The sequence below is a fragment of the Camelus ferus genome, chromosome 19, assembly GCF_009834535.1.
Source record: "Camelus ferus isolate YT-003-E chromosome 19, BCGSAC_Cfer_1.0, whole genome shotgun sequence".
NCBI classification, from domain to species: Eukaryota; Metazoa; Chordata; class Mammalia; order Artiodactyla; family Camelidae; genus Camelus; species Camelus ferus.
The window spans coordinates 31,479,903-31,601,705 of record NC_045714.1 but is presented as its reverse complement, the minus strand read 5'-3'; the positions used below and the strand labels follow the sequence as shown (position 1 = coordinate 31,601,705).

At 41.7% G+C, this 121,803-nt stretch overlaps 5 protein-coding genes, 2 long non-coding RNA genes, 1 other non-coding gene and 1 pseudogene across 14 annotated transcripts; 4 read left to right on the top strand and 5 right to left on the bottom strand.

The window, feature by feature from the left end:
- Positions 1-10,608: 10,608 nt before the first annotated feature.
- Positions 10,609-23,430, top strand: CHGB (chromogranin B). Its single transcript, XM_006187082.3, has 5 exons — positions 10,609-10,813; positions 14,990-15,036; positions 15,513-15,606; positions 20,228-21,909; positions 23,033-23,430. Exons 1-5 carry the CDS (start codon positions 10,765-10,767, stop codon positions 23,114-23,116), a joined length of 1,956 nt encoding a protein of 651 aa, XP_006187144.1. The 5' UTR covers positions 10,609-10,764; the 3' UTR covers positions 23,117-23,430.
- On the bottom strand, positions 22,760-22,831 carry TRNAA-GGC. Its single transcript has one exon. It is a non-coding gene; the product is annotated as a tRNA-Ala (tRNA).
- A 3,501-nt stretch (positions 23,431-26,931) lies between the features above and the next one.
- LOC116657800 lies at positions 26,932-27,420 on the bottom strand (annotated as a pseudogene).
- Positions 27,421-33,019: 5,599 nt separating this feature from the next.
- Positions 33,020-43,284, bottom strand: TRMT6 (tRNA methyltransferase 6). Its single transcript, XM_006187080.3, has 11 exons — positions 42,917-43,284; positions 40,089-40,216; positions 38,614-38,723; positions 37,961-38,052; positions 37,749-37,832; positions 37,360-37,484; positions 36,263-36,621; positions 35,800-35,885; positions 35,081-35,183; positions 34,891-34,977; positions 33,020-34,502 (listed from the first exon to the last, which is right to left on the bottom strand). The coding sequence occupies exons 1-11, from the start codon at positions 43,042-43,044 to the stop codon at positions 34,311-34,313; spliced, it is 1,494 nt and encodes a 497-aa protein (XP_006187142.1). The 5' UTR covers positions 43,045-43,284; the 3' UTR covers positions 33,020-34,310.
- Positions 43,285-43,349: 65 nt separating this feature from the next.
- Positions 43,350-77,630, top strand: MCM8 (minichromosome maintenance 8 homologous recombination repair factor). Of its 5 annotated transcripts, none has more exons than XM_032461859.1 (19): positions 43,350-43,524; positions 47,556-47,708; positions 48,007-48,090; positions 49,993-50,075; positions 50,465-50,614; positions 52,333-52,436; positions 53,229-53,427; positions 56,200-56,285; positions 60,366-60,517; positions 60,767-60,962; positions 63,649-63,679; positions 64,229-64,369; positions 69,204-69,345; positions 69,824-70,019; positions 71,594-71,813; positions 72,114-72,323; positions 73,141-73,217; positions 76,039-76,228; positions 76,926-77,630. In XM_032461859.1, exons 2-19 carry the CDS (start codon positions 47,561-47,563, stop codon positions 77,016-77,018), a joined length of 2,502 nt encoding a protein of 833 aa, XP_032317750.1. In that variant the 5' UTR covers positions 43,350-43,524; positions 47,556-47,560; the 3' UTR covers positions 77,019-77,630. The 5 variants fall into 5 exon arrangements, with proteins under 5 accessions (XP_032317750.1, XP_006187139.1, XP_032317753.1 ...); XM_006187077.3 differs by having other exon boundaries at positions 43,350-43,646; XM_032461860.1 differs by having other exon boundaries at positions 43,353-43,500.
- Positions 77,631-80,220: 2,590 nt separating this feature from the next.
- LOC106729904 lies at positions 80,221-85,846 on the bottom strand. The gene is made up of 2 exons (XR_001366330.2): positions 85,628-85,846; positions 80,221-81,840 (listed from the first exon to the last, which is right to left on the bottom strand). It is a non-coding gene; the product is annotated as an uncharacterized LOC106729904 (long non-coding RNA).
- Positions 85,847-85,906: 60 nt separating this feature from the next.
- CRLS1 (cardiolipin synthase 1) lies at positions 85,907-105,921 on the top strand. 2 transcript variants are annotated; one of them, XM_006187075.2, is made up of 7 exons: positions 85,907-86,362; positions 88,981-89,118; positions 93,608-93,737; positions 100,695-100,780; positions 101,657-101,725; positions 103,269-103,360; positions 104,927-105,921. In XM_006187075.2, the coding sequence occupies exons 1-7, from the start codon at positions 86,057-86,059 to the stop codon at positions 105,012-105,014; spliced, it is 909 nt and encodes a 302-aa protein (XP_006187137.2). In that variant the 5' UTR covers positions 85,907-86,056; the 3' UTR covers positions 105,015-105,921. The 2 variants fall into 2 exon arrangements, with proteins under 2 accessions (XP_006187137.2, XP_014416746.1); XM_014561260.2 differs by lacking the exon at positions 85,907-86,362 and adding an exon at positions 86,493-86,638.
- Positions 105,922-108,423: 2,502 nt separating this feature from the next.
- Positions 108,424-120,295, bottom strand: LRRN4 (leucine rich repeat neuronal 4). Its single transcript, XM_032461854.1, has 5 exons — positions 120,176-120,295; positions 118,461-119,133; positions 117,151-117,355; positions 112,571-112,708; positions 108,424-111,091 (listed from the first exon to the last, which is right to left on the bottom strand). The coding sequence occupies exons 2-5, from the start codon at positions 119,122-119,124 to the stop codon at positions 109,768-109,770; spliced, it is 2,331 nt and encodes a 776-aa protein (XP_032317745.1). The 5' UTR covers positions 119,125-119,133; positions 120,176-120,295; the 3' UTR covers positions 108,424-109,767.
- LOC116657959 lies at positions 110,149-121,137 on the top strand. 2 transcript variants are annotated; one of them, XR_004313145.1, is made up of 3 exons: positions 110,149-110,279; positions 113,609-113,851; positions 120,012-121,137. It is a non-coding gene; the product is annotated as an uncharacterized LOC116657959 (long non-coding RNA). The 2 variants fall into 2 exon arrangements; XR_004313146.1 differs by having other exon boundaries at positions 110,153-110,279; positions 113,617-113,851.
- Positions 121,138-121,803: the final 666 nt, after the last annotated feature.

Here is a 121,803-nt window from a genome sequence, read left to right as displayed (position 1 = left end):
CGCATGTTCCTTAACCTTACGGTGCCTCAGTTTCTTCTTCTGTAAAAGAAATACCTAACTCAGGATGCTCAAAGAAGTTGTTTTGTATGGGGTTAGAACAGCACCTTGCACATCACACCTTGGGGGCGTTTTTTGGTAGCTTTTTTTTTTTTTTTTTTTTTTGTATAAAAATCTAAATTCTGACATCTGCCTTTTCTTTCTCTTCCAACTGCCATCACCTGCTCCAAGCTTTCATCTCCTTAAGGCCCTCCTCTCGGCTCTCCCTGTTGTCAGCCTCTCCCACACACTTTTGCTACCATATTGGTCTTTCTAAATCCAGTCGGTATTGGAGCTTGTTCTGTTCCCCACAGAAACCTTCCAAGCTCCTTAACATCAACAGAGTGAAGCAGAAACCCAGGTTCGTGCTGTTCTAACCCAGGTATCCTGCCTTCTCCTTGGCTGGTTCTCAGACCTCCCACCCAAGTTCGATGGCCTCTAAAACATTTCATCTCTTCTCCAGCCCCCATGGCTCTACCCTGCTACTCATTTATGCTTTAATCCTGTACAACAGGACCACCCTCTAGCTATTCACGTGTGGACATCTTCCTTCTCCATATAGAAAGTTCCTGAAGGCCAGGGGCACAGAGCTGTGCTGGGTAAATACTGATCAGAACATGAACTTGTCCTGTAGCCACATTTCCTGTTCAGCCTTCTGATGAAGCCAGCTTGACAATTTCCTTTTCTTTCCTACAACAGAGACCATATCATTTAAAACCAGGAGCAAGGGGCAGGGAATGGGAGGTGGATTGGTACCTTCTGAGAAACATCACGGCAGAAGGAAGAGTCCAGCTGTGGGTGTCAGAGGCCACAGTGCTGCCATTAACAAGCTGGATATTCAGCCAGGCTCTTATAACATCTCGAGGCCTCATTTCCTTTTGCAAAATGAGGACATTAGCAAAGCTCCGAGTCCCCCTTAGTCTCAAATATTCCATGACAAATCTCCTTGAGGGTGGATTCAGGAAACTGATTTTCAAATTGATTGAGCGGTGTGTTATTACTGCATGGAGAATTAGACTACACTTCGTAACAATTCATTTTCTGAGTGTAACCCTCCAGCCGGTGTTTACTAAGGACCATTTACTCGGCACTGCCCTGGGTTGAGTGCTGTGGAGACACAGAGCGGCACCTCTCAGGATTCTTGGCCTCAAGGAGTTTATTATACAACCAGAATTTATTTTATAATAAAAGCTCACCAAGCTCATGATCCAGCAAACTACTGTGTTTGTTTACCTAAGAGTTCTGCCAAATAAAGTTATGTAAGCTATGTGAGCTATGTATTCTGTGTCATTTCTGTATTATTTTATTTGAAATACACACATATTATACACACACACACACACTGAATGTTTAGATATAAATATATGCATTGAAAATGTATATGTGTAAAATATCTCCATTAACAGGCTGGGTATTTTTAAAATTTTTAATAAACCAAATGATGTCTTTTATTTATTTATTTTGGGGGGGAGAGAGATTGTTAGGCTTATTTATTGCCTTATTTATTTAATGAAGGCACTGGGGATTGACCCCAGGACCACATGCATGCTAAGCACACACTCTACCACTGAGCCATACCCTACCCCTGCCAAATGATATAGATTTTCAAACTGTCACAAAAATAGAGAGAATTGTGTCCTGTGCCCATCACCTGTCTTCAACAGTCATCGGCCTTCGGCATTCTTTTTATCTATCTCTACTTACCCCGCCCCAATCTTTGTGTGTGTGCTAATGTGTTTCTTCTTAAGCTGTCAGTGGTGAAGAGCCCCTTTGTTTAATGTCCAATCTGTGCCGCTACCAATGCTAGCAGCTTGTGTTCGTGCCACATGCAGTTAGTTCCCCACTGCAAGTTCAACAATAGCCAAACGGGGCTCTACGCTGGTCAATGAGACAAGTCCACGCATCACTGCTTGGAGCCCATGACAATGCAAAGCGCTATAGCAGTTTCTAAACACGCATTGTCAATGTCTGCACTTAACACAGACTAACAGCACACGATTTGCAAACTGGCATTGATCAATAGACCGCACTGTGTGTAGTACTGTGCTAGACTATTTTTGAGCAAATCTGAGGCGTTCTTTTATTTCACCCATAAATTCAGCATATATCTGTAATGCATAAGGACTTGGGGGAAAAAACACACCACAATATCCCTAAGATTATATCCCTAATTATATCGAATATCCCTAAGATTATAACTTCTTAATGTTGTCCAATACTTAGCCCCAGTTCTTAGTTTTGTTTGAATCAGGATTTAAACAAGGAACTACTATTGTTTTAGTTGACGTATCTCTTAGGCCACTTCAAACTATAATAGTATCTCTCTCTCCTTTAAAAACTATTTTGAACCACTCTCCAAATCGATTGGTTTACTATTAACTATAAAAGTTTCCTCGACTCATAATGTTTCAAGTGGGTTTTCCTTGCGTTCATTGTAGTATGACCATGGGGAGGGCTTAAAAATAAATGACTTCCACTGTCCCTCTCCATAATCTATGCATGTTATGACCATATTTCTCACTCCCCAGACTGGTTTCATGGCTGCACAATTATTCAGGTTACTGAGTATGTAAAAGTGCCAGCCACTCTGTCTTCGCTCTGATTCTTTGTCTCCCATGGGACCATTCATATCGCAGACACCTGTGAACGTTGTTAAATGGACCACAAATTTCCTTGGCTTAGGCATTCCCCAAACAATGTTTACCAGATACAATCACCTCTTTGGGGGCATATGAACACACATAGACTTGAGATACTCTTTGATTATTTGATTTGGACCAGATCTATCTGTGGGTCCCACACAGTGGCCTCTTTTTCCAGAAACCCCCTCTTTACCACTAAGGGTGCAGAAGCTCAAGTAGTTCACGCAGATTCATGGACTTTTAGAACAAGAAAGGAAACTTAACAATTATGCAGTCAAGCCCTTGGCAGGTAAGGAGATAAAAGTCCCTTTGACTAAATACCTAGATGCCCATGGACAAGAGCCAGGTCTCTGACCTACAGGGGAGACTCTGTACACAAGGAGATACCGCTTTCTGTGCCTGTCAGGGTTCTGGATTGCACATGACAGAAGTGGACTCTGGCTGACTTTAGTGAAAGGATACTGGGTAGCTAACACAATTGACCAGAAGACTGGTTAACAAGGTGCTGGGCAGCAGGAACCAGCTGAGGTCATGTTGCAGGTACAATCCAATTTGAATGTCCCTAACGCTTGTCCTGCTGCCACTCCGGCTAATGGATGCCACCACAGCTGAGGCCAGGAGCCCAGGTGCCTCTGCCACTATGGAATTCTAAACTGTTTCTAATTCTAAATTAAAAGTCCTGGATGGGAATGCCTGACATGCTGAGGCTGGATCATATGATGATCCTCTGGCAGCCAGCGGTCAGGGAAGAGCCATCTGGCTTGGCTCCCTTCTATAGTAGGACATGAACCCTGCACCCCACCATGACCCACATCACAGAGGAAAGGGCCTTGGAATGCTAGTTATCCCCCCATGATGGCAAATAGCCACTCTGTCTCCCCAGTTGTCTTTCTGTTACTATATAGACATAGACAATAACTGTTCCTTTATTTCTACAAAATATGGTGATATTTCCTACCACCTCCAAAAATGGATTAAATCCCCAGACAAACAGCACTATTCTGAGTGCTGATTTTGCAAAGGCTTTAATGTCATTCAAGGGGAGCAGTTTCTTTTGTGTCCTAGTGGTTTACTGACTGTCTCCTCGCCTAATTTCTGGGGGAAAACCAAAGATCAATCTGCCTACCTGACTTTCACTCAGATGCTCAGCGTGAACACTGTGGCTTCCAAGGGCATTAAAACTTCTACGAGGATTCCATTAGTGATTGGACTTGCTCTTGAAAGTATTTCATGTTGCTATGTGTCAGATTGGGACAGAGATGAGCTGGTATGTAGGAGATTTGTTGAGGCAACAGCTAGGGTTCTTCTGCTGTTCTCAGTGTATTTCGGATGGCTCTCAAATTCTGTAATGGGAGGTGGTATTGTGCAGTTAAGTAATATGAAACCAGAGTTGACACTGTGACAGCTGTTTCCAAAGGCACAGAATTTTTTTGTTACCACGAAAAGATGTCCTTGACTTTTCTAGGCTAAGGTAAGAGTGTTTGACAGTCTCTGTCTTCTCTGCTTTCTGATTGCCTTAACGGATTATGAGATAGAAAATATTGAGCCCAAGGGACATTCAGAGCATTAGTCCACTGCCTGTGTGTCTTGGCTTAGGTTCCCTCAGAAGCAGACTCTAAGGCACAAATTCAAGTGCAAGTAGTCTATTTGAATAGGGGAGTGGGCAACTGAGACAGGGGAGGGAAGGAAGCCAATGGGAGGTGCAATCTTAAGGAAGCCGCCATTGTGGACAGTTAGAACTCAGCCCTGTTGGGGAACTTTGGAGGCTGTAATGTAAGCCTCAGTTATCCTGTACAAGGACTCAGGGAGCTGGGATATAAAAGAGCCAATATCCAGTCTCTCGTCGAAGGCTGCAGCTGAGAGGACACCAGTTCTCCAGCAATTTGGACCTGCTGTGTGTGTGGGCAGAGCAGACTCAAGCCGCCAGACAAAGTCCTCCGCTAAAGAGGCAGATGCTGGCAGTTGGAAATCAGGCTAGTGTGCACGAAATGTCAAGGCCCAAGGTGATACATGCAGGGTCCCACAGCATCTGTGTCACCGTGTTCTCTCATCCTCCAGACTTGTGGACAAACTTTCTCTTCCCCCATCCATTTAAAATGCAGAGTAAATCTTCCCAGAGTCAACCAGGAGGTGCACATCCTCTGCCACCCCCAAAACGAATTTCTAATTGGTTCACATTTCTTATTTCACTATTTATTTGTTCAGTAGCTCTCGACTCATGTTACAGGGCCCCTGTGTAGTTTAGTCCTCTTTCAGCCCTGCCTGGTAACAGGTTAACAGCTCAAACTCTGACCACAGCCCTGGAATAACTGAGTCACTCTCACTAACTGACTCCCGCTTTCATCCATTCAGCAAACGTCCTAGATATTTGGAAACGCCACCGTTCACGGCCAATGCAGGTCTTTGTCAGCTTCAATGTTTCGGAGAGTTTTACAATTTGTTAACATGATGAGTTTGGGGTATGTAGAGACTTGTGATCTTGAGGGAATATAGTATTTCTCATCTCCAAGGGAAAAGGTCAGATTCTTTCAGGACCACGGAGAGCATCAGCCAAACTGTGGGTCGGCCAGCTGTGAGTTGGCAACGTGGAAATGTCTGGGAAGAAAGGCTGGGACCGTGATGAAGGCAAAAACATTTACTTAGTTGTTGTCTGGTGTATGAACACCCTACCAAGGTTTACTGAATGAGTTAAAAGACCATCTGAGGCTTCCCATGCAACTTTATATTAAAGATCTCCAACTCCTATTCACACATTACATGATTCTGAACTACAGCAGAAGTGGTTGAGGGCAGGTTAGAGATGAATCAGAAGTAAGATTAGTTATAAAAAGTCAGATTCTAGATTGGGCCAAACCAGACAGAAATGTGGCCCAATGCTGAACTCTGTGAATCTCTCAAAACAGAGGCTAAGGGAGGTCCTCTGATTCAGGCAAGATTGAGCCCACAGGCCCAAGGTGAAGTGTATTCGTTGTGAACAGTTGAGAAGAACAGAGGCAGCCAAGTGACATGTCGAGATAAGCACCTCCTTAACCCACTGAGGCTGGATCAAAAGCTGTCAGGGCACAGAGATTTAAAAAAAATAATAAGAAGACCTGCATCCTCCTCCCAGGAGCTGGAAGGCCTTCCTGCCACTCACTGTGCAGTGTTCACAGAAACAGCCACTTCAGCAGCCCCACCCCCACCCCAAGAAGGTAATTATGGGAGTCACTGATTCCACGGGGAACAAGAGCCAAGTCGATGCACTGAGTGGGCCACAACCCACAGGTTCTGAGCTGAGGGATCCTGAGCATGTTCTTCATTGAAGTCTCTGGAGAACCTCTCACTGAGTCTGACATTCTGCTCGTGGATTCTCTCCTCCTGGATGTCTTTAAGGACAAGTTGTTCTGAAATGACTCTGGGGGGAATATTGGTTTGGGGCCTCCCAGTATCCCTTAGCGCTTTGTAATAGTGTATTTTGTGCAAATTACCACTTCCCTTTTAGAACTGTTATGGTGGAATGTTATCAGGTCCTGGAAGGACCGAAAGATGATGGAAGCTGGGTCATTTGGATGCCTACTCTAGGGCAGAATGACAAGGAGCCAGAGCCTGGTCCCCAAGTGACATCCTCCTAGCCTCCCAAAGTTCTCTAGGTATCTCTCTTTTGTCTAGAAGGACGAGGAGAAATGGAAAAGAGGGTATGGAAGTGAGAGGCGTGGGGGCCATTGACTGACGTGACAGCTCAATGCCTGCTCTAAGACTTGCGTTACCTCTTTCTGCCCTTTTCCCTCAAATCCAGAAGCAGCAGAATCCCAGAATATCTGTGTGTGGGTTGACCTAGAGCAGAGGGTGGGAATTTCGTGTATGACAACCTTTCCCTTATATTCTCTTCTTGTTTTCCTTCTTCTTCTACACTCCCACCATCAAAACAGTGTCCAGATATCACAACAAAACACTGACTTATTATGCAAACAAACCACTGCTCTAGCTTTTGAAGAAACTGTGTCTGTCCATTTCATGGAGTTTTGGGTGAATTCATGAGTGGGCAGAGTTCAGGTTCACTTTTCAGTGACTCAGCAGTTTCCTTTGAGGCAACTCCCTTGTGCTGCTCTGACCTTCCTTCCATCTCTCCTTGGGCTGTAGGTGCAGTGGGGTCTTTTGGTCTTTTCCTCTTCTGCCTCTACACTTGAAACTGGCCCAGGACTCAGGTCTGATGAACTCTGAGACTTTTGGTTTAGTTTGCAGGACGTAGGGTACCACTTTGCCCCTTAGGTCATATGCCTGTAAAATTTCTTTCTCCTTTTCTAAATTAGCTATAAAGTCTGTACTTCTAGGAGCAAAGGACCAAATCCAGTAAGTCTTCCAATATTTATTTTCATACCTGATAGGATAATATGCCTTCTAAAAGACAAAAAGATTGAGTTGAGACTGGTCCATCCATTGGTAATTTACAGTTTCAGGCCATACCGTGTTTACATGGCAGTGTACTATTATTTGGTGCTCTTTTCTCTGCTTCATGAATGAATGTAAAAGAAAGGAAAGACAGCTAGAGGAAAGGGAGGAGGAGATGGAGAACAATCGTTTACTAGAACTGATAAGAGGTGATATATATATATATATATACATATATTACTCAGAACAAAAATATGGGCAATTAAATCTTGGGATGTTTCTGATTATGCATACTTACTTAACAGTAATCATTCCTTGTGGACTGTTATGAATTATTGGGGAATAAAATATTCATAGGTATAAAATTGAAATTAGCCTACATGATTTTTTCTGGAGTTTACATCTACAGGGTACATTTTTGTAGAGGAGCAGCCTGCCTGGGAGCTGGTATGCTCTAATGTTTGCCATAAATAATTAAAAATTCAGCATCAGCAGAAGAATGCCTCCTTTCAGGGCTAAGAGGGCTTATTAAGTCCAGCAGATTTCTCAGAATCACAAGGCTGAACCAACTTATATTTCATGGCTCCTGAGGAGGAGCACAGGAAGGAGGGCTGGGGAATTCAGCAGAGTATGAGAGGGAGATCTCAAAACAACCAGCACAGGACTCCTGGTTTCCAATATCAGATGTCTTGGCAAGAAGGTACCATGATTTCAAGGTCATGACCACTATTTTTGACTTGGTGCTGGAAATTCCACAAATAGAAATACATATTTTGGAATGAAATCAAAGTTCAAAAAATCCCTATGAGGGATGTCATAGACAGGAGGCTTTTTCAGAAGAGGAGGAAGAGGCTCCAGGACATTAAGGTATCAGAGATGAAAACAAGTTTCCCCTAACAGTTGGCAAGAATGCAGCCCGGACATCTCTGCTACTCACTGCTTGGTTCAAGTGCTTCTACCAGGTACCCAAATCAAACACCATAGTAGTTACCCCCGGCCCGGGTTCCCTCCTGCTTCTGGGCTTGGCAGAACTCCAAACCCTCTGCAATCTTTTGCATTAGTCCTATCTCAGGAGCTGTGACTCTTTTCCTCCACTCTGTACCCATCTGCTTTTATCTTTTGAGGATTCTTCACGATTCCTTGTCCAATCAGAGCATTCCCCCTTATACTGCAGTAGTCATATGTGCAAATCATGTGCAAGGATTTTTCTGTCCTGTGCTACATGTAAACCATTTGAACATGCTGAACTTGAAAGGAACAATCAGGAAACAGCTTCAATCTTTTCTCACAGCTGCCTTCAAGCATTTCTCTCAAATCTCCCTTCCTGATACTTGAACAAAATCTCTCAGGTGGGAACAACAGCTTTTCATGAACTCTGGGCCATTACAACAGTTGAAACTTCTATTTTTCACCCAATTCAAAGCTCCTGTAGCTCCCAGCTGCTTCCTGACCTGGAATCAGTCACAGGGAAGAAGGAAGGGTTGGCCTATCCTTTTGTTTCCCTGTTTCTTTCTTTCCTACCCTCAGCTCCTACTGGTTTGGGACAGGGTGGAGGATGACAGAAAATGGAAGAGGGGTCAGAAATGGCCAGTGTTGCCTGTAGTCATCCCTTGGTTTTCAATGCCCTCTGTCATGGCACACCTCCAGACGCTCGCTGCCCCTTTCACAAGGTAACTTTGTCAATTCTCCATGGCAACCTACCCACTCCCGCAGTCCCTCCAGGGGTGATGCTCTTGACCCCTCACAATGCCTCTCAGCTACTATCATTAGTACATACTGGGGATCCCCTTGCTCCTTCAAGCGGGGACTTTTGGGGATGACTTGAGACCAGTACCATTCCATAGAGTCCACTTGGTCTAGGGAAGAACTCTGGGCATTCACTTGCTCCAACCACTGTCCCCACTCTCCAACTTGTTATGGCAGCGGCTCCAGCTGCTCTCCTGTCTGTCTCCACCTTGTTCCCTTAACTCTCAGTCTCCTGGGGACACAAATTAAATTGCCCTACGATCTCTTTCTCACTCTTCTCTAGTGGCATTAGAGGGAGTCTATGGGTTTCTGCAGCTCAGGAAGCATCTAGCAAGGAAATGAGATGTCACTCTCCTTTTCTGCAGACAAACTCACTTTATATGAGCTGTTTTCTTGGAGCCCCTAACTTGCCAGAGATCGAAGAAGCATCATGAAACTTTAAAGGTCTCTGACAAACTTTCTTCGGACTCTCTTCTTTCTCCCTGTGGTAATAGTGTTTTGTACCACTTGAGCTAAAAGTATATCCAGAACAATATCAGCAATCATAAAGCTGTCTGTCCAGTATTGTAAAGATGTCATCTGTTCTCAGATTGATCTACAGATTAAAGATGTCAGTTGTTACCAGCTGTTACCAAGCTGATCTATAGATTTGATGCAATTCCTATCAAAATCCTAGCAGATTGTTTTTCATAAAAATTGAAAACTAATTCAAAAATTTATATGAGAATGTAAAGGACCAAGAAGAACCAATACCCTCCTAAAGGAAAACAAAGTGGGAAGACCATTTCCACTAGATGTCAAGACTTATTAAAAAGCTTCACTCAGCACAATTTTGTTTTGTGTGTGTCCATTGGATTACAAACTTTATTTAAAAATACAAAACAAAACAAACAAAAAAATAAAAAAAAAGCTTTGATGATAGAAGAAGTGTGGGGCAGCTCCAAGGATGAAGAAATGAAATGGAATGGGATGATATTCTGGAAGAATCCAGAAACATACTCATGCACATAAGAACTCCAGGTTTTTTCCCAAAGTTAAACCACGGAACAGGTGAGATATATGATCACTTCAATAAAAAATTTCCCAGAACAATTAGATGATGATATGGTTTTTTTTAAAAGGCACCTATAATGAAAAAGGATATGCAAATGAATATATGTATGTATATGTATGTCTGAACTATTAAGCTATACACCAGAAATTGACACAACATTGTAAACTGACTATACTTCAATTTAAAAAAAGGTGACTGAACCCCTACTTCATACCATGTCTATTGTAAAGCCTTGATTCCTAAGGAAAATATTATGTTTCCTCCATTATCCTGCTTTGAGAGAATTCCAGAGAAATCCTCCTCCCAAAGGCTTTTTCCCCTTCTGGTACATGGTAAATGTCAATGGCAAAATAATTAAAAGTTTATAAAATAATGAAAAAAAAAAGAAAGTCTGACTATTGGAACTGGCTGTTGACCAACTGACAACAATGAAAAGACATGCACAGCCTGAAATACGTGTTCCTAGATATGGAAGTTTGGGGGAGAGGGAAGGTGAAGAACAAGCTTTGGCAATCTAAGCAGGATCTCTCACCTCTCCCCTGGACTCAGATTTGAACTACCTACCCTCACGCCTCCATTCCTTCTTCTGCCTTACTCCTCACTCCGCTCCAGACCCAGAGCACACAGGCAACTGGACTGGCGTGAATTTCCTCCTACTTGTGCCTCTGCCCCGGTGGGCCGCCTCGTGACGTCAGGGCTGAGAGAGGGGGAGCCGCCTCCTGGGCGCCCGCCCCTCCCGGCCCTGCGGCCCCGGCTTGCCCTTTAAAAGAGCGGGGCCTGCGCCAACCGTGCCACACTGCGGGAACCAGGACACAAGGCCGCTTTCCCCGGAGTCTCTTCATCTCGCCTTCCGTCTGCATCTCACTCATCGCTCCGGCTGCCATTCTCTTCTCCGCGCAGATTCGGGCGAGCCGGGCCATGCAGCCCGCGGTGCTTCTTGGCTTCCTGGGAGCCACGATGTTGGCCGGTGAGTGGGCTCGGCGGGCCGTTCAGCACCGCGGACAGCGCCAGTCCCTGTCTCCGCGGGCGCTCTGGGCATCTCGGCTGGCGGATACCGGGAGAAAGGGGGGGTTGATGGAAGGTTTATCCCTCTTGCTTGAGGTCCTTAATTTCCTCTCTTCCCTGGGTGGTTTCCCTTCAACTCCTCACCCCACTGTCTTACTTGGAAATAGCCAGAGGGCTTCCTAGCCCAACCAAACGAGTCTCAGTCTTTCCAAATCAGAGTATTCTGTAGATAGAAAAGCATGCCTGCGCCTCCAAGGAAACCCCACATTTTGTGCTCACTTCTAAAATGTCACAGTCTCTCTACTTTCTTAAGAGAGACGTTATTATAGTCTTATTCTGTATCTGTAATTAAATACTTGTTTGACTTTTTAAAGCCAGATGACATCGGAGAGACAGGAGTACTTGTATTATGATACTAGTCGACAACTGTATAATTTATTTCATTATTATTATTAAAATATGATGAGACAAAAATAGGTCTTTTATGTATATATGTGTATAAGATATCTTGTATTTTTTCTTACCTCATTCATATGTAATGTATGTGTGTGTTCATGTGTAAGTATGCACCGGTTTAATGTGATATTTTTCTGTGTTTGTCATTTTTGTCTCTGGGGAGAGGAAATCCATTTATAAGTTATAAATGGAAACTGCAGTAGATAGTTAGACTTTTGTACTCCTGAAAAACAGTGAGTATAAAAAACCAGAAAAATGTCATTGGAGTAGTAAAAAAAAAAATTTTGTCAATTTGGAAGGATGAAATTTTAAGTAGTAGACATTTCACAGTGTCTGTTTATGTGTAGAAGATTGTGGGATTAATCTTTCAAATTACTCTGAATCTTAAAGAAATGATTTGTAGAGATTTGGGGGGGGGGATTGTGTGTGTGTGTCTGTGTGTGTCTGTGTTGCAGTAAAGTCACTATGAGTATTAAGACCATTGAGAAGTAAATATGCCACCACAGATTAAACTGGAGGTTTTCTTCTGCTGTTTTACTGATCTCATAGAATATTGTTCTTATCTGAGATTGAGATTCCTAATTAGAATTGAGGTATTCCCATTCATGAATAAGAAGGTTTCATTGACAGCTATTACTGGATCCCAAATGTAAAGACAAAATGAAAGCCAGTGGTAATATATTCTATTGAAAGCTACATACATTCAGAATTTCCTAAAATTCTTGTCACTCTTACAAATTGCCTATGAATGTTCTCAAGTTAATTAAATAAAACCAAATGAATATTTATTTAGAGTCCTTTCTGGGCAAAAATATTTGCAGAAAGGATTTTTTTAAAGGCTAAATCTACGCTATACATTGTGCTAAAGACCCAAAAAGCACTGTCACTTTTTAGACTTGTTTAACTATAGTGGGAATATACTTATAGCTCCTATTCAAGAGAATATTTTAAGAAGGGTTGATATTTTAATATCAACTAAAATGGGGACATTATATTCTTAAAATTTTTATTGAGTTATTTATTTACACTCCATAAAAGCCATACTTTTAAAGTGCATAATTCACTGATTTTTTTTTCAGTACATTCACAGATTACTTAACCATTATTAAATGTCAGAACTTTTCTATCACCCTGGAAAGAGATGCCATACTGATTAGCAGTCATTCCCCATTCCCACCTGCCTTCAATACTTGGTAGACTTCAAGCAGAATTTGATATTTAGTAAAATCACAGGAGAAAATCGAGGAAGCCATCTGGTTCATCCCCTACCCTTAAGAGCTTCTGGAGGGAGAGCTACACCTTCCTATGGTAGCTACTGTGCAGTCTAAAAATTAATATGTGTGAGGGAGCTACATGATATTCATATTATACAGGGTAAGATGGTTTCTGCATTCAAAAGAGTTTGCATAACTTGTTATTTCATAGCTGTATTTTCATTCTGGGATCGAACCTTAGTTTGGTAGTCTTGTGAGATATTAATACTTTGAAAGTTATTCTCAGATTTATCATGTATTATTTGAAAATTTTTCTGCTATTTGACTACTTCACTTTTATCATAATCATTGGGCTTTCTTTTGTGCCCCCTAACTCTTACCTTATATAAAAATAAGTTAAGCTACTTTAGGGGTATCAACATATCTTTGATTATTACATTGCTGCCATAGATTCTATTGGAAGAAATGCAGTGGAACTTAGATGTCTTACCAGATGCATGTTATGCTTTCATAAGAAGACCTTAGTTCCTTTCCATCACAAAGATATCTGAAGAGCTTCCATCAGGAAAACAGGACTGATCTATTAAAAACAAACATGAGCTACAAATTGTTTAGAGTCACAAAAGAAAAATATTTCTCTCCCCCTAAATCAGATGGCTGTTGATACTTCAGCAATATCAATAGTTAATAAAAGCATCTATTATGCATTTGGGAGGAAAAAAGAGAAAAGTTATTAGCAAGAAACTACATTACCAAAGAAAGTGTAGGAAGGCTAGATTTTTAAAAGGAATATTCTAGTTTATTATAGAAGTAATTCTCTCAGTTATTTCTTTTCAGAGGATTTTATAGATCTCAGGTGGAAAGAGTAAGTGCCAAATTGGGAATGTTTTCAAATAACAGCCATTTGAGGAATAAAATTAATGGCCTAGCATACTAGACCCTGGGTGCCAAAGGTGGGCCATCCAGATTGTGTCTGAACTACATTTCCGGAAGACTGTGGGGTCTTCATACCTTGTTAACCACTTCTCAAATATTTTACAAGTGATTTTAGCATGCTGCATAATGTTAGACCTCTTGAAACAACTGAAGTAGATCCCAGGCCATACTTTGAAAAGGAAAACTCAGTAAGGTGAGTAAGTGAAATAGGAGTTTTACTTTTACATTAAGCCCTATGATATGTAATTGAATGGGAGAAGATAGTTAAAGAGACTTGGAGAGCAAATATTTGGGGAAGAAAGCTCAGGCTGCCGGTTATGAATAAACTCCATTTGAGCAGCTTCCATCTCTGATGTCCAGGTGTTTTGCTCTTGCTCCAGCTAGCTGTTTGCTTGTCTCAGGGACCTAGAAGAATTGTCTACACTGAGCTTCTTCAGCCATAATAGCAGTTTCTCCTCCGGGAGAGCCGGGAGAGCCAGGAGAACCGTGGAGATGGGCCTATACGTGAATGCTTTGAGCTTCTCCACTGGAAAGGGCTTAGACAGAACAAAGTGAAAGCAAAGGATAAAAAAATCAAAGCAACTCTGAAAGAGAAAACAACATGGCACTGGAAAATTTAAAACACCTGCCGCATTTCCTAAGAAGACAAAAGCATTGCAATCGCTGATTTAAAACAAACAGAATCTCATGAAATTTATTTAAATAAATTAAAATTTGTCTTTTTGCAATGTCCTCATAAACCAGTTGTTGAACACCTATTTGCGTGCGATATTATGGACTCAATGCTGTACTGGTAGAATTAGCTACCTCCCGTGTTCTTTGCATGGCTGCGGTCAACATGCGGGAAGAGAAAAAACACTGATAGAGACACATAAGCACACCTGTTCAGGAAAAGGCTGAGGCGACAGGTAAAAACAAAGTAATTAATTGTATGAGATAATCATGACCACGGTTTTGTAAAGAAGTGGATGTCAGGGAAAATATATTCTTGGGGACAGGAAGAGGCAGAAGGAATCACAAATCTTTTCCCATTTTGAGTAGGCTGAAGGGTTGAGGAAGGCACCTTTTTTTCATTTAAACTAGGTTTGTTTTAAACTTTTTATTGAGGTATAATGTACACATGGAAAACTGCATGGATCGTAAGTATACAGCTTACTGAATTTTTCACTCATCAAGCACACCTGTGTAATCCACACCTCAGATCAAGAAACAGAACATTGTCAGTATTTCAAAGGCTCCTCTTGTCTGGATTTGATTTATATTGGATATAAGATAGCATTAATTTCCAAATCATATTTATGACATTGTTAGGGAAAACAGCTCTGTGGGTGTGCGTGTATGTGTATACATGCAACGGGGGCAATTCTGGTTCCTAGGGCAGTCATCCCCGACTCTCTCCACTCTGCTCAGCTCTAACTCCGCTCCTTTCTCCAAGTAACAGTGTTGGGGGTGGGGTGATTTTGTGAATTTGGAGACACAGAACTTCCAAAAAATCAACTCAAGTCATTTCCCATTCTTTTTCTCCTTCAAAGCTGTCAGTTCTATGCCAGTGGACAACAGGAACCACAATGAAGAAATGGTAAGTTGCAATGGAAGTCTGGACTAATCTAGACTCTAGGTTCTCCTGCTCCTTATCACACCAAACTAAACAAAACAAGAAACAAAAATAAACCAACAGCAAAAGCCCAGTGCAACAAAGCCGAGTTTTCATCCCTGAGGGAACAGGAGCAGGGGATACCTAATGAGCTTTTCCCTCCTTCCTGGATGTTTTAGTGCCCTCAATAGCTGTCATCACACCATTTTCTTTCTAACCTGTTCAGAAATGGGTGTTTATTTCTCTTCTCTGGATAGTCTTGACCCAGTGCCTTCTGGCGTTGCTCTGTGGGGAGGCCTAGGAGGCTTCATTACAGTCCTGCAAATCCACATTCCCGACCCAAGGATTCTGCATCAGCATAGGTCACATAGCCAAGCCTCTCTCGACAGCAACCCTGGGTTGAGTAATCCGGCATCCCAGTGACGCCAGCTTTGCCAACCTGCTTTCGGGTTTCCCTCTAGGTGACTCGCTGCATCATCGAGGTCCTCTCAAGTGCCCTGTCGAAGTCCAACGCTCCACCCATCACCCCTGAGTGCCGACAAATCCTGAGGAAGAGTAAGTGCCCTACCCTGCAGGAGCAATCTGTCCCTTGAGTGGTCCTTGCTCCTGCCTCCTTTTCACTTTCCACTTTACCTCCACAGGAACCAGGGGGCAAGGGGCAGCGGGAAGAGTACGGGCTAGATCAGTATCTGTGGGTTAAGATACGGCTTCTAGTCCCCGCTCTTTCACTTAATAGCTGTGTGATCACGGGGAAGACCCCTCGCCTCTCTGGGCTTATTTCCTCAAAGTAAAATGAGGGAGTTGAACTCAATGACAGTCTTTGAGATGTCCATCAGCTCTTGATTGCAGAGTTTGGATTTTTAGAACAGACTTTCCTTTGGGTGGAAGAAGGTAAGGGGAGTGCTTGTTCAGGATTAGACAAGGGTGGGGGTTGAGTGTTCTGGAAGTATTGAAAGATGATAGGACAGAAGGAAACAAAAATTATTCTTCTCTTTGCCTTCTGCTCTTCTGACAATGAGGAGTTAGAAGCTTGGAAAGGTGACTGGGACGTATCTGGCCTGTTTACATGACTGATTGGTTAGGCCATTTTAATGCATAGCTTTTTACTTTTTTTTTTATTGATGCACAGTCAGTTACAATGTGTCAGTTTCTGGTGTACAGCATAATGTTTCAGTCATACATATACATACATGTATTCATTTTCATAGTCTTTTTCATTATAGGTTACTACAAGATATGAATACAGTTCTCTAGTGCTTTACAGAAGAAACTTGGTTTTTTATGTATTTTATATAGAATGGTTAATATTTGCAAACCTCAAACTCCCAATTTATCCCTTCCCATCCCCTTTTAGAATGAGAGGTATTACCCAATGGTATCAGGAGCTCTGGGCCTGAGAACTGGAAGGGGTGAGGGTACACTCAGCATCCAAGGAGTCAGAGCAATAGCCTTCAGAGTCTAGACTGGGACGTTTTCTCTATACAAAACAGCTTATGTTGAAAACAAAATGTGAACTGTGACGTGAGCAGTATTCACTGGGAGTTGACATGAAAATATAAATTTTGCAAAACTATGCAGTCTCTTCTAGCATGAGGTCAAACTGATCCAAACAAATCTGAAAAGCTCTATTCTCTTCAGCACCTTTCTCTGCTTTTAAATTTTTAGTCAGGCTGGGAACAGTGAGTTTTCTTTTTCTTTTTTTTTTTTTTTTCACCCTCAGAATCTCTCATTACAAAATAATACTCTTTTATTATTGCTACACACGAGGCCTCACGTATAAAATTATAAAAACAAGTATTAGTGATTGGCCAAAAGAGTAACCTGGGAGGGGAGGACTCAATCCATCACTGGGGGCTTCAGGGTAAAATAGCTGGGGTAAGGACCCCTTGCACTGTGGAAGGAAGCTTCCCTGCCACTCCCAGCCTACATACCTCTTTCTAAGTTCCTCCCCAACTTTCTTTTCCAGCAATTATGGCGATGGGTTTATTAGAATGAGCTTATTAGCCATTGCAGGGAATGAAGGAAAGCAGGGTGGGTCTCCAGGCAGAAACTAAAGACTGCTCCTGTGGGCGGATCCCTCTGCTATCTCCCTTCTCCTTTGTTTACCAAATGGATGCAAAAATTTGGGGTGTGTTATACTAGGTCATCCAAGAACCATGATTGCTTAGGAAGAGTTGTCAATTATAGGGCTCTGCTAACTTGCCAAGAGTCAGATTTTTAGCCCTCAGGCTGTGGATGTAGGATTCTAGTTTCTGCTCATCACTAATTGTGCCCTGGGGTCTTTTGACATCTCTTGAGAGAGCCCCAGGAAGACTGATAAAAACCAAATGGCCCATGTCTATCAGGACCCTGGAGATATCACACCCAGAGAGCCACTGAATGCTAAGATTAGGAAGATTTAAGAACTCCTCTGGGGAACCAGACTCAAACACCAGTCAGGGCCAGACAGACGGATAACATAAAGGAGTGAAACAAGACAGGGAAGTGACTCACAAACTGAAAGACACATGCCTGTTCTAAGGGGGAGTAGATATTTCTCAGCTTCAACCCTGTAGTGAGAAAAATACAGATTATGTTATCAGATCTTGGAAACTTTTTTCCAAAAAAGTTAAAACTTGGATTTTTTCAAACAATATCTCCTGGCATGTAAGTATTACCTCTGGATTCACATTTACCAAAAATGCTATTTAGGCCAAGCAGAACTTGCCTCAGGGCTAACGGTTCATAACTTCTGTCCTATTCTCGTTTTCTCTCTCCTGCCAATATGCCTCAGACTGGTGGAGCTCTCTGCCAACTGGGTGGGTGAATTCCTTCACGCAGCTTCCCTCCCACCCCCAGCCCATCTCCGCCTGCATCCTTACTCTCCTGCATGTCTCTGGGGCCAGCATACACTTAGTGAGCAAACGAACATTTGGGGAGTAGGGAAGAATCATTGTTTTATGGCTTGAAGAGACCTTAGGGAACGCATAGTCCAATATTTTAACAGGTGTAAGAATCTTTGACCTGATTGGTCTGGTCATATTTGCAACATGACAGTTAGGGATGGAAGGTACATTTTCTCCTTTTTATCTGAAATAAGGGTGAGCTTAACACCTTGGTTTTAACACACTGACAAGACTGGTTCATCATCACAGCCCTTCTCTGAACTCACCTGCAGGGGCTTAAAGCTAAATTTAGGAGGAAGTGCTAAGCCTCAAGCAAACTGCTACAGCAGCACACATTTAATTGGAAAAAAATAAAAATACTTCTCCTCCTGCCCAGCAAGCAGTGGGAAAGGGACCACACAGCCTCTGCCCTGGGAAGCCGAGATTCTGTCTGATCAGCGGTGCTATTTCAGCCTACTCTCAGAATGACATCGGTATCTGCTTCAAAGCCTCCCTGCTTACCTGTGCCTACCTGTCAGCCCCGCCCCAGTGCGGCTCACACCACCACTGGCTCTTACAGGGCAAAGACACTGGTGGGGGCCCAGCCCTCAGGTGTCCAGGTGTGAAAGGTCAGGGACAATTCAGTTGCCTTACAAAACATGAAAATATTATCATGCCAGGCTGGGCTTTAAGCGGAGAGGTATAGACTGTCTGCCATTTCTTGGACATTTTTGGAAAACAGAACAACTTTTCCTATTTTGTGAATGTCAGTTCAAAATGACTCATCAGAGCCGTTCAATGGAAATATCATGTGAACCACAAATATAATTTCAGGTTTTCTAGTAGCCACATTAAAAAAAGTAAAAAGAGACAGGTGAAATAAATTTTAATAATATATTTAGTTTTGTCCAATCTATTTTATTCAATACATAATTTGTATACATCCCATATATTTATAATATATATTAGCCAGTACATTCAAAATCTTACCATTTCAACATATAATCAATATGAAAATGTGAGATACTTTACAGTCTTTTCTTCATTTGAAGTCTTTGAGATCTGGTGGTTGCTTACATTTACATGTCTTAGTTTGGACCAGCCACATTTCAAGTCCTCAAAGGGTTGGTGCCACAAAGAGTTGGTGGCTCCCACACTGGATGGTGCAGACAGCGGCCCAGAGCTGTGCGCGGCCTTGGCTTCAGGTGTTCTATGCCAACTCAATGACAGAAGTTGAAATTCAAGCCCTCCCAGCTAACAACTGAGACAGTGTTAACTGCATATCTCCTTTCAAGGGATGCCCTTGAGTTAAGGAGGATTTAGTAAAGGAAGTGTCAACATTTGGAAAAGATGGGAGAAAACAGCATTCGATTAAAATATGTTATACCATCTACTGTTGACTCGTGCAATACAAAGATAACTCATATACTGGAGTTCATTCTCAACATTTGAGCACACATTGAACAGATGGGATTTGAGTGAGGGAAGAAATGGTCGCTTCTACAGCTGTGCAGTTTTCTCAGGGAAGAAATACACACCCTGCTTATCACCAATTGCTAAGTTATACTGTCAGTTACTGCTATGTTAAGCCTACACAGTTGATTGGATCATAAAAGTCTGATAAACTAATAATTTAAAAAATTTAATCCTTTGAATCTGGTATTTCCCATTTTAGCTATTTAACTTTACTTAGCTGGACTCTAGTTAGAGCTATTTACACAATGCTAACTTTTTGACCCCTAGTTAGGGCAAATATGGAAAGAATGGTCCTGAATTACACCTCTCTGAGCCTCAGTGTCTTTGTCCACAGAAAGAAAAGGGTGAACTACATGAATTCTAAGGTTTCTTCTGGTTCTAAATTCTAGTAGCTTATAAACCCATATTTCGGTTTCAATTTGGTCATTGAACAAATGAAAGATGCTTATTGGGTGTTGTGAAAAAATATATAGAGAATTTGTTATTAGATTTAAACACAGCTAAGGAGTTTTCATACCATTGGCTTTTAAAAGCAATCTGAGTATATTCTTTTTTTTTAATTAATTAATTTATTTATTTTACTTTTATTGTGGAAGGGGATAATTAGGTTTATTATTTATCTAATGGAGGTACTGGGGATTGAACCCAGGACCTCGTGTCTGCTAGACATGCACTCTCCCACTGAGCTATATCCTCCTCCCCAATATATTCTGTATTAACTTTAAAAATGACCTGAGTGTCAGAGTCTTTAGGATTTGTAGTGATCACTGAGCCTGGTGCTTACTGAGCACAAGCAATTCTGAAGTTATTCTTGGTCTTTTCTATTTTCATTATAGGTGGAAAAGAGGTCAAAGATGAAGAGAAAAGTGAAAATGAAAACACAAGGTTTGAAGTCAGATTGTTAAGAGACCCAGCTGACACCTCTGAAGCTCACAGGGCCTCCAGCAGGGAGGACGCGGGAGCCCCAGGGGAGGACACCCAAGGCCCTCCAGTGGCGGACACAGAGGGAGGTGGGCACAGCCGAGAGGGTGCAGGCGAGCCCCAAGGGAGCCTCTATCCCTCTGACAGCCACGTCGCCACAGAAGCAAAGTCACACCACTCTGAGAAGGGCAAGGGGGAGACGTATCAGAAAAGGGAGCATGGGGAAGATGGCAGTGAGGAGAGGCACCTCGAGGAGCCAGGAGAGACACAGATCGCTTTTCTCAACCAACCGAACCCGGGGGCTGAGACATCTGAGAAGCTTGTGTCCAGATACGGTAGTGCCCGAGGCCCTGAGAAGACCCACAGCCGGGAGAGGAGCAGCCAGGAGAGTGGGGAGGAGACAAGGGGCCCCGAGAAATGGCCCCGAGAGCCTGCAAGCCGACCCGAGGGCCAGGAGGAATCCGAGGAAAGTGAGGAAGATGCCAGCCCCGAGGTGGACAAACGCTCGAGGCCAAGACACCATCACGGGAGGAGCAGGCCCGACAGGTCCTCCCAGGAAGGGAATCCCCCCCGTGAGGAAAGCAGACACCCTCTCCAGGACCCCGAGGAGTCGGACGTGGGCACGGCCAGCTTCGGGGCAAAGAGAGCCTGGCATCCAACCCACCGCCGGGCTTCCGAGGAAGAACCTGAATTGGGGGAGGAAGGGAGGAGCTACCCAGCCGTCCAGGCTCCCGGGGACCTGGAGGGGGCACGAGCTGGGGGCAGAGGGAGTGGAGAGCCGCGGGCCCCCAGGCCTCCCAGTGACGAGAACCGAGAGGAGGAGGACAAGGGGAACCGTCCCCGCACAGAGCTCAGTAACGGGGCGCGCGGATCCAGCGACGGGAGTGAGGGAGAGCGAGGCCACCACGGGGGACGCAGCCCCACAGCCCGGGGCGGGGAGCCGGGCGCCTACGCCACTCCGGACAGAACAGAAGACAAACGGTTCTTGGGTGAAGCCCTCAGCCGTGCTCAGGAAAGCCAGATGGACCAGGCAAGGCGGCATGCCCAAGGCGAGCTGAGAAATTACCTCAACTACGGCGAGGAGGGAGCCCAGGGGAAGTGGCCCCCGCAGGGGGACCTGCAAGGCACGGAGGAGAACAGGGAGGACGCGAGGCTTCCAGGCAGACAGTATGCTCCCCGGCACATCACTGAGAAGCGATTAGGGGAGCTACTCAGTCCATACTACGACCCTTCCCAGTGGAAGAGCAGCCATTTTCAGAGAAGAGACAACAGGGATGAGAATTTTCTGGAGGGTGAAGAGGAAAATGGGCTGACCTTGAATGAGAAGAATTTCTTCCCAGAATACAACTATGACTGGTGGGAGAAAAAGCCCTTTGAGGAGGACGTAAACTGGGGATATGAGAAGAGGAACCTCGCCCCCAAGCTGGACGTGAAAAGGCAGTATGACAGAGTGGCTGAGCTGGACCGGCTCCTTCACTACAGGAAGAAGTCCGCTGAGTTTCCAGACTTCTATGACTCCGAGGAGCAGATGAGCCCACGCCACCCGGCAGAGAATGAGAAAGAGAGGGCTGGCCAAGGAGCTCTGACGGAGGAGGAGGTACAGTACGGGGCTTTGGCTTAAATCTTACTAGATGGTTAATGTGAATGTGTTATGTACAAGACTATCTGATGTCAGTGGGAAGACACTGCTGGGAATTAGTCATTGTGAGACTGTACCCCTAGCAGAGGAGCAGAGACAAGCTCCAGGTTTGGTCTCCACCTGGCATCTGGCCACTGTCCACATCCCTGTCCACCTCCCCCGGCTGCAGTGCTTCTCAGTCTTGGCTGCACGTTGTAACCACCTGGAGAGCTTGAAAAATCACTGCCATCTGGGACCCAACTCCAGAGGGTCTGTCTGTTTGGTACTGGATGATTCCTGGGCATCAGGATTTTTTAAAGCTCCCTGGTGGTTCCAGTGTTCAGCCGAGGTTGAAAACCACTGGTCTATGTCTTCTCCTTAGTCATTTGACTTTTCATCACTATTTCTCAGGGTAGGAAAGAACAGATGATACAGAAATTAGTGGCTTTGTTCTATCTTTGTCATCTCCCTGCTTATAACCATCAGACATCGACATGTGGGAGAGGTGACATCAGAGCCCTGCCTTCCCTAACAATGTTTTTTCCCGATATTTATTATGTAGGTCAGTGCTTCTCAAACTTCAGTGTCCATTAGAATCACGAGGGATTCCCAGCCCTTAAAGTTTCTGATTCAGGTGGTCCTGGGTGGGGCCCAAGAACTTTTCTTTTTTTTTCTTTCTTTCCCCTTCCTTCCTTCCTTTTTCTTTCTTTCTTCCTTTCTTCCTTCCTTCCTTTCTTTCTTTAACTTTGTTCTCTTTTTAAAAAAATTTTTTTATAAAATAAAAACTATATTTATTTCATTTGTTATTATTTTTTATTTTTCCCCTTAACAGAGGCACTGGGGATTGAACCCAGGACCTTGTGCATGCCAAGCACATGCTCTACCACTGAGCTCTACCCCCTACCCCCAAGAACCTGTATTTCTGACACGTTCCCTGGTGATGCTGCTGCTGCTGGTCAGGGGCCCACAGTTTGGGAACCACTGATGTAGGGTAGCTGATATAGCCTCTGACTTATCAAAAATGCCCCTTTCCTACTCCCTCAAACAACAACATAGTAAATTGATCTGGGACCTCGTGCCTTAACTTTTCTGTATTTCCTAGGAAAAAGAACTTGAAAATTTGGCTGCGATGGATCTGGAGCTACAGAAAATAGCCGAGAAGTTCAGTGGTAACCGAAGGGGCTGATGGGCATTGGAGCAAAAGGCAGATTTAAGAAGCAGCCCTCGTATTATGTTTTCCGACACTTCACTGAAAGACAACATGTATTTACCCAAAGGCAGAAAGTAGAATTTACTTTTCATCAAATGTTTGACACAACTGGAAATGTCTTTAATTTTTGCCAGAATGCTATGGAAAATATGAATAGCATGACTTGTAGCATATTCTTTATTGAAAAATAGATGTATTAACATGCTTGTGACAATGACTGTGCTACTGTCCTTGAAAAAAAAAATGCTTGTCTCAGCTTGAAATAATAAAAGATTCACCTGAGGCCAAAAGCTTCATGCTCTCAGCTTCCTTTGGGTTAACAGGGAGGAGCGTGGCTTTCAGATCCATTCTTTAAAGTAAATTCTCAAACATAGCACTAAGATGGGTTGGTTTGTTGGCCTTTGGATGCAGAATGGAAAAAAAATAAGTGGGAGGAAATGCAACCCTTTGAAGGAAAAGAATGTTCAGGATATAAAGAGAAAGAGATTAGTAAAAGGTATCTGCTCCCCTAGGCTGTAAAAAGATTAAATAGGCTTGAAGAACCTGTTTCAAAAATAAGACACTAACTTAAAAATCCTACCATTTAGAGAGCTCTGGGAGGCGCCGGCCAAGGATCATTTTTCAGGGCTGAGGAGAAAGCCTGGGTAGTAGGGAGAACTCCAGACTGGGAATCACAACGTCTGGGCTGAGCCAGATCCTTGGACCCTCAGGGCTTATCTGTAAGAAGACAGTGTTCTGACTCTACGTAGCTGTGTGACTTTGGGCAAGTTACTTTCCCTCTCTGCGCTCAGGTTCATCAGTAAAATAAGGAACGCTGGCTGCTACCATTATTTTCGCTGCAGCTTCTTAAAGCAGGACAGTTGGCCAATTTCTTCTTTTCCTTCCTTTTACTTGTCGTTTCATTCCCCACAAACGGTGGCTTCTACTTGGTTGATGACTACAGTTTTGGCAGTTCAGATGAAGAGCTGTTCTCTGGGAGGTGGCAAAAATTAGTCTGGGCACCACTCATGACTTTTATTCATCCCAAAGACCTGGTTCTCCTCTACTTGGCTAAGTCAAGAATAGCCTGTGATCATTTAACCAGTCTCCTCAAGGTTAACTTTCAGTGACAGACTTTTCCAAGAGAGTTTCAGCTGTATCGCATTCCCTGGCTGGTGGCTGCATCACTTCAATCTCCGCCTCTATCTTCACGCGACCATCTTCTTTCTGAGTCTCTGTCTGTTCACATGATGCTCTTTTTATAAGGATTCCAGTCCTGTCGGATGATAGGCCCATCCTACTCCAGGATGAACTCATCTTAACTAACTGCATCCACACCGACCCTATTTCCAATAAGGTCACATTGTGAGGAACTGAGGGTTGGAACTTCAACACATCTTTTTCTGGGGGCAAAATTCAACCCATAACAAGCAGGCCAGCCCCCACAGTCCTCAGGTGTATTAACTCTGAGCCACATAGTCTATGATGCCTCCCAGAACTCCCCAGGGGATGGAGCCCCGGGTGCCACAGTGGTGACCTGCTCACGGATACACTTTTTATCATCTGTTTTTACCTCCCTGTCACACTCCCACTGGCGACCCTACTGGTGTTTCCTGGTATCATCGCCCAGATAAACTGCTTGTCCTCAACTTCTTATCTCGGGGGGTTGCTTCTGGGAAACCCCAACAAAAGAAATTATTCAAAGCCAAGTTTATATTATGGCAAATAACACAACTTCAGTTTTAATACATTACGGTTATAACCCATCTGCAACTGTATCTTGATGGAAGATGCTGGGAAATGCTTAACACGTTGCAACACACCCAAGTGCAGTATGTCTCCCCATTTTCTCTACTGCAGTCCACTAGGAAACAAAATCATTTCCTAAATAAAGAGAATTCAAGGGGCCCAAAATGAACACGTTTACTCACTGGATGAGAGAAATACTGCAATGCACCAAATGCCAGCTTGGCAAGTCACATGCACGTGTGCACGTGCTCGTGCGTACACACACACACACACACACACACCAGTGGGCACTGCTCATGAGGAGGAGCTGCTGGCGGATGGAGCACAGCCCCGCATGGCGCCCCAGGCTTAGATGTGGCTCCCACAGCTTCCCCCGGCCCACTGCCTGGTGAGTTCCTGTGCACCAGCACACCCCTTCATTTTAATGTGCAAACACTTCAGGCACAGATGACCTATCAAGGATGCAGGAGATGCCCAAGAGAATCCCACCTGACCACGGTGCTCAGCAGCGTGCAGTTAGGAGCTCTGGGTGCCACCATTTCTTTGAAAAGAAGTCAAGGATTACCCAGGCCACTGTTTTTCCCTCCTTTATCAAAATAATAGATGTTGATGGTAAAAACATCAAGTAGTCTTCAAAGACTTAAAGTGAGTATTATGAGATGAACTGTGTGCCTCAAAACCCTATGTTGAAGTCCTGACCCCTGGCACTCATGACTATGACCTTATTTGGAAATAGTTTCTGCAAATGTAATCTAGCTATGATGAGGTCATTAGGGTGGGCCCACATCTACAATGACCAGTATTCTTACAGGAAGAAGGAAATTTAGATACAGACATGCACAGAGGAGAATGCCATGAAGACAGACATAGAAGAGAGACGTCCACGTGAATGAAGATAGTGGTAGAGATTGGAGTGATGCAGCCACCAGCCAAGTAATGTCTCGGGTGAGAAGCTGGAAAAGGCAGGGAAGAATTCTCCCCTAGAAATGTCAGTGGAAGCATGGCCCTGCTGACATCTTGATTTGGGACTTCTGGACTCCAGAATTGTGAGAGAATAAATTTCTGTTTTAAGCCACCCAGTGTGTGGTACTTTGCTAGGCACCCTAAGTACCTAGCAAACAAATGGCCTTCGTCCACCCTCCCCCCAAATCCCTCTGCAGATGTAGCCACCTGTAGTTATTTTAGAGTTTTTTCATATTTGAGGTTTGTTTCTTTTCTTTTCTTTCTTTTTTTTTTTTTTTTGACAGCTGCTTGGAGTTTATTTTCTACTTGGTGCAAGGCACAGGGTTATAAGGTGTCAGGAAGGCTCTTGTGTGGCTTGGGGAGTAAAAAGTGGGGTTCTCTCAACTTTGTTTTTGCTGTTTTGATATTAAAGAACCCAACTGCCTCTGCTGGCTGTAGCCTGCTCAGTCTCAGGGAGGGGAGGGAAGAGGGGAGATGGGGGGGGCTCTTATGAGCCTAGTGCCTTGGAAGGAAGCCTGGTAGCCGGTGGCGGCCACTCAGAATGGGGGCCTGGAGTTGTTTTTGCCAGGCTGGCCTCCAGGCTGCTCTTTCCCTATGGCTTCCTGAGCCAGGGCAGCAACAGAGATGGCAGAAGAAAGGCTAAAAATATATCAGGGATCCACCATATGCCCTAGAAGCCAAGAGAGGAAAACTGTCACATGGGGGGGGGGGGTAGTGTGGAACGCATCAAATGCTGCCAGTAGTTCCAGGGGAATGAGAAGGAGCTTTGGATTCCACTTTATATCTTTTTTTTTTTTTAACCCCCTGTAAATTCATTTACTGCTTAAAAATTTTTAGCTCTTCAGCAGTTACAGGAAAAAAAATTTTTAATAAAAAAGAAAAATATCTACAAAAGAAAATTTTAAATTATACTTGGTTGACCTCTAAAACCCAGCCATTTACATGGTCATGATTTTTTTTTCACCAACCCATTTTATCTACTCAACATGTGCATCTAGTGTGCTTACTAAGCATTTATTTGCACTTAGATTTTCTGTGTTAGGTTTTCTGTGATGTGGAACTTTTTTTAAAAAAGCTAATAATTTGTCCAATGAAAAGCCTCACATTTTTTGGAAAATCAGTGCTGCTACACTGTTTCCAGATCTGCCTCCAAAGCTGAACTTGGGTGTCAGTAGCTCTTCAAAAAGTTCAAATCCTTTGTGATTATTAGGAAAAAAGGCTTTCACTTTTCAACAGCCTAGAGAGAGATTTCACACAATGCTTCTCCTGCTCAACCACATTGTCAGTTGCTCAAGGCATCAAAAGTTCCATTGTCAATATTAATATGAAAACCAGACAGCTTTGTCGGGAGATTCCAAAAGTCTTCTACCTTTTACTTAATGTTAGATAAAGCTTCTTTCTCTATAATTCTTCCGGAAAGCTGTATTGCTGAAGGAAGAGTAATCAATTCCAGTAATATTAAGAAAACCAGATTTTGCCATTTCCAGTTCCACTATCAAGCACTGAAGCTTCCAGGGGAATCTTGTGGTTTTGCATCTACTTTAGTCGATTCATACCTTCTTCCCAAACCAGATCTCCCGTATCTCCATATTCTTGGAAAGTTTGCAGGTCTCTCATAGACAGCATCCCAGTGCTTGCAGGTCCCCAGCAGTTGGGGTGAAGCTGTCCGCTCCGGGACTGCCCCCTGGGGACCGTGTTCGGCCCCAGCACCAGTGGTCTGCTGGCTCCAAACCAGCCCACCTCCGCACTCTGAAATCCTGCTCTCCTGTCAGATCATCGCTTCACTGAAATTCGTGGTGAGCACACTTTTCCTTAGAGGGCCAGATGGCACATATTTTAGGTTTTGAGGGCCATATGGTCCCTGTCGCAACTGTTCACCTCGACCATAAGCACAAAAGCAGCCATGGAAAATACTCAAAACAAATGAGCGTAGCCACGTTCCAATAAAATTTCATTTATGGGCACCGCAATTTGAATTTCATGTAATTTTCACTTAGCACAAAATTATTCTGCTTTAGCTTTCCCCCCTAAATGTTTAAAAATGGAAGGAACAGGTTTTAGCTTGAAGCCATATGAAAACTGGTGGGGAGACAGATTGGGTCTGTGAGCTGTGTTCTGTTGACCCCTGGTTTAAAGCAATCATACTCTTTCTTATTTTTGGCTCTCCTCTTCCTTGAATTGGTCATCATATAGCTTTAGCTACTTTGTGTCACTCGCAGTTGATGGAAGAGAAAGGTGAGAGGCCACGTTACTTAGACTTACTTGTTTGGGGAGAGTATTCCAAAAGGCAGGTGACCTTGTGCTCTCACTTCCTCCACCGCCTGGATTCATTTCTCTGCTTTTCCAAGGGTGTTTGTTTAGAATGACAACACTAAGTGGACAAACATACAACATATTGAGCGCACCTACATTTTGAAATAAAGTATCTTCAGTGCCTTGTTAACTTTTTGGCAATGTGAAAATGAAATGCCAAAATCTTTCCAGTCCTGTTTTGATATCTCAGCTAAATGCCAAAAGCCCAGGTTATTAATGGAACAGTGAAAGAGGCCAAAATAAAAGGAGTACATGATATTAATTTCCTGCACTTCAAGGATTTGGCACTTCCTCATAGTCAAAAAGCAGTGTCTAATAAATGTTAACGGGGCCAGTTAACAATTCATCAACTGCTCTTTAGCTATTTAGGGACTTACAGTTCTTGCCATCTGATCTGTCCAAGAAAAATCTGTAATTTATTTTACAAAAATTAATACTAGCCTAGAAGCAACATTATATTTCAAGGAAAGATATCAGATGCACTCATATCCTTTCCAGCACTGCACTTAAATACATTCCCAAATCAGGAACTTTTAGAACAACACCAGTCTTAATAATCAGATTTTTAGAACCTGCTTCTTAGTATTTACTATGGCTCTTGCAATCATTACAGCCAATGATTTGAAACAAAATGCAAACACCCTATTTTTTTTTTAAGATTTAATACTAAAATTAAAAAAACACGTATTTTTGACCTGGAGATTGTCATTCTAAGTGAAATAAGCCAGAAAGAGAAAGAAAAATACCATATGAGATCGCTCATATGTGGAATCTAAAAAAAAAATACAAAACAGAAACAGACTCAGACACAGAATACAAACTTGTGGTTGCCAAGGGGGCGGGGAGTGGGAAGGGACAGACTGGGATTTCAAAATGTAGAATAGATAAACAAGATTATACTGTATAGCACAGGGAAATATATACAAGATCTTGCGGTAGCTCACAGAGAAAAAAATGTGACAATGAATATATATATGTTCATGTATAACTGAAAAATTGTGCTCTAAACTGGAATTTGACACAACATTGTAAAATGATTATAACTCACTAAAAAATATTAAAAAAAAAACCCAGAAACAGACTCTCAGACATAGAGAATAAACTTGTGGTTACCAGCGTGGGAGGGGATAAACTGGGAATTAAAGATTTGCAGATACTGACTGATATTTATTTATGTAGAACGGATAAACAAGTTCATGCTTTATAGCACAGGGAACTATATTCGATATCTTGTAGTAACAAGGTAAAAAATATGAAAATGAATATATGTTCATGTATGACTGAAGCATTGTGCTGTACACCAGAACTTGACACAACATTGTAAACTGACTATACTTCAATAAAAAATATGTATATACAAAATAGAATATATTTTTGGCTTTTCCATATACAATCAATAAATGAATGATTACCCATTAAGATCTGCTTCCTACGAGACAGGTGACCAAGATGGCAACATAGGAGGGTCCTCAACTTCCCTCCTCCCTAGGATCCACCACATGTACAGTTACACACACTGCAGTGCCCTCTGAGAGAAATCCAGAAACTAGCTGAGTGAATCCTACACATCAATGAGAAAAGCCACATTGAAGCCAGTAGGAGAGATTGAGACACACTCTCACGATGGACTCCACCCCCGCACAGAACCATACAACTGGGAGGGAACCCCCAACCCCAATTCCCAGCTTCTCCCTGAGGATTGAAGGGTTTGGACCCCATCTAAAGCACTCCAACATTTAAGATTCCCACTCAAGGAACGGGCCCCCAAAACACCTAGCTCTGAAAACTGAGGGGGCGTGGGTCTGTGAAAGCCACAGGACTGTAGCCAACAAAGCCTCAGTCCTTAATGTGGCCGTCGCCCCAGGGCTCGGTGCAGAGGTAGTAGAGAAGGTATCCATCTCCAGGTCTTTCCCTGAGGGTGTGACTACACACTTTACAAGCTGCTGCCTGAAGGTCTGCTGTCTAACTTAGCACACATTTAGGGGCTGGCTGTGATCCTCCCCAGAGGCCAGGGGAGCCAGTAGGCACTTTCCCTAACTTCTCCCTCTGGGTTACTCCAACCTTAATATCTGATTGCCACGCTCTCTGGAGGTAGCTTGTACACGTCACCCCAGCTTTTGTGACTGGCACCTGAGGAACAGAACCCCAAATCACCTGGCTTTAACAGCCAATGAGAATCGCATGCACAAGTCCCACAGGATTTTAAAGAAGTAGTTTTTAAATGGGTACAGGAGCACCCCCTGCAGCTACACATCTAGGCTTAGTGTAGAGGGACCAGGCAAAAATACCCATCTCTAAGTTCCTCCCCCAAAAGGGCTTAACTACATACTTTCCCAGCTGCTGCCTGAAGGTCCACTTCTGATCAGCCTATATCTAGGTGTTGACAGGAATTCTCACCTTTGAGATACTGATGGGTCGTGGTACACCCTCAGTTACTGGGAGCCAATAAGAAAGATGGCAGCTTGGAAATCACAAACTTTTGAGAGACAACCAGGAACTCAGACTGGGCTAACTGATGAGGTTCATCTCCTACATGGGGTCAATTTGTCAAAAATGGGAGAGTTGGCTATTGTATCTCATAGGCAGGCACCAGAGAGTAAAGATATACAGATGGCCAACAGGCACACGAAATGTTCACCATTGCTAATTATTAGAGAAATGCAAAGCAAAACTGCAATAAGGTATCACCTCACACCAATCAGAATGGCCATCATCAAAAGGTCTAGAAATAATAAATGCTGTAGACGGTGTGGAAAAAAGGGAACCCTCCTACATTGTTGGTAGGAATGTAAATTGGTACTAGCCATTATGGAAAACAGTATGGAGGTATCTTAAAAAACTAAAAATAGACTTACTATATGATACAGCAATCCTACTCTTGGGCATATATATGGAAAGATGGAAACTCTAATTCAAAAAGATACATGCACCCCAATGTTCATAGCAGCTATTTACAATATTTACAATAGCCAAGATATGGAAGCAACCTAAGTGTCCACCGACAGATGAACGGATAAAAAAGATATGGTAATAAACACACAATGGACTATTACTCAGTCATAAAAACAATGAAATGCCATTTGCAGCAACAAAGATGGGCCTAGAGATTATCATACTAAGTGAAGTTAGACAAAGATAAATATTATATGATACCACTTATATGTGGAATCTAAAAAATAATGCAAGTGAACTTATTTACAAAATGGAAACCATCTTACAGACACAGAAAACAAACTTATGGTTACCAAAGGGGAAGGAAGGGATAAATTAGGAGAATGGGATTAAGAAATACACACTATCACATATAAAATAGATAGGCAACAAGGATTTACTGTGCAGCATAGGGAACTATATTCAGTATCTTGTAATAACCTATAATGGAAAAGAATCCAAAAAGATTTTATATATATAATCTTTGCTATCAATGAATGGAGATGTGTCAACAGATGAATGGAGATGAATAATGAATGGAATATTATTTAGCCACGAGAAAGAGGGAAATATTGCCACTGGTGACATGGATAGACCTGGAGGGCATTATGCTAAGTGAAATAAGCTGGACAGAGAAAGCAAATACTGTACAATGGCACTTATATGTGGAATATAAAAATATCAAACTCATGGAAATGGAGAGTAAAATGGTGGGGTTGTCAGGAGTTAGGGGGTGGAGGAATTAGGGAGATATTGATCAAAAGGCACAGATTTCCAGTTATTCAATGAATAAATTCCGGTGCTCTAATATACAGCATAGTGACTATAGTTAACAATAATTACATACTTAAAAGTTGCAAAGAGAGTAAAATTTTAATGTTCTTACCCCCCCTCCACCCAATGGTAATTATGTCACAGGTGATGTTAGCTAATGCTATGGTGGTAATAATCCTGCAATACATAAGTATGTCAAATTACACATCGTACACCTTAAACTTATACAATGTTATGTGAACTTTAATTCAATAAAGCTAAAAAAAAAAGATTTGCTTCATATAATTTTAGTGTACCTCTAAGCTAAAACATTTTCTAACTGGCACCACTGTATATTTCTAAGTACCCTAATCTAACGGAGAAGCAAGGCGGCCATTACAAAATGTTGTCTTTACTTTTTGATTGCCACTCATTGAAGTGCTGTTTCACACAACTCTCCTGGTGACTGGATGTCCAGTAGTCATAGAATTACCCACTCATCTGCTCCAAAGGTGGATGTCCACTTTACAAACAAGATAAAAACACTGTGTACTTAGCTACACTAGTGACGTGGGTGCACACAGAAGTGGTTCCTGGCCCAGCAGCACTTGTATCTGTCACCTGGAAACTTAGAAATGGAAATTCTCTGCCCTATCCCAGACATACTTAGAAACTTGGTGGAGATCAGTAATCTGTGTTTTAATAACCCCTCCAGGGCACTCTGGTGCACACTAAGTTTTCAAACCACTGAACTAAATCATCAGTACTCAAAGATGAAGCAGATTACATGAATGAGAAAAAAAGTAGCAGATGAAGGTTAACTTTGAGTTCATCTGGTGCCTAAGTCCACAAGTCAACTCCAGGGGCAGTTATGTGGGCACACAGGGCCGTGGCAGTGCAGACCCCCAGACTGAATGAAATGGGGTGGGACCTGCACACCGGCTGAGTTTCAAGCAGGAGACAGTCCTAACAACAGTGACCGGCAGAGACCAGCTGCTGCTGATCTGTGCACATAATGTGTTCTCTTTGAGCAAACTTGACTGGTTGGGTGCGGAGGACAACTGCTTGCAGGGACATGTTCACTGAGATGCTGATCCAGGCATGTTTTCTCACACAGACCACGTGTCACAATCTGCTGAAAGCCAGTGAATGCGGTGGCACTGACAGCATCGACAATGTGAGTCAGACGCATCACAGTAGGAAATGCTTTTATTCTTTAAAAGCAATTGTTTTAAGAAAAAGGAATCAAAACTGTACTTGTTGGTAATCACACTGGCCATTTTTAGAACAGCACATGCTACTAGGAAGAAGCTATTTCTTTTTTCTTTTTTGAGATGCTTCTCGCTGGATGATCCGCGTCTATTCTATGATGACGTGAACAAGACACATGATGAGCGTGTTTAGTGAGCGAGACTCACACTCTCAAATGGACACTAAACACTTCTCTCGGCGGCAGTGGATGACCAAATAATTTCATTTTATTTTTTCAGAGCTTAGAAAGACTAACCACCTAGTCACGCCAGAGCTCAATAAACCAGCATTAATAATCACCAAAAAAGGCACTTAAAAATACATTTGACAAGGAGTGACACTAATGCAATGAGGACTGGTCTAAGCCCTGCACTAACCTTTGTTAACAGTTCACACAGGAAGTGCATTCTCTGTCTCCATGTGTATGCGTGTGTATATATAAACATACGTATGTATATGCATACACCAACATCCATATACACGTACCTAGCTATCTCCGTAAGTCTCTGGGGAGGGGAAAAACCATTTGTTTTCTTTAACTGAATAGTACACAAAAGTTCTAGTCACTTTTCTTGGAACAAAGAATGAGGGCATTGGCAAATTAATGGGAAAAAAGTACCCTACCACACCTTTCTATTGACAAAAACAGCAGTAAAATAAATACTGAGAGCTTTCCTAGGTCATCAACTATTAAAATAACAAAATATAACATTTCTTAAAAGTATATTCCATTGGAGGGAAAATGGTGGACATTTTTGGTACTGTAAATCACACACATTCATATTGCTCAGGTTGAAGAGAACGTAATGAACGGAGGAAATTGCCACGAATTCCTTCCTTTCAGTACCCAAGTTTCAGTGATAGTGTGTTACTCCACTTAGCTTAACATATATACAAAGTCTTGTATAAATATATTTTTGGGATGTCTAAATTCTCAAGATATTTGCGCAGAGTGCTAAAAGTTCTTAAGAGGATTTTTGTGAAATAAACACAGTTGGCCATATACCAGTCCACTGCTTACCCCAGGCTTGGGTATTCTGGCTCGAGGTTTTGATAGACCAAACCCACCTGTGCCAGAGGTGGACAAGAGGCTTATTTGTCCTTCCCTGGAACAGGTGTACAGACACGTTCTTATTCTTAGGATATGAAAAAACAATTAGTAATGGTATTTAAAGTTTACTTACTAACTGTATAATGCCTGAGAACAAAGATCAAAGCAATTTTTGAAAAGTTAAGAGTCGGACTCTGGACATTTCCGTTTTTTAGCTGCTGGCTCTTCAGTCGTGTGTGATTCTGCGGTGCCTGTGTTGGGTTTGAGACTGGGCTCTGCTTTAAGGCTGTCCATGGCAACAGTGAAGCCTGAGAGAAGGTAACCCCCACCTCCGCTCATCAGTAGTTTCGGATGACTTCGATCTGGCAAAACCTAATCAAGACAGAAAAACAGACATTCGTGTTTTCCTAAGCAGATAAGGCCCATGCTAACAACACATGTGCCACAAATGAGAATTTAAACGACATAGATCCTCATGAAGATTTAATCAGACCAACTCCTAAGGAGTCCCTTCCTTCATGTGATAGTGCAGATAAAAGTGAAAAAAAGGGTTTAGGTAATTTTCTTTTGAAAAATAAAACTGAAGCCGTTTTGCTTAAATCAGAAGCAAGTTTCTGGTGGGGGACTGGTTTGTGTTCCTCCCTCTGGGCTCTTCATGATCAGCAGTGGAGCTGGGTCCATGGAGAACTAGCTACCTTATACACACCCAGCCAGAGACTTCCTTCTCCAACAGCCAGTTCCCTGTCAAAAATTCACATACCTGGTAATTTCTGAGCCAGGTTTCAGACAGCCTGAGGTTGATAACCCCTCCTCTTTCCCGCAGTTTTGTGTAGCATTCCAACAGAGGCTAAAGGCATAAACAGAGCTCTGTTAAGAATTATTTTGAGGGCTGCTTTGTGAGAATCAACAATCAGATGCAAGAACTCCTGCCCACTCTGTTTCAGTATTACCTCTTTATACTGGCAGTAGACCACGAACGGCCTTGAAGGAGCCACAAAGTCCAGCAAAGACAGGAGCAGTGGAGTGGGATGGAAACGACTAGCTACAATTAAACTGCAAGGAAAATGTCAGACAAATTATTTCTCTATGCTCCCAAAGCAGAGCACAGGTTTTAAAATGCATTTAAAATGTCTGCGTATTTATTTGCATGACTCACACAAGGAAGAGCTTTAAATACATTCTAGAGATTCCAGTCACTAAAATCATGAGCTATCACTTTCTAAGAAACACAAACTGGATTATAAGCTCTCATGGTGCTTGGCATCGCCAAGTGGCATTTAATGACATTCTTGATTTAAAAAAAAAATCACCTGTAAACAAATCCAATGTTGTAACACTGGTTTTGCAGCTACCCAAATCTACCTCTCCTGTCAGGTTTTCCTTGGCCAGTAGCACATCAATTTGAATGCTTCACAACCTGCACCCAGTGGGATTACACAGTCCCATATGATGTGCCATCACTGGAGAAATTCCTTCTTAAACTCCAAAACCAGCATAATTGATTTCCCACCTCTGCCAGATGCAGCCTCTTATCTTAAAAAACCCAGGACAGAACCATCACCTCTGCTCCCACTATAATCAAAGCAGGCAAATAGATAGAGAACTCTAATCTGCTTGAAGCAGAGCCCATGAGCACCAAGACGTCGCCTGCGTCCTCCCATCAACGCACCCATCTGCGTTTCTTTCACTCAGCAGAGCGGCAGCTTCTAAATGTCTTTTCCTCTGCTCTTCTTGTCTCCTCTGCTTTTCCTGAATCTTCAAGAAGAAAAATAAGAAACCAACATACTGAGGTCATTCAATCAGGTTTATGGGAACTCTGGTCTGTCAAAACACCTAATACTTATTAACTTGGACTAAAGCAACAGAAGGAGGTCATTTACAAGGAAGTTGAAAACACACAAGAGCCTGTGTTACAAAACCATCACTGAACCACCTGCACAGTGCTTCTGCATCCTCCAGCTCCATCCCACAGATGAAATCATACATGTGTGTACTCACACACGCTCTTTCTCTGTTTTGATACCTTGGGAGCTGATACTCCAAAGCCAAACTGAACCTCAGTGCTTATGTGAAGTTCACTGAAGCCCTGAAGAAGACACTACAAGAGTAGGGGAAACGCTTAACATTCTTACATAATCCTTTTTGTTTCCTGTCTCTTTAGGCTCTTTATATTCTGGAACTTGCGAGACAATTTCCATTGTTTCTTGTTCTTCTGAGTGACTGCTCTCTGGGGCCTCTGCCATGCTGTCTTCGTTCTCTTGCTCTGAAGGCTGTTTGTCCTCCAGTGTGCCATTACTTTCTTCAACGGAAGCACTGTCTTTTGGCTCTGAAGATAACATCTCGGCAGAAAATGTCCCATTTAAGAGACTGTCCACTTTGTTGAGGGGGAATTCATAAAGACCACTGAGGAAAGACTTTGGAAATCCAAAACATGCTGTTGCTGCCCGAACAGGTCCACCTCCAGGGTACAGCTGAATAATGGTGCCGAAACCTAAACAGACAAAAGAGACAAACACCTGCTCAATGGAGCAACTCTAGGCTACACAACCCTCGGGGTGGGCCACAATAAGAAGACTGAAGGTCTCTCCACTTTGCACTGTTCAGAGGCTGAAGACTGTGCAGCTCTTCTGTTTAGAGTCTATGAATACTCCCACTGGAGGTAATATAATTCCAAACAGGTATATGGGAAGTCTTAAAGAAGCATACGGTAAATCGCTGTGATCATACAACTTTGTATGTCACATCATTGGTGAGCGGTTCTCAGTTTCCCCTCAGTCCAAGCTTCAAACAAGGCAGTTACCAGTTCTTATCTTCTATGGGTCAGGGAAAGGCAGGCAAATTAGGCTGTCATGTACTCTTCTGGGGCAGAATACACTCCTAGTGTTCTTCCCACCCAATCCCCTCAATTCAGGCCAATAAAATGAGCACCAATAATCCAAGAGTTTACTAAAATGACTGTCCTGGAGGTCCTAGCCAGCTTCAGGCTTGAACTATCCCCACTGATACAGCAGCTGGAAAAGGCACTGCCATCGGGGGTGCCAACACCACTGAGGCTGGGAGATGTGAACTGTGCAGGAAGGTCCCCGAGACCGGAGCTGTGCGAGCACACCCTAGTCACTTCACTAACTTCACAGTAACTCAGCCTCTATTTCTTTGAGTTTGAATTTTTTAGACCCCTTTACTCAAATCACAGTGGGGTTTTAATGAACTTGAAAACGTTAACTCTTACCTCCCATTCGTTCCATCATTGCACCCAGCACCAAGCCAGCACACGTTTCCATCACAATCATTTTATTGCCAGCACGGATATTTCCCAACGTCAACATCTGGGCTAGTGTATCATATCTCATGTGGCTAAGGAAAAAAGATTCATTCATTTTTAGCTAAGCAAAGTCTGCTATTTAATCATCATTTTTCAAGTTTTGTTTGTTTGTTTCAAAAAAATTATGTTGATAAGATTACTGATTGCTTTGGAGGCAACAGTAAAAAGGACTTACAATTTATGAAGTAGGAGGACACTTTATGCAGATGAGCAAGATTTTCATTTTACTTAAAATCATGACTTTCTTAAAGATATATTTTCCCCCAATTATACTTTTGAAAGGAAACAAAGCGTACTTAATTTTTCCAGGCTCTCTTGCATAATACATAACTGAAAGAATGCGGGTGGATGGCTTCACAACAGTAATGATGGCTTCATACCTGGCGAAAGGAACAACAGAACATCAGTTTTAAAAAACTGGTTTGAAAACATTTTATTTTTAATAATATGTTCTATAAATCTATAAAAAGGTTTTATATTTTTGTCTTTTTCAAACAAAACTACTTACTTCTTTTTCTTCTTTTTTATATATTTATCTTGAGCAAATTCTGTCTTGTCTCGGAATGTAGTACTATTTTCAATTAACTGCTGAACTATTTCCTATAAGAAAAGGAGCAAGCAGATTTCCTGAAACTTTATTTTCACAGAATAGGTAACTTTAAAGGTTTCTTACCCCAGAATGTATCCAAAGGTCTGAATCTCCAGGCCCTTTTCCACAGTAGTCCAAAAGGATGAACTGTATATTTTTATACTCTATGTAGAATTTGTATTAAAATATAAGTATTTTATAAATCCATTTAAATTGAAGTAAAAGAACAGAGATATACAAGAAAGGGAGAAAAGAGGTAAAAGAAACAGTCATTCCTGAAGACACTGGCTGAAAACATTACTGAGAATGAACAAAGTTAAGCTCTGATATGCACTAAGTTGTTATCAAATTCTCTTTTGCTAACAATATTAGTGATGTCATTCACTTACATTCCTGTCGATAAGAAACAAAATCTTTGAGATACTGAATTGCATAAGCACTTCAAGCTATTTTTAACAAAAGTGTACAGTATTTTTACATTTCACCTTAAGAAAAATCTGCTTTAAAAATCAAGCAATTTCCTAAGTACCAAATAAAAACAAAACAAACAAAAGAAATCCTTTGACTTTTACCTCTCCTTTAATGCCTTTGTCCTTCAGAGCTTTTATATCATCTTGAGTAAGTTTCTGGGATTTCCCATCATCAATTATATTTCGATTATCAGTGCCCGCTTCTTTGGTCTCTAAGGAAGAAAATTGCTCTTGTGACATGTGGGATCTAAAATTATTCAGAAATCTTTCTTCTTCTAAGCTCATATCCACAGCCAGCCCATCAGCCACTTAAATTTGGCCTTCCAGTTCCACTGTCCCTACCCTATCCACTATCCTTTCTTGTCATGACAATTCCAAGCCTCTAACTCATATTCTTGCTTCCACTCTTGCCCTCGTATGTCAGACTTCTCTGTTTAAAATGCACACTGGCTCATCTATTCCAATGCACAAAGCCACACAGTGGCTTCCTGTAGCAATTCTAATACATTCCAAAGATGACCTGCAAGGCTGTATATGATCTGGCCTCTGGTTACCTTTTCCGGTCTCATTTCTTAACCACATGGCCCTTCTTTCTGTCCCTTAGACACATCAGCATGGTGCCACCGTAGAGCTTTGCAGCGCTTGCTGCTCTCTCTGCCTGGAATGGGCTCTATGACATCTCCAAGTGGGTGGATCTTTTCCATCACTCAGGTCTGAGCTCATTATCTCAGCCAAGTCTTATCTCATTTAATCTGCCTTCACTACACCTCCCTGCTTATCATCTTCATAGCGCACACCACCATCTGAATTCATGCTGTTTGCTTGTCTACTTGATTATTTTTGGTGTTCCCCAAAGCTAAGTAAATTTTATGGGATGATCTGTCCCATGAACTGTTACAATTGCATGTCTAATCATGCCTAGAATTTTGGTGCTTAATAAAAATATGAATGCTAATTTAAAAGCATTTAATACACTGGCTTGAACCAGAACTTCAATAGTATTTTAATTATTTAAGTTTAATGAAGTATTTTAATTTTATTGATAAAATATTTTAAGTACATTTATTTTAATGATTATTTAAGTATTTAATCTTAATTAATGATGACAGTTAAAATTATGGAGCCATTTGTTTTTGAACAGATAAGGCACTGTTAAGAATTTCCTATGTGTCATATGACTGAACAATCAATGCAGCTTAGATATTAAATATGTTTATGGCCCTATTTTACAGATGAGGATATAAAACAGAGAAACCAAATAACGAGCTCAAGGTTACAAAGCAAGTGATAAAGCCAGAACCTAAACTCAGCTAAATTCAAAGCCAGACCCTTTACCCTCTACCCTATAGGTTAACTACCTCGTGAGCTGGTTAGCGATGGGCTGGAGCCAGAACCCAGGTATGTCAAAGCCAAAGGCAGACCCTAATTCATTCCACCAAGCTACAGTTTTTAGATTATGAGCTTAGATTTCTTTAGGGACAGCCTAGGCTAGCACTTTAGAATTAATTGGGGTTGATAGGTTCTAAGTAGCCAGCTCAAGAGCATCTATTTCATATATCCTAAGTAGTACAGTGCACCTGAAGTAGGCTCTTCCTTCTTCTTCTTAGGCTGAAGACTTCCTCCATTGGTCACTTCAAATGTGGTTCCATAACTATGGCCAATGATGTTATCCAGGTAGAACCACTGCTTTTCAAAAGTTACTTTCCTGGGGAAGAAATGCAGTCAATTAGCTGAATCTCATTTGCATTCAGTATAGGAAAGATACAGTCAATCTAGTTTATCTCAAAATCAAACTCCACAAAGGACGATCAGCAGCATGATCTCTGACCATGAACTGACAAATGACTAGAGAGAATTGGGTTGGGGCAGACACACAAAATTAATAAAGAAGTCACAAAAACACTGAATTTCCACTGAGTGTCGGTCAGGGACTAGGCAGCATGTGTCAGGTGTTTCAAACTTTTTTTTAAATTGAAGTATACTCAGTTTACAGTTTACAATGTTGTGTCAATTTCTGGTGTACAGCATAATGTTGCAGTCATATATATACACACATATACTCATTTTCATATTCTTTTTCATAACAGGTTACTACGAGATATTGAATATAGTTCCTTGTGTTACACAGAAGAAACTTGTTGTTTATCTGTTTTATATATAGTAGTTAGTATGTGCAAATCGTGAACTCCCAATTTATCCCTTCCCACCCACTTTCCCCCTGGTAACCATAAGTTTGTTTTCTACATCTGTAAGTCTGTTTCTGTTTTGTAGGTAATTTCATTTGTGTCTTTTCTTTTTTTTTTTTAAGATTCCATATATGAGTGATATCATATGGTATTTTTCTTTCTCTTTCTGGCTTACTTCACCTAGAATGATGATCTCCAAGTCCATCCATGTTGCTGCAAATGGCATTATTTTATTCTTTTTTATGGCTGAATAGCATTCCATTGTATAAATACACCACAACTTCTTTATCCAGTCATCTGTCAATGGACATTTAGGTGGTTTCCATGTCCTGTCCATTGTAAACAGTGCTGCTATGAACATTGTGGTAAGGTGTTTCACACTTTTTGATTTAATTTTCAATTCAGTAATCCTGGGACATGGCTCTTTCTAGATGAGCGATCTTCAAGCTCAGGGAAAGGTGTTTCGTCCAACATTCAGTTACACAGTGGGAGCTGGGATTCAAATCCAAGTCTGCCTGATCCCCAAGCCTAGTTCCTTCCACTAATCCACGCAGTTTACCCAGCAAAGAACAAATGGATCTCAGGAAGCCCTGCTTACCTTCAGAACATAGCCCACATCAACAGAACTCTGAATCTTAAAAGACGTGTACTGGTTAATTTTCTTCGTGTCCCATCCCACACCTTCTCTTCTTTCTCTGTCCTTCAGGAGGCTGATCATGACAGAATGCACAGATGCATCATGCAGCTTCCCTTGCTAAAGACTTTCCACCATTCTAGACCGCTGGGTGCATCACCAGCCTCAATTGTATCTCTAAACCTTGTCACACCTCTGTATGTGTATGTGTCACATCTTCATTAAGTCGATTCACTTGAATCATCTGAGTGAATTTCTCCAAGATCCTAAGTATTCAGATAGGGCCAATTCTTGTTCTTTGCCGGGTCTTCAGTGACTAACATAATAGACACAAAATATTTGCTGACATAAATCCTCTCAGAGAAGCTGAAACTCAGCTCAGCCCAGATGTACATTCTTCCCTGCCTCATCCTTTGAGTAGCCCAGTGCTAATGAAACACTGGGTCTGAGCTGGCTTGGGTTTACCCCTCTGGCAGCAGGTCTGATATGCAAAGAAGGGGGTGTCACTCAAACTGACTATCCTGACAGGAGGTCACTGCCCTAGTCAAGAACAGTGGGGCCCAGTCAGAAGGACCTAGAGCCACATGTCTTTCTTCACTGGGAAAGAGTGGGATTTGCAGAGGTTGATTCTGCCCAACCAGATGAGTGCAGCCCCAAGGGAAGAGTAAAGGGGGAGTCTGGTCTGGGATGTAGTTGAGCCCAAAGGATCATTTTCTAAGTGAAATGGAAATTAATGCTATGGCTTCTGCCAAGGAAACTGATGAAAAGTGTTTCAAAATATATGTCTAAAAAGTACTTTCCAGAAATAAAGATGTTGCTATCTGTCTCTCTGGTAATGAAAAGCTCTTGCCTAAAAGAGCACATTGTTAACAAGCACACTCAAACAACCACATTTCACAATAAAGCACCTTAAAAGGACAATATGAGAAAGAAAAACTAAGCACCCCTATTAGTCTTTACCTGCACTTCCCCATATAGCTGTGAAACTTCAGGATCACAAATTTAACTTATAACCTAAGGACTCTGCTGCACAGCTACACATCAAATAAAAGGTCTGAATAATTACTAGCACTTTCCAAAAATTATGTACCTAGGAGCAAGCACACATTACTAATAGAAAAAAAAAAGTACTGGTTTCAAGAATAAAAAATACAGTAGTGATGAGGGGAGCTCTGGGAGGCAAGGATGAGATCAGAGGGTGAAGGCTGTGAGAAGACAGGAGGGAAGATCTCAAAAACCTAGAGAAAGAACCCCAGGACATGGTCGGGGGTTAGTGGAGAAAGGGGCGGGGCAACCGAGGGCCAAGAATGGGAAAGGGGCTCTGTGGAAAGACTAAGAAGGATGCTTAAAACATAGGACCAGGTATGAGACCACGAAGGGGGGCCTCTGTAGGAAGACAGGATGGGTGACGGAGATCCCGAGGGCCAAGGATGGGATCCTGGGGGCAAAGACCTCTTTGGGAAGACCCGAGAGGAGATAAAGAGGGAGACACTTGGGGATCCAGAGAGTCAAGAATGGGACCCTGGAGGGAGAGGAGTTTAGAAGGTGAGGGTGGGGAACACCAAAGGCCCGCAGCCTTACTCACTTTCTCCGCTGGACTTGTACTGCTTTGAACACATCTTCCCGTTTCAGAACCACGAAGTCGCCGTCGCGGATGCGGTGGTCCCCGGAATGCGGTGGCTGTGAGCCTGGTTGCTCCTCAGAGCCCTCCATGACACTCGGCGGGTCTCCAAGCTCCGCAGGATCTCCCCGGGCCCCCGCGCTCCGCAACCCGGCCCTGGCCTGTCGCCGCTAGCGGTCTCACCTCCCACAAACCCAGGGGACGCAAAGCCCTCAGACCGGCACCGCCCACACGTGCCGCGCGCTGCTTCCGCTTTCCGGTCAGAACCTTGAGACAGCTTCCGGTAGCTTCGCGGCTTCCGTCTGGCCGATCTCCTTGACTGGCTGCCTTCCGTCCCGCCCCTCGGTCTCGCCGCAGCATCGGGCGGAAGTTGCGTCACAGACGCGCCAAAAAAGAACTTGGAAGAAGGGACTTGGGTTTGCTGCTGTGTTGTGGCGTTCTGCACCAGACGTCTTCCGGCGCCCCTTCGCAGCCTCGGTGGTGAAGCTGAGGTCCTGGAGCCCCTCCGACAGACGCCCCGCGCGGGGTCGTCGGCAGAGTTGCGGGTGGTGAGACAGCGGGACTAGGACAGGGTAACTTGAGGAGCTCGGACCTCCGAGTCTCCTCTCCTCCCCGCCCTTCTTTTATCTCCTGGGAGGAAGGGAGAGCCGGCTCAGCTGTGAATTAAGAGAGCTTTGGGACCTGTCTTTTGCAAGTAAGGACTTAGTCTGAGGAGATGTAAATTTTTTATTTAAAAAAAATTTTTTTTGGTTTGTTTTATTCTGAGGAGATGTAAATTAAGTGGGGTTTTTAACCAAGCATAGCAGCCCGATGGGTGGCTCCTTTATTCATTCTACAGTCCTACCTCTTGCATTTGTGTTGGAATATATACTAGTTATTCTCACTGTATTACCTCGTTAGAGAAAGATACAGCACGTAGCGTCGTCGAAGGAGCGCTTTAGTTTGGAATGTGGAAACAAAGTTTGAGCTCAGTACTTTCACGAAACAATGTTGTTCTTGATGAGTTCGCTTAATTTCTCTGGGCTTCAGTTTCTTAACGTATGATGTGGGTTAGATGATTATCAGAGTCCTGTTAGTGCCCTAACATGATCTTGTTTAGTTATTAACTTATCAGTTAAATCATTTAAAGATGCAAATACACTCTCGTAATGAATGGCAGTGCACTCTATGGATATATTCCTATTTATTTTTATCCGTATGATATGAGCTATTTTCATTTTTTAATTGAAGTGTAATTGATTCACAATGTTATATTAGTTTCAGGTGTACAACAAAGTGATTCAGTATTTTTATAGCTTGTACTCCATTTAAAGTTATTATAAAATGCTGGCTGTATTCCGTGTGATATACATTGCATCCTTTTAGCTTATTTATTTTATATCTAGTAGTATTTTATACCTATACCTCTTAATCCCTTTCATCTATTTTGCCCCTCCCTCCTTCCCTCTCCCCAGTGGAAACCACTAATTTGTTCTGTGTATCTACGAGTCTATTTCTATTTTGTTATATTCATTCCTTTTATTTTTTAGATTGCACATGTAAGTGAAAACATATAGTATCTGTCTTTTTCTGTCTGACTTCCTTCATTAAACATAAAACCCTCCAGGTCCATCCATGTTGCAAATGGCAGAATTTTGTTATTTTTTTTATAGCTGAGGAATATTCTTGTGTGTGTGTGTGTGTGTGTACACATACCTACCATATCTTCTTTATCCATTCATCTGTTGATGGACACTTAGATTGCTTCCATAGCTTGGCTATTGTAAATAATGCTATAATGAATATTGGGGTGTATATATCTTTTCAAATTAATGTTTTTATTTTTTTCAGTTATGTACCCAGGAGTGAAGTTGCTGGGTCATATGATAGTTCTCTTTTTAATTTTTTGAGGAAGCTTCACAGTGTTTTCCATAGCGGCTGCACCAATTTGTATTCCCACCAACAGTACATGAGTTCCCCCTTTCTCCATATCCTCTCCAACACTTGTTATTTGTTGTCTGTTTGATAATAGCCATTCTGACAGTGAACATACCTCATTGTAGTTTTTGTTTGCATTTTCAGATGATTAGCGATATTGAACATCTTTTCATGTGCCTTTTGGTCGTCTGTATGTCTTCTTTGGAAAAATTTCAGGTCTTCTGCCCATTTTTTGGATTGGGTTGTTCATTTTTATGACATTGAGTTGTATAAGTAAACTGTTTTCTTAGATAGACTTTATTTTTTAGACAGTTTTAGGCTTACAGAAAATTAGCACAGAAAGTACAGAGAGTTCCCGTGTAGCTCCTCTTCCTTTCCCTTACCCACAGTTCCTCCATTATTAGCATCTTGCAATACATTTGTTGCAGTTGATGGGCCCAAATTGATGCATTATTATTAAAATTCATAGTTCACATTAGTGTTCATTCTTTTTGTTGCAGTTTCATGGGTTTTGACAAATGGATGATTTCATATACATGTCGCTAACAATATCATACAGAGTGGTTTCACTGCCTTGTCCTCTACTTATATGAATTATTTTAAAACCTGTTTTTAAAGTCACTTGTATTTTGATTTATTGTTACTCAACCAGGAACTATCTTTATGAGTTTGAGTATAGTAAAAATGAGTATCTCACATGTACAAAGTAGAAAAAAAGGGAAGGAATAATTAGGCAAAAAGATTATAATTATAAATATGGATATACTTTCAGAAAAACTTCATTGCATTTCAGCAAATTTATCTAAAAATTGCAGATAACCTGTCTAATCGCTATTGACCTAGAAATGATTTTGCTTCCATTGTCTCTTTAACACAGTTGTAAGTCTCCTGGAAAGTTAGCTTATTTCCCATTTTGTCCCTTACAGAGAAAGAAAGAAAGATTGAAACATGTGTGTACCCTGTCCCACTCCCGTGCTTCCCCAGAAAGGTCTGTCTTAGATGCCTATGTAAAAATATCCATGTATCTGATAAAAGTGGATATGACACTGCTGTACTGGTCATATATAAGGAGCTGTGATGATGTAGTCATAGTGTCACAGGTTAGGAGTATCTTCAGCCAGTGCTGCCCTATAACGTCTTAAAATGCTACAAACAAGGTATCTTAGAGTTAATTACCTGTCTCACTTTCATTTCTATTGTGGGAGCTCCTTGAAAATGGGTATGGTACCTTTTCTTATTTTCATCCTGTGATAAGCCCAATGATAAAAATAAGAAAAGGTGTAAGCATTCAGTATACTTAAACACATGTGTATACCTTAAAAAGATTTGAGGATTAGAAGAGTAACTGCAACTACTCAGCCTTAAAAAAGAATAAAATAATGCCATTTGCAGCAACATGGATGGACTTGGAGATCATCATTCTGAGTGAAGGAAGCCAGAAAGAGAAAGAAAAATGCCTTATGATACTGCTTATATATGGAATGTAAAAAAAAAAAAAAAAAAAAAGGACACAAATGAACTATTTATAACTTAGTTGATTGATTTCTTGAATATGTGAAAGCACATTTGACTGTCCTTTATGATTGGATTACTGCATTCTGTAGATTATTTTTTAAAAACAGTAATGAAAAAAAAAAAAAAGAAAAGAAAAGAATCAACGGGAGTGCTAGAGAAACAGGCTCAGGAAATGGCCAGGTACCACAGGAAACAGAGTGACTGGACCACAACTAAGCTCATGCCCAAGAGCATCCTCTAAAGGACACTGCTGTGGCCACCACAGGAGCTGCTCCCGCCAGACAGCAGATGCTGCTGCTGTTGTCCCTGGAGTGAGATCTCAGTATTCCTTCTTTGAATCATAGTCCCTATTGGGAGATCAGGCAGGGTTTCTGATTGGCTGGACATGTACCCACCACTGCTTTTGAGGTTCAGGTTGGCAAGTGTCTGAAGTTTTAGTTGTTCTGTGGTTGGAGGTGGCATTCTTCTCTTCCCAAAGATTCACACGCTAGTGGATGTAGGAGGCTGGTGTCAGCAATTGATAAATAAGTGCATAACCATCTTTCCTAAACAAATGAGAAGCAAGACAGTTAAAATGGACAGAGATACTCGGTGTTTTGACATCTTTTATAAGCCTTGGCTAATTTGGGAGTATGTATTTCTTATGATTTCTCCTTTTTGAATTTTTTTTTCATTTTTCTCTTCTTTTACTTCCATTTATTTGTTAAATTTGTGAAAGAATGGCTTGCAGCAGGGATGATGTATTAGAAAGGTTCTAGGCCAGAACCAAAGTGTACTTGGGTTTGACTTTTGACTGTACCATTTAGCAACTTTGAGCCTTGAATAAGCCATTGAGTCTGTCTGACCCTCAGATTCCTCATCTATATAATGGAAATAACGATACCTACTTTATAAAGTAATTCTAAGAACTAAAGAGAAAATTTTCAGAGGACCTAGTCTATAATAGATATTCAATAAGTGATAGCTTTACGTTACCATTAAAGAAAAAAAGAAGAGTCACTGCAGAGTGTTTGGGGTTTGTACCACGCTGTGCAGCATCGCAAAGCCTATTTCCTAGTCTCAACCTAGAATAGATACCAATTTTTGTTTATTTATTATGTTAGGTCTTTTTTAGGAGCACTATTTTCACCTGTAGTTTTGATGAGGACTTTTCTAATCTCTTATCTTTTAGAAGACATGAATGGAGAGTATAGAGGCAGAGGATTTGGACGAGGAAGATTTCAAAGCTGGAAGAGAGGAAGAGGTGGTGGGAACGTCTCAGGAAAATGGAGAGAACGAGAACGCAGACCTGACCTGAGTAAAGCCCCAGGACAACCTCCTTCCGGTAGGGGAGGCCAGTGGTAGATCCGTTTTGTTTCCTTTGTGAAGGAATCCGTTCATGCCTGTCATGAAAAGCTGTTTAAGTCAAATTTCAGTCTGTTTTTTAGTTGACCTTACCTCTTTGAATATTTAGATGTTAACATTTAAAAGTCTTACTGAAACCCATAACTTAGATACTCTGTTAATAACATCTCAGGTTCTCATTGTTAGAAGGAGAAACAAATTGTAAAAAAAAAAAAAAAAAAGTTTTCTGTTTCTGTTAACCTAGTATCCTGCTTTTGTGGGCTTTTTTTTTTTTCCAGAACAAACCACACAGTCTTTACTACTGCAATCAACATTGGATCATTTCATACCATATAAAGGCTGGAAGCTTTATTTCTCTGAAGGTAGAGTTAAAAGTGCAAAAAGTGCCACAGATCTTACTTTCTTAACTAGTCTTTGGATGCTGCATCTCATATTATTATAATTCATTTGACTTTCTGGTACACAGACACATACATATTTTTTTCCTTCTTTAATCTTAGTTCACCCAAACCATTAAATCATGTTTCTGCTTTAAGAGCATTATTTTCCATTTTTGTACCAGTCAGAAAAACAAACCACACTAGATATTTCAGAAGGGGGATTTAATACAGAGAATTGGATACACAGATAGAAGACTAAAAGAGCAAAAAGGGAACACTAAGGTAAGTCCCCAAATAGTAGTAACTTTGGAAAGCAACAACCACCCTTTAAGTCTGAGGGAGTAAAAGGTAAGTAGTTCTAAGATGACTAGAAACTAGGAATTCAAAGAAGGACATAGCTGTGGCTTTGACCTTTGAAAGGCATCCTGCAAAGCTGTGCTTGGACCTCTAAAGCATACCCTTCAGAGCTGTGCTGAGGCACCTGAGGTCAGTTAAGCCAGTTGCTGCTGGTAATTCTGGTAGGCAGGTGGCACCGTTGGTGCTCAGAGCAGGAGGCTGGAGCTGTAGCTATCTCGGCAGCTGGAGAGATGCTGAAAAGAATTGGAAACAGGAACAAATTCCTTTTTTCTGCCTGCCACCTTCAGTCTCTAAAGTGCCTCCAGGTGGCAGAACCTAACAGTTTACAGATTCTTTTTTTTAATTAAAATTTTTTTTTTAATTTTTAATTTTTTTTAAATTGGAGGTACTGAGGGTTGAACCCAGGACCTCATGCATGCTAAGCACATGCTCTACCACTGAGCTACACCCACCCCGCAGTGTGCAGATCTTGATCATAAACTCACAGAGGGTTGGCTGCAATGGAGAGACAACAACCAACACAGTTTGTGTAGAGACACAGTTAAGGAGTCACCCTTTCATAATCAGGAACCCCAGCTAACGTCATACATCTGTCTGTATGGATTTGGAGAATTATCTTTCCTGTGCTCTGATAGTATCATATGCTTGTTATATCTCTTGTGAGATACCAGTTTTATGGTTTCATATATAACTGTTTTTTCCCCACTAGACTGTGTGCTGCTTAAGGGCAAGATCTTGCCCCATAACAGACACTCAGTATTCGTGTTTGAATAAATAACGTGCTTTACAAATGTTTTCTGTATTGAGAGTCTGTTTTTTTTCCTATTATGTAGACAGATATGTTTCAAATCTGTCTTATGTGGCCTTAAGATGCATTAGCCACCAACACTTGCAATATTCCCCTACCAGTTAGCTCAGAACACTAGAAGTGATGTTTGAACTGGTCCTAAAGATGGGGTTCAGGAGGCACCTTTGGCCAGCTGTACTTTCAAACTACTTCACTGTACTGTTGCTCTGTGGGAGACTAATTTGAAACTGTTACAGAACTTTACCATGTGAAAGATAGCTTTATACTTTGAGGACCAGTCAAGTGGTGGTCTGCCTCCCCTGATCTCAGGAAGAGATTTGACTAGTGGCTATTTGGACGAGTAGGATTTTCTTTGCAAAGGCATTGTCTTTAGCTCTGTTTCAGAGTGAAAGTTTAGTTAGTGTGTCTAGCTTTGGCTTTAATATGTAAGCTATTTGAACTGATAGGCTCTATTAGGTATCACGGCTTCAACATAAAGATTTTCAGATGCTGCTGCTTTTAGAAGAGATACTTCCTGTCTGCACTTCACATTATGCAGACCTAAACTTGTTTTAGAATCTTAAGTATACATTCTATACCAGTTCTTATCTAAATGTTACCAGTATGCAAAGCAACCGAAAGAAGTCATCTACCGTCTATATAGTATTTCTTCTGTCTCAGGAAACATGCTTGTTCACGTGTGGTTATTATTAGTACTGATGCCGTATTTGTTGGATTAGTTTACAGCGACAGCTCTCCTTTTATTGAGAAGATTCAAGCATTTGAAAACTTTTTCACAAGGCGTATTGATTTATATGATAAGGTAAGATTCCTGTACAACAAAGCTACTAGTCCACCTCCCGTGTCATCTTATAGAACAGTGTATTTGAGGTGCTGGTGATTGTGATTATAGACACTGGACTGCCTTGACCAGCTGCCAGCTTGCCACTTACCAGCAGTGCTGTCTTGGGTGAATTACTTTCTTTGTGCCTTGGTTTCCTCATGTATCATTTGAGGATAATAGTATTATTAATACCTCCCACAAAGAGTTGTTAAGAGGCAAAAATAAGTTAATATATTTAAAATATTAGAACTGTTCTTGACACAAGACTTACAGTACTTACTATCACAGTATTAACACATACTTTCTCAAAGTTATGATAACTGACTCCAGAAAAGCAATTATTATTTTCATACTTTAATGTTTTATAGGATGAAATAGAAAGAAAGGGAAGTATTTTGGTGGATTTTAAAGAACTGATAAGAGACGAAGAAATAGCTAAATTAATACCAACTATAGCAACTGAATTAAGGGATACACCTGAGAAAACCCTGGCTTGCATGGGTCTGGCAATACATCAGGTAAGTGTTTATTTTGTGAAACTTTTATCAAAATTTTAAAGGAAGTTTTTTCAGTAACAGCACCTTTTCTAAAAGATACTTAGTTTTTACCAAGAGACCTTGGCTAGAACTGAAAGATTGTAGTCCTGTCCAACAATCTGTATTCAACAGCTTACCTAAATATAACATTTACTTCTGACTTATTTGAATTAACTTAATTTCATCAAAGATTGTGTAGAAATTAGACCTTGTTTTCAAGGAGCTTTCTAATCTCATAGGAAGGATAAGGCATCATAGTATTACCCGTTATGAACTTGGATCAAGAAGATTAATCTCATGTTCGGGTTCTGTGGCATGGGACAAGCCATTTAATCTACCTAAGTGTCCCCATATATAGACTGAAAACTCAGCAATATTTGCTGGGCCTGCCTAAGTTGTTCTCAGAGGTAGATGACACAACATATGTGAAAGCATTTGTTAGGCTGGCAAACAGGTAAATGATTCGAGGTAAAAATAAAATGTAGTTAATCTCAGGACAGGCACGGGGAAAGTGCTGAGTGCGTTCAGAGGTACAGACCCTCAGCTGCTGGGGAGGAATAGGGAAAGCTCAGAGGAGGACTTTGTAGGCGTGGTGGGGTTTATGATGGGTCTTAAAGGGCTACTGAGGACTGGACATAAAGCAGAGGAGGTAAGGGGATGCAGGTAGAGATGTGTGCACTGCTGGTGACCGAGGTCTGGGAACCTTGGCTGTTGTTTTCAGACTCCTCCTGCTCATTAGTTCTTCACATCTAAGTTATGAAATGCTCTCATTTCTGTTTCTAAAATGTCTCTTTAAGTCTGCCTCTTTTTTTTTTTTTAAACCTTTACAATCTCTCTTAAGCCTTTATTGTCTTTCCTAAACTGTTGCCATATATGGTAAAACACCATTTGTCCTTGGAAACTGGTGACTCTTTCCTGCCAAAGGATTTCCAGATCCTTTATGTGGCATTGAAGGCCTTCCATAATCTGGTTCAACCTTCTCTCCCTACTCTCCTTCGACCGTCCGGCAAAACAGCTCCCTCCAGGATTCTGTGAATCCCATGCCTCCTGCACGTGCTGTCTGCTGGCATAGAGTGCCCCTTACCTCACCATAGCCAGGTGTCTTAGGCCTAACTCAGTTGTCACTCTGTGAAACCCTTCTCATGACCCCTTTTCAAAATCTGTGTGGTGTTTTGTCTATAAACCTTTATGGTCCTAATAACAATTGCAGCCGTATATTTGCATCTCTTTTCTCAGACTGGCAGCATACTGCTTTGTACAAGTAGATGTTTATTATACCTTAATGCCAAATACCAAGGGAGTGAGTATTGGTTATTTCAAAAGCCATCTTTACTTTCTCTATCTTAATCAGTGAATATGGAAAAGTAGAAAATATTTTTTCACCACAATCCACCCAGAATGTAATAGCTTTAGGGGCTACTATAAGGAGTTTTAATATTACGTTTAGTTGAGACTGAAGGTAGCAAGCAGAGATGCTGGAGTTTTCCAGTCCAGGGACAGCAAAACCCCACGTAAAACATAATCCACTGTAAAATAAGTAATCATGGCTAAATATCAGAATTTTAAAGGGCTATTAGCATTCTGTTAATATTCTGTTCTGAACTGTTTATATTCATAACTTTATAGTCTCTATAAAAGGAGCTCTGCTTCAAGAAGATCTTTTGTTTTCAAACGTTTGAATAAATGTCTGTCTTGTTTAGGTATTAACGAAGGACCTAGAAAGGCATGCAGCTGAATTACAAGCCCAAGAAGGATTGTCTAGAAATGGGGAAACTATGGTCAATGTGCCACACATTCATGCAAGGTGAGAAATTTGCTGGTATTAAAGTATTTAGAATCAGGCATTGAAGACTATTTAAGAATGAGAACCTCATTTTATAAAGCTGAAGAAGTCATTAAAAAGAGCATGAGTTCCTTACTTACTCATTGGTCATCACACCCAAGTGAACCCACTGAATTTGAAGTGATCATAGTAGAAATAAACCTCTTCTGCCCAAATAACTTGATTTGCCAACCTGCAGATTTTTGTAAATGTTGATTTTGGGTGTGTACTTACCAAGATCCTGCGGTTTACATTTAATAATCTGTGTAATACACTAAGTAGTGTGAGTTTATTTTGTTAAAATTACTAGAACACAGGGAACAAATAGAATTTTGTTTTTCTTGAATTCACCTTTATGGTATTGTAAGATTTTAAATTCTCATTAGAGGAAATGAGTAATGCAATCATCAGGGTTTGTTTTTTTTTTTTTTTCCCAGAATTTAAAATAGACATTCCTAACAGTTTTTTTTTTCCTTCTGATAGTTCCTGAAAAAGAAGTAAGAAACTCAGAAGTTGCTGACTCTGTAGACTTTCCTTTTGGCATTTTTTTCATTTTCTCTAGAGAACAGTCAATGAGACAAGAAGAAAGGAGAAAACAGCGTTTTTGTATTTTTAAGAATGATTTAATACTTGTAAAATCCCTGATATATACGGGACTGATAAGTTTTGAGAGTTCCATAGTTGCTCCTAAAAAGAACTTGTGCAAACACAGAAACCTCAACTTTCTGTTCATTGTGAATTCGTACATAAATACGTTCCTGTGTTTATCTGTAGGGTATACAACTATGAGCCGTGGACACAGCTCAAGAATGTCCGAGCAAATTACTATGGAAAATACATCGCTCTGAGAGGGACGGTGGTTCGCGTCAGTAATATAAAGCCTCTTTGCACCAAGATGGCTTTTCTTTGTGCTGCATGTGGAGGAATTCAGAGTTTTTCTCTTCCAGATGGAAAGTTTAATCTTCCCACAAAGGTGATATCATGTTATTTAACTCCTTCCTTCAGTATCTTGGTACAGAAGGCAAATCAAGTTACAGAAAACATTTCCCAGTATTTCTAAGTGTAGAGCTTATTTTTATTTTGTTTTTAAATTATGAAGTACTTTACAGTATTTAGAAAATAAACAAATCTCTAACCACCATCCAGAATTTAAAGATATAAAGGATTACTGGTACAATTTGTGTCTCTTTTTTACCCCCTGGCTTATACCATTCCTATAGATGATCATTATCCTAAAGTTAATGTGTATTCTATCCGTTCATATTTTTATATTTTGACTTAATAGGTATACATATTGTTTTCTTTCCTGCATTCTGCTGTTTGAATGTAAAGTGTTCCTTTTTTCTTTAACTCTTTTCAACTGTAGGTTTTAAAACTATAGAAAAGTATAGAGAAAAATGTAAGTAATATCTGTATACCCACCATTATGAGCTGGAAATAGTTAGCAATTTTTTTAACAAAAAATGTTAACTATCCTCAGTCCCATTAACTTTTTTCCATCCCTAGAGAGAGGCAGCCACTGTCCTAAAATCGGGACGGATTCTTCAAGTCTGTATTCTTCAAGTCTGTATATGTAGGGTTTGTTCTGTTGTGTATGTTCACATAAGTGGTATACTCAGTGTAACAAATAGCAGTTTCTTTTTCACTCAGTTATTTTAGAGTTCTCCCTCTCTTAGTACATACCTAATTCTTTTCATTTTTACTGTTGTGGAGTAAATTAGTAGCCACTGTTCATCCATTCTCCTGGTGGACATTTGTGCTGTTCTCAGATTTTTACAATTATAAATGATGCTACAGAGAACATTCTTTCAGAACAGATATTTGTCTTTGGTTTATCTTTTAACTTTGTGGTGTACTTTTTGTTTTATAGTTTTATATTTTGACACGGTTAAATTGATTAGTCTTTCCCATTACGACTTTTACATATTATGTGCTGCTTAAGAAGGCCTCCCTCATTTGAGCATTATAAGCATATCTCTTCCATTTTCTTTTAATATTTTAAAGTCTTGTTTTTTATATTTAGATCTTTTTTCCATCTGGAAGTTAATTTTGTGAATGGCATAAAGCTAAGGATCTAATTTAATTCTTTTAGGTGAACAGTCAGTTGTCACCATTTCTTAAGCGCTGTATTTCTACTGATGTATAATGTGTCTTCTGCAGCACACTGTGCTCCTGTAGATGAGTCTGTTTCATTTCACTGGTCCTATACCAGCTCTTCATTATCCTATATACACTGATCTTATTAAAACTTTTGATAAGGTAGGGAGACCTGCCATATCTATTTTTCTTGTCTAGAGTTGCCTTTGTCATCCTTAGACGTTAATAAGTTTAACATTTATTACATTTTCACTCAAATTGAAATTCCTAAGGCTTCCTTCTCTTGTGGGAAGAGCAGAGTGTGTTAGATTCAGCTATTGGTTCTGAATAATCACTATTGTTGATAAATGGGTGTCATCTACTGTTTGGGCTTAAGATTCAGGTATTGCCTTTAGCTCAGAAGGCAGAATTTAAATACTGATTTAAATTGGGTATTTTCTGGATACATTATTTGCATGCCCTCTGACATGATAAGTAGGGACGCTGGCTTGGTCCTTTGTGTGTGTGTCTGAACTTCAGTGAATTGAAGTGATCAGAAAAATGGTTGTTTCAGGTAATCTTTGTTCCAGTCACTTTTGCTGCATAACAAATCACCCTAAAATATAGTAGCTGAAAATAACAACAATCATTATTTCACATGGTTTCTGTGGGTCAGGAGCTTGGGAGAACTGGTTGGCTGGGTAGTTCTGGCTCTGAGTCTCAGAGTTGTAGTTTAATGGTGGCTGGAGCTGAAACAGCCACGGCTGGAGTGGCTGGGGGCTGGCCTGTATCTCTCCTCCATGTTGTCCTTCTGTGCAGCCTGCTTTTGGCCTCTCGCGCACAGTATGGTAGCTCAGGACACTGATTCTGTTCACGTGACTGCTGATAGCTAGAAAGACAGAGGTCCAGCTGCCAGGCAGAAATGGCTTTGCCTCTTGAGGTAGCCTCAGAAGTCAAGCAGCATCACTCCTGTCACATTCGGTTGGTATAAAGTGAGTCACAGCCTGTCCACTTTGCGGGGAGGGGTCAGACTCCATCCATCTCTTCACAGGGGAGTAGCAAGGTTCCAGAAAGATTTGAGGAGAGATACTGTTACAACTGTATTTGGAAAACACAGTCTGCCACAGTCTCTGAATGTGTCTTGAGGTACAAACAGCAAACAAGTGTCTTACAGAAACTTGAACAAAATTTACTTATATGTTGAAGACTGCCTGTGTGGTACAATTAATATTATACTGTACAAACAGTGCAAAAGGTGGCGAGATAGGAGAACTGGGGATTAAAGAAGACTTGGAGAGGCTTTTGAAAACGGGAGGATTGGGCATGTGTATGTGACACTGGATACAAGGGGGCAGTCAGGGATTGGGAGACGACATTGGCATGAAGGAAGGAAGAAGTGCCTGGTGTGAGAGGCAAGTAGGGAGCCTTTCATGCCCATGGCAGAAAGAGGAAGAGCAGTAATCGAGGGAGACCAGCGGGAAAAGTGCTTCAAAAACGGAATCCATTCAGAAGGGAATAGAAAGCCATCACAGCTTTTAGTTCGTTTTTACTTTAATACTGTTCTGAGACCAACTTTTGAAATGATATTAAATGAAGCATTTTAACTTGAATTTTCCTGAGATATTATTGTAGTTGATCAAAAGTTAAATGTGTGTGAATCTCGTTGCAGTGTCCTGTGCCTGCCTGTCGAGGCAAGTCGTTTACTGCTCTCCGGAGCTCTCCTCTCACGGTTACCATGGACTGGCAGTCAATCAAGTAAGCGATCAGACTGTAACATGAAAGGCAGATACTAGATAGCCCATGCTGCTAAGTCAGCCTACGACATCCCTGTATTCTACTTTGATTCTTATCTGTGGGTAGTGATAAAGTATATAATAAAAGGTTTATTTGATGAAGAGGTATGTGTTGAAATGACAGTTGTCTTTATTTGAAATGTGTTCTATATCAGATTCCAGAAAGGATTTAGTGCACATGTATAATGTGCTTTTGCTCCTGAGAAATAGTTCATTTTATATCTCGTTTATGTGACTCATTGAACTGGATGTACATATAAGCAAAGCTGTAGGTTTCATTCCATAATGAACTGTGCCAGAAATAGTATTGTTTTGAAGTTTCAACAGAAAGGATCCCTCAGAGATGGATATGTTTCATTTTCTGTTCACGCTATCCTTGAGGCATTTTACGATGTTTTTTAAAAAAACTTTTATGAAAGTTAGATAGTTTTCTCTGTGTATATTTTTACTTCAATAATTTATTCCATTTTTTTCTGGCTGTGGTCCCATAACTCATCCCTTAGTAGAAAATAATAGATTTGAAGTCAGGATGGTATCCAGGAAACGTAGCTGAAAGAGATGGTCTGAAAAGACCAAGAACCTAGGGAAAAGTGAAGTAGATTGCTACCATGCTGTCTTAGCTCCACCTCCTCTGCTGCATGAAAACCAAGACCACTACATACAACAGTTAACTGTGCACCGTGCTGAGATCCTTACTCCATTTTATAAAAGAGAAAATGTTTAAGACTGTTAAGTGTTTCACGTGCCCTGTGAATGGGGGAGCCTGGTTTCCTGCCCATGTCTGTAGAGCTTTCACCACTGAAGCGGGTGATGAGGGCCTCAGAAGTGCAGTAAGGTTCACAACAGATGCACAGAAGATTCAGAGTAAGTTAATTATTTGAACAAAATCTCTTCATTTTCAGGTGAAAATAGCAGATGAAAAATAGACTTAAGTATTTTAATTGCATTTGAATGATGATCTAATATTAGGAAATCAAACTTAGAAGTAGATAATTGATAAAAGGAGGGCATTTAAATCCTTTTTATGGAGGGGTGGTAATTAGGTTTATTTATTTATTTTTAGAGGAGGTACTGGGGATTGAACCCAGGGCCTTGTACATGCTAGGCATGCGCTCTACTACTTGAGCTATACCCTCTCCCCATAAATCCTTTTCTTGAATTTTTAAAAGTAAGATATTATTCAAGTTCATTTAAAATGAGTTAGTTATAGCAAAACTTTGTTAATACAATATTAGCTTATATAATGAGTTGTTTTACACTAGATGTATAAAATGACATTTTGCCCTAGAAGATAGGCCTCCTTCCTGCCATATACAGTAAATTCTGTTCCAATTTTTTCTGAGCCTTAGGTTGGATGTCTGTAAGGAGTTAAGTTATTGTGTCTCCACTAGTGAACTGAAACATTTGGGTGCATCAAGGTGATGGCCTCATAGTGTGTATTAGTGTGTATCAGAATCAGAAGCCTTGTAGTTGCAGCAGCCCCAGTTCTAGGAGCTCATCTGACGGAAACAGTCATGCTACATGCAGAAGTAGCTTGCTGAAAATATATTCTTATGGTGTAGATAACCAAAAATGGAGAACAGCCTAAACATCTGAAGAAAATATTAGAAATAAAGAAGAGTGTACAATGAATTATTGTGTAGCCATTAATTATGATGTAGGAGAATATTTTGAAATGGTGTCAAAAAATGTTTACAATGAATTAAGCTATAATGCCAGTCACAGAATGCTGTCTACTATATAATACTGATTTTATTTAAACACTGGCAAGAAATATAAAAACATGTTGAGTGTATACCATCTGGGAGGTGAGGTTAGAGTGTTATTTTCTTATTTTTGTTTGTCTATGTTTCAGATTTTTACTAAAGGTGACACATTGAAATACATATTCTTTTAATGAGAAAAATCTAAAATTGTAATTTTTTAAAGCAAGGCGATCTTAGCATAGGGTGTCATTCTGACAGTTGTCATCACAGTCCGCCAGTATTTAAGTGTGCACTGAGGATAAAGGTGGTGGGTAAACATGCCACAGGGTTTGCAGCTACATTCACAATTTAAGTGATTAAATTTTAAAGTTTTACAGTAATGTGTGTATGTGTTTTTAAAGCCTCATACGGAGGGCTGCAGCTCCCACAGCTTCTTGTTGCCTTACACGTGATTTTAGTTGACATTCTTACCCCTCTTCCTTCACTTTACTCATCCAGTCTGTGTGAGCTGAGGACATCAGAGATGTGGTACCTGCTTTCCCTTCTCCCCTTCTACCTCTAGACTTTTTTAAACTATGAGTTACTTTTAAATTGTCAAAGTTTACTTCCGTTTCTTAATCGTAATTATCTTCCAGGTTTTGTCTGTAGGTTATATCTAACAGAACAACAAACAGCACTTACATTTTTATAGTAATGCAGATACTCAACAAAGAACCAAGTAAGGTGATCAGCTGCCAAGAGAAGGAAGTGTAATTTATGTCACTGGGTTGTTTTGTTTTGTTGGTCTTTTTGTTCCTTAAAGGAAAATGATCCAAGCATCAAAATCAGAATGGATTAGCTTTTCTTATACTCCACTGAATTATCCCAAATTTTATTGTGCTTCATATTTGGACGATAACTTTGTTGTTTAGTACTTTTCCCACTCTTAATAATCTTTTTATCCATGGTGGTCTGAAAAAGTGTGAGCCTCTTCATCCTGCTTGACACTGGTTGGCCCTTCTGTAGCTGTCTTCATCTCCAGGATATTTGTTTTCTCTCCTGGGCTTCCTATCAGCTGCATCCACTGGATTGTTCACCTGTCTTTTAACTTTTCCTTTACCCTTTGTTTTCTTTGTGCTGTTTTCTAAATTCCTCTGGCTTTTCCTTGTATTCCTGTAAATGTTTGATTTTTGTATACATGTCTTTAATTTTTCTGATTTCACTTGTTTTCCAATAGTTTCTTTTTTATAACAGCTTCTTCTTGTTTCATGATGGTAACATTTCCTCAGAAACTCTTAGGCAGTTTTTTGTTTGTTTTTAATGTTCTTTCCTTCTTGCATTATTGCCATTTCGTTCTCAAATATCTGATGAGGAAGGAGAAATTATTTGGAGTAAGAGTAAGTTTCCTTTGCTATTTTTTAAGTTAGGAGTTTTCCCTCATAAAGCCTCATCCCTGCATAAGAAGGTAGGGTTTTGACTATCAGATTTTGCTTTATGAATGGGCTTTGGAATTTGAATTGGGCCCCTCAAATGCCAGAATGAAGAGGTTTATGCTTGAGCTCTGATATCCTCTCTGGACACCATAGCTCCCCTCACGAGGGGACGGCTCCCTTTCCCTAAAGCAGTGCTCTGGTTTTTGCCTGGTAGAGAAAGCTCAGAGCTTCACTGGGTGCCCTCATCCTCCTCTTCCCCATCTGCCCACCCACCTTCCAAAAAAATTCTGAGCAGCTCTTCCATGACTTGTCTTTCAGTTGTCCTGTTTTCTTTCAGCCATCTACTCCCACTCTCCATTCCTGCCAGCCCCAACTTGGAAGCCTCTCTAGGCCTGTGCTGAGAAGAGTGGCTCCCACTTGTCTTGTATCCTTGTAAATTTTTCCTGTGTGTATTCTGGAATTCATTTGTTTTATTCACCAATATTTTACCATTTACTGTTTTCTAAAATTTCATTATTATCTTATTTGCTGATGACACGCCCAAAACGTCTCTTCATTCTTAGTGATTGTCATTTTGGTGGACGTTTTGGAGGGAAGGTAGGTGAATGCATGTGTTTATCCTGCCATCTTTAATTGGAACCTGCTGAAGTAATTTTAGATACACCATTGGACTTTTTTTTTTTAAAAACTAACTGCCTTCTTTCTCAGAACCACATGGACCCTGAATCGTTAATATGCTGAGAAATAACCCTAAGTCAGTAAATGTACTAACTGAAAATTGTTTAACTTTTTTTTTTTTTGGTTGAGGTGAAGGTAATTAGGTTTATTTATTTAATTTTTTTTCTTTAATGGAGATACTGGGGATTGAACCTAAGCATGTGCTCTATCACTTGAGCTTATACCCTCCCCTGTTTAACTTTTCAGAATCCAGGAGTTGATGTCTGACGATCAGCGAGAAGCAGGTCGGATTCCACGAACAATAGAATGTGAGCTTGTTCACGATCTTGTGGATAGCTGTGTCCCGGGAGACACAGTGACCATTACTGGAGTTGTCAAAGTCTCAAATGCAGAAGAAGGTGTGGTAAAACTCTTTGCTCAATTTGATTGACCTTCAGTAGTTTGTCAGCATTCATCTTTTCCCTTTTAAAGACAGTTCTTAATTTCCAGTAATTTAGAGAATTCCTTGATTCTTACATACATGAAACTTTTCCTCTAGAATAAAGGTTTATTTATAACTTAATGTGCCTTTCTTTTACGTTAGACTTGAATCTTTGTAGGGAAAATGAAAATACTAATTTCTGTATTTCATACTTCGAAATTTACAGGTTCTCGAAATAAGAATGACAAATGCATGTTCCTTTTGTACATTGAAGCAAATTCTGTTAGCAATAGCAAAGGACAGAAAACCAAGGCTTCTGAGGTTGGGTGTAAACACGGAATGTTGATGGAGTTCTCACTTAAAGACTTTTATGCCATCCAGGAGATTCAATCTGAAGAAAACCTGTTTAAACTCATTGTCAAGTATGTATGAGATTATCTTAGGTTCTATCATCTATGTGAACGTTGGGGGTGCTCTTGGCTACAAGTAACCAAAAACTAGTCAGAATGGTTGTAAATTATAGTTTATAGGCCAGATCCAGCTAACCACTCATTTTTGTACAGCCCATGAGCTAAGAGTGGCTTTTACATTTTTTCATTGCTGAAAAAAAAAAAATCAAATGAAGACTATTTCGTGGCACACAAAATTATATGAAATTCAGTTTTTACTGTCCATAAATAAATTTTTATTGGAACGTAACCACACTTGTTCATTTACACAGTGTCTGACTGCTTTTGAGCTACAGTGGCAGAGTTGAGTAGAAGTGACAGAGAATGGCTCACTGTTTGGACCTCTACAGATAAATTTGCTGATCTCTGAACAATAAGGAAAATTTACTGTCTCACACAAGCTGGTTACTCAACAGAAGAGTAATGGGACAATGAATTCCAAAGTCATTTCAATTAGTCATATGTTGGGGGTTGTTTGTTTACTTTCAAAAAGCAAGAAAGAGATTCATCTAGAAGTCACTTACATTAGAAGAGTATTTCCTAATATTTTTTACTTCCATGTTATTGCTGTACAGTGGAGAAGAAGCAAAGTAGAGGCACATTTGCCTTAGTGGTTAGGAGCATTTTGGGGGAGATGGCCAAGTTAGAATCTCGCTTCAGCCACTAACTTCCAGTGTGATCTGAGGCATGTTACTTAATTTCTCCTTCATTTTATTTTCTTAAAGTGGAAATAATAAAACCTGCCTCAGAAGGTTGTTCTGAAGATTAAATAAGATTTCATAATGTACTTAACATAATTGACACAACATGCTGTTATTTTAAAACATTTTGACAGCTTTTGGATTTTGAAGAAATAGAAAATGAGAGAGACCAAATAGTAGATGTAACAGAGGTAGAGAACTGAGGTTTTGAAATGCCTTGCATTGAAAAATTGATCTTGTCATGCTTTTCTCTTCCTCTAAGCTTTGGGCTTTAGGGGACTTTGACACTTTTTCTTTCTGCCTTTAATATGCTAATTAACCATCTGGGAAAAGTATAGAGTTCCTCAGGGGTTCTTTGTCCATAAATCCTCAGAGACCTTCTCGGAATAGATGGCCATGCAAACCCACCCTGGGGGAAGAGAGTGTTCTGAGCTAGGATGGCCGTGTGATCTGGTGGTGAGTGATAGAGTAGTGAGTGGTCTTCAGCAGGTGGTCCAGGAGCAACCTGGTTGAGGACCAGAACAGTCCAAAATGAACACGTTCAGGGGTCCTTCTTCTGCCACACTTACAGAAAGTAAGTTAGTTTGAAAAACCTGGGTTTCCTCCCCACAGTTTGTTTTTACCTGTTAGTTCTAAGTTTGTGATTTCAGCATCAAAACTAGAATTTTTCATGGGCCTCTATTTGTTAATCTTGCAGGGGGTTGGCAAATTAGGTAGGCTGCCTGTTTTGGTAAATAAAGTTTTAATAGACCACAACCCCACTCATTAATTTACATATGGTTGATGTTTGCTTTCATGCAAGTTAGATAGTTGTGACCCAGACACTAAAACTGAAACTATTTACTTTCTGGCTTTTTAAGAAAAATGTTGTCACTCTTGCTAGATTAATAAATGTAGGACTATGAAAAGAGAATGGAGAAGACAGTAAAAGTCTGTTTTAGTTTGGGTTCCTTCTAAACTAATGATTTGGGTAAGTAGTTTACCTGGGAGGTGATTCCCAGAAATACTGGGCGCGGAATGGGGAAGTGAGGCAGAGAAGGGATGGCAGTCAGTACATGGTGCCTTAATGAAGGCGTAATAAAGACTTGATCCTTCTGAGGCCTCTGCGACAATAGACTGTAGAACTTGCCTCAGTAGTTTTCCACCTAAGGGCCTAGATTTGGGGCTGCCTGCTGATGATGCTTCAGCGGCCATAGAAAGCCCTTCTGCAGACAGGTGCAGGTGCTGGCTGGGAAGCCAGCAGTGACCGTGCGGGAGCACGCTGAGCAGTGATCGCCAGGGGTTCCAGCAGGACACTGACTTCTGTGTTAACATATGTTAACAGGGATAATGATTCACAGTTTACTTCTGATTGTCTCTCTTCCACCCTGTCCATTTTTGTTGGTTCCTTGTTTGTACAATTTATAACTGTAAAATATTTCTTTATATTCGTTATAACGCTTCATATATTCCTATGCAGTCTAATTTATTCAGATTCTTTGAACTGAACTAAAAAAGTGAAATTTTATCCCATCTTAAAATATTATGTATTCAGTTCACCCTTTAGTCTCGTTCTTTTAGTGACTCGGCTGCACAGGTCTAAAGATGTCCATTCATGTAAAATGCAGTATAATTCTGTATCCTAAAGCAGGAAACCATGATTATGATGCATTTTAAAGGCAAGTAATGTAAAAAGGTCAACAGTATATTTGGTTACTTTAAAATGCTTTACGAGTATCCTGTCCCCCTTACACAGGCACAATTTTTAAAGCATTCTTCCCTTTATAACAGTCACCAAAATTTTTGAGACATTTACTGTTAGAATAAAATTTCTTGAGTTGTTTGAGGTGATACACATTTTTAATTTTTTTATTTTATTTTTTTGATGCTAAATAAAGCAAGGTAAGCAAATTGTAAAATAGATCTAATGTGTCACTGAGATGTAAATTAGAATTTATAAGTCGCATTCTGTTTTTCAGCTCGCTTTGCCCTGTCATTTTTGGTCATGAAGTAAGTATTTTACTTCATCTTTACTCAAAAATACATACATTTTGCAAAAATAGGATATAAAGATTTCACCTAAATAGCTGATTTCTGTTGGCCAGTTATTTATATTTCACTCTGAATCATCCTTCTCCATAAATGAGGCAAAATACAGCCCCTTGTAAGAGCTGCTTACCAATTAGAGTTAATAGGAGTGGGCTTCTTTTAAAGTGATTCTGGACACTGTAAATGTTACAGCAGAAGCTCACGAATGTTTCTTAGTTTTGTGGAATGGATTCATGCCTGGCAAGGTGGGTCTCTACTCAGTGACTTTTAAGATAACCTGATTTTATATTCTTTCTAATTTTTGCTCTTTAGTCATTTACATTAAAGAAGTTAATATTTTTAGACTTACTTTTCTTAGGGGGGAAGAAAAAGCAAAGTGCAATCATACTTTTATAAAAAATTCCCAAACAAGTGTAACGGGAGGAGGAGGAGCACCCCTTTTTGCTAGTCACCCCCTTCATGTTTTTCTCACTTGTTTTTGTTTCTTCTCTCTCTTCTTTCACACCTGAGCTTGTTAAAGCAGGCTTGGCATTAGCACTCTTCGGAGGAAGCCAGAAATATGCAGATGACAAAAACAGAATTCCGATTCGAGGAGACCCACATGTCCTTGTTGTTGGAGACCCAGGCTTGGGAAAGAGTCAGATGCTACAGGTAAGGAATCAGTCCTTTAGTATTTGACCTTTTGCTCATAAAAGGCATGAATAATTCACAAGTGGATTTTCTTAAAACAAGGAGTAGTTGTGTTCCAGAGGGTGTCGTTTGTCTGGTAGTGTGAGCATGTTGGGGTTTGTGTGTGAGTCATGTATCACTTGTATGTGACCATCCTTTCAAACCAAGCCAGTCTCCTGTCACACAGGCGGCACAAGCATGCTGGTCTGTTAAGATATCAACTATCGCGAAATGTTAACCATTTCCCTAACCCCTGTTTTTATATCATTTTTTGCTTTGCTAGTCTTTGTTGTGACCTCACCTATGAGCAGAATAGTTCAAGAAAGTAAAGCCGGGTCACTCATTCCCTCTTCACACCACTCTGCAAACACTGTATTGGGCTTTAAGAATAGTCTGATAAAGGTAGGAGATCTGCCCCCTCCATCCCACTGCTTCTCTGAGTCTAAAGCAAGGCAACTTCTGTGACCAGTCTGTTCTTGGTCCCCAAGAAGAGTCTGCCTATCCCAGTCAGCCTAGTAGTTCTCCCCAGCAGGGCTTATTACAGCCCTGGAAGGTGCAGCTTGTGGGAATGCTTGTAGTATCCTTAGAGTGACACTTGGTAAGCCAGCCATAGAGTCCTTTCTAATAAGAATGCCCGTGTTCCTCTCTTTACCCCCAACCCCCTTGAAAAGAAGAAAAATGTGCCCAGACTAAGGGCTCCCTGGTTCTTTGGTAAAGAGTTTCTTTGTAGTCCTCTGGCTACTGAAACATTGTACAAGGGTTAGAATCCCTGGCTGCATGTCAGAATCATCTTTGAAACTTCTTGAAAATACTGGTTTCCGCAGTTATTAAGAATTAAAAATCTCCAGATTATGGTCCTAGTGTCTATATGTATATAATAACCACAGGTGATTCTGTGCAGCACGGATGGGAAACTCTGATCTCCTCATTGCGTTATGAACCCACTTTCCTTCAAACTTGATTTTGAGGAGGGGCTTCAAGATGACGGAATATAAGGATGCGGAGCTCACCTTCTCCCACAAACGCATTAAAAATACATCAACACCTGCAATATTTCTCACAGAATACATACTGAACTCTGGCAGAAGATCTTATACAAGTAAAGCTACAAGAAAAAAATCTCCACACAACTGGGTAGAATGAAAAAAATAAAATTGGGATGGGACTTGCCCCCCAGGGAGGGATTGGTGAAATAGGGAAAGTGCCCTCACCCTGGCAATCCCCTTCACCAGTGGAGAGACCAGCTGGGGCAGAAAGGGAGCTTCAGAGGCTCTGAGGAGAGGGCAGCAGGCAGAACAGAAGAAACTGGCACAGAGGATTCGTGCAGTTCCCAACCCGAGACACCTGCCTGCTGGTGTGTACCAGGACTGGATGCTGAAACCTGGGCTTCAGAGGACAGACCCAGGGAGAGGGCTGGAGTGGTCCAGGCTGAAACGGAGTGTGTGCAAAGGAGCCCAAGTCCGCCATAAAAATCCCCATGGCTGGCGTGTGTGAAGAGAGGGGCAGGTCCCCGCCATAGCAGCCTCCTTCTCATAGTGCTCACAGGGAGTGGCCCTGCCATAAAACCCCCATTGTTAATGTGTTCTCCTGAAGGGAGGGGCGAGACGGCACCGTAGTTGTCTTCTTGGCTTGCTCTGGAATGGCTCATTAGCTGGCAGGCTGCCCCCAAGTGGAAGTGAGGCTGAAATCTGAACCCATTCCTAGGGGCTGCTCAACTTTGGAAGCCACGAGGCTGAAATTTGAGCCTCGCTGGCTTTGGCAGATTTATGACACTGGTGCCTTTGTAAACTCAGTGATGTGGGTGGGACATTCGGGCAGAATATTGGCAGGGTCAGCATTCAGTGGACTTGTCCACATGGAGGCAGGGCTGAATCAGGGCTGACCCTGTAGCCCACAGCGGACCCAGGGTGCAGTGGGTCCTGGAGCCTGACTTCCGCAGATCTGCCCTGGTGACTTTTTGAGCACTGTGCCCAAGGGACACCAGGGCAGACTGCCTGAATTCCCACAGCTGAGGCAGGGCCGAGGGCAGCGCCAACAACAGTGTACTTTGTGAGCCCGCACAGCAGATGGCAGGTGACACCACAGAGTGCACTTCCTGGTGGACATCTCCTGTGGAGGAGTACTCAGCAGCTCGTCTCCCAGCGGAAGTGATCCAGTCCTACCTACCTCACACAGCAGCAAAGAAATAGATCTGTGGGCTTCTACTTCAACAACTGGGGAGCAGACCCTGCCCCCAGCAGGTGACAACCACAGAGCAAAGAGGAGGCCCCACTGAATATCCAGTGTAGGCTCTGGTCACCACAACACTGATCATACCCTGTATCAAGCGGATAAGAGCCAGCACACCCAGAGGAAAGATGTGGAGCCATCCATACTAACAAAAATATTGGATGCACACAAGGTATACAGGGATGCAAATCAATCAGTGTGATACACCACATCAGCAAAGGAAAGGACAAAGATCACATCATCATTTCAAAAAATGCAGAAAAAGCATTTGATGAAATTCAACATCATTTATGATAAAAACTTTCCCCAAAGTGGGTATAGAGGGAACATATCTCAACATATCTCAGCGTAATAAAAGCCAACATAAAACTCAATGGTGAAAAGTTGAAAAGCTTCTCAATAAAATCTGGAACAAGGATGCCCACTCTCACTGCTTCTGTTCAGCATAGAACTGAAAGTCCTAGCCATAACAATCAGACAAGAAAAAGAAGTAAAAGGGATCCAAATTGGGAGGGAAGGGGGAAAATTGTCATTATATGCAGATGACATGTTACTGTATATAAAAACCCTAACGAATCCACACAAAAACTACTACAGCTGATAAACGAATTCAGTAAGGTAGCAGGATACAAGGTTAACATACAGAAATCTGTTGCTAATGGCTAATGATGAAATATCAGGAAAGGAAAGTAAAAACAATTCTTTTAAAAGTCACATTAAAAAAATAAAATGCTGGAATCACAAAAAAACCCAGAATTGCAAAAACAGTACTGAAGAAAAAGAATGAAGCTGGAGGTATAACCCTCCCAGACTTGAGACAATACTACAAAACTACAGTAGTCAAAACAGTGTAGTATTGGCACAAAAACAGACATGGATCAATGGAACAGAATAGAGAGCCCAGAAATAAACCCACACACCTACAGTCAATCTTCCACAAAGGAGGCAAGAATAGACAATGGAGAAAAGACAATGTCTTCACATAGTGTTGGGAAAGCTGGACAGCCACATGTAAATCAATGAAGTTAGAACTCTCTCTCACACCCTACACAAAAATAAACTCAAAGTGGCTAAAAGACTTAAACAAGACAGAACACTGTAAATCTCCTAGAAAAGAACATAGGCCAAACATTCTCTGATGTAAATTATAGCAATATTTTCCTAGGTCATTCTACCAAGGCAATAAAAATAAACAAATGGGACCTAGTTAAACTTACAAGCTTTTGCACAGCAAAGGAAACCATAAACAAAACAAAAATACAACTACAGACAAGGAGAAAAGAGTTGCAAATGGTGCGACAGACAAGGGTTTAACTTCCAGAATACACAAAAGGCAGGTGAAAAGATGCTTATGTTGCTATTTTGTCAGAGAAATGCAAATCAGAACTGCAGTGAGGAATCATCTCACATTGGTCAAAATGGCCATCGTTAAAAAGTCCATAAATAATAAATGCTGGAGAGGGTGTGAAGAAAAGGGAGCCCTCCTGCACTATTGATGGGAATGTAATTTGGTGCAGCTGCTATGGAAAACAGTATGGAGATTCCTTAGAAAACTAAAAATAGGATTACCATGTGATCCAGCAATCTCATTCTGGGGCATATATCCAGAGAAAACTAATTTGAAAAGATACATGCACCCCAGTGTTCATAGCAGCACTGCTTGCAATAGCCAAGACCTGGAAGCAACCTAAATGTCCATTGACAGGTGATTAGATAAAGAAGTTGTGGTATGTATATACAATGGGATACTACTCAGTCATAGGAAACAATAAAATATTGCCATTTGCAGCAACATGGATGGACCTAGAGATTATACTTGGCAAAGTAAGTCAGACAGGAAAAGCCAAATATCGTATGATACTGTTTAAATGTGGAATCGAATAAAATGACAAAACAGAAACAGACTCACAGGCATAGAAAACACACTTATGATTACCAAAGGGGGAAGGTGGGGAGGGATAAATGAGGAGTTTGGGATTAGCAGATACACACTACTGTATACCTCAGGGCAGTACATGATAAAGCAGAACGAAGCTGAGGTTCAGAGAGGCTCGTGAGCAGCACCGCCGGTCAGTACATGCTAAAGCCAGGATTTAAATAGATCTGCCTGACTCCAGAGGTCTGTGCTTTTAGCTGTTGTGCTATTTAACTAGTTCTCCATCATACCATGTCTTGTTTACTCAGAAGGTGGGCATTATTGAGCCATTTTATTACCTGATGTTTAAAGAAGCATTCGTGTCTCCGAAACTAAAGTTGGAACTTGATGTTTTTACTATTTGAACTTGAAAATGAAGTATAAAATGGAATTGTGTAGAGTATTCACATGACCACAGACTTCAGAATTAGGCTGCCTGGGTTTGATTGAATCCTGATTTCATACCTTCGTAAGTTAGTGTACGCATTACTGTCTTCAGACCTTGGTTTCTACATCAGAAACAGGAGTATAATACCTTCCTTTTACTGTGGTGGTAAAGGTTGTACAGTACAGTTTTTAGAAGAATACCTGGCATATAGTTAACATTTATGAGTAATAAAGCAACTATTTCCCTTTTACTTTGGTTGATGCTCTTAAGCTCTGTTTCATTAGGCGGCGTGCAGCGTTGCTCCACGTGGCGTGTATGTTTGTGGTAATACCACAACCACCTCTGGTTTGACTGTAACTCTTTCAAAAGATAGTTCCTCGGGAGATTTTGCTTTGGAAGCTGGTGCCCTGGTACTTGGTGATCAAGGTAAGAAGCCAAGGCAAATAATAATAATTCTGGGGCCCTTTTAAAAAGCCTTATCATTTCGGTTAATTTCTTTATATTCTAAGAGTCATTTGGACAACATGTCCCAACCAGTGAGTTAATTATTATATCTATTATAGTTATCAAAACATGCCATCTTAAATGTGTGTATATCTCACCTTACCTGTTCAAATTTGTCTTTAAGCTTTTTGAGGGTCAGTTTCGTATCTTCATTTTTGTAACCCAACAAAGTGCCTTGCCTTTGTTAATGAGTAAATATTACCTAGCAGTTAAATAAAACCAGTATTTTATTAGCTGTAAAACAAGCAAATTCTGCACCATGTGACATTTTGTAGTTTTAACTGTTGTAGGCTACTGAAAATATTTTTTATTGTGGAGTAGTTTCCATCCTGTCAGGTTTGAAACTTGGCCAGAGGAACATTTTTTTTTTTTTGTCTGTATTATTTTACGGTGATTGTAGGCATCTGTGGAATAGATGAGTTTGATAAGATGGGGAATCAGCATCAAGCCTTGTTAGAAGCCATGGAGCAGCAAAGTATCAGTCTCGCTAAGGCTGGCGTGGTTTGTAGCCTCCCTGCAAGAACTTCCATCATTGCTGCTGCAAACCCAGTTGGAGGACACTACAATAAAGCCAAAACCGTTTCTGAGAATTTAAAGTAAGTCTCTTCAAATATTGATACCTTTAATATATTGAATTCCTATAGATATAAAAAAGATAACTGAGGGCATAAATGGATAGTTCAGAGAAGTTACAAGTTTCCAATAAATGTGCAAAAATATATTTGAACACCACACATTAAAACAACGAAGTACTATTGATGTCTACCAGCTTGGCAGACGTTTTAAATATTAATCATTATTGGCAACGGGGTGGGGAAATTGGTTCTCACATACACATTTAGCGTTTTGAGGGACAGCTTGGCATGTTTGTCATTCTTTTAAGTATACATTCGCTTTGTTCCAGCCAATCCTTTTAGGAATTGTACTCACAGAAATAGGCACACGAGTACACAAAGATATGTTGACAGGATGTGTATTTCAGCATTGTTTATTACTGCCGAAGACTGGAAACAACTTAAAACGAACTACAAGTAAGACTTACAGTGGAAAGTTGCATTCAGGAGAATGAAGGCAGCTTGATATGTACTGGCAGGGGAACAAGTCTGTGCTGTACTGTTAAGTGCCAGAAGCGCACTGCATACTCACGTATGTGGTGGGATCCCACTTTTTTCCAAAACCAGTGTTTGTATATGTGTATGCCTTCCCTTCTCATTTGTTCTGTACAGGTTGGACAAAATGAATGGGAAAGAGAAATAGACTCAAGTGTTGCGTAAGTGAGAAAAAGACAAAAATGCCTCATATGAAAAATCAGAACTTTAAATTCAAGTGGGAAACAAAAAGCTAGTTTCCTGATATTTAATAATATAGAAATGGTACATAGTAAAATACACAATTGTACTTGGAGATTCTGGGTATTTCTGTACCACCACCACCAAAAAAATCAACCTATTGGTGTTTCTTAGTAAAACAACAAGAGTTTTATATTGGAAAGATCAGAAGAGCCTATTGAACAAGGATGCAGGGGACTTGGATTCTGGTTTTGGGTGGTGCTACTGGGATGTTGGTCAAATTCTTTAATCACTCTGAATTTCAGGGGGTTTTTGTTTCAAGTAGAAGAGTTATCTGATTGGTAGATTCAGAGATGACTAAGTAGAATACAGCACTTTTATTACAGTGACCAGTAGACATATATGCCCCTTTAAGGAAAAGTGGTATTTTTGCTTCTAAATGGGTATAGGTTCTTTGATAAACTCAAGTGTTTTGGTGAGACAGAAGATACAAAAAATTAAGAACTACTTAACTGGATAACCTTCAATGGATCATGTAGCATTCTAGCTTACAAATTCAATGATCCTAAATCCTAGGCAGTGATACATGGAGAAGAATTTAGTGGTGTTGATGGTGTGAGAAAAGGCCATGTCCTCAGCATACTGGTACAGGTACATAAACGGCTGTGCATGTGTTGAAGAGCGTGTGGCCTGGTGTGTCTCTGGAGTTGGTAGGTATATGGAATCCAGAAATTATTACTTGTTTCTTTAAACTAAAACTTCATTTTTTTTCATTAAGTTCTACGTAGAACTCAATTAGTAAACAAATGAGTGAACAGTTTTCTAGGTTTCTGTTTGTTTTCATTCCGATCACTGTTTATTCTTTCTTTCACATCTCTTAGAATGGGGAGTGCCCTCCTATCCAGATTTGATTTGGTCTTTATCCTGTTAGACACCCCAAATGAGGATCATGATCATTTACTCTCCGAACATGTGATTGCAATAAGAGCTGGAAAGCACAGAGCTGTTAGCAGTGCCACAGTAACTCGTATGCATAGTCAAGACTCGAACACTTCTATACTGGAAGTGGTTTCTGATAAACCTCTATCAGAAAGACTAAAGGTATGTTTCTTCTCCTTAATCATTCAGTTGGGTTCTGTTTGAATGTCAGAGTTCAGTGTGTTGCTTATGGTAGGTCAGTAGTATATAAACTTTTCTCTGAAATACCTTTTCTATTATAATAGGAGAGTTTATGTAAAGTTCATTTGATTAGTAAGTCAACCAGATGGAGAGCTAGAACTACAGTGTGGCTTATTTGGAGAGTCTTTTAGAATGTTACATTTATCTAAACAAGTTATTTTAGCAGAAAGATTTTACTTGCTACTTACCCTTCTAATCTTGGGCCGTTTTATCATGCTTTAGGTGGTTCCTGGAGAAACAATAGATCCCATTCCCCACCAGCTGTTGAGAAAGTACATTGGTTATGCTCGGCAGTATGTCTATCCAAGGCTATCCGCAGAAGCTGCTCAGATTCTTCAGGACTTTTACCTTGAGCTCCGGAAACAGAGCCAGAGGTTAAATAGCTCACCAATCACTACTAGGCAGCTGGAATCTTTGATTCGTCTAACAGAGGTTCATTTATTTTGAGTTCATGCTCTTTTGGCTTAAAAAGCGGGTAGAGGGTAATAAGACTTCTCTCGATTTTTTTATGTAATTTATTTGCTTTTCTTTCTACTGAGAGACATTAGAAATGATGGATAAAAGGTTTTTAAAAGGTTTAGTTATATATTTAACACATCATAGGTCAGCCACTTCTTTCTAGGCAGGACCAGTTACTTACCATGCAGCATTGTTTCCTCTTTCATGACACTTAGGAGACTCCTGAACTTTGAAGAGTGGTTGGATTTAGAGATTCAAAATTGAGCATATGGGAACATGGAATGTGTCAGATAGCTTAGGAATGTTTGATTTGATACACAACAGGTCTGTAGGTGAAGTAACTGTTTTTCTAACAGCAGAGACATCTGACTGCTATGGAATGCTAAGAGAGCTCTGGCAGTTAAAATTAGTTGGGTCAGAGTTTGGGCTTTTTACTTCTAGAATCTAATTAACTCATCTTTGTTGTTTTAACGAATTAGTTAATCATGATTTCCTGAAAGGAAAAGGCAAGGAGAAACCAAGTGTATTTCATGATCAAATCTTCTGGAATGAACACTCAGAAAGATGTGTTAGTAGATAAAAGTAGGTTTTAAAATGAGTGATTATTTCCATACTCAAGTTCTCAGATGACTTTCTTAAATTCTGACTTTTCATATTATAACCTCCCTCCCCAAGTTTTTATGTCAAATGAATAAATGAAATAAGCTTAGTTAGACATAGTATAACCTGCTCAATCAATGTTAAATAGATTTATTTCTTATTACCTGAAAATGGTTGTTTTCTTTCAAAGGCACGTGCAAGGTTGGAATTGAGAGAGGAAGCAACCAAAGAAGATGCTGAGGACATAGTTGAAATTATGAAATATAGGTAAGATTAAAATTTTAAATACTGTTTTAAATAAAATACTGGTCATCTTTCCATCTCAAATTATATATTAGGCCAAGCAAAATTATTTTTATTTAGCCCATTTAATCATATATTTTCCTCAGAGCAAATTGTACTTTCTTGGTTTAAAATATTTCTGGGTAAATAATCTTTACATTAAAAAAATTTTTTTGAATAGGTAATAACATTTCTATTTAGAACATTTTAGTTCTAAAATCAATTCAGATATAGACTTGCTCCCATCCTGTTTATCATCCATCCTTTCTCTTCACCAGGACACCCATTACTTTCTTGTAAATAGCTCGTGACTTACACTATACTTTTTTTTAAGTTGAGATACACTTCACATATGGCATTACTAGTTTCAGTTATGGAGCATACTGATTCTGCATGTGTGTGTGTCAGAAGGATCACCGCAGTCTGTCTAGTTAACAGCCATTACCGCACAGTTACACATTTTTCTTGTGATGAAAACTTTAACGACCTGCTCTCTTAGCAACTTTCGAATACACAATACAGTATTACTAACTGTAGTCCCCATACTGCACATTCCATAACCAGCACTTCAGTTTGTTTTGTGCCTGGAAGTTTGTTCCTTTTGACCTCCTTCACCCTTTTAAACCCCTGTGACCCTGCCTCTGGCAACCGCCAATCTGTTCTCATGTACTTTTTTTTCCCCCAAATTTGACAATATATCTAGAGATCTTTCCTTATTAGGACATTGAGGCTTTCTATTTTTTTTTTTTTCACAGCCACATAGTATAGTTTAGATTCACCATAGTTTATTTAATTAGTCCCCCATTGCTAGACACATTTTCCATTCTTCTGCTATTACAAACAGTGCTACAATGAGCAACATCTATGAGATGCTTCATATGTGGGTAGTGTATGCCTCTATGATATTTCTGAGTCCGAGGGTAAATAAACACATTAGGATTTGACAAATATTGCTAATCTGTGTCCTTTGCATTTTATATCATTTGGCAGATCGTAATTCTTAAGAGGTAGAAAAAAATAAATATTTTAACTGATAATATATGACTATCTTAGACATGGGTTGGTTTTCTTTAATCAGTAAAAGCAAAAGTTTATTGTTTTAGATAGGCTTTTTCTTTCAGTTAAAAAAAATTTTTAATAGGTTTTACACATTCATGTGCCTCAGAACTTCAAAGTTCAAAAAGTATATGGTGGAAAAAGTTTCCTCTTACCCTGTTTCTAGCTACCTAGTTCTTCCTCTTGCCCCAGTGACAACAAATATCAATTTTTGTATGACTTTCAGGTATAAACTACACATCGCAGCTCAATATCTTTATACTTTTTCCCCTTTAACAGATAAATGGTAGCACGCCAAATACATTCTGTACCTTAATTTTTTCATTTAAAATGCATTTTGGAGATTATTCCATATCAATGTCTAAAGAGCTTTTTTTCACAACTGCATAGTGTTCTATTGTGTGAATTTATCATAATTTAGAAATTGGTTCTTTTTAATATGCTCTCTCATAGCACTTAAAATATAAATATTAGGAATCTTTTTCTGAGGCCCCAAAGTATTATTTTAAAATGAAATTATTTTGTTAAGTAATTTCTACTCTTCTTTTCCCTAAGAGCTGCTATTTTGGGCTTGCTTGGAGTTTGCCCAGTTGTTCCTCTTTGGCTCTGAGTAAGTGGTACAGCATTGCTGCCAGGGCACAAGCTTTAGAATCTGACCTGGGACAGCAGTGGCGAGTTACACTCTGCTTTTCAGCCTCCTTTTGTGTAAAACACACCATAAAGGATTGTGCTGAGGTGTCATGCAATAAGGCTATGTGTATATGTATATAAAGTGATAAATGTGGTTCTGGCACATTAGTAAACACTATTTACGACCGATAGTGCTAGCTTTGATATTAAGATGAGACTGAGAAGACCCCCTTTTCTGTGACTCATTCCGCCCACCAAAAGCTTTAAAAACTGACAGATCTCACATCACAAATCAGAAGTTTCCAAAATTACCCTTTTCAAAGAATTTCATGGTCCTGGTCTTTAGTGTTCTCCAGATAAACTGCCCAGTAGCACTGAGCTGCAGATCCTTTCCTCCCTTTCTTTACCTCACTGTCTCTTCATCCCCAGGCTGATACTGGCCTGTCCCCGGAGGATACCCTGTTCCCTCTGCTGCCTCTAGAATCTTGCTGTATCCCACACCACCTCCTGCAGGTCCAAGCATTAACCGGCAGCTTGTCTCTTGCCCTTATAGGCAGCCTGTGGAAGAAGCAGAAACTTTTCTTACATCAATGTGTCTGAGTTTGTTAGCAACAGTGAGGTTATGTTTGCAGTCTTTGAAAGTTTTAAAGAACTTTAGATTGACAGCTTCTAATTTTTTATTGCTGGCCCCAGAGCAACTGCCTCATAATGAGTAAAATTATGAACAATTAATGACTACCAGCCCTTTCAACCAGTTTCTAACATATTACCTTCTTTGTCTTAATATCTTATTGGTTTAGCATCACACAGTGCTTGAACCATCGATTTTCTCTTTTACATGACTCAGTACCAGGGTTTGAGGGGCCTTACAGGTGAAAATTTTACCAAGCTGGCTTTATTGCCTCTCCAGTTGACTTCATTGTGCTGGAGACCCTCCAGTTGTCATTTATAAGCAACCTGGTAATCTAGTAATTAACAAATAAATACATGTTTAAATCTTTGCTACGTGAGCCTCATGGCTACTTGCACATTTTTCTTCTTAACAACCTGGAGGACCGGGACAAAAATGTCTATAGCCGTGCCATATTGGATAACTCTGTTTTTCTTCCCCTTCCTTAAGCATGCTAGGAACTTACTCTGATGAGTTTGGGAACCTAGATTTTGAGCGATCCCAGCATGGTTCTGGAATGAGCAACAGGTCAACAGCAAAAAGATTTATTTCTGCTCTCAACAACATTGCTGAAAGAACTTACAATAATTTATTTCAATTTCATCAACTTCGGCAGATTGCCAAAGAGCTAAACATTCAGGTATGATTAACCAAATACTTAGTAAATCTGTTTTATAATAATTTCAGGAGGTCTTTATTAATATATAATAGAACTGTCAAAAGATTTGGATTAAAAGAATGTAATAAGCAATTTGGGAGTACTTAAAAATACAAGCTTGTTTTCTTTAAGATATGAAAGTTGTTGCTCAGAGCTTTAAAAAAAAAACCCTACTTCTTTTCAAAAGAGTTTTCAGTGTCTTGATAGAGGGAAACATAGCAAGATTCAGTTTCCATGTTCTTCTGACAATCCTTGTGGGCAAGTCATCTTACCATCTTTAAACCTCAGTTTTCTCATTTGTTAAATGGACATAATTGCACCTGCTCTGCCTGCTTAAAAGTTTTAGTGAAAAATGGGTATAATCGCACTTTAAACATGTAAAACAGCTTATATGGAAAATTGCTCACTTAATTTCAAAAGTTAGTCTGATTTTTGTTTTGAAACTAAGCTATGTACAAATACAAAAGAGTCTCTATATACTGGGGTTTTTATTTTTGATTAGCTAGGCATTATAGAATCCAATGTTCATATGTAGACAGTTTTCTCTGTAAGAAGTGCAGATAATTTTATTTGCCCAAGAAACTTACAATTGTATGTTACTGTTTGAGAGATTAATTTTAAAAATCGTGTTTTTGCACATTACTTAATGGGCTAAAACTCTTTTGATATTTTCTTCTAGGTTGCTGATTTTGAACATTTTATTGGATCATTAAATGACCAAGGTTACCTCTTGAAAAAAGGCCCAAAAGTTTACCAGCTTCAAACTATGTGAAAGGACTACCAAGTCAGGCCCTCCTGGATTTATTAAGAAGAATATGTGCGTACACACACACACACACTTTTCTTTGAAAAATGACATCCTAAAAGCAGTATAATAGGAAAAGAGTTTTGGACTAATTTAAGAAATGAGAAAGTCAGCATGTTCATTTTTTATTTCTCCAAAAGGTTAAAAATAAAATGTTTACATTTTGTCTAAATGATATAATTATAAATTCTTTATAGTTTTATTTTTGAGTTTTTATTCTTATAAATGTTTCATAGTTTTACATATCAAATGTCCATCTGGGTAAGTGTTTACAAAGTTACATTTTAATGTTTAAGTAGTTCTGACACACAAAAAAATGAATATCATAGAAATAAATTGAAACCAACTTTGAATTTCAGAAAAAATTGGAAATATTTTATATTGACCTTTTTTTAATGGAGGTAACTTTGGTTTGCAACATTATAAAAGTGTCATGTGTACAACATTATAATTAGACTTTTTGTATGCACTACTGCATGCTCACCAAAAGTCTAGTTTCCATCCATATATTGACATCTTAAGCTTAACATCTTAGCTACTGAAAAAAATTTTTAAATAAATAGCTTCTGTTAAAACCTAGCAGCCTCTGTTCTACTCTTCCACATGCCCTAATTTTCTGTTCAGTTTCAACTATTCTCCCATTTACCTCCATTTTTCTAAAGGACAGCCTAGTAATGCTAATTCTGGAGTTCTCAATTTAAAAAATTTTATTGATTTTTTTTTTTTACCTTAGAAGAAAAGAATGTGGTTCTCTTAAACCGTTCTAGATATATATATATATATATATATATATATACACACGCTGTTTTCCAATTTAGTTAAATATAATTTTTTGTTAAATTTGTATTTAGCCTTAATATTATTATGACTATTGAATATTACTCATTTCCTTTCTTGTACAACTTTTTGTTTTCCCTAGAATTAATAATTTGTTTTTCAACTACTTACCTTTTATGTACCTACCACTGTATTGACCCTGAGGCTCCACTGCAAGTCTGAGTCTCGTCCCAAACTATGCAGACAAATCAAATAATCTATTTTACCTTCTTGGAGACCCCTCTCCTAGAGTTCTTTGGCCTTTCCAGTCTGAATTACACATCTGTCATCTTGGAACTTCTCGTTTTCTCTCCCATTTCCTGGCTTCTGTGTCTTCCTCTTTATTGTTTTATTCCTCCCTTTTGGTGGAGCCCATTTTCTAGTAGCTTCCTGAGGACCAGTTTTTAAAGGCATATTGTACCCTTACTCCTAGATTGATATTTTGGGCATAGATTTTTAGTTTGGAAATCATTTTCACTCAGAATTTTAGAAATTGTGCTATTGCTTTTAGTTTCCAGTGTTGCTGTGTGGAAATCCAAAGCCATTTTGATTTTTATTCTTGGTATGTGACCTTTATTTCCTCTTGAGAAACTATTTTTATCTTCTCTTTTCCCGTGATGTTCTGAAATTTTGTAGTGTTCAGTAACTATCCTGCTGGTTTCTCATGCCCCCAAGTGTTGGCGTTATCTTAACTCTTTGTCTTATCCCCGTTATCAGTCCATCAAGTCCTCTCAGCACTATCTTCAAAATATCTGAAATCTGATTACTTTTCATTACTTCCAGTTCCACCATCCTGGCCCAAGCCATCTCTTGTCCAGCTTTGTAAAGACAGATTTTGCTTTATTCAGTACTCCTGCCCTAGCAGGTAAAACATTTCGAACACATACTCCTTGAGGTAGACACACACAAAGTGGGTGATTATCCCAGTTATAAATGAGGACACTCATAAATGGTTACCACTTATAAACAGTTAAACAGCTTAATTTAAGCATATAGAAAAAGAACAACAGAATAAAAGAAGAGTTTCTAGTAAAAAGATGGAGGCATTCTCCAGTTTGTCCTGGGAAGTTGCTCAAAAGCAGTGAGGAAACTGAGAAACAAATACATAGTCCATCTTCTGTGAACTAGGAAGCAACGGAGACCCCAAACCCCAGCACTGGGAAGGGCTGCCAGAAGCTGTTAGGATGACCCAGGCAGCCTGGCATGAAAGAGGAGGCAGAGATGATGTCTATGGTGGAAGATTTTAGAGGGAAGCAACAAAGTATTTCTTAAAGTGTACTTTGCACATCTCTTGGAGCAAAAAGTAAAAACCCCACATTTGCAAAAAAAAAAAAAAAAAAAACACATTTGCAGTGGTGGGAATACTGTGTACACGTTGGCAGCGGTGGCTTCTCTCCAGACCTAGCTGGAATACGGGAAGTAAGAGAGTAGAAGTTAAATGAGAAGTCACACAGATAAGCCACTCGGAAGGAGAAAAAAAAAATCTGGCTGTCCTCAAATTCTCCAAAGCAACCTTAACCACTGAAACAAATAGAGCAATGTCTACAAACATTTTTAAGAAAGAATTTTATACCGAGGTGTTTCAGTCAGGTTTTAATTGCAAACCAGGAGTCAACAACCTTTTTCTGTAAAGGGCCTGACAGGAAAAAAATTGTAGGCTTTCAGGGCCGTATAACCTGTCACAACTATTCACCTCTGCCATTGTAGCACTACATAAACAAATGAGTGTGGGTATGTGCCGATGCGACTTCGTTAATAGACACTGAAATTTGGATTTCATACAGTTTTCATGTATCAAGAGTACTAAGTATTAATTTTTTAATCCATGAATAACAACTAGTGGGTCAGATTTGGCCCATGAACCATGATTTGCAGGCTCTTGGTTGCAAACAGTAGAAACTGATGATTAAGCAGGAAAAGGAGGTTTTTGAAAGAATTTTGCTTAGCTCACAGAATTGTTGGAAAGCTAGTGAATTAAGAGGATGAACTTCAAGGAGCAATTTCTAAAACTGGCCCGAAGAGGAAGCTGCGACCACCCCACTGCCACGCGAGGCACTAGAGGAAAGAGCTGCCGCCTCCGTGCCCCACAGGTGCCCAGTCTGTACTGGGAACCTGGGGAAACTGCTGCCCCTGCAGAAAACTGGAAGAGTGCCCCCACCCACAGCAGAACAGCAACAAAGGATTCTTCATAAGGCCTGTACTTATACATTAACCAATCGCCCTCCTCACTTTCCTCTGTTACTTGAAATTAAATATATTGGTAGTAGTCAACTTGGTAATTTAGTCCTTAGGATAGAGGTTATCAAAGGTGAATGTAGCTGAACTGGAAGAGGAATAAATACCGCACAGTGAGTGATAGATCTTTAAAGCTCCTTTTATAAAGAAGTGAAATAATAGTTTTTACATTGATAAGTTACAGTTGTCATTGTTACACAGATGTTATGAATGGGTAGAAAATATGTATGTGTGTTGACTAGACAAAGAAATGGATGGCAGTAAATAAAGTCATCTGATACCCAACATCCGTCCCATCCTCCTGGTGTGCCTTCCTATAAAGCAGAGGCTGAAAAGCAGAGAAGTCACATTTCCCAAAGTCCTTTCGCAGCTAGTTCTGAGTATGAGCCGGGTTCCATTGATTAGATGTCCTTGTGTGAGATTTGGAAGGTGAAATTGGACAGCCGTCTTCTTGCTTGTTGTTTTCCGCTCGCACGTGTAGTTGAGGAGACATTTAGTTTCTGTGCAGCAGAATGCGAGCAGTTGTTAAGAGGCGGTGTGTGATGCTGGCAGGCCCTGATTCTCCACCTTTCTCATTGTTGTGGGGGTAGCAGCTCCCCTGGCAAGCCAGACCTGCAGTGTTTGTCTGGGAGTCAATTCTGGAGACCCAGCATGGAGCCCACTCCTCCAGCCCTTCCAACAATGTTACAAGCATCTCCATTTTAACAATCCTACTTTTTAATGTGCCAAGAATGGTTTGTGTTTCCTGCAACTAAACTCTCACTGATACACCTTTATCCAAAGAACTCCACCCAGCTCATGTACTATGTACTTTAAAACTTATGAGGCAATATTAATTCACAAAAACTACATACTAGTTTTATTTAAAGTTACAGAAGTCACCAGAAGTTACAGAGGTCTTTTAGAAGAACTAAAATCCAAAAAGCTATACCAGGTTTGCTCTGGACAGCAGGCCTATGGCTGGAAAGGTAGAGGGTACTTATTTTCATCATCTGCTTCTCTACACAATGGAATTAGCTACCATGTGGATATATAATTTGATAAAATAGACATAAAAATAATCAAAAAGGTTAAAAAAATTAACATTTTGACATTTAAACTGAAACTATTCTTAGTACACGGACTCGCAAAGTCGCTGAATAATTTGTGAAGACTACAAAACCTTAGTCTTGCTTCCATAAATGAATAAAAGTTTCGACTGATCTCATCTAGATACATTGACACTGGACAGCCTGAAAATTTCTCTTCCTCAGGGATGGTATATTATGTATAGTATTGAAAAAGGCTGTCCTTCTCAGTCCGAAAAGCATCTTGAAACACAATATTCACGTTTGGCAGGCAGAATAATGTCGTCTCCTCCACCGATGACATCTACATCCTAGTCCCCAGAATCTGACCGTGTTAGGTTACATGGCAAAGGAAAATTAAGATTGTTCATCAGCAGGCCTTAAAATTGGGAGAATATCCTGAATTACTTAGGTAGGCTCAATGTAATCAGAAGGAAACTTAAAAGTGGAAGGAGGCAGATGGAGTCAGTCAGAGGAGGATGTGACTGAAAAAAAGACACAAAGAGCTGCAACACTGTTGGCTTTTTAGATGGAGGAAGAGGGGCATCAGACAAGGAATGTGGGTGGCCTCTACAGTCTGGGGAAAGCAAGGAAACAGATGCCACCCAGAGCCAAGTCGATGCTGTGCTTTTAGCCTTGTGCGATCCGTGTTAGACTTCCGATCTTCAGAACTGTAAGAGAACAAATTTGTGTTAAGGCACTGTGTTGGTGGTAATGTGTTACAACAGCAATAGGCCACCGATACAATAGCGTATACACAGTGTTCTAACGGAGCTGAGATCTAGTCATGACACCAAAAAAACAGCTGTAAAACAAAGGGCAGGTTATGTCATTCTGTTGTCTCCTGTATTCAGCACAGCGGGACCAGCAGCGCTTTGCAACTTACCAAGGAAAGCATGAGTGGCAAGACAATACTACCCTCTAGAGGCAGCATTTTTATTTTCACTACTTCCTCAGCAAAGGATCAATGAAAGGATAAGGAACCATACGCAGTGCAGCTCCACTGTGACTGCATAGTAGATGTTAGTAGCTATTGTTGCTAGCAGTTATGTTGTCAAAGAATTAACAAGCATGCTTATTTATGGTTAATTATTTACAATCCTTTCTCTTCTCCTGTTCTTTTGTTCTCTTACTGTTAGAAATTATGATTGACTACAGAAGTTGGGATAAGACAACCAGTATATTTTGCTTTTTTAAAAAAATAATCCTGATAAAAGGGTAAAGAGATAAAATTTTGAAATTAATTTCGAACAAGAGACTTAGGGTTTATATATGGATATTTATTTGGATTTTGGTTACAGAATTACTTTTCTAATCATTTTTTTCCTAATTTGGGGGTAAAGTCCAGTGACAGATTCCCAATCCCTTTAGACACAGGAGTTGCCCACTTATTTAGTTGATCTTATTGGATAGAAATGAACTACTACAGAATTTATAAAATAGGGAATTAACTTATTATAAGCCAAACACTAACTGTAGGACTTTGAGGTCTCCTCTGCCCCCTAGCCTCCTCTAAACTGAATTTTTTTGCAAATATGCTCCACTATAATTTACTGTGTGTATCCTAAGAGCTTAGATCTGGCTTGTTGTTTTACTGGGTTTCTGCATTTTCTCCATTGTTCATCCCAGATTAATCTGTTCATTTGTTGACAAACCTGTTATGTTCTAGAAAATGAAATCAAAGACTGATACAGCTGGACATTCTCCTATCTTAGAACATTATGGAAATGGTTTGTTGGAAGCACTGTTACTTTTTAGTCCTGGACTGTACTGGGCTGTCATTGACCTTTAGGCCAAAATGCCAGACACTTTACTGTCCTACTTTATAAAGACTTAGTAGTAGTGTCAGTTGTCCATAGTAAAATTGACATTCTAAATATACACACACATATATATAATAGTTTCCTGTATTTTATTAAAATTTTTTCCAGCTTATTGAGATGTAATTGTCACATAACATTGTATAAATTTAATATGATTTGATACATGTATATATCCGCTACATATATATGTATATATTGGGGAATGATTACCACAGTAAGGTTAGTTAACACCTCCGTCACCTCACATAATTATTTGTGTGTGCAATGAGAGCATTTACGATCTACTTTCTTAGCAACTTTGAAGTATACACTACAGTATTGTTTTGGGTTTTCTGTTGTTAACGGAGGTACTGGGGATTGAACCCAAGAACTTGTGCATGCTAAGCACAGACTTTATCACTGAGCTATACCCTCCCCTCATAGTACAGCGTTGTTAACTATAGTCACCATGCTGTACAGTAGATCCCCAGAATTTACTTATCTTATACTGGAAGTTTGTATCCTTTGACCAACATTTCCCCATTTCCTAGTTTACTATATTTAAAGTGTGGGTTTTATTTTATTTTGGGGTTAACTTTTTGTTTAATTTTACATTGAAGTGAAAAACAGAACAACATAATGAAATTGCTACACAGACAATAGACAAAAGTTCTATTTTAAAAACTTACAATTCAGTAAATGTAATTCTTTTTGTTTTTCTATTATTTTTTCTTCTTTTCTCTTTTTCTTAATATAATGTAATTCCATACATGGAAATATACAAAAATACATGACTAAAATTGTATTTTAAACAGAAAACCATGAATGATATTTCATGGTTTAATTTTTGTGACTATCTTAATAGGCAAAATGCTCACACAATAAGGCAGTAAGTGAACAGATCAGGTGTTATTCTTGACAGTCCTGGATAAAACTAGATTCACATAAATTGACAGTACAGAGGTTGAATAGATAATTAACATTAAACCAGAATTGAATTAGAAAAAAAAACAAACAAAAGATTAAGCGAATATCAAAAGGAAAAGAAAGAAAACCTGCCGTAGCAACAAATGAAAAAAACATGAACAGAAAAGCAAGTAAGATCATATCCTCAGTGCCAACTGTTACAGGCAGATGCAGCAGGGACTGAACGCTTATGGAGCAGAAAGAAAAATCCCAAGAGACAATGAGAAAGTGTCCTAAATTAAGGAAAAGTGGGAAATGTGACTAAAGGCAATTTGGTGAGTGGAAAGGACAGGAGACTGAAATACTGCCCACTCCCCCTTGACAGGATTATCCAGAATGTCTATGTATGAGAATTGAAGGTATTCGATTCCAATATGATTGTTTTGAAAATTACCCTTTTTACATTTGCTAGTTAGTACATTTTAATTTTTTCTCTCAATATCAGTATTTCATGTGCCTAAGAAACTGAAGATTTCTTTTGATAAATACTCAGATCTACAATGATGTTCAGCTTCAATTGGTCTTTCTTAAACTACCTGAATTAAGTTTAAGATCAACTTCAATGTGGGTCTGTCATCAGACAGGGCTGAGGAGGATGGAGAGGAGGCAAGAACCATTCAACTTCAGTCTGACAGAGAACCCAACAAGAAAATAACTCTGTAACACTGCATGATTAATAAATAGTAGTAGTATAACAGTATATCAATAATTAGTAGAATGTATGATATAATTTTTTTACTGAAGTCAGCTTACAATGTGTCAATTTCTGGTATACAGCATAATAGTCCAGTCGCACATATACATACATATTTTCATTTTCATATTCTTTTCACCATAGGTTACTACAAGAATATTGAATATAGTCCCCTGTACTATACAGTATAAACTTGCTGTTTATCTATTTTATATGTAGTAGTATATGCAAATTTCGAACTGCCAGTTTATCCCTTCCCACCCTCACCCATATTTGTTTTCTATGTCTGTGAGCCTGTTTCTATTCTGTAAATAAGTCCATTTGTCTTTTTTTTTTTTTTTTTTTAGATTCCACATATAAGTGATACCACATGGTATTTTTCTCTTTCTGGCTTCACTTAGAATGACAATCTCCAGGTCCACCCATACTGCTGCAAATGGCATTATTTAAATTATTATTTTTTTTATGGCTGAGTATAAATTGTATAAATATACCGCAGCTTCTTTATCCAGTCATCTGTCCATGGACACTTAGGTTGTTTCCATGTCTTGGCTATTGTAAACAGTGCTGCTATGAACATTGGGGTGCATGTATCTTTGAATGTATGATATAATTTAGATATTAACTAGTAATTAGTGTATATTAGCCAGTTAATTAACGACGAACTGATTCTTAATTATTCTGGCTCATCCTCTAATAAGCAGGTTTCTTAACCTCTCTAAACCTAAATTCCCTTACCTGGAAAAGTAAAGGTATTAATAGAACCTACAACGGGAGGATTAAACGGGATGATGTACTACGCCCTATAGGTAAACACTTTTTTTCGGTAAACGACTAGTAATTGCTATTATTGGCATTTTCTAATACCCACATTTTTGGCAAATGCAACCCTCAAAAGAGGCAAAAGAGCAGAGACCTAGTATTAAACACTTCCTCTGTACCAGATATTTTAGTAATATTTAAACCTCCCTCGCGGGCCCCTGGAGCCGCACACACCTCGGGTTTCCGGCCGCGGCCTGAGATGACCCGTCCTCTCCTGGCCACGGCGGCCGCGCTCCGGCCCCCTCCAGCGCGTTCCTCTGCCCGCTCCCCACCGGCCTCGGCCCCCGCTCGTGGGCGGACACAGGAGGGCGCCGCGCGCGGCCGCTACCCGGCAGCCCACGGGGCCTAACGGCACGCGACTACGGCCGCCGACCGGAGCACCGGGAAGCCCAGCGGCAGTGTCGCAAAAACGTCGCGAAGGCGTCCGTTCTTGGCGGCTCCAAGCCACCTGTACAATAAGCGGAGAGTGCTGGGGCTGGTAAACTAGTATGGAAGCGGCCGAGGTCCTCCGAGCTTGCGGGGACTCGATGGCGAAGCGGCTCGCCGGTGCCCCGGGCTGCTGAGCTCTCGCCGCCTGCGACCCCGTGGCGCGGCCGCAGGGCCATGCTGGCCTCGCGGGTGGCGCGCGCCTCGTGGGGGGCCCTGCGCGGTGCCGCGTGGGCGCCGGGGGTGCGGCCGGGCAAAGGGCGCACCCGCTGGGCCCTGCTGCCTCCCGCGCCCGGCTGCCTGGGCTGCTTGGCGGAGCGCTGGTGGCTGCGCCCGGCCGCGCTCGGCCTGCGGCTGCCTGGCGCCGGCCGGCGGGCCCACTGCTCGGGCGGGGGGAAGACGGCCCCCGAGCCCGCGGCCGGAAAGGACGCCGCCGCCGAGGCCCGGAGCGGCCGGTGGAGCCCGGCGAGCGCCGCCAGTCTGGTACGTACGGAGCAGGATGACTCTGGGTCGGGGTCGTCGGCTCTGGGGGACTCCGTCCTGCACGCGGATTAAGGGCTCTGGCAAATCTTGGTCGGATACTTCCGTTTCAGAAGTTTTAAACCGTTCCCTGAAGAGAAGTTACGGGCAGGTGTTTCGGTCGCGGTGAATTTCAGGGGTACCAACCGGGTCCTCCTTCAGTTTCGGTGGCCAAGTTAGAAGTCTCTCTCCTGCCCTCTATCCGCACCCGTAGCTGGACTGCCTCTGGATATTGCACTGGTAAAAATAGCCTTCGCTCTTCTTATTGAAAGCCCATGTTTGTATTTTCTGAAGCGAATCCCCAATGTTTAGGGCAAGTCTCTGGGAATTTTCAGAAAGGTATACAGCCTTTTTGTATGCGCACGTTTGATTACGTCTCAGTTGACCTTTGGTAACTCTATATATGAAGGATAACTAAATAGTTTAGGTCGTAGTTTTGATCCTCTAATCTCTAATTATAGAAAAAGATTAAAACTCTTCCTGAAGAAACGGCAAGAAATATGGTTCCGCTTACCTGTTGAAATACTGACCAAGCAGAAGACATCGGAGCATGAGTGTGGGAGAGCTTTTGATGTCATGTTAGCAAGACTCATGCAATTATTACATCTTCAATTGTTATGTCTTCAGGGGGCCCCTGTGCTGCTTTCATCAGTTGTACAGCATGGGTCGAGGTGGCCACATCCTGGCAGGGGTCTCAGCTCCCTTAATAGCTAAAGCATTTTGGGGTTTGAATGCTGGATGCTTTGAGGTTGCCATATCCTGGCTGAAGTCCTTCCCAGAACTGCAGTAGTTGTTCGAGTATGCCACAGGTTATCTGGTTGGGTAATCTGAGATTAGCTCTCTTAATTTTAATGTAGAAATGTTTACAAAGTTAATGATTAGAAATTAATGAGCTACTTTATTTTAACTGAAATATAGAGCTAAAAAGAATCCCTTTCGCTGTTCCAATTGCATTGTCTGGTTTATTCATCAAATGAGATGACCTGGCTGTTTGCAGCTATGTCTTTAATTTTGCCCCATGGCTGTCTCTGGGATTAGTTTTGGGCTTGTTTATTCTAACCATTTGCTATATTTTTCCTTTTTCTCAATCATGAACTCCCCCCCCCCCCCCAGTGAGTTGCTGGGTCAGTATTTGACTTAGTCTGTGCTGCAATATGGTCAGCAGACTTACCTTTTCCCTCTGAACTCTGAAACTCTTTGACCTTTGAACTTGAGCTTGGAATATGTTCTAAGAATGGTGCCATTTAATTGATATAATGTGGTTTACTGTCCTTGAGTAGAGGTTTGGTGATTGTTTCCTGGAGAATTTGAATTTTTCTGTAGCTTTCACTGGTAGTCTTCTGTTACCTGACCCCAATAACCCCGTTATCACTCCAAGCTGAGATGAACATTTCTTGCTGGGTTTTACTTGTAAACACAAACTTAGTATCTTTAGGGAACTTCCTTTTCTTGCAAAATGGTTCAAAGTATTTTAAAAAGAGGTATTTAGAAGTGGAAACTGTCACTTTTTTAGAAAGTCAACATTAAGGTTCAGGCAAATTGGTTACTGATTAAGAAAGAGGTTAAGTAGGGTTAGTCTTGTGAGAACATAGCCCCATGGGGTAGAGTTGGCAGTCTTGACTCACTGGAGGAAAAAATCCAGGTTTATGGAACATTTTCTTGGCATTTCTGGGCCCCGTATTGTGCAGTGTGTCTTAGTTATGCTAGGCTGAGGCTTTTTATAAAGTTGAAATATCCTCTCATGAAACAGATTTTGTTTGGCAAGGAAGGAACATTCTTCAGAGCAGCTGCCAAGGTGCCATTTTGTTAGTGCCAACATCAAACACCTTGGCTCCAGATGAAGTTTCAAGAAATCATAAAGCTCCCAAAGGGGAGCTGTGAGAGCCCTCAGCCTTTACTTGGGGATCTTAACCTTTCTGTGGCTATTTCTAACAGATTTACAGAATTTCTCTATTTCCTTAGAGTCTCAATCCCCGTTCCTTGTTCCATTTTCTTCCAGCAATTCTCCAGTTTAGTGATGAGGTTATGAAGTTAAATTTTTTTCCCTTCATTCGTGTCACCATACACTGTGTATGACATGTAGGTACATGTAGAGAAGTGAGAGGAAGTTATCTGCAGTAAATGTTTTTCAGCCACAATGCCCATGGTTGATAATTTGGCTTTTTTCTGAAACTTTCTAGACTGTTTATCTACTTGAAGTATAAGATCTTCCTGAAATTTCATTTTAAAAGCAGTATATTTTTAGTTTTGAATTCTAATGGTGAAGTCATGCGTTAAAGGCTTGAGTTACATGGTTGTTAAGACTTGTTTATTCCTTCCTTCTTTAGGAAGAAAACCTATACATAGTAGACTCTTTAGTCTGTGTTTGGCTACGTGGCATTTCTTCATCTTCTGCATTCTTGACAGTTTTAGAGAAATGTCTAAAAAAAGATGGATTTTAAAACTCAATTTAAAGTACTAAATTTAAAGTTTATGTAGCTTCTAACCTTAAAGTTTATGAAGTATATTTTTCCAATGTATATGGTTATTTAAAATGTGAATTTACAGTGTTTAATTTAAATTTTGTTGTCTTTGTGTTTCAGTATGAAAACCCATGGACAATCCCAAATATGTTGTCAATGACGAGAATTGGCTTGGCCCCAGTTTTGGGCTATTTGATTATTGAAGAAGATTTTAATATTGCACTAGGAGTTTTTGCTTTAGCTGGGCTAACTGATTTGGTAAGTTGTAAAGGCACTCCCCCATTTTGCTCCCCTTCCAAATCCCAGGTTCTCTACTACACTGAAATAACATGGCCTTAGTCTGCCTTTTTAGGGGAAGGAAATCTTCAAGATGAATTTCAGCTAGTACGTTGTGTAAGGGCTTGTCTTTAGCATCTATGGGGGACTCTTATTCTTTTTATGATCTGAAGATGGAAGTGGAGGTTGTAGGGGGTCATAGGAGAAGGAGCTTTTTACTTGTGGTTTTTAACTTTATCATAAAAGAAAAAGCCTTAGAAATTCTCAGAAAGCCAGGTACTTACTGTAGGGATAGAAATAAAGGACAGATGTGACACCATTTTTTTTTACTTGTGTAATAGAAATACCCTGATCTGCAGTAACGGTTGATTGCACTAGTGGAGAGAGAAACAGTGGACAGTTGTGACCAGGAAGCTTCTAGAAGCCAGATGTCTGTTCAGATTTATGCTGGCAGGAGGCCATAGGCACCCCACAGATTAAGTCCCTGGTCCCTGCTCTGCACCCTTCTGACCACCTTGCAGAAGACCCTGCCCTGGGTGAGCATTAGGCATTCTCCCTTCTTCCACTCTCCTAGCAGATGGACAGAGGAGAAAAAGCGCCTGCATACTACTGTGTCGGTTTGGGGGAAGGAAGAGATTTATTCAGGTTATCTCAAACTAGAACTTGGAAAATAATTTTCTAACAGAAGGCTGCACTGTGGTGTCATGTTGCGTAGGCTTTGGTGGACTGGCCAGTCATCATCATGGATAACATTATTTGTATTTATCAGCCACCCTTGCATGAAGAATTTGAAATAGCTTACAGAACTGCATGTCCTGCAAAAACACAATTGAAGGCAGTGGGGGAAAGGTACAGGGAAAGTGTTAAATCAGGACAAAAGCATGTAGAAGGAGATACTGTGGGTCTATATTGTAGATCCTTGTACAAGGCTGGTCTGAGATCCAAGTGAGCACCCAGACAGGCAGTAATGACTTGGTACCTCTTTAAACTGTTGTATATTTGTTTGCCCAATATTTAGTGAGAATAAAGAGAAACTAGTTTTCTATTAATGAAAGTTGTATTGCATCTTTCTTTGCAACATCACCTATTCCCTTTGAGGTTCATAGAAACAAAATTCCACCTGCCCAGTAGGGCTACTGAGCAGTATAGAATTAACTGAAGATTTTGCAGGATAAACAGCGGAGGACATTTGCATTGTTATATGGTATTTCCAGACACCCATCAAAATACAGTCTCTTGAGACCGAAACCGCTACCACTTCTTTCTTTCCAGAGTTTAGCTCCTGTTTGTCACAACTTCTCCCCATTCTTACAGTCTCTCCTTTTTTCCTGGGCTTTTATCTCTGAAGCGTGGAGGCCTCTACTTATTAATCTGGGCTCCAAGTCAAAGTCCATTATACTGATAATGGAATTTTTTTTTTCTGTAACAGACAAGATTTTTTTCAGTTACTGGATTTGCTCTTTTTTGGTTTGTACGGTTTTTTTTGGTTGCCACATGAGATTGCAATATTCACTGAGTGGAAGAGGCCTCATTTACACTTTTCTAAATACACAAAGCAGTGTGTGTGGAAGCCTGAGTTAACTGGCACTGTGTTACATTTACTCCAGGGAGGTGTTGATGCCTCTGGAACAGCTGCTGGAAGATGGCTGGACTCACGGAGCGTTTAAGCAGGGGAGTGACAAGGCCTGATTTCTGTTGTATGTGGAGATGGGTTATAGGAAGGCATAAGTAGAAGTTGGCTGGTTAGAAGGCTTACAGTAGTCCAGAGGAGTGGGTTGGGAATGTGTTTTGAAGATAGAGTTGATATGTTAATGGATTGCCTACGCTGGGTGAGAGAGGGGAATTAAATATGAGTGCTAGGGTGTTACTTTTGTTTGTTTTCAACAAACAGGTGCATGGAGGTTAACATCTTTTGTGATGGTCAACACTCAGGGTAGGTCAGGGTTGCAAAAAGAGTTGTTGTGCTGGTCCACATAGAGATAACAGTTGGGTAGTTGAATGCAGTAGTTCGAGATTGGAGGAAGTCATGGTTAGAGGTAGATGTAAGAGTTACCCTCATATGGATGGTGAAGTCTGGCTGCAGTAAAAGAAGAGACAGAGTCAGAGAAAAGAGCAATATATGGAGCAGTAGAGAGGAGCCAATAGAGGACACTGAGAAGAAACACTGAGAAAGGAAGAAAATTAGGCAATAAGGTGTCCCGAAGTCAAGTGAAGAAAGTATTTCAGTTATGTTGAGCTCAAGTAAGGTGAAAACATAGAATTCATTGGTGACCTTTATGAGTCCATCTCTCCAGGGTGGGACAGTCAGGGTGGGTTGGCGAGCATATGTGAAGTGGTGATGACAGTAGCTGTCACTGAGGAAGTTCTGCTTCATAGGGGAAGAGAAATAGAGTCAAGAAAGGGTAGTTTTTAAAGAGAGATGTACTGGGGAAATTTTTGTTGTTAATTAACTAATTAATTACATGACTGGGCAGGATAAGGGATTGGTGATGCAGGGGGGTGGGGAAGGAGGGAGGCAACTCACAGAAGGTGTGAGGGCCTGGGATCAGGGACCAGGGTGGGCAGAGAGGATGTGAATGGATGCTGGTAGGTGGTGGATTTGGAGGTGGGAATATGAGGGAGTGCTGACAATCCATTGCTGTTTTTCAAGAAAATATAGACATGGTCATGAACTAGAGAGAGAGGCTTTAGGAGGGATGGAGTCAGTTTGAGGTAAGAGCAGACAGTGTGAAAAGGGAAGGTAAACACAGTTAGCGGGTGTAGGTTTGCCAGGCAGTATTGGGTGCCCTGGGGAGATTTGTGGTCATGAAAGAAAGTGAGATCGGTCACCCCATTTATGTGTTTTTCTTGATCAATGTTCAGCTGCTCTGGTGCAGGCCTGGACGGCATGATAGTTGTATTTAAGCAGGGGTGAGGGAGAGTAGAAGAGGGAGTTATAGAGGTTTATAAAGAAGAGGTGATGTTGGTGACCTTGGAATCTAATGTGGTTAGAGGAACAGTGAGGACGAGAGGGTGGTGATGGTGAAAAAAATGGGAGGTTCCCTGAGATCAAAAACTGAACTGACACCTGAATCTCCCAAGGCCCTAACTCCCAGCTCTAGGCACTTTCTGTTAGACAGCGTTACCTCCAGTGTACTTAAGAAAGTAGATTTTTTCAGTAGAGGTGGTGATAGCTAGTAACTGCTTCTTTTGAGGATTTTCCAAGTGCTGAGTGCTGAACAAGTATTAATCACATTATATACTGAAACAACCAGCCCTTTGAAGTGGATAGCACTCTCTGTTTTACAGATGAGGAAACTGAGGCGTAGGCCAAATAACTTGCCCAAAGTCGCACGGTGAGTGAGTGAGTGGGAGAGCCAGTTCCTGAACCACAGTAGCCACTGGCCTGGACTGCTGCTGTCTCTAATTCTTTGGAATACTTGAGATACAGAGGACTGATTTATCCTTTACAATGTAGCGTGTTAAATTATGTCTAAATTAATTTAATCTTTTTCCATGGAAATAGGACTAGAAAATTCAAACATTTGTTGAAGCTTGACATTAAATAAAATAAGTAAAAGCCAGGTAGGGGCTTGGAAAACCAGAAAATATCTGCCTTGTCTAATAGGCAATACTTGGTTTCAGTCCATTTTGTGGCCCCCGGGTGGCCAGATCTTCCCATTTCTCAAGTGAGCCTGGAGATCTGGATTTTTTGAGGTAAGACTTTAAATATTTAAATGTTGGCAACTAACTTATGTTTTAAAAATCTCTGGGCAGGTCAGACAAAATCAGCCTTCAGGCCCCTTTGGCGCACTGGCCACCAAGTACGACCTTGGAAACAAATACAGTTTGTCTCCAAGAATAGTGAATAAGTAATTTTCATATCAAAAATTTTAAGTAGGCCAGGTACAGAGGATTGAATTTTTTATTTAAATACAGGTCATGCAAATACAGTCAGACATGGAATTAACAGTGGCACTAAAGAAAAAATACTGAAAAATAATAACAGTTAAAATTTAGGGAGTTGGATCTCATTATAGAAAAGTAGGTAGAATGAAGGTTAGAAAGTCTCGCAGTTAAAGGTAGTCCTTGCAAGTCAAAGCAGCTGTTTTGGCTGTAGTGCAATAGCCCAAGGCTCAAGAGGGGGCTCCGAGTCCGTGCTCTGTTGGTCATGCTTTCTTTGAGTTTTATTTGGGTTCTACACGTCTCTAAATTTGTGTCTGGGTTCATTTCATAAGGGGCATTGTGAAAACATTGTGAAATAGCTGAAGGCCTTGGGAAAGAAAAGTACTGTAGAAAAGTGAAATTACTTTCTGAGCAGTTGGTAATTTAAAGCTAAACCAGTAAAACGAAGGTTTGGGGGTAAGAAACAGAAGAGGTTATATCTACGTTTTATGAAAGTATAGTTGTTGTTCTGGTGTCTCTTAACCTTCAAGATATCTACTCTGTACCTATTATGACATTTATTAAAAAAAAAAACTTCTATTTTCAGTTGGATGGATTTATTGCTCGAAACTGGGCCAGTCAAAAATCAGCTTTGGGAAGTGCTCTTGATCCACTTGCTGATAAAATACTTATCAGTATCTTATATGTTAGCTTGACCTATGCAGATCTTATCCCAGGTAAGAGCGCCGCCATGCGTACTCTTAAGTAGCACAGGGAAGAATGCCATTAGTCAGCTTAGGATTTTTCTTGATTGAGAGACAAGTAATTTTTGTTCCAAAAATATGTTTTTCGAGTTTACACTGTTTCCCTAATTTTAAACCATTGAACTGTTTTACTTGCCAAGCTGTTTGTTTTACTTTAGAATTTATATCCTTTTATACTAGTAGTAATCATTGTTTTCTTAGCAAAATTGTTCAAAGTTAAAAATGAGCAAATATTTCACAGTACCAACTCATGCTAGCCTAGAATCTTTAGACACTGTATAATATTCTTAGTGCCTAGCATTCTAAAAAGCACTTTAAAGTTTTCCTAAGTCTAGTATTTATTAATTACAACTTAATCATAAATGAGAGCTCTGAAATCCTAATGATGTCTGTAAAATTCCACATTATTGTTATTACTACGTAGACACTATTACGCAATTCCAAATTATCCACGTAGTTTATATGTTGACTATTCTTTGTAACAAAATTTTATGGTCTTTTGTATTTTGCATGTGCTTTTCTAATTGTTCATGTTCTGCTTCTAGCTGTGTTTCTCAGTTTTTATCCTTTGGTTCAGATTAAACTGTTTCTAAGAGTTAGAATCAGAGAACAAAGAAGCTGCCACATGGTCCTTCGATAGCACGCCGTCACTGACATCTGGTCGGAAGAAGTGTAGTGGCATTTCAGTCTAGGGCAGTCTCCTCAATCGAGAGATTCTTTTTTCTCCTCTACCTTTAGGCTTTTACATCTATGTACCAAATTTAAAAATGAATTAGACTTTATTTATGTGCTGCTTTGAAAGTCTGACTTAGGGTGTGTATATGGGTTGGGGTGTGTATATGAGCAGGGGTATGCTGTAAATAATACAGATAATTTGTAGGAAAAAAGAACCTAAGGAGCATTCCATTCAAAATTAACTGATTGTGTGTGTGTGTGTGTGTGTGTGTGTGTGTGTATTTTCGTGCCTCCCATTTTTCAGAGTTACTTCGTATTTTGTTGGAATGTTTTACCAAGTTTGGCCAGGTACGTCTATGTTGAACATAGAAATTGTTTCCAGGTTGTGGTATGAGGGGTCATGTTGGTACAGCTTGTGTAGGTTGCCTTCCAAGCAGAGACTTCCCTTCGTTCTCATTCATTATCATTTTCTCTCTTCTCTGTTGGGTCTGTTTTTCCAGGCTCCTGTGGCTTCCTTGCTAGGGTCCTCCTTTTGGTGATGCGGAATCTCCAGTTGTTTTCCTGTGCTAGGCTGCAGCGTGGCAGCCAGGTTTATAGAGGTCTCCAGTGTCCTTATTCTGTCCTCCATACTTGACTGAGATTTGAGCGTAATTCTCCTTTGCAGGTTATTTTCACTCAGAATTTAAGACCCTGTTCTATATATAGACTTCCAGATTCCATCCTGCTATTGAGAAGTCTCATGCCATTCCAATGCCTTTTTGTTTATATGTGATTATGTATTGTAGTAGAAGGCTTTTAAGATTTTTTTACATTATTCCCAGTTGATGGTTGAAAAAATTCTGTCTTAAAATTAATTTTCTCACTGCTTCTACGGACACCCAGTTATCCCAGCACTTTTTATGAAAAGTCTGTACTTTCCAGACACTGCCATGTGCATAGATATTCCTGGGTCCATTTTGGGTTGTGTAGTTCATTCCCCATTGATTTGTCTATCTTTGCACCAGTACCATCCCTAATTATGATTACTTTGCTGAAAGTTTTGATATTTGATGGAGCAATTTCCTCCACCTTGATATTCTTACCTATTTGCATTTGTCTGTAAATTTTAGAATCAGCTTTTCAGGTTCCCCAGAAAAAGCTTTTAGGATTTTATTGAGATTGCATTGAATTTACAGCTTTATTTAGAAGAAGTGATCAAAGCACCAACTTTGAGCTTTGTCAAACTTCTCTGATTTGTTTACTGCTCCATTAAATCTTGCTTTTTTATTTCTATATCCTTCTTCAGTTTTTCTCTGCTGTTCTTTTTCTAAATTCTTTAGATCAGTCCTGTCTGGTAGAAACATAATGGGAACCATAGATCTAATTTGACTTTGTCTAGCAGTCATATTCAGAGCAAAAAGAAACAAGTGAAATTTTTTCATGTTGTGTGTGTGTGGTTGCCCTCCCGTTACAGTGGGGACAGAGTGCTGGGAGCATGCACTGCCTGAGCCACCCACCCAGATTTTAAAAATATATTTTATTTAACCCACTAGATCAAAAATATTGTCATCTCATTATATAGTCGATGAAAAACCATTAATGAGATTTTTTTCGTACTCTGTCTTCAAAAGCCAGTGTGCAGTTGCACTTACAGCCTTTCTTAATTCAGACCAGCCACATTTCTGGTGCTCTGTCTTTACATGTGGCTCGTGGCTCTTGTATTGAACAGCACAGCTGTAGATGGATGTTTAACTCACTCCTCTGCTTTTCTTCTTTCAAGTTTGCATTTAAGGCTATACATTGTCTTCTAAGTATCTCTTTCATGGTATCTCATATGTTGGTGTTAGTGTTCTTGTCATTATCAAGTTCAAAGTAATCTGTTTCCGTTACGATTTTTCTTTGGCCTCTGGTACTAATAAAAGTTTTTTCTTTTCCTTTCCTTTTCTTTCTTTTCATTCTTTCACTGGGGATTGAACCCAGGACCTTGTGCATGCTAAGTGTGCGTTCTACCACCTCCCCAAGTTTATTTCTTAATTTGTGGGGCTTTCTAGGTGTCTTTAACGTGCTCTGTGATTTTAGCCCTTCAGCCCAGGATACAGTCAAGTTTTATAAACACTTCATGTGTGTCTCAAATGAATGTGAGTTCTGCAGTCATTGGGTCTGATGGTCTACATACGTCCATTTGGTCAAGTTTTTAATCCTGATGTTTAACTCTACTTACTTACTGACTTATTTTTTACATTTAGTCTGCTTTTCTGTCAGTTACTGAGAGAGTAAATTTGCCTACTGTGTGTCTAGTTTTCCACTATTTTCCTTTGTAGCTCCGATTTTTGCTTTGTGTCTTTTGGAGTCATGCTATTAAGTGCATATAAATTAGAATTGTTGTATCTTCTTGGTGAATTGAATGTTTTATTTTGAAGTCACTCTCTATGTCTCTAGAAATGATTTTTGCCTTGAAGCCTCTTTTGTTGAACATTACTTGTAGCTACACTAGTTTACTTTTGGTCAGTGTTTGCATGATGGCTAAATCTTTTAACTCTCAACTTGACCACATCTTTATATTTTAGATATGTCTTGTAAATAACGTATAGATAGGTTTTCTTTATTTTATCCAGTCTAAAAATATTTTATCTTTCAACTGAAACATTTAACCCATTTACCATGATTATTAATTTTGTGTAGCAGTCCTTCATTTTATTTTGTGTTTTATATGCCCCGTATGTTTTGTTCTACTTTTATCTGCATTTTTATTATTTTATCAGTTTTTCCTGTACCAGTTGGAAAGTTTTACACTCTCAACATTTAGCTATTCTCAAAATTATAATTCATTTTACCTTATCAAAGTTTAATGTTCACAGATCTTTACATTTGGCCTTCTGTATCTGCAGGTTCTGCATCCACAGATTCAATCAACCTCAGATTGAAAATATTTTTTAAAAATCCAGGAAGTTCCAAGAAAACTTTGCTGCACACTGGAATCTGTTTACATAGCACTTACATTGTGTTAGGTATTAAGTAATCTAGAGGTGCTTTAAAGTGTATGGGAGGGTGTGCCTAGGTTATATACAAATTCTACACCATTTTATATAAGGGATTTGAGCATCTGTGGATTTTGGTCATCCCCGGGGGAAGCAGGGTGGTTCCTGGAACCAGCCCGCCGTGGATACCCAGGGACGGCTGTGCTCCTTGTGGACACTGGAAGGGCCTGACAATACTTTAGCTCCCTTCCTTCTTTCCTCAGTTTAGATTATTATCATACTTTAATTTTATATGTTTTTTCAACCCAAATGATACTATTATTTATAATCAGTGTTCATTTAGATGAATCTTTATACTTACTTTTTTTGTTTTATGTTTGATATATTTCAGACCTTCCACCTGGAATCATTTTCCTTTTGTCTAAAGTATATTATTTTGCCTTTATGTGTGTGTGTGTGTGTGTGTGTGTGTGTGTGTGGACATTTAAGTTCTGCTCTCATTCTTCAACAAGCATTAGCCTGATACTTTTTTAGCATCTTGTAGGCTTTCACTTTCAAGATTTTTTTAAATGTTCTTACGTAGCCTAGCCCTTCAGTCTGAAAACTTAAGCTTCAGTTCTGAAGATCTCACTCTATGTTCTCTTCTTTCTGAAAACTCTTTTTATGCTCTCCGGGAGATTTCCCCAACTTTGTCATTTACCCTTTCTGTTGACATTTTTACTGCCATCGTTTTTAATTTCCAAGAGCTCTTGTTCTATGTGTTCTTTAAAACACATGTGTATATGTATATATATCTTTTTCTTATTTCATAGATGAGTGTCGTCATTTCAGGCTATCTTCTGTTTATCTGTTTCTATGTGTGTGTGTAAGTAAGTTTTTTTTAACTCCTATATTGTATCAATTTCTAATTTCCTTTTTTTTTTCTGTTTTAGTCTCTCTTTCATGATGGAGACTTTGCTAAAATGTCTGATAATTCTTGGCTGCTCACTTACATTTAATTGGGGCCTGAGATGTTAACTGGGTGCACTGTAGGCATTGGTGGAATTCTTTTCAATGCAATAATGATGCTATTGATAGTAATCACTTCTGCTATATAAAAGTGAATGATTTTATTATTTCCCTTTAACACTAATAAAGTTTGCCCATGATGTACCTACTTGTTGCAGAAACTATATTTCAGACAGAGTTAACAAATAGGAAAACCTTGGAGGATTCCCTGCCACATTTTACATCCCCATTAACACACTGTCATACTATGATAGACAAAATGAAAGCTGCTTTAGCCCTAGAATAAAAGGGAAGGGAAGGTCAGGGGAGAAAGCAGGAACATTAGAAGATTGAAGAGCCAGGGGACTGGATAAAATCCACCCCCACCCCCAGCCCCACCCCCCAAAATCTAAGTAAGAGCCTGTATGTATACAGGCTGTCAGTTGGCAGAGGCCTTAAGGATCACCTGGTACAGCTTGGTCCCGGTCTGGCTGCTCTTGTGAACCCCTAGGGAGCTTTCATCTGTGCTTTTACAAAGCTCTCCCAAGGTGATTCTGTGATGAGTAGTCAGTTTGAGGAACCCTTGATTTTGTAATCAGCCCTTTCCTCCCCCAGGCTGTTACAAATGGTAAACGGAGTCCGGAGAGCATTCCTGGCAGTACTGCTGACTACCTGGTGACCTCGGCCAGGTTAGATAATCTGCCTGAGGCTTGTCTTCTGTTTGGCTTAATGGGGATAATGATGGTTCACCTTTCATGGAGTTGATATATAAATTAAACGTCATTGTATGTATAAAATACATAAACAGTGCCAGATGCTCAATAAATGGTAATTTTGGTAGTCAGTAGAACTAGAACCCGAGGCTTTGCAGTGTATTGAATTGCCTCTGCTCTTCTGCAGAAACCTCTAATTCAGGATTAAATTATATTCTTTTTCCCCCTGTGGTGATGAACTGCAGTAGCAGGTGTTTATTTTCTTCTGATGCTGTGTTTACTATGTATAATTTGCATGAGTTTGCTGCATTTTAAAATCTGATTGTTACTTGATTTTGTCAGCTGGTTGTTACTATAAAAAAGTTTGGTTTATGGGCACAGAAATCCTCCTAAAAATCATGGCTTGCTTGCTTTGCTGCTTGGCTCATACAGTCTTCTGTGTCTTCTGTGTGCTCCAGATGCCATGACTTGAGTGGATAAGCATTTTCTCTTTGGAATAGTCTTGTCAGTGAGTTCTAGGCCAAGGATTAACACTTACATCATAGCCATGACCAGAGATTTAAATTCTTAAATCTGTAATTAATTAGTGAGTTTTTTTTCTTAATTTGCTGAACCAATAGAATGTCAAAATTGAAGAGGACTATAGGTATAGCTTTGAAAGTAATTCAGAAAGAGCTGTTTGAAAATATTATGGAAGGGATGTGCATGATTCTATTTTAGTAATTGAAACAATTTAAGGGTTAGCCTCAAGATTTTTCCTTTTCTTAAAATAATTTTTTTTAATAAAAATGTGACATGTCCATGGTTAAAACATCCTGAAACGTGGAAGGATGTAAAGTGAAACAAGACCTCTGCCCTCCCATTCTCATTCACAAGGGAAAAGGATTTCCTTGGGTGTCTGTTTTAAATGTCCTTCTGCTGGCTCCGGGGCCATGCTGTAGAATCTTAGGAACAGTGAGAAAGCTGTCAACAAGTTGAATTCATGTTTAATTAGAATTCACTGAATGAATGATCAGAAGAAAAACCAGCAACTGCCTGGATAGGAACTGGCCAGACAAAAATGAAAATGTTTTTTCTCCAAAAGTGGTGCATATAATGCAAATTTTACTGTTCATAAAGTGATCTAGCGTGCAGAAGCAAGCAAAGTTCCGGAGACGCCACAGTGGTTGAGTCCCAACACCCTTTCCAACGTCGTTACTGTCTCATTCCATGTAATTATAGTGAGCATGGTGATCTTTTCCAAACTCCCAGAGCTGGAGAGTGACAAACGAAATAGTGGGGGCTGCATAGAGCTGACACCGATAACTGCAATTTTAAAACATATGCAAGGAAAAAAAAAAACAAAAAGAGGTGAGAGGATCAACATTCTGACAGGCATAGACTTTAAAAGCCATAGTCTGTCTTTGAGCTTGCTTTGAAGGCAGGTTAAAGAACATAAAAATCAGCAGTTCACCATAAGGACCCTAAACAGGCGTCAGTAAGTGTTTCTTATACAATTTTTGCTTTGTGAAATACCAGTTTATGGTAAGGCTTCATTGTGAGTATAATGTCTTAATTTTCAAACTCCCAATCAAAATCATTTTGTATTTGATTTTCAGTTCCACTTACTTACATGATAATTTCAAGAGATGTAATGTTGATTGCTGCTGTGTTTTATGTCAGATATCGAACTCTTCCAACACCGGTGAGTTTGTTTCAAAAAAAATTATTATTTTAGTATTACTTATAACTTAATGCAAAAAAAAAACCTGCTATTATGTGCTGAGTTTCACTTTATGGAAATAATTTAAGACAATCATTTTTTCAGTCCATTTACTAAGAATTTAAGAAAACAGACATAAGTATCATCTTGCTATTTGTATCACCTATTACGGTAATTGTTCAGTGAACAGATGGACAATCAACTTTTTAAAAGCGTTTTTTTAAGTCAGAATTATTTTAGCTTATCGCCCATAAAACTCAGGCCACCGTCCCTTGCAGCAAACTCTGTTAGGAGTGTTGTGTATAGACAAGCACCCTTCCTGCCTAATTTTGCTTTTACTGTGGATTATCTAGAACTGGGTTTTAAGATGACAGTTTTATGGTTATGGAGTGGTTTGTTTACATATTGTTCATTGGTTCTACAAATATTTGAACACAGAAGTATAGCATAGTTTACAGCCACCTCATGAGCATAACAACCTCATCTTTTTTGTTCCAGTTCAGTGAAAATGGCAGCATTTTATTGGTTTGGTTTTTAACCTATAAAGAAAATAGTGATAAGGGAGATTTGTTCAGTTTATTTAGTTTTAAAAAAATAGTCAGACTTTATGATAGTTATTGTGTTAGAATTTTATAGGAATTGAGAAATAAATCTATAAATTTAAAAACCTATTTTCAGTACACTGTGTATGATTTTTTAAAGAATGTAGATGTTGAAGAAGATGCAGATAAAGGGTTTGTCTAGCATATAGCCAGGCATGTGCTGTGCACTCAGGAACTGTTGCATATAAGAACAAAATGTTTATTTTAAACTTGAACGTCACATTGAATAAACTTTATTTTTTTTGTCCTCTGCCAGCGCACACTGTCTAAGTACTTCAATCCTTGCTATGCCACTGCTAGGTTAAAACCAACCTTCATCAGCAAGGTAGGAGACACACAGTGTCCTTTCAAGTTATTATTCTCTTGTGGGTTTTTATTATAATGAATATAAACCTCGCTCTCGAGCAGCTGAGGAGAAGACAAATTTTCACGCATTGACTACAGAGGAAAGAGAGTGGGGTCATTAACCCAATTCTTTTGTTCCCAGGCTTTCTGGACCTTTAGTATATATGTTGTGCTTTGTGTTGGTGGTCTGAGAACTTGCCTCTGAGTGAGGTATTAGGGCCACCATTTAGGGGAGGTGGAAATGTAGTTGCGTGTTGATGGAGATGCAAAGAGATTATGAAGATTCCTTTCAGGTTTCACTACCCACCCCTCCCGGTAGTGAAAAGACCGTAAAATAAGGTCCTTTTATTTGCAAGATCGATTGTTCCTTGGAAAGGGACAGAAGAAAGTTTTATTCACTAATAAACCACTCCTGCTCTTAGTTGTCCATCCGTTTTCCCGAGCCCTCTTCAGGACAGTAACTGCGTGCCAGTCTCTGCACACAGAGGACAGTATGAATGCTGCTCAAGGCCCTTTTGTTTCACCAGCAGCCGTGATATGTTTGCCCTAATTATTCTTTTGCCCCATCCCTTGTGACAGAGGTGTGACAGGGTAGGGGTGCTGATTGTCTTCGGGACAGAGGAGTGATCATTCTTAACCCAGAGACTCTCTGCGGTGGGTTTTTACCTTCAAATATGGGTTGGTTACTTACTTCCTTACTTACGCAACTTGTATTTGTATCAGTTCAGTGAGTGTTTTAAAGAGGTGCCAGGGACAGATGCCCCAACTCCTTGGTCTTGTAAGAAGCTCTCCAGACAATTTTCATTACTAATTTTTAAAGTGGAGTGGAATCCCTGTAATTTGGCTGCAGGCTGGACGATCAAGCGTAGGTGTGTCTCTGGGCACATCACCCACAGGCCCATCCGTCACGTGCTTCCCCAGCCCGCTTCTCACGATGAGTGCAGGGAGTCTGCAGTGTCTCCCTGGTTCTGTGTTCCTCCTCTCTGCCGTGCTGTCTTCCGGGGCGGGAGACCTACTCGTTTCCTCCGGAGAGCCTCTCTCGTGGAGATGAACGCATTTCAGTTTTCCAGTCTCGTAGGTTTGGCAAGCAGGCAAGTGAAGAGAGCAATGAATGAAGTGCGGGGAAGCCTGGGTCCTGGGTTTGGATCTGTAACCTGCTGTGACTGCAGGCAAGTCACTTAACTCATCCCCCTCTCACCTGTGAAGAGTAGGTTAATTATTTTCCTACGCACAGGGCTGTTGTACTGGGCAGCTGAGAAAAGGCAAAGAATTTGTGACATTGAATTGCTGTGGGGATTCGAGATGGTGCTATTTTCTGACGATTGCCCTTCCCCTCACTGTAAAGGGCAGCTGTGCGGACCTTCACCCCCCGTGTGAATGCCGGCGTTGCTGGCAGGGCCATTACAACATCAGGCACGCTGCGCGTGCGCTGTGTCACACTGCATGGGTTATATGCCTTTCTTGTGTGAGCCTGAAGCAGGATCAGGTTGGCACTGTTCATTTATGACTTTTTTTTTTTTAAGGTAAACACAGCAGTCCAGTTAATCTTGGTGGCAGCTTCTTTGGCAGCTCCGGTTTTCAATTATGCTGACAGCATTTATCTTCAGATCCTGTGGTAAGCTAAATTTAGAATTACTCTTGAAAATGTCAACAAAATGGCTTATTGTGACAGTCCGAAAATTGCTTTGTTCTTAAACACGTTTATTAAGCACTGACTGGGTAAAACTGTGGGCTATATTTTGTGATTGATATCGTTGTTAAGAAGCTTACTATCAAGTATAGGATGTAGAAGTTCTATTATAGGTGCTTTCATGGAAGTTAGAAAGGATGAGAGGTACAGATAATGTATTGGGGCTTCGAAGAATGGAAAAATCCTTCCAGGTAGGAAGCGGAGGGGAAGCTTCAGGGAGGAAGTGGCATTTGTGACATGAGGTCTGTCTAGGTGGAGAGAGACAGGGGAGGCCACGGTGGTGAAGGACAGACCTGGGCAGGGTCAGCCGTGTGGGGCAGGGGAGGGGAAGTGCATCCGGCCTGTGAAGGGGGCAGATGGGGAGAAACTTGCAGAAAGGAGTTTGAGTTTTACTTTGTTAAGCTTATGCGTAGCCTTGAAAATGTGCCACAGTTAAAAGTTTTCGGAGTTGGATTGTGCCGCACTGACGTTGAAGCACTGTATTTTACTCCTTTTAGCTTTGCAAAGGTAATTAAAACCTTTTTGCTTGATGCAGTCTGAGCCAGAAAATGGTTGGTTAACCAAAGTCAGTTAAGCTAAAACTTTAAAAATGATACACACGCGAAACGTTTTATTTTCTAAAACACGTAATTGAACATTCTTTCTGGCTCGTCCTCGCCTCCAGGTGTAGGCCCGGGGCCTTTCCCTTGACTGTAGGCTCCTCAGTGGGAGTTTCTCTTGAAAACACTGCGTCTGTAATACAGCCTCTCTGACGCTCATGTTCTGCCTCCTTTAAAGTGATAGAGGAATGTAAGACATTTACGAAGCAGTCCAAGTACAGGACTTTCTAGAGTTTTTTACCATTTTCTCCAGTATTTTAACAATTGCATTGTCTACCTTCTTTGACAGTATTTTTTAGCAACTTGCCTTGTTATCAAGCCTTTCCAAAGCCTCCAGCTTGGTTCTCAGAAGTAGCAACTCTCCCACCCGTATGTTTCATTAAGTTTATATGTGATTTTAGGACATCAAACTGGCATGAACAGGTTTGCAACCAAACAGAAATAGAGTCTTGACGGTCCTGCAGCCCACCTGGTGGGGGCAGAGGCGCCTGCGTGCCCCAGAAAGCAGCCCATTAGCTGTGAGCACTCAGCAGGCGCGAGCATCTCTCGTGTCATTTGAAAGAGAATCTGATGAATCTGGCAGTTCCCTTAACGGAAAATCAGTAAAGAAAGCTGCAGGGTATTTTAAGTGACTCAGATATTAGAATTCCCAGGATCTGCAAGAAGTAGCACTAATGCTCTCAGCAGCATGGAGCCGTGGGATGAGCCCAAGGGCTCTCGAGTTGAAACCAAGCTGGACTCAGTTCTCAGGCCCTGAGCAAGCTCTCTGGGGCACTGTTTCCTCTGTGAGAGGAGGTTGCTCTGAAAATAAAATTACCTAGAATAATGTCTGGGTAAAAATGACCATTGCTGTTGTTAGACATTAAATTTTACTCCTTTCCTTCCATAAAAGGTGTTTTACCGCTTTCACCACAGCTGCATCAGCTTACAGTTATTATCATTACGGTCGGAAAACTGTTCAGGTGATAAAGGGCAGATGAAAGCCATCCGTCATCGTTAGCAAGGAAGCAGGATACATTTTCGGCAGCAGGGCCAGTGGAAATCTCCAGGAGTTTCCTTATTTTGGTGTTCAGCTTGAAAAAGGACTTGTCAGAACAAACCATGTCGTCAGAATTTAATGTGCATTGAAAATAAGCTTGATCATGGGTATAAGCAGAATTTCCAATGTATTTTTAAATACAAATAAAACTATAGAATTTTTTATCTTAGGTCTCTTGATTAATTTATAAGGTTGCAATTATTCCAGTTATTGTCAGCCATTTTTTTTACTCCATTAAAAAAATAATCCAGAGCATAGAAACAGAGGAGTTGCCACTTCTCTTTAATAGAATTTAGATGGCTCACAAAGCCCTCAGGAATTTGTTGGGTTTAAATATACATCCTATATAACTTGGCTACATAGTTTTATGTTTGATTTTTAGATCTGTGTACACATTAACAGTGTATGTGGTTAATATTTGATTGTTTAGGATAATGACAGAATACAGGTAGCTTAGTTGTGGATGAAGTAAATTTGTAAAGAGATTTAAAATGCAATAAGTTTTGAAAATAATAAGATCAAAATAGAAGGTACTGAAGTTCATGTTTAGTGTTCTTCCAACCTCTCAGGTGCCTAACAGTTTATGCATCAGGATAATAAGTGACAAAGGCAGCTGGAAAATGAAAGCATGTCTGTCACGCTAGCCATCCACGAGGCAGTGAGTTCCATCATGCCTTCCCACTGTATTTCTAACATAACAGTGTTTGTATCATACGGGAACCTGTACTCATATGTTATGTAAATAATATGAAACTGTGTATTTTTCAAAGTTTTTTTTTTTAAACTCTGGGGAATCTTTTGTTAAGATGTTAAAGGAATAAAAGAGTTGGAAAAAAGTGTACCTTCAACTTGGGTTGTCTGTATAGTATCCTGTGGCCCTCTGCTGTTGTGTAAGTTTTCAAAGTCCATTCAGATACATCATTTGCACTTACATTGTGAAAATAATTCATTTGGGACCATCTGATTTAAAAGACCTGTTCTTGCTGCACTGTCATGTTCAGGAGAATGGGAGATGCAGGAGGAGGGAACAGGAAGACAGTGGTTGTGCTGGTTGCTTCCTCTTAACAGTGGAGACCTACTGCCACTCATTGTCCTGGGTTCTGACCCAAATGTAATATGAAATCACACAGTGAGAAGGTCTAAACGTAGCCTGTTGAGCTGTATTAATGTGGGAGGTGATAAGCAAAATTCATGCCTCTTGGTTGTGGCATCCTTGGGTCGGTGTGCCTCCCTGTTGCCTGCTGGTCCTGGCTTCCTTATTCCCAGATTAGCCCTCACCATTGGCTTGGCAAATACGGACTCTGCTACTGAATCCAGCGGAAGGGGGTGAGACGGAAGAGAAGGGTGGCCTGGGAGGCAGTGAGGCTCAAGGTGGAAGAACCACCGCTGGCCTGACCACTCAAGAGGCACATTGAGCACATCTCAGCACTAGCACCGCATGAGCACACCAAATGATGTTCAAAAAAAGGAAAACCTGAAATAAAGAAGGGGAGAAATCAGAATTTTGTGTTTCGTTATGCTCACTTATGGTCTAGTGTTGATACTGTTTGGACCGACTTATCGGTTGGATCCATAGTCTCTTCAGTGTTAAGGTCTTAATCTGGTTCTGGTTAATATACTTTTTCCATTTCAACCTGTAGAAGAATGGTCCCGGCTGCCTCAGCGTTTTGGATACTTGCTGTAAAACGTAAATTCTGCTGGTCTGTAAAACACTGGAGTTGTATTAGGTATGTTTGAGTGTATACTTGTGCATACAGACTCAGAGCACGACAGAAATTCGTTTTCGTGCCTTCATATAACAGACTCCGTCTTAATATTAAGCCAAAAAAGTCAAGATAATTGACTTACATGCCTGAGGACTTTCCTGTTAGTCACATTTTGGGCTTTTGCCTTGCATTAAATCAGGAGCTGGTAGATACCCATTTCTCCTGGTTACGTATATGATGAAACTAGGGATCCACTTTTGAATTTTGGGAACGGAAGGCTAGAAATACAAACACCTGGAAATACATAGTACAGTTCAGTTATTCGGGTCAAACTTAGATAATGCTCAGTTTCTGCAGCATGGTTTTTGTGCTGCAGTGTGTTTCAGCAGCAGAAGATACATGGGAGTCAAACTTGATTTTTTGTTTTTTGTTTTTTTTTACAATAGAAATAAATGCTGTTGTGGGTTGAATTGTGCCTCAAAAAAATACATTCAAGTTCTAACCCCCAGTACCTGTGAATGTGACCTTATTTGGGAATAAGGTCTTTGTATATATAATGTTAGGATGAGGTCATGCTGGATTTGGGTGGGTCTTCAGCCAATGCCTAGTGTCCTTAGAAGAGGGAAATTTGACTTCTGGGTACTGATCTGAAGGAAATAAAATCATTATCTCCAAGAGAGATCTTCATCCTCATGTTCACTGTAGCATTATTTGCAATAGCCAAGACAAGGAAACAATTTAAGTGTCAATGGATGAATAGATAAAGGAAAAATATATAATGGAATATTATTCAACCAATAGGTACATGAAAAATGCTCGATATCACTAATTATCAGAGAAATGCAAATCAAAACTACAGTGAGGTATCACCTCATAACAGTCAGAATGGCTGTCATTAAAAAGTCCACAAATGACAAATGCTGGAGAGGCTGTGGAGAAAAAGGAACCCTCCTACACTGTTGGTGGGAGTGTAATTTGGTGCGGCCAGTATGGGAAAAAGTATGGAGATTCCTTAAAAAACTGAAAGTAGAACTACCATATGATCCAGCAATCCCGCTCCTGGGCATACATCTATAGGGTACTCATTGAAAAGATACATGCACCCCAATGTTTATAGCAGCACTATTTACAACAGCCAAGACATGAAAACAACCTAAATGTCCATCAACAGATGACTGGACAAAGAAGCTGTGGTATATTTTTACAATGGAATACTACTCAGCAATAAAAAAAGAATGAAATAATGCCATTTGCAACAACATGGATGGACCTGGAGATCGTCATTCTAAGTGAAGTAAGCCAGAAAGAGAAAGAAAAATACCGTATGATATCACTCATATGTGGAATCTAAAAGCGAGAAGAAAGAGGATGCTAGTGAACTCATCTACAAAACAGAAACAGATTTGCAGACATAGTGAACAATCTTATGGTTACTGGGGGAAAGGGGGTGAGAAGGGATAAATTTGGGAGTTTGAGATTTGCAAATGATAACCTTTTTATATAAAAATAGCTAAACAAATTTCTTCTGTATAGCACAGGGAACTATATTCAATATCTTGTAGTAGCCTTTAATGAAAAAGAATATGAAAACAAATATATGTATATATATGCATGACTGGGACATTATACTATACACCAGAAATTGACACATAACTGACTATACTTCAATTTAAAAAAAAGAAGGAAATCCTGCCATTTGGAACAACATGGATGGACCCTGAGGGCCTTATACTAAGTGAAATAAGACAGAGAAAGACAAATTCAGTATGATCTCATATGTGATAGTTTAAAGTCCAATGCACTATCCATTGCACAACAGAGCCTCATGTGATAGTTAAAAAAAAAAAAATCAACTCAGAGTAAACTGGTGGTGCCCAGGGGCAGGAGGGAATGGGTGAAGGTGGCCAAATGGTACAGACTTCCAATTATAAAACAAGTAAGTTCTGGGGACTGAATGTAGCCAGAAGACAGGATGATAACTATAGTTAATACTGTACTGTATATTTGAAAGTTGCTAAGAAAGTAGATAAAAAGTTCTCACTACACACACAAAGATAACTATATGAAGTGACAGATGTGTTCACTAACCTTACTGTAATCATTTCCCGATAATATACCAGTATCAAAATCATTGCATTGTACACCGTAAGCTTAAAAACTGTTAGATGTCAATTATATCTCAATAGGCTGGGCAAAAGATAATGGGGGGAAAAAGGAGGGGATGGGATTTAGACACAGAGACACAGAGAATGCCATGCCATGAGTCAACCAGGCATGGATAGGACTGATGTATCTGCAGGCCCAGGAACCCAAGGACTGCTGGCATCCACCAAATGCTAGGAGGGGGCACGGGACAATTCTCTCTCAGTCTCCAGAAGGAACCAACCCTGCTGATACCTTGATTGTGGATTTCTTTCCTAACCTGTAAGAATAAATTTGTTGTTTTAAGCCACCCAGTTTGTGGTAGTCTGTTACGGTGGCCACAGGAAACTTATATAAATGCTAATGTAGAAAATAAAAATCTAGAAATAATGAACCCCACTCTAATAAAATCACTCCCCCCCCCCAAGTTTTTCTAGAAGTAAAAAATGATATAGTAAGATCCACATTCAGATACAAATCATATAAAAGGGCTTTGATACAATTTGAGTAGAGAAATGCTTTGGCTTCTAACTAGAGCCTTGAGGTTTTCCTTTAGCGCTTTTCTTCTCTCTTAAGAAAAAAAGTTCCTGAAAGTGAGCTTATGTATTATGCGTCCTTAAAAAACGGTGTTCACAGTTCCTTTGCCCGCTCGGTCTTAGGTGAAATGCAGCAAACGTGGACTTTGAAAGGACGGCCTTTCTCGTGTTTCACAGACATTCCTGAAGACTGCAGTTTCTTTAAAGCTAGAAGTACATTTGATGCCACATCCTAAAATGCAGCTAATAAACTGGGAAGTCCCCGGGAAACGTAGCCCGTGGTTCTTCTCCCTCACCCCCACTTCTCAGATTATGAATCCACTGGACTCGTTCCCTTGAATAACAGAGCCTTACCCAGAACTTGACCATGAGGGAACTTCCCTGAAATGACTGGAGGCTGTCGCTTCCAATGTGACAAAAGAGACTGGCAGCCGGGGCTCAGCGCGCGCGCGCCCGCGGGAGCGCGGCCGGGGGCGCGGCGGCGAAGGCGGGGTTGCGGTAGGCCACCAGGCGCGCGTGGCGGCGCGGCCCGCGCGGGGTCCCGCGCCGGCGTCAGAGGCCGGCGGCCAGCAGCGCGGTGCTCAGAAGCAGCAGGCCGCCCGCGGCGCCCAGCCCGGCGGCGACCAGCGCGGGGCTGCGCCTGGTGCTGAAGGCGGCGCACGCCCCAGACGGGCTCAGGCCCGCGCCGTTGGCCGCCAGGACGCACACGCGGTAGGCGGTGGCCGGCGACAGCCCGTGCAGGGCGTGCTGGCGCGCGGTGGCGCAGACGTCCCCCACCACCGACTGGTTCCCCGGCCGGCCCTCGGGCGAGTAGCGGATCTGGTAGGCCCTCACCACCGAGTTGGGGGCGCACCAGCGCCGACGTGTCGGTGGTCTCGGCCACCGGCTGCAGCCTGGGGGGGTCTGGGAGGGTGTCATCCCCGCTGAGGCCCGGGCACCGGCACCGCCAGCGCCGCTGCAGCTCTGCGCACGGCGTCTGGAGGTGCCTGCAGGGGTGGTAATCGCAGGGGGCATCCCAGGCCGGTGCCCCCACCTCCTCCTCCTGGAGGTCCAGCCTCAAGACTGCAATCCCGCCCTCGGAAGGACGCGGGTGCGGAGCCACCGGGGTGGCCCATGTTGCCTGGTGGGGCTGGGGAGTGCTCAGTGGGTTCCGGGAGGCAGGAAAGAGAGCAGGGTGTTTGCTGGCCCATGGGGTGAAGGCAGCTGAAATGCTAGGCTCCCGAACAAGCCGCGTAGCATGTTCTCGGTGCTCTGGCCCGGCGGTGCCAGCAGCCCTGGGTGGATGGCCGGAGTTGCTGGAACCTGCTGGAGAGGTGGTAGTGGAGGGGACGACCCCCTCCTCCGCACGGCTGTACGGCCCGGTGGCTCGTGTGGGAGAATCCACAGGGAGGGAGGGAACCTTGGTGACACTCTGTTGGCCTCCCGCAGGTTGAGTGGAGGGGGTTGTGCTCTGCAGGGTGGAGGGACCCTGTATAGATGGTGCGTGGGTGGAATAGAACGAGGAGGGTGGGTTGGAATCAAGGAGGGTGGTGTTTTGGTCCAAATGGCACACACTGGGCAGCTGGGACAGCGAGAGCAGGGCTGAGGAAGTGCCATCGGATCCTGCAGCTGGTACCCACAGAGTGTCTGCTGCCCTAGAGGGAAGGCCAACTGGTTAGAAGGTATTTGGCATGAGGGCTGCTTCAATGCTGGGTTTTGAGTCCTCAGTGCAGATAATCCCTCTCCCAAGCCTTGTGGAGCATCTGCCAGGTACCAGGTGGGACACATTCAACTCGCATCACCTCGTTGACCTTCAGGGCAACCCTCCCCGCAGAGAAGGAAATGGGAACTCACAAAGAGAAACTAACTGCCCAAGGCAGCATGGCTAGCAAACGCAGAGCCTAAAGCCAGGGTTAGCGCTGTGAAGGGCAGTCCGAATGCTCTAAGTGTGATCTGCCATTTGATTTTCACCTGTCTGCTTCCTGGCAGTGAGAACGAGTAACAATACTCATACTAACAACAGTTTTTGAGGGCTTGCCATGTGCTGGGGACTATTAAATCTGCACTACCACATGAGGTGGGCACTGTTATCCCCATTTTACAGATGAGGAGGTAGAGGCAGAGAGAAATTAAGAGACAAAATCAGCAGTGGTAGGCAGTGTGAAGATCCAGCACCCTCAGCTGCTTCGTTAATACCAGAGCAGAACCCTTCATTGCAAAACACCTGGGTGCTTGTCTTTGGAGGCGACAGGAATGGGAAAGGGGGGCAGACGGAGCCACTTATTGTCCAGGCTTGGGTGGGAGGTTAGAAAAGAACCCCGCAGGATACGGCTCTCCAAGTGAGCGGCAAGGAGGATGCATTGACTGGTGGAGCTGGTTTGAGGGTCCTCAAGACTAGAGATGACCCTAGCCCCTATCCTCTCCCTGTGGCCAGCCTGGGCATGGTTCCCCCAATGTAAGACAGTTCTTCCAGCCAGCAGCCAGTGGAAAGTCTCCATAGAAATTCTTTTTCTCCTGTCCTGGGAGAGCTCTATAAGCCCACTGGCCTTGGACTGAATGACACAGGCCAGGCTCTGTCTTAGAGACTCCGTGGGGCCCAGTGGTTAAGAGCACATTTTTGGAGGAAAGCAGATCCTGCCTCCTCCAGCCACTGGCTGCATGAATCTAAGCAAGTACTACTCCTCTTTGGGCCCCAATTCTCTCATCTGTAAAATGGGGCAATGCTAACCCTGCTTTGGCAGTGACAAGCTAGTAGTTTACATAGCCCGTTTTTTTCCCTACCTGGCACACAGCTAGACTACATTTCCCAGCCTTCCTTGCAGTAGGTGTGGCCTGCTGACTGCCCTCTGGCCAATGGGATGTGAGTGAAAGTAATGAGCACCTGGCCTGGCTCATTAAAACCTCCTGAGTCAGCTGCTCCACACCCTCTGCCACTCTGGCTGCCTGGAAGGGAGGCAGAGCCTCCATCTCCCGGGTCCCTGCGTGTGACTACGTGGGGGACAGCCACCCCACCCAACACTGCCAACCAGCCCTGCATGGTTACATGAGCACATGAGCAAGACATGAGCTGTGAGAACTTCAGCTCTGGAGGGCTGACCCTCAGCCCTCAGTCATCTGTTTTGTAAATGTGTTACCTGCTTAGGACAATCTTCTTTGCCTCAATGAGGAGCCATGACAACTCACAGCTGCAAGTGAGGGGGTTGCCGAAGAGGTTAATGGACAGGACCTCGGAGGAATGCAGGTTCCACGGGGGGAAGGAACTAAAGTTGCAGCTGAAATACACAAAAATCAATTTAAGTCAGGCTTTCACAGTCCGGTCAAAACTATTCCCAGAGAGCCGCGGTGGTGTCAAGGGAAAACCATCCTGTTAGGGGCTAAATGATACTGCTTTGGGAAAACTCTTAATGACCCTGGATTTTTTTTTCCCCATCTGTAGAAAACCCAGTCAGTATCACCTCTTATAGCAAATGGAGACAATTCTCCCTGTTGCTGGTTACATCAAGAAGTCTGTGATGATGAAAGTGTTTATAAATGTAAATCTCTACATGAAGTAAGATATTCTTATTACAGACCAGTCACAAGAAATAGCAGAAAGTTTTAATGAATGAGAACACTCTTGACCATATACTGTTGCAGCTGACGGCACTCAACACCAGTGCTCTGCAAGTGTATCAGCTAGCTCTTGCTAACTTAGCTCAAAACAATAAATAATCTTTCTCATGATTCTGTGGGTTGACTCAGTGGTTCTTATGGGCTGGGCCAGGTCAGCTGGGCCTGGAAGGTCTAGGATGGCCTCATGTATATGGAGCCTCAGCTGGGTCTGTGGGGGGCCTCTCGCCCTGTGTCTCTCATCACCCAGGAGGCTATCCCGGGCTTGTGCACGTGGTGGTGGAGGGGTCCTCACCAGCAAGCCCCAATGCTCAGCTGCTTTCATGTCTCTGTTTCCATCACATTTGCTAATGTCCCTCTGGTCTAACAAGTCACGCACGGTCACGTCCAGCTTCCAGGGCTGGAGCACAGACTCCACTTATTGATGGGAGGAGCTGCAAAGTCACACTGCAAAGGGAAGCGATGACAGGGATGGGAGGAATTACTGGGGCCATTTTTGCAAACAGTCTACCGCACCTAGCAACGGCCGGTCCCCCCTGACTCTCTGCTCTTTCTGCTTCGAGTCCCACAGAGTGTTTGGCCTCAACTCTCACAACTCCCAGAGTCTCCCGGCCTCCTGTACGCATTCTCAGTTATAATCTGAGCAGCAGGAGCTGCATTTTATCTTCAGGCCTCTTCCAACCAAAGGCTGGCTTTTCTCCATGTGCCTGGAAACTGTCCACCTTCTCCTCCTGCTCTGGGGGAGATGCAGATGTTCTGAGCAAGGAAGGACCCACCACCCAGATCTGCCTGAATACTCCTGGCTGGTGGGTGCCTGACTGTTGTCCCCTGTGAGACACTGAATATATGTGTGTGCCATTTATACTGAAACGTAAGCCATACCCTCTATATGTGCATGCAAATGTTTGCTTTTAGCAGGTTTCACAGAGCTAGAGTGGAAATCTTAGAATGGGTTTACTGAGCACTTCATCTTGCAAAGGGAGTGTTTTTCTTTTTTCCTAAAGGAGAAGGAAAAAGAAAAATATTTGGGACAGTAACAGTGCTGAGTGCTTCAGATACATTATCTCATTGATGTCATTATGTCGATTCATGAGGTAGATAATACTTCACTCATCTTATACATCAGGAAACGGAGTCCCTTCCTTATCTGGCGGCACTTGCTGCCACCCAGTGCAGCCTGCACGTGAGAAAGACAAGCTGCAGCCCCAACCACAGGCTGAGGAACGGGAGTGCCTGCATCACGTCCCGGCACGTGTCTGCATCCAGGCGCTCTCTGCACCTGGACTGGCAGAGCCCGAGTCTGGAGGAAGTTTCCGCTTGTCTTCTAAACAATCCCTTTTCTCTTTTTTTGCTGGAATCTCACCAAGGGGCTCTCCCTCCTGCAAGTAGCATTGTCAGAGGGCATTGGGCATGCCGGCAGAGCAGCCAGGAGGGTGTGGAGAAATGGAACCCTCCTACACTGTTGGTAGGAAGTAAATTGCTGCAGCCACTATGGAGGACAGTATGGAGGTTCCTTAAAAAACTAAAAATAGACTCACCATATGATCCAGCAATCCCACTCCTGGGCATATATCCAGAGAAAAATATAATTCAAAAAGACACCTGCACCCGTGTTCAGAGCAGCACTATTTACAATAGCCAAGACATGGAAACAACCCAAATGTCCATCGACAGATAACTGGATAAATATGTGTGTGTGTGTATATGTATGTATGTATATATATGTATATATAAATACACTCACACACACACAACGGACTACTACTCAGCCATAAAAAAGAATGAAATAATGCCATTTGCAGCAACATGGATGGACCTAGAGATCATCATTCTAAGTGAAGTAAGCCAAAAAGAGAAAGAAAAGCCATATGATATCATTTACATATGGAATCTAAAAAAAAAAAAAAAGACACAAATGAACTCATCTACAAAACAGAAACAGGCTCATAGACATAGAGAACAAACTTATGGTGACCAGGGGTAAAGAGGGTAGGAAGGGATAAATTGGAAATTTGAAAATTGTTCCTCTTGGGGAGTGATGGAGCTGTTAACTATCTTGGTTGTGGTGGTGGCTGCATGGCTGTATACGTGTATCAAAATTCATCAGATTGTACACCTGAAATATGTGTAGTTTACTGGACAGGGACCATACCACAATAAAGGTGTTTTTAAAAAAAAAGTTATAAGAAGTGGAACTAGCCAAGGACCTCAAGCAGCTCTATTCAGGAAGGCTGGAGAAGCACCGGGGCAGCATCCTGAGGACAAAGGGACGGGAGTCTCAATAGGGAGGAAAGAATCGGCAAGGGGCTCAATGGATAGAGAAGTGTCCCCTGGGCTTAGCAGCTGAAATACCGCTGGATCCATTCCATCATGAAGCTGAAGTGGGCGGTCAGACTGCAGGGAACCGAGAAGCGCAGGGATGAGAAGAGGCAATCACCACTTCTGAATCAGGGATGCCTGCTTTTCTTGGGGGTCTGGGTTGCCTTTCTCCACCTGGTGAGTTTGGACTCACCATTGAAGATATGGATCAATTACGTTCTTCTTCCAGTCTGCTGGAGCTGATCATTAACCCCACTTGCCTGATAACACTGTACGGGCATGTGCCTCTGTTACTGATCCCAGTGTATCATGACAACTGTCGGATGTCTGCTGCCTACACTGAACTCTGTGCTTCCTGAAAGCAGGGGCCAAGCTGTCATGCTGTCATCATTGCCACCACCATCATCATCCATCAACATCATCATTGTTTACTGGTATCTTCACCGCTATCCCTATCAGCATCATCACCACCATCACCTGATGCCTCCTCCGCCATCTCTGTGCCAAGGATGCTCCGTTAGGTATCTCCAGCCCAGGCCTTCCAGGAGCTCAGGGCTCATGTTACCTAGCTGTCTGCTGGATGCTGAAAGACCTACGAGACATCCAGTGGGGATGCCCAGCAGTAATAACACAAACCTCTTGTTCTGTGCCAGGCGTTGCTCTAGGTATATATCAAGGCATTTCCTCTCACTAATCCATTGGGGGAAGATTCGTTCATTATCCCCATTTCACAGATGAGGAAACCAAGCCACAGAGACCTTAGGTAACTTGCATCAACTCACACAGCTAGTAAGTGGTGGAGTCAGGATTGAGCCCAGGCAGTTTGGTTCCACATCTGATAAAGTTAAACAACGCTGCATCAGTCTGAAGCTCAAAAGAGGAGTCTGAGCCAGAGATATCACTCTTATCCACATCATCATCACCACCATCACCATCACTATCACCAATTCAGCATCATTACCAACATCATCACCATCATCACAGTCACCATTACCCTCATCACCATGACTGTCATCATCATATCACCTTCATCACAACCACCATCATCTTCACTAATGTTATAGAGCACACAGTGTGCCAGGCACTGAGCTCTGCACTGTCCATCTCCTTTTCCCTCATGACAAGCCCCAAAGTGAAGTACTCTGGCTGTGGCTGGAGCTGGCAGAGGGAAAAAAGAAGCTACTCTGAGAGTGATGGTGGGGCAATGGGGCTTTCTTCCCCAGGCCCAAGTGTGGGTCCCCAGGAAAGGAGGTGGCCTGGGATCATCTTCAAAGGGACACTGCCCTTTCTGTTAGAAGTCAGGACAATAGTTGCTCTTGGGAAGGAAGCTTCATATAGTGACACTTTGGACATCCACTGGGCCAGAGGGCATCAATGTCAGGTCCTGATGCAAGCAGGACTTTTCTACCCTCTCACTTTTCCTTCATGGACCTGCTCAAGCCCTGGAAGGGGCTGACTTGCATAAGCACATGGGGAAGCAGGTGGATGGAGAAACAGACAAAACCCTGATCCCCTCTTCCCACTGCAAGTTTCTCATTCCTGGGCTCAAAGGAAACTTTACATGCATGAGAGTTTGGAGCTTTAACATTATTCTGGACAGGACTGAGCTGCCTGGATGGACTACCTGGGATGCGCCTACGATATCACCCAAAGGATGAGGAAGAACAAGACCCTGAGGAAGAGCAGAGGAAGGAAATGGAAGGTCTAGTCTGTTCTATGAAATAGTTACACCTATTCAACTTAGTGGAACGGGCAAAAATCAACCATGTGATTCAGAAACACTTACTTCTGGAATAGGAGGACCTGTAGGCGAGGAGTGTCTTGGAAGATGTGCGTATGGACAGACGTAAGTGCTGGCGAATCTTGACAGTCCAGCAGCTGCAGCTCAGGGGTGGTCTTGAATATGTCTCCCTCCAAGCTCCTCAGTCTGGGCATCTTCCTCAGGTAGAGGGACTTGAGCTTTGGCAAGTCTCTGATCCATCCCGACTGAACTAAAACAGAGGGAAAGCTGCCTGCTGCTGAGAAGGCACAAACTCAGGAGGCTGGCTAGGAGTTGAGGAAATAATGAGCAACAAGGTGAGTGGTGAAGGTCATTGCTGAGCATGGGCACGGTGGGCAGCTTTAGGAATCTCAGAAGCGTGGGCTGAGTTTTCAGCCCGAAGGGCCCTCAGAGATGGCCAGTTCTACATTGTTCAGCCCCAGACGGCTGAAGCCCCAGAGAAGAATAGCTAAAGGCCACACAGCTGAGAAGGGCCATGGCTAGGGCTTGACCCCAGGACACTGTCTCCAAGTCTGATGTTGGCCCACCCTCTTGTTAAACTCCACAGGGACACAGCCCAGCCTTTACTCTGACGGCTGCCTGGAGGCGGGGAATCTTTGAGGAATGTAAGGAAGGCGGAGAGGAGGAGGCTCAGAACCTGTAATAAATGGAGAATGTGCCCCTTCGCCTCTGTTTCCTGTTCTTGCCCTTTGTTCTCTTGTCTGTGGAGAAACAAGTGATTATAGACACGTGAAGTGTTTTTGTTTTTGTTTTGAATAAAACCAATCTTGTGAACCCGTCAAGAGTTCGCCATGTGCGGGAGAACCAGTATTATCACCTCCCTCCTGCGTCTTGTTTGAAGGATTCAACATTCACAGACGCAGTTTGGGCCAACAGAGTAGAAATCAATGAATGCATCCTCAGAGCATCCTGTGCTTCACATGAACTAATTGGTGCTAAGTTGCTCCATTAATCAATCAGCCCCAAAGCGCTGCATCCACTCCCCACGCTACCAGCACTGCCCGGCCCCGCTGGGGAGCGGTGGAACAGAGCGGCGAAAAGCGTGGCTTTGGATGTGGAGGCACTGCTAATGAGCTGTGGGGCCGTGGGCCAGCCATTGCGCTTTCTCTGCCCTGGCCCCCTCGCAGGCAGAACAGGGACAGTAGTCCCCATCTCTCGGGACGCAAGACTTGAACAGGGTGCCCTGAACTCGGGGGAATCTCGGGAATCTCTCCGAGCGGTACTGCGAGCAGTGGGCCAGGGCAGCGCCCCTGGAGGAAGCTCACGGCCCTCCCTCCCCTGCCCGGAGCGATCGCGGGCCGGGCGCCCGCACTCACCGCGCGGGAGGAACGTGCCGCTGAGGTCCAGGACCTCGAGCGCGGCCAGGGGCGCGCCGCCCGCCCCGGCGAAGGCGGCGTCGGCGATGGCGGCCTGGTCGCCGCGGCCCAGCGCGGTGCCGGAGAGGTTGAGCAGGCGCAGCGCGGGGAAGCAGGCGAAGGCCCCGGGCTGCAGCGCCCGCAGCGGGTTCCCGGCCAGCGCCAGCGCGCGGAGGCCGGGCAGCGCAGGCGCGGCGCACGGCGGCAGGGCGGCCAGCCGGTTGTGGCTGAGGTCGAGCGCGCTCAGCGCGGCGGGCGCGCCGGGGCCCCAGCGCAGCGCGGCGATGCGGTTGTGGCGCAGCGCCAGCTCCCGCAGGCCCGGCAGGCGGCCGAGCTCCGGCGCGCTCAGGGCGCGCAGCAGGCTGTGGCTGCCGTCGAGGCTGCGCAGCGTGCGCGGCAGGCAGCCCGGCAGGCGCTCCAGGCTGCGGTTCGCGAGACTCAGGGTCGCGATCCCCGCCGCCGGGAGCCCGTCGCAGGGCGAGACCGTGGCGTTGCTGGCCCGGCTCCCCCAAGGGCTCCGGTGAGTGAGCCGGAAAACCGCGTTTTTCTGGAGAGGCTCTGCCCGGCTCAGGCGCGGCGTTGTAGGCGGCAGCAGCAGCAGCAGCAGCAGCAGGGCCCACCACATGGCGCGTGGCTGGGGAGAGAACAGCGGACAGCCCATTAAATGCAGCGGAAACCCCGAACGAAGGGGCACATGTGCCCCCCCCCCCGGGAGGAGCCCAGCCCTGAGTGTTCCCTGAAGGGCGGGAGGTGTTCCCCAGGTCACCGGCTGTGTAGTGACGGGCTTTGCTGTCATCTGCCGCACACCGCGGCGCCTCCTGCCCTTCCCACAGCTTTGCCTTTCTCTCTAGTTCCCCCGAAGGTTAGCAGCCACAAGTGAGCTCTGGCGGAATGAGCTCATCTGTTACTGAACCTTCTTCCTTTGCCTGTCCCCATCCCATGACCTTCTGGGGGGAAGGGAAGATGGCCTTTATCTCTAAATTCTCCCCAGGTGCGCAGACGCTGTCGCATAAACGTGTATCAATAATGCGCCAGTGGATGACCTCAGTTGGGGAGATGCTCTGACTTTGGACTGGAAGGTTTTATTTCCAACGAAACTTGGTTGCCCCAGTTTTTCCCCTTAGAACTACCCAGCCACAGGTGAATCCAGTTTGCTTGTCATGTGGTTTGCCAAAATAAGTTTAGGGGTCTTTCTTGGGAGGGTACTCAGGGTTGCCTTCAGGGGAAAAAAAGTGCCTCCAGGCAGCTGGGAGGCTTGGGAACCTGGAGGAGAGCATTTCCTAGTCCCACGTTGGTCCCAACAAAAGCATGGGCTCCTGAGGTCAGCCCTGCCCAGAAGGGATCTAGCTGAGGGCTGCTAGATGTGGGCTTTCTGGAGCACCCAGGATTGCACAGGGCAGCTGGGAGATCAGGTAGGGGTAGATCAGGCAGCTGTGGGCTGGCGTGGGAGCAGTAAAGCTACTTCCAGTCCGATCCTGGTCACTGCTTGATATATCCTTTCATTTTCTGCAGGTGTATTTCTGCTCCAGCCGTCTCTGCCGACTGCTAGGTCCCTGAGCAACCACCCTGGCTCCAGGGGAAAGGCCTCCCTCTTGCTTGCTGGGGGTCAAGGCAGTGAGAAAGAGCCTGGAAACTGAAGCTAGGAGTCCGTGTGTCCAGCGGTGTGTCATACTCACCTAGAAGCTGTCCTTTTAGGGTGTGGCAGCTCTGGGCGTCTGTATGCAGTCTTCAGTTTTGTCTTATAGATTCCAGGAGCCAGTTTGAACTTTGAATTTTGAACTTAGCAGCTCAACTTTGAATTTCAGAAGGAGGGCTGTTTCCCAGACGCCCCTGGCCATTCAGGGAGCCTGAGATACCCCCACCTCTGTGGCCCCTCCTTCCTCACTGAGACATTGTGGTCTTCAGCCAACATCCTCGATGCCTGTCTCCTCCCCCTCCCTGGCCTGGGCCTGCCCCTTTCCAGGCACAGCACCTCCTCCCAGCCCTCCCCCATCTTCACCTGGCCTTACCCCCGCCACCTTTCCCTGGCCTGAGAGATGGCGGGAGTCAGCCATTTCTGCCAGAGGGAATCGTCAGCTGTGCGCTGATGGGCACAGTGAGGCAGAGGCTTCCCAGGAATCTGATGCTCCTGCCAGGTGGTTCCTGTTTCCTGGGATGGTTGGAGGCTAAATGGTGAGCTGGAATGAGGAGGAAGCCCCATCTCCGAAAGAGAAAGGCACCCCAGTCCACAGGAAGGCCTGCAGAGGTTTACAGGAGAGGGGGTCCCCAGAGAGAGAGAGCAGGGACGGGCACAGACCGGATCACAGACCAGGAGCCCTCGAGAAGGGTTGGTTTGGTTTCTCTGGGACCCAGTTTGGTGACAGTGTGCATGTTTGTCTCTCAGAAGGGGTGGGGACCGATCAAGAGAGCAGAAATGCTGGGGTGATTGATTCTGGTTACCAAAAGCCCCAGGTCTCCCTGAAGTGGGGATGCTAAATGTGGTTTGCTTAGAGCAGATTTGTTGAAAGCAGACAGTGCCTTTCTCCCCCAGAATTCCAAGACTGGTCACTTTGTCTGAGGGTCTTTGATCGGCACAGCACTGCCCTCACCCCTGGCCCGGGGTTTAATCATCTTCAGCTTGTATACACAGACCCTGAGACCAAAACTTCATCCTTCCTCCTGTCAGTCCTTATCTGAGCTGCTCTGAGGAACTCCAGGACCTCTGGGAAGTGGCTTGTTTAATTGAGTAATTGCAAGTTATCCACTGGGATCTCCTTTGAGGCCTTCTCCACCCAAAGCCTGAAAAATATCCTTTCAGCCTAAGTGCCAGCCCTTGGCCCTGGTGCTCAGAAGTATACCTTCATCAGCCGGGCCGGGAGGCGGGGAGAGGTCTGTTTTGTGCAACTTTGTCTGGGATGGGGCAGTTGCTACTTAGGGAGCTTGAGGCCCAGTAGAAACACTGTACATAAATGACAGGGGAGGTCAGTGGGACGGAGAAGTCAGGGAAAGGTGGAGAGGTGACAGGACCAGCCTGGGGGTCAGTGGGCAGCCTCAGGTGAGGCCCTTACCTCTGCCTTTGCTTGGTTCACGGGCACAGAGAGCATCGAGCAGATCAGCTAAAACCTCAGCTTCTCTCAGTGTAACCAGCCGGGTCTGCCCTCAAGGCAACTGACAACCTGAGGCCAACAGAAATCCACTGAGACATGCCGGTTTGAAGAGAAACCCTGAGGAGGAAGTGGCTTTCCATGGAGAACTATAAAGAGGACCCCAGACAGTGACATCAGCATGCTGCTCTGTGCACTGGTGGGGCAAGGGGTCTGGACAG

What these genes read in the sequence shown, in the direction of transcription:
- CHGB (XM_006187082.3), top strand. Translation starts at nt 10,765, where the DNA reads ATGCAGCCCGCGGTGCTTCTTGGCTTCCTGGGAGCCACGATGTTGGCC. An exon ending in GGAACCACAATGAAGAAATG is followed by an intron (nt 15,037 to 15,512) that starts GTAAGTTGCAAT and finishes GTTTCCCTCTAG; the next exon opens with GTGACTCGCTGCATCATCGA. An exon ending in CCGACAAATCCTGAGGAAGA is followed by an intron (nt 15,607 to 20,227) that starts GTAAGTGCCCTA and finishes TTTTCATTATAG; the next exon opens with GTGGAAAAGAGGTCAAAGAT.
- CRLS1 (XM_006187075.2), top strand. Translation starts at nt 86,057, where the DNA reads ATGCTGGCCTCGCGGGTGGCGCGCGCCTCGTGGGGGGCCCTGCGCGGT. An exon ending in TAGCTGGGCTAACTGATTTG is followed by an intron (nt 89,119 to 93,607) that starts GTAAGTTGTAAA and finishes TTCTATTTTCAG; the next exon opens with TTGGATGGATTTATTGCTCG. An exon ending in AACCAACCTTCATCAGCAAG is followed by an intron (nt 101,726 to 103,268) that starts GTAGGAGACACA and finishes TTTTTTTTTAAG; the next exon opens with GTAAACACAGCAGTCCAGTT.
- MCM8 (XM_032461859.1), top strand. Translation starts at nt 47,561, where the DNA reads ATGAATGGAGAGTATAGAGGCAGAGGATTTGGACGAGGAAGATTTCAA. An exon ending in CTGTCATTTTTGGTCATGAA is followed by an intron (nt 63,680 to 64,228) that starts GTAAGTATTTTA and finishes TTCACACCTGAG; the next exon opens with CTTGTTAAAGCAGGCTTGGC. An exon ending in ACCGTTTCTGAGAATTTAAA is followed by an intron (nt 70,020 to 71,593) that starts GTAAGTCTCTTC and finishes CACATCTCTTAG; the next exon opens with AATGGGGAGTGCCCTCCTAT.
- LRRN4 (XM_032461854.1), bottom strand. Translation starts at nt 119,124, where the DNA reads ATGTGGTGGGCCCTGCTGCTGCTGCTGCTGCTGCTGCCGCCTACAACG. An exon ending in CAGGTCCTCCTATTCCAGAA is followed by an intron (nt 112,709 to 117,150) that starts GTAAGTGTTTCT and finishes TGTGTATTTCAG; the next exon opens with CTGCAACTTTAGTTCCTTCC. An exon ending in AAGAAGATTGTCCTAAGCAG is followed by an intron (nt 111,092 to 112,570) that starts GTAACACATTTA and finishes CCTTCCCTCTAG; the next exon opens with GGCAGCAGACACTCTGTGGG.
- TRMT6 (XM_006187080.3), bottom strand. Translation starts at nt 43,044, where the DNA reads ATGGAGGGCTCTGAGGAGCAACCAGGCTCACAGCCACCGCATTCCGGG. An exon ending in ATAAAAAAGAAGAAAAAGAA is followed by an intron (nt 37,833 to 37,960) that starts GTAAGTAGTTTT and finishes TCCTTTCGCCAG; the next exon opens with GTATGAAGCCATCATTACTG. An exon ending in AGTGAAAGAAACGCAGATGG is followed by an intron (nt 35,184 to 35,799) that starts GTGCGTTGATGG and finishes TTTTCCTTGCAG; the next exon opens with TTTAATTGTAGCTAGTCGTT.